We start from the raw sequence: 135609 nt of genomic DNA on the forward strand, positions 1-135609 counted from the left end.
GTTTGAGAAACCATATTTTAGATGTTCTATATGTATGGATGTAGAAACTATTGAAATGTGTGGTGCTTTAAAGGTAATCTTTGATTTTTTTTTCTGAAAGGCTCATTATTGTCCAAATTGGAAAAAATTTAAGCCTGACTTTATAAAGAAAAGGTATAAAAAAGGTTCTGTACTTGCTTTGGTGCTGGCATCTAACTTTGGTTAGTTTTTGTGTGCAGTTGAAACTTCACACACTAACTTGAGAGCATAAAAGGGAGGTCACTGTCCAAGGCCCATAACTCTTACATGATTTTGACAGAATTTTGGCCCTTTTTGAACTTTCTATATTATCCAGGCTCGTTTTATATCAAGCACTGAGAATAGTTGAGCACGCTGTCATACTCAAAGCTCTTGTTGTGATTGAAAGCTGTTACTTACTCGTAACATACATACTGGTAATAAGCATCTTACAAGTTTTAAATCTCTCATTAAAACATTATGAAAATCATGTTTGCCTTTTTTTTCAGAAGAAAAATTATATTCATTTCTTAGCCTGTGGGAAAATGATCTGTTTTTTTTCTAGATTACACACATGTGTTGTGTTGTGTTGTAAAAAAATATTGAACAATTTTTGTGTCACAACCATTAAATGTATTGTATTTGACCTATTAAGTAAATAACTAAATAACTAAAACTCAAACTTGTTTTTTCTTAACAAATAAATTAAATAGGTCAATTAACCTTTCTAAAAGATGGCAAACAATGAGATATCACACAATATTTTATTGAATAATATGACAAATTATTCATGTCTCAGGTTTATATTGCAATACAAGGAATATTATTGACCACTTCATTATTTTTGGTAAACAAATCATTACATGTACCTTATGAAAATTTACTTACAGAATGTGGTTGGTATAGGGGCTGGTATTGTAGACGGTATGGGGCTCGGACATAATACCAAGGCAGCAGTGATACGACTTGGTCTCATGGAAATGGTCAAATTCGGAGAAATGTTTATAAAAGGTACACTAAAAACTAATATTTTTTAAAAAGTTAAGATGGATGAAATTTAACAAAAAGTAGCTGAACTTTTCAAACAAATGTAGGGCTATCCTTCTCACCCCAGCAGCATTTGCATTGACCTTTCGGTAAGTTTGAGGTTTTGCATGCAAATTCTTTTGTCATTAAAATCTGAAGATATTTCTTTGACAATTCTCATGTCTTGCAAATCATTTACATAACTCTAGCTTGGAAATTTTACCTCTTTAATAACTTAGACAAAATTGTTTGTTATGCCCCCACAATGTGGGAGCATATAGCGTTGCACTTGTCCGTCCGTCCGTCAATCCGTCAGTCAGTCAGTCCGTCCGTCCGTACGTCCCAAAATCTTGTGAACGCAACTCCTCTTAAACCGGATGGCAGATTTTGCTTAAACTTACAGGGATGAACAACCTTAATGTGTAGATGGTAGTAAAGGAAGGAATTTTCGCTGCGACCAAATTTAACAGAATTATGGCCCTTTGTTGATTTTTTCACTAGATACTATGTAGAAATTTTGTGAACGCAACTCCTCTTAAACCGGTTGGCAGATTTTGCTTAAACTTACAGGGATGAACAACCTTAATGTGTAGATGGTAGTAAAAGAAGGAATTTTTGCTGCGACCAAATTTAACAGAATTATGGCCCTTTGTTGATTTTTTCACAATATACTATGTAGAAATTTTGTGAACGCAACTCCTCTTAAACCGGATGGCAGATTTTGCTTAAACTTACAGGGATGAACAACCTTAAGTTGTAGATGGTAGTAAAGGAAGGAATTTTTGCTGTGACCAAATTTAACAGAATTATGGCCCTTTATTGATTTTTTCATTATATACTATGTAGAAATTTTGTGAATGCAACTCTTCTTAAACCGGATGGCAGATTTTGCTTAAACTTATAGGGATGAACAACCTTTATGTGTAGATGGCAGTAAAGGAAGGAATTTTTGCTGCAACCAAATTTAACAGAATTATGGCCCTTTGTTGATTTTTTCATTATATACTTTGTAGAAATTTTGTGAACGTAACTCCTCTTAAACCAGATGGCAGATTTTGCTTAAACTTCCAGGGATGAACAACCTTAATGTGTAGATGTTAGTAAAGGAAAGAATTTTTGCTGCGACCAAATTTAACAGAATTATGGCCCTTTGTTGATTTTTTGTCCAAAAAATATTTGACCTAGAGTCATAAGATTGACAGAACAGTGGCGTGTGGGGGCATCCGTGTCCTATGGACACATTTCTAGTTTCTTATGTTTTGCATACAGACTCATACTAGTATCTTATTAGTAGTTGAAAATTCACATTTGTCTTTAAGATAATGATGATACCTCTTTATGAACTTAAAGGAACACCACTGAGGTCCAAAATCATAGAAACATAAAATTTTAATTTCGTACATATATCAGCTGGGGCACTTAAAAGAAATTATTTGAAATATACTTAGAAATGTCTTGAAAAGCGGTATTTGTATCCTTCTTAGCCTGATTTGAGTGAATAAACAGTTTGAAATTTTGCACACAAGTTATTGGTATAGACCTACATCAAATGAAACATTAATCTCGAAAAAATTATTTCTAGGCCTGCCATGTCAAAAATCCTCAGTGGAGTCCCTTTAAAAAAATTCTGGTTTAGCTTTTTGGTTTAAGTTTGGTGTACATGTAGTTCTGGTTATACTATGAAGCAGTGAGAATAAGTCACGGGTGTTGTTTGGCAGACAGCTCTTGTTTATCATACCTTACCTACATTACAGGTAGTCAGGAAGTAACATTTTTTGAGAGTTGTGGAGTTGCAGATCTGGTCGCCACTTGTCATGGTGGACGAAACCGAATGTTGGGTGAACTTGTTATCAAATCTGACAAGGTATAAATTTCTCTTGATGTTGTTATTTGAAAAATAATATATAATTGCATGACTTGTGTATTCTACCTTTTGTATGTGGTATGACAATTATGAACTGTTTGGTATTTTGGAAATAATTAGATGTTCAACATTTAGTAGTATTTTTCATTACAATAAACAAATTAACTTATGGTTTTGAGCAAAAGAAGATTTGGTTTTTGACCAATGTCCATATTGAAACAGAAGTTGGAATATTACATTTTACTTTATTAGCAAAACACTACCTTACATGTATTTGTTTTAAGAAAAAAAGTGATATCTTAATAGGGACTTTCCATATATTGCATGCAATTGGAAATGCCAAGTGTTATGCTCTTGTATATTTGCTTGGTGCATGAAGCCTGAAATTTGTTCAACATCTATGTTTGTGTTGATAAATTTACTTTTTCAAAAAAAAGAAAAAAAAAAGAAGAAATATTTCAGTATTTATACAATTTATAACTCCAGTTTTTGTACTCCAATAAAATATTTGGTGAAGCATATAACCGTTGGTTTGTGTCCCGTCACATTTTCATTTATTGACTGACGTCATAGATATTTATTTGTTTGAACCTTTTATAAACATCTACCTTAGATTGGGATTAAGGATAATTAGGTTAAAGTCAAAGTCACTGTGGTTAAAAATAGATTTTCATGCTTTTCTTTTATTATAGTAAAGGTACCGTTTTAGTTTTGTTAAAGCAACGTCAGTGAGCAGTCCCAAGTGCTCATTGCTCCCAAGGGATCTCTTCTTTCCCAAAATTTTTACCGACATTCTTGTTTTTACATGAAATTTTAATGTTTGATATATTTTAGTTTATTTTCATATTCTAATTTTTTTAAAGGACCGGCCGAATTGGGTAAACCTCTGGTATTTCACTACTCATGTTTTGATTTTGAAGTTTGATTAATATTCACCTGGTTGATTAAAGAGAGTGACCATTTTAATATCTTAAAAACATTTTAATCGAGAAATTTTCACTCAGGTTAGCTGGAAGAATTATTTATGTAATCCCACTTTTTCATAGTAAGTATAATTTTGATGATGATGGCTAATTTATTGGAATCAACATTCCTTTCCCTTATCAAATTGTTTTTAGTTCAACAAATTGTATATAATCATATCATTTAATATGATATTCTTAATACTGAGAAATTGACATGTGAAATGGTTACTCTCTTTGGTGTTTGAAATTTAATCTTTCAAAAACTTACACCCACCATCTATTCTAGAAAATAGAAAAAAGGAAGTTACCTTTTATCCCAAAGACTTAGTAGTATGGTATGATAGTGAGTCTTTAAACCATGAAGGTTGCAATATCTTAGACAATTTTCTCATCTGTGAAATTATTTTAACTATTTCCTGCTAAATTGTTAATGTCCTTTTCCTTGTGTTAAATTTTGACTTGGTATAATGCTGAGATTAGAGATTTCAGTATCTAAATGCAAATGTTAACTTTTGATGTGCTGGAAATGAAAGCAATAAGCCTTTGTCTCCAGTATAGAGCTAAGCCAATTAAATTTGACTTTTTCTATTTTAAACAAACTTTTTAATGCCTTCTGTTTAAAGTGAATAGAAAGTACAGAAATTTTCAAGTTATATTGTTATTTTTTTCATTGGTGGTTCGACCAAGATGCTTGGTTAGTACTGGTGCACAGAATCTTTCTCCACTATAGCTGAATATTAGATTGTAACAGTGATAGTTTAACTTAAAACCTAACTCCACCCAAAAGTTTATTACTTCCCTTCTCTCAGTAGACTCTCATTTCAGTCAGTATTGGGTTTGATGGTGTTTAAATGACATAAATTCTTAAATAGCACATTGTGAAAACTAAAAAACTACATTTCAAAAAGATTTTAGATTCATATACTGCAAAATCATTATTATATGTGGTGCACTTAATGAAATAAACTAGAATTCATTCCTTAATGAAAAAAACTAGAGTTGATTCCTTAATGAAATAAACTAGAATTCATTCGTTAATGAAATAAACTAGAATTCATTCCTTAATGAAATAAATTAGAATTCATTCCTTAATGAAATAAACTAGAATTCATTCCTTAATGAAATAAACTAGAATTCATTCCTTAATGAAATAAAATAGAATTCTTTAATTATAAAAGATAGATACAATGTAGATGCATATTCAATAACAGACTAAAACATTCATTTACATTCTTCTGTTGAATATCTTTAAATTGATAAAACTGATCAAATATATCCTTTTGCATTTACAATAACAAGTTTCCTTGTAGACAAAAAGTGCTATTCATAATTATATATTGAAAACATTTTTTCTCCGTATATGATTTTCTATATAATTGATAAATTAAGCCTTTCACAATCTATATGATCTGACGATAATGAAGGCAATGAAAAGGTTTTGTATAATTTTTAGCACTACACAATTTTATATTCCAAATGGTCCTATGTGGCATTCATTTGATATTTGATAGGTTTGTTTTAACAAGCTTTTAAAATTGAGTTACCATAATTATGTAGAACTATGTGCCTTGATTCAGTTAAAAAGGCAATTTTTGTACATTTAACATTAATAATATATTTCATTGTTTTGTTTGTTCACTGTAAAACATTATTTCAGATTTATTTTAGAATATTATTTCAGATTCAGTTTCAAACATTATTTCAGGTTCAAGTAAAAAAAAACAACAACATTTTATAGGTTAAATTTATTCCAGGTTTAGGTTTATAATGTTGTTTCAGGTTTTTTTTTTTGTACACTATCGGCCATATTAATCACAATGCAATTGTTAAAATGGCCAAATTGGCTCGATATTATGCAGATTTGCTAAATAAAAACAGAAACTGAACTGATTTAACATGATATCAGAATTGCATTAGAATAATCACCTTGTGTTCTATATAAAGCATTAGGTGTATGGATCTGTAAGTCTGTTTCAAGTAAAGAAAGAAGTATTTTTTTCCATGACAGTTTTACTGAAGACAGTATATCTGATGTTACTCATGCCTTTGGATAATGATTCAGGTGATTGACATGTGTAGATATTGAATGCAGAAAATTAGGTTCTGAATCCAGTACCATTATATATACTGCCAGCACGTAAATAGTGATACCTTGGGACATAACCCAATCAAATGTTTGTTTTGTTAGTTTTGACTGGTTGTATGGCGCACCAACACAATTTAAGTCATATGGTGCCTAAACAGGAAAAGATGATTTTTGCTAACCTTGTGTGTAACAAACTTAAAGCAACACAATGGGTCAAAATTATCCTACCTGCTGGAGTAGACTTCAGTAATTTGAACCTATTTTTGCCTCTTACATTTAAGCAGGGATAAATGGTGGCTGCAATTCTGATACCTCTACCCGTAAAGGCACGCTATCAGCCACAATGGAGATGTGATAATAAAAGTTTTGTTTTCTGTTTACAGACTATTAAAGATTTAGAGAAAGAAATACTGAGAGGACAGAGTTTCCAAGGACCTTTGGTGGCTCAAGAGATTCACGAAGTTCTTAAAGAAAGGGGTATAGTCGATGAGTAAGTTATTGCCCTATATGATTTGACTTATGTAACTACAAATAAGTATTTAGATATGTAAAGCCAACAAAACTTCTCTTGACAGAAGATTTGAAGATATTGGAGATGGCAAAAAAGATAACTGAAACTTGTGCTCTGCAGACCAGCTGCCGATGACCTGACGAAAGCCGAGGGTAGTGGCCGTACAAAGAAGGTAGAGACAATGAGGAAGGGTGTGTGAGGCTTTCTCCTGCTTTTCATATTACCTCTAGCTACAGGATAATACTCAGTGGAAATTGCATCCACCTGTTTAAAGAGTTAATTTTGAAGTGGTGATAATTTATCTCCATGCAATTTCCAGGGAGTATTAGCCAAAGTTATGAATTTTGAGCCAAAAGTAGGTCACTGCATGGCGGTCAATGAGGTTACCCAAGACAATATGAAAAGGAGGTAGCCCTGAAAAGTACTGTTATGCTGCAAATGGCCTGCCTTTCAATCCAACACTGTGCTAGGGCGCCACACACTCTAGCGTCTTCCCTACCTACTTTATAGGGCCACTCTCTGCAGCTGAAGTCAGGACATTGGCAGCAGAATACTGATGAATTACATTGAAGGTTTCAAGCTACACATATTTAGATGAGGGTACAAATTCTCAAACATTCCATGTACATAGAGTATAGAAAATGTATAAGTAATCAAAGTCTTTGATAGGCTTTGCATGACATTGGCAGCGGAATACTAATGAATTACATTAAAGGTTTCAAGCTTCACATAGCCAGATGAGGGTACAAATTCTCAAACATTCTATGTACATAGGGTATAGGAAATGTATAAACAATCCAACTCTTTGATAGGCTTTGCATGTTTGATACCAACTCAAATATGATAGAATTTACCATTTTATTGTGTTTATATACATTCTATTTCCATGAACATACATTTTGATTGAAGTATGAAACTAGGGACATGCTGCTTCAAGAAGAATCAGATGCCTTGCTGCCTTGGTATTTTTCATTGAATAATTTTACCATTTGTGTATCTATTTTTTGTTTTTCATTATTTAATGCCATCTAAAATTTCTATCTACAGGATTTAATAATTTCCTATTTATGAATCTACACTTTCATTTCGAAGGTATAGAACCTGTCAATGGGGTTTCAATAAGTGTACCATTTTGTAAATTTATACTTTCAGTTTCCCATTGTTTAATGCCATCTACAGAATCTGTCAACGTGAAATTCCTCCGAGTGATTTTATAGATTGTCTTCGATCACATCCGGAACACATGGACTGAACAGAACAGAATAGAACATAACAGAATGGTACATTAAAGAGATTAGTGACATTGAAGCAAAGACTAATTAGAAACCCATCAAGCTTTTAGGAACATCCAGTGTTATACATACATTCACTCACAAATTGCATGAGCTTGAAAAGTAATATTCAAGGAGACCAAACATGGCTTAAATTCCAATTAAAATTAAAGCTGTGGATCAATATAATGCTTTGAATAGTTGAGATATTTTTTGTTTTGCTTTGTTTGAAAAAGATAATTGGATTGACTTAGTCAACATTTAAATATAGTTAAATATTTCATTTCTATCACAAAGATGTTTCTGTTTTTCAAAGTTTGCAATAAGTAGCATTGCATTGAGAAGACAATTAATACAACAGAAATATTCATATAATTTATAATATATCACAGGAACTTGATGTTTAATCTATAAATCACAAGATACGCATTTATAAGAAAATAAAGCCCTTATCTCTATTAATTTATAGAGCTATATTTTGTCATAAATGTAAAATTTGTGATTTACTGTTTAAATATCACATTTCCATGCATTTATCTAGAAAAATGTGAATTAAACTACTGTAGTTGTTCATCATTTTCAGAAAATTTGCAAGAAAGGACATCTTTGTTTCAACTTTCTAGTGTAATTTTTTAGTCCAGATTCAGATTAATGGAAACTATATTGATGTATACAGTTTGCGATAAGATACGTTCTTATCTGTTGTAAATATATATTTTATAATTAAAATAGGAATAGTATGTTTTAAGAAGATGTTTTTATATTTATCTATTTTATATTCTATATGTTGTAGCATAAACTTGTGTGTTTCCCTTTTATCTGGACATCTATTTATATGCATAAGTTAATAGGAAAGCATGTACTAGTATGTGTCAAAACAAAATACAAAAGAACAAAATCTGTAAATGAATCAATTTAACAGTAACATTATGAAATAGTGTCTAGATTTGGAGCCGACAAGTGGTTTTATTTTGTTAATGTGGCTATGCATAATAGCTTGATTTGTTTGAACGCAGTGCTGGGATAGTCATTAGTGGTGTTTTGTTTTTGTTTCTCAACCACTTTTGCACTATCCAAACACAATGTCAGGTCCCTATGGCCCATCTTTGGTAACGCAGGCATGGTCTAAAATTTGCACTTCATTCATGATGAATGTAACTTGTGTTCCAATGATGCTATGTGCTTATATGATTATTGTGATGTTTTCTTTTAAATCATTTGTTCATTTCTTGCATAGAATATTTTTTCATGCTATTTTGTTGATACATGTACTGTTTTATTTTTGAAATAACATTTTTAATAAAACTCGGAAATTATGCTTGGTACAAATTCCCACTGTATTATTTGTGGTTAAGCATTTTTGTGCAATTTTTAGCTTATATCAACATGTTTGTTACGGAAGTATTTTATTTATTTACAAATGTTGAACTCTCTTTGAAGATATCTTGCTGGTCACGACTAGAATTCTTATTTGTGCCTTGGTGTGATGTAGTCAATTTCATGATTCTTAATTTTGTGTGGTTTTCTGTACAGAGGCAAAATTTCATCCTATGCTTCAGTCAGATTTGGCAATACATGGGTCTATTGCAACAAATGTATCATATCTGTTATAAAGCACAGTTGATCATACCAGGTTTCAATTTAACTATGCCCTCTATGGCCAAGTGGTTTATGTCAGTGACTTTAAATCAAATGCCCCTAACCTCTGTGGGTTCAAATTCAGCCAAAATATTTTTAATTGCATAATTGCAGAAACTGCTTAGCTAGCTATCATTAGATCAGTAATGCTACTGCTATATGACATTTACAGGGAAAATAAAAGTAGCTGGCTATCTGATCATCATTTTAACTTATAAGCTTCTTTTTTTCCCCATTACTTCACTTTTCAGATATTTGTGTTATGCCACAACACATTTTGAAGTGTTCTATTTACAACCTTAACTGTAGACTGGGCAAAGTATTTCTATCGTGTGACTTCTCGTTAGTTATGGATTTAAAAGGCTGCTATACACCCTTTTTTGTTGATGTTTTAGGTTCATCGGTTTCATTATTATGGAAAATTGTTTGTTGGTGCATTTACTTTTTATTTAATTCATTTTTATTTTTTTTCATATATTTGTATCTACCCATTTATATCAGAATAAAATAGGTATAACTCTTTAATTTACTATATTTGTTGTAATTGCTCGTCCAGCATAGGTGTTACATTGTATTATACAATTATTGATTAAAGGAGCCATTGAATATGTGATATTCATCGGTTAACGTCATCGCCTCGGGCAATATGACATTTAGGAACATTGATTTTGAGATACATTGAGTAGATGAATTTTTCCTCACCTGTAGACTAGCTGGAGATTTTCAAGATTATTAATTAGCCACAATGAGAAGAAAGTTATATCAATCCTAATCCAGCTTGAACTATAATTGGTTAACCCCTGCCACCAGTGAAGCCAGCCTGCACTTTCGTGCAGTTTGACCAGGCTGACAAAGTTAAAATTTTTGTTGAAAAAAATTTCTCCAAAAATGGAAGCTTGACAAGTCCATATGAAAGAAATTTGGCAGTGTATCACAAGTAATAAGTTGTGTCGCTTGCTGTTCTTGTACAAATATAAAACTACCAATAAATCCGACATTGTTCATGTATTTATTCAACCTTAACTATGGTTTATTAAAAAGAAACAACAGGATAGATTTCATCAATTTACTATAACATGTCAAAATTATCACATGTTAATAAAGAATCATGATACACGTAACAAGGCACGGGTTTTATCCCTGCTTAAATAATGAAATGTTTAAAACATGTCTCAACACATGCAATGCGTATTTACAGAAAAATTAAATGGAATAAAATACATAAAAACCAAGAAAGTTAAACCTCCCTATGGCAGTATAGCCATCATAATATTATTCAAAGAATAAATAAATCTAGTGGTCACTTCATTACAATAAATTATGACAAAGTAACCTTAAGTATTACATAAAATAAGCATAAAATTTATGGACAATGTCATTATTACTGGCTCACTCTGAAGCCATGTTCTGTCCATATTCAGTAAATAAGTTATGAATTTATAAATTACTATCAAACAAGTTAACACAAAATTGTTTGTCAGTGAATCAAAATACACATATCTGATTTAATTCTGAATATGACACCCTATTCATAATTATTTTCTGAATATAACTTGTCTTAAAAAAATATCAAAATAATCATGTTGATTCAAACAGTTACGGTGATAATACATGTGTAAAAAAAAATCTTAGCCTTACCAATGATTATTTAAAAACTAAGACAAAATTAATTCATGGTATCTATAAACGAAATACAGTCAATATAAACGAAATACGGTCAAACTGAAAGTAACCCAGTTTATTTTGTATAATGAATAATAAAAGAAAATGGTGACCCAGAATCAGAACGGTTCTATATATGAATAAAAAATTAAACAGGAACATAGTACATGTATGTATATATAAATTAAGTATATGTTTTTACATGTCAACTTGGTCAATGAAGATGAAACATTGTGATATGACATTAACAGATTCTTGTGACAACTGATATTAACAATGGTACTTATTTACAATGATATAATGTTGACAAAACTGCAAGCGTAATCTACGGGTGTGTTGGAAATGAACAACTATGAGCAAATCAGGCGAGTAACAACGACAACATTAACAACAACTGATCACAAAAGGGAACCAGAATCTACTGCATCTGCTATCATTCAACAAGAACACAGCTACCCTCTAAAATATTTCATAAATTATCATAACCAGACTATTTTGAGATAATATTCACATGAATATTATCTTTACTTAACACTCTAGCATTTTTAATACATGTTTACTGTAGAAAATTAAAATAATGTTATAAAGTAATATAAATCATGACTGAATGACCAGGTATTGGACTAATATATCTATGCATTTTATCAGCAATATAGCATTTCTTTTGTCTTCTCAGTGCTTCTCCTATTACAATAGTCTAACCAATTATAATCATAGTCTAAAATTATATGGTGATAATACATGGGTATTCATGAAAAAAAAAAATAAATACACATGTTTCTCAGTATTAAGTAACATTTTTTTTCAACAAAGTTTTCTCTTAGGGGACTTTAACAATACACCATAGATTTTCCTACATACCCAAGAAAAAACGTAAAAGATGGTAAGGACATAAAAAAATAAATTAAATTAAACTCGTATTTTACTGTTTATATTATTATTTGTAACATTAACATTTAAAACACATGTAAGACAATTTTGCAGTAAATTTTATATGTATTATATATAATATCTAAGTTAATTTAAAATGTGCCTTCACAAAGAGCAATATATTCACGGAATTTTAACATTGTATATCTTAGAAATATTATAAGAAAAGACTTCCAGTAAAAGTGTATATCCTAGAAGGAAGGTAAAATCCAGTAATTGAGCTACCAACAGTATATAGCCCGGTCAGACTTTACGGCACTTCATGCTGTCCTGCTTTAACACTGGTGGTATGAGTAACTTATCATAACTTCAATGATTCAATGACTCAACTGCAGACTGTTTAATGAATGTTAACTAATTATTCAATTGAAAATTTCAATTTTCTTACTAAAAAAATATTCAATTGAAAATTTTAATTTTCATACTAAAATAAGGACTAATAATCATACATAATATTAGGCATATTGTTCATCAAAATAAAGAGACTAGTAACTTAGCACATACAACTTATTAACTAAAGACATATTTAACATCAGTGAAAGAAGTCTGAAAAATTACATGAGCATCTTATAACATGTACATAGTTTACTTGAATCAGAATAACATGATAAAATATTACACAATAAAATATCAAACAATTGTTTCAGATTAACATTTAATTAGTATAAAATTAAATTATTCCTCAAAAGAAATGATTCCATTATTTAATTAATTATTGAGCCTTTAATTAGTAGTAATTAAACAAATAAATTGTTCCTCCCTAGTTTCTCACTCACACACATAAAATTCTAATAGTTGAACTTTTTAAGCTCTTTTCATTTATACAATAAAGCTCTATAAATAATCTAAAAGCACATTTTCTTACTTTTTACATAATTTGCTCCTATTTACATAATTTTTTTAATATAAGCACACACAACTCTGCCATATTAAAACATAGTCTATATCATTAAATGCCTGGTCGAACTCCCAGTGTGGGTACAAGTATACGGTTACCAACGACGATAGGTCCCTGTTTACCACTGCTCTATGCCCGATTGTGCGCTTTTTAGCCCCGGGGTTTTCTGTATTTGTTTTATTGCTGTTTTGATGTAAATGTTTTAACTGCTCTTTGTTTTAAAATTTTTATACTAGCAGCAGAGCCCTATGTCAGGTAACCCCGCAACTCAGACCCCCCTCAGCTGATGGGTGTGCCCATACTGAGCCTACAGAACTTTTCCCGAACTAATGGGGGAGGAGTGCTCCATTGTCCGCCGCTTAGCCATGATAGCACCCTGAGACACCATCACTGGCTGGCCAGCTTGTATAGGCATACCAGCCTGTACTATATGAGGTTTCTGTACAATATACTGTTGACCACCACTCACGATAATGTATGCTCCAGAGGGGCTACCCGCAGGCTGAGGTTGAAGTATCACCTGTTGAGGGACAGCTACCAGCTGAGCTTGAGTGTCATCTACAACAGCTTCTTCAACTACCTCTTCAGGCTGCTCTTCAGGTTCTGACTCCGAGGAAGTGGAGTCTTCATCTGGTTCTCCTAACTCTTTTTTAGCTTGTCTTCTTAACTGCCTGCGAGCATGCTTAGCAGCTTGTTTCTGTAGATGCTTGTATTGCTCTGCTTGCTCCGGGGGTATCACAATGTCTGGATTCTGCTCAGGTTCAGTTTGATCTTTACCTTTCTTTTTTGGCAAAGGGGGTTTAGGTGAAGATTCTTTAGGGGGATCTTTCGGCAATGGTGGTGGAGAGCTACTTTTAGAGGCATCATCTTCAGCATAATCATACTCGCCATATTCATAACCATATTCAGGGTGAGGGCCAGGTGGGCCTGGATATCTTGGACCCATGTAAGGATGTGGTCCCCTTGGTCGGTTCATGTAATGTGATGGTGGACCTCTCCGTCTAGGATCATAAGGACCATACATTCTAGGATCATAAGGTGGTCTCATTCCTCTAAATGGTGGCCTAGGTCCATCCCAATGTCCAGGGCCATCCCATGGACCAGGAGCATCCCAATGATCCCATTGTCCATGCATATAACCAGGTCTTGGGGGTCCAGGTGGACCATGATTAGGTGGGAATCCTCTACCCATGTGAGGAGGAGGTGGAGGAGGGCCTGGCATCTTTGGTCCAATAAATCCACTATCTGTCTCTTTAGGAGCTTCAGTTGGTGGACCTGATGGCAGAGAATCTGAGGACACAGTTCTACTGGCACCTTCACTGAATGGAAGAGGTATATCTGCAGGTAAAGACTCAACAAGTTTAGCAACAGTTTCTCCTACATCAGTTCTGCGTTTCTTTTCTTTCAACTTCTGAAGTTTCTCCTCAGTTCTTTCATCATCTTTCTTTCCAGATAAGTCAGGTAAAGGTATCTCAGATGGGTCAACCTTTTCTTTTACTTCTTTTACTTTTTCATCCTTATCTGATTTCTTTTTAGTTGTAATTTCTTTCTCAACTGGAGGAGCTGATAATGACCTGTCTTTTGAGAAAATCTTTTTTCTTCTATTTTTCCTCCTGGATTTTCTGTATGACCTTGTTCTACTTCTTGACCTACTGCTGTAAGAACTGCTACTGTAAGATCTTGATCTACTTCTTGTGTAAGATCGTTTTCGCCTTCTATGAGATCTACTTCTGGACCGACTTGAAGAATATGAACGAGATCGACTGTAGTCTGAATAGCTTGATGACCTGCCTCTTCGTCTGTGGTAAGATCGCGAACGAGATCGACTGCTAGATCTTGAGTAGGATCTAGAACTTGAGCGTCTTCTTCGATGTCGTGAATGTCTAGAGTCGTCACTGTAATAAGATGACGAGCTATATGACCTACTTCTTGAGCGAGACGAACTTCCTGAATGGGAGTATGACCTATGACTTCGAGATCTTGATCTACTGTGACTAGATGCAGGACTTCTTGATACTTTCCTTGATTTTCTTACAGGTTTATCATTTATATTATTCAATAACTTAGCACTGCCAGCAGATATATTAGACTTATTTGACCTCTGAGATGAGTTCTGATTCACAATTTTCTTGTGTTCATTATCAGTTTTTGCACCATTCTTAACAGAAGGACTTTTCAAATCCTTCAGTATATTAGTCTTTTTAACTCCACCCCTTGCAGATGCACGTTTTCTTAACACCTTTTCTTTTTTCAGAGTTTCATCTAGTGCATTGTCCATATCACTATCACTAGTATCCCATTTAGATTTCACATTATCAGTTGTCTGAGTTTCTATTTTACTCCATGATTCTTCCTTTTCAACTTTGACATTAGCAATCTGAGCAATTGCTGCTATATGAACATTATCTTTAATACCAGAAGCCTTTGGCGTCACCCTAGCCTTTTTTACAGGTGTAGTTGATTCATTCACACTTGATTCACTATTCATTCTTTTCCTATCTGAGGGTGTTTTCTTTTCAGTACTATCAACAGGCTCTTTCTTTATCTTTTTTGGCAATACCTGATTGTTAACTACAGGTGGTTTTTGTCCAACTTTTGTTCGACTCAAAGCCTGCAATTTTGCAACAATTTTATCACTTTCACCATCAGAGTCCCCTTCTGGAAATTTTCGTTTGACAGGTGCAGTAACATCTGACACTTCAGAAACTTCAGTCTTTCCTGCCTCCACTTTTTCCACTTCACTATCACTGCTTTCATCTTTACCACTTTCTTTTCTCTTATGTTTCTTCCTTTTCTTCTTCTTTTTCTTACTTTCTTTGTCTTTCTTTTCATTTTCAGATTCTTTCCCAGAAACACCTGATTCGCCTTTTTCCTTTTCTTTGCTTTCCTTTTCAGCATCAGATTTATCATTTTCACTCTCTCCTTGATGCTTAGACTTCTTCCTTTTCTTAGACTTTTTCTTCTTTTTCTTTTTACTATGTTTTCTTTCATCCTCCCCTAACTTTTCTCCTTCTTCTTCTGATTGTTTACTCTTTTTCTTACTTTTCTTATGCCTTTTCTTTTCTTTATCATCTGCTAATTCAGTATTTTCAATGTTTTCTTTACTAGTGTCATTCTCTTTATCTTCATGTTTTCTTTTGTGTTTCTTTTTCTTCTTTTTACTACTTGTACTTGTTTCTTCACCAACTTTCTTACTTTCATCATCATCAGCAGCAGCATCTTTTACTTCATTTTTATCCTTGTGTTTTTTATGCTTATGCTTCTTTTTCTTCTTTTTATGAGACTTTTTCTTTTCACTATCTGCCTTAAGGGCATCTTCGGTTTTCTGTTCAATTTCTTCACTTCCTTTCTGTTCTGAATCATTGTCCAGTGTCACACTACTTGTACCCTGACCAGCATGACCAGGAGATTTCTTTTTAGTAGAAAACAACTGAGAAAAATCAAAAGACAAAGGATTACAACTGTACATAAGTCTAGGCTCTGTCTTTGAATACTGAATCATTTCTTTTGGCCAATCAAGCACTCTCCCTGAATCATCTTTACTTTGAACCTTAACAAAATCTTCCATTAATATTTTATTTTCTGGCCCTTTCTCTTCCTCTCTCTCACTTTTACACTCATCTCTCTCACTACCCTCCAAACTTCCGGTTGTACTGCCATTCTCTATCTTCTCTATTCCACCATCTACTGCATCGTTCACGTCTGTTTCTGGTTTGAGTAGCTTGATCTCCACTGGTGAGGCTCTCTTCTCCTCTCGACGGACTGGTATAAACGGCTGTGTATTGACAATCCGAGAACCATAATTCTTTTTAAAGCTGAATGATACATGGCCTGACTTGTTATCATGACTTAAATAAAAAGCAAGAAAGAAAGTTAATAAAAATCTGTTTCCCATAATACACCTACAATATAAAACCTGCCAATTATATATGGTCAATTGTTTTGACTAGTAAGGTTGTGAAAACTGCATCAGAGGATAAGTAGATTGTAATCAGTGTTTGAAGATATTTTTTTGGTCCTAACAAGCTTAAGGATTATAATCTAAATGATCTTTTACTTAGCTAAACATATGAGTAACAATTTAACTTAATCATCATTAAAACACACCAATGAAATCATTTTACAAATAACAGTTTATATATAAATAACTAAAAAGTTACAGCAGAAAAGTACACTAGTAGTTAATTCTCCCTTTCATTGACTTTCGTCAAAGCTTTTTAGATTTGCTTTATAGTTCTGTATTAGTGAATATCAAGTTTTGAAACAATAATAACAATGAACAATTAGATTATAAAGCTTACCTTGGAGACTTGTCAAGTCTTTTTGTAAGTAGACTGGCACCGTGACTCTGAATGTCTGACTGTTTTATCGCCTGAAATAAAGAAAAATATGATGTACCAGTCTGTCTCCATTTTATCATAAGAACAATGATAAATCTGCTAAAGGACCTTCCTTGCCACAAACATAAACAAGAAGAAAGCAAGTTCTTTCCAGTAGCATGCATTAGTACAAAAAATATCTGTAGTCAGGATTTTCTTCTACTCTGATCATGTGAATTTTACACTGATTATGTGTGACTATTTATAGAACAGCATCTGTAAGGGAATTGTGGGTCTGTTTAAAACTAGGTCAAGGTCAAGGGAGTACAAGGTCACTGAGTGCATAAAAGGTAAAAAAAATCAAGATGAAATGTGTGATGAGAAGACGAAAACACGCCATATTTTTTTTTTTATCTGCCAGCTAGATACAGAGTATATACAGTTTAATGTTCTGTTATTACATGGCTATCAAATTTAGGTTACAACAAACCATCACCAAAGATGTACAAAAACGTCTAAAACTGACAGGGGCAATCCAAAGTGTTTCTTAGCCTTTGGTCAAATCTGCTATAGAAGTCATCATTTGTTTTTTAGGCAGCCATAGTGTCTTATGCTACACTACTTTATGGCTATGCGCTTCATCAAAAGAGCCCTCTAGGCTAAAAAAGCCAAATAATTAGAGGCTTCCCTTTTTTCTAGCCTTATAGCCCTGAATCATAATAACTCCTATAACATCACATGACTGGTCTTCATTTACTTTGTTTAATAAAATAAAATATTTCATTTTGTTTTGATTTTTGTTGTTTTTAATTAAAATATAAATTCAAAACTAAAGAAAGTTTTTATCAGATTTCGATACTCGAGGTGGAATGTACAAATGGTATCATTTTAAAAATTACAACTTTTTGCCATTACAATGAAATCTAGAAAGTATGTAACAATCATACTTATATTTTAGCATATATAACAATAAATAATAATAATAAAACTTTAAAGACATAAGAATAGCCAAATAATATATCAAGTCTTCGAAAATTATTTATCCATATAAAATGTTAAAACTTTACATCTAAAAATCAGCTTGACATGTTTTTTATAGACACATACAAAATTCTGACATAATGTGCTTTATATGGGGGATTCATTATTCACAAATGTTAAAAAGCAGTTAAGTGGATCACCTAATGTTGAAAATAATACACACAAACTGACTTCTTAATAATATATGAATTCTTATCTTAACAACAAAACAATGCTTTATCAAAGAAAATAAATATGGAATCCGTCTTTGAACAAAATCAATGATTAAATACTATAACTATCTTGATTGCAGAGAAAAAGTTGTTTTTATGGTTTATATATGCATTCAAAAAGCTGCTATCCCTAAAATTAAAATTGGATATAATCAAAGTAAAAAAATTCATGCTTTACAGCTAAAGCCTTAACTGCTTTTTTTCACAGAAATGATTAACTTTTATTTTTGGTTATAAATTAAAGACAGCACACAAGGTTTCTATCATGACAAAAACATAAATTTGCCCACCAATTTATGAGACTCTTTCCTATATTCTTAACAATGTGTGAACTGTTTATTAAATCTAGCTCTAATTGTGCAAATGTTTTGTCAGAACTTTGAAGTGTGCTGTTTTTCTTACACAATGATATCATATAGTACAGACTCCACCTGTCAATCATTACACATTTGGACCGCCCCTTTCTATAAATAAACCAATGAATATGCAAACAGTGATAATAAACAGATAGCAACACACACAGCAAATAAGCAGGACCATTTACACTTGTTACGCTTTTAAACAGGCAATAATAGCAGAAGATAGAAAAATATCGAGAACTGCATTCCGTACTAACAAATGCACGCCGTGCAATACACGAGCGTACATCTTGGTTAGAAATATAACCAGTGATTACTATATATAGTTACGCAGCTTTTTAGACAGCTCCCATTTTTATAGGGCATTCCTGAAACACAATTGAACGGCAGTTTTACAACAGCTGTGAATAATGATTGGTTGAAAAAATATGATCATATGATGCATTTAACAGTATTATCCTGAACATCTACACCAATATCTCTCTAAAAATGTGCAAGTACGTTCTCTCAACCAAAAATACTTGTATTGTTAATATCAAATTTTAAAGAAGTCGAAAGTTCAATACAACTGGAGTTAATCATGACAAAAAATATATAAATCATGTTGGAATAAAGCTATTGATGTAATAATTACATTTAAAGTAATTACATAATTTTCATATTTTTGTATTATTATTTGAATTGGAATATGGAACAATATATTTTTTCCTTTACAGACTCAACAGTTTAAAATAAGAACAAATTTATATGCAACAAAAATAAAACTGCACTCCAATAAAGTCATAATTAGAAACAGCATTTTTTTCTTCATTACAACGTCTATAAAATGACTTTTATACTTTTGCTATTTAGATCTATTTTTATCTAAAATTACTGTTTTTTTTTTACTGTTTTAAAAGATCTGAGGTCAAATAATTATGTGAAAAGATACAGTTTCAGTAGCTAAAAGTCTTGTGCACTTAAAAAGCAAGAATGAACATTAAGTTATCAAGCCTTTCAGTTTTTACGACCCTTTCTTCCATTCTAATTTCAGAAATTGAAAAAAAAAATCATAAGGAAACTGTGTACTTCCACATATGTATATATATGTATACTAGTAATTAATTAAAGATCACTTTAACAAAAAGAAGGGTTTGTTAATTGCTCTAATATGGAAGTGTATTTAGCTGTGGTGTTCAAGCGATCTAGATCTAGAACACTATAAGTAAATCCCCTTTCACTCTGATTATTTGCATGCAAAAATAACCCTACCTTACTGTCAGTGTATTAGAATTTTACACAAAAGGTAAAAAATAAACTGCACATTGTTTAAGGTGCAATGAAATAAAATGTGTACAAAATCAATTTGGAAGATTATAATCTTCTTAGACTCAGATGAGCAAACTAAAATGCTGGAATAGTAAAAACAAGGTCTATCTACATACACTGATAATACTTTGCTGAAATGTCATTGCTATAATGTTAAAATTTTCATATAAGTCCAAGATGGTTGACGGTTATCAAATCAAGTCCAAAATAAAAGTTACCATTTAACTCAACATAGCCCCAAATTTCACAACCACAAACTTATGTTTATCCCATACTTTTTCAACTCAATTAAACCCCAAATTTCATTATCATATTTTTGTTTTATTTATTTTAACTATAGTAATGCTGACCATCAAGTATACAATAAAAATATCTTTTAATACATTCTTTGGAAGGAAGTGTATCAGTGTATGCAAGAAGAGAATCCTGTATTCCTTACTGAATAAAGAATTACCTTGGAGACAAAACCTTGAATAAAGCTTAATACAAGAAGCTGTTACTGTTAATATTTTCCAACATTTTTGGCAATTTAACCACACATAGAAGTTCAGTGTTCTTACTCTAATAATAATCAATTAAAATAAAAGACAAAATAAAATGGAAACCAACTTGAAAATATATAAAGTTTTAAGCTGAAAAATAAGTTGAACTTTCTTAATTTACAATGTGGTATGAAGTGGTTAAGTTGCCAAATGTAAAGCTAGGCTTTGATAATAACAGTGCATTTCTTATCAAATCAAACATTTGACTAATCGTTGATTCAAAATTGCGTAATATGGGCTTAATCTTTTAGTATGGGCTTAGCATGCCTATGTAGACAAAGACAACTTCATTTTTGCCAAAGAAAAGACAAGAGCACCTGATCAATGCTTTGATTTTATGCAAATTCAGAAAAAAATGCAAAGCAGTCTAATTTTCTATACTTTCATAAAATGAAACATAACTTGATGATAAGTAGATAATAGACTAAATAAAAGATTTAATTATCAAAGCCTTTCTGTGCAGTTGGTGTAAATAAAAAAGGATAAACATTGTTTTTCTTGTGACTAACACATCCCTTCAACATAACACAAACCAATACAAAGAATTGCTAATAAGACATACATCATTATGTACTATAACACCTGGCAAAGATAAAATTTGACAGATATGAGGTAAATAGAAATAATCACTAAAATCCTCATGATTTTTTTTTTTTTTTGGTCAATTATCAATTATCAGATAAAAACTTAACTAAACTTTAGTCTTTGAACTGGCTTAAAACAAGGAGATCTTAAGACTTAACTCTTATCCCAAATGTATACATAAGGTACCAATGTCATTAATTACATTAACCCTTCGTCTGCCACCTTGGTAAGGCATATCAATGCCATCTGATCATGGTCTGCACTGTTCACTATTCAGTCAGTACAATTTTCTAAAATTTCCCTAAAATGATTAATGGTTTTGCCCAGACTGAAAGATGGAACAAGTACATTTAGCAGGGCAAGGGTTAAGGTAATTACTACAGACATTGTATTTAAGTTTTTTTAATTCTATTTTTTTCGTTATAAACATTTTGCAGCATAAAAATGTTTATTTCTATTGGTAAAAGTAGACCAAAATTTCTTGGAAACAAATTCAGGTGCGGAAACAAAATGATGTATGTTTAAAACAAAATAATAGAGGAGGAAAAGGTTATGCATGGAACTGCTAAATCTCAACATTAATAATATACCACTGTTTTGTATTACCTAGGCTACCCTGGCAAGAAACTGTGTTACAATTTATACATGAAAACAAATGGCTCGTCTTACATAACAATATTCTCACAAAAATCTGACTTTAAAAAGAGTATAAACAGAACAAATAAGAGATTTTTTTTTTAAAATGATCAACATTCAATATCATTTATTTTAGATGTTTCAAGAGGTTAGTGAAAAGATTAATATTTTTAGCACTTTGTGTCCTATATCACAAAAAAAGATAATTTTATAAAAATAGCTTGTTTTTAAAACAACAACAACAAGAGCTAGATAAGTTGATATATTTGGACATTTAATGGAAATGTCAACACATAACAAGGCGTTACACACTAGCAATAATATAAACCATGCATAATAGATAATATAATATTAGGAGGCCTGTGTAAACCAATGAATGACTTGTTTTTAATTGAAACAACAATCACAATTCTTCTATTCCAAAACTCACGGCTTGATTACGATAAGATTTTCTTTTATTCTTCTTCAAAGATGCCCGACACAAAATTAGTTTTAGCTTAAATAACTTCTCTAATTATATCAATGCAAATCAAGTTATAACAAAGGTGGTGTGGTCTTAATTACAATTCTGCGTACAATTTTTACAAACAGTACAGAAAGATCCCTGCATCCCATTCACAGTAAGTAATACTAATAAAGCAAACTGTAGCCATTAAGCGAAATTTATAGTATCAGCCAGTATAACCATACTCAGATTTTATGTTTTAGGAGCTCAAAGGCAAGCGATATCATTTCAACAAGACAAAGACACCCAACAAGCCACCCCTAGAACAACCAAGGTCAATTTTAGTACCATCACAATTCAATATAGTCCATTAGATATACCAACTCGTCTGAGAGAGATAACATTAAATCAATTCCCATTCTCTGTTTATATCATGTTATATTTTGAGTTTATTTGACGTATTTAATAAGCTAAACATGCAGCCTAGTTTTGTCTTTCTCCATTAATTTTTAATAATAGAATCCACCATTCAAAACAACCAGAATTATGCCCGGCAAAGGCAGTGGAGTATTTTAAACTAAGCCATGAAATCATTTTCCTTTGTGGAAATAGAAAACATTTATTTAAATTTATTTTCAACAATTTTATTTGTTCAATGAAAAGAGCATTCATTACATTTATATAAATCAATGGTTTATTTTAGTATGACACTTTCAAAAGACATGCTTTAGAAAAGTTTATCTCCACAAAAAATAAATGATTTCACGAAAGGTCATCGAAAATTTCAATGAAATGTCTCGTTTGCTTTGCTAACAAATGCAGAATTTTGACTACTTTCTAACAGCATTGTATTTATAATTCTTCTACAAAATCTTAAAGGAGAGCTAATGCCAAATTTGGTGCTGACCTAACTGTCATAGTTGTTAACAGCGAAGATGTGACAAGAATTAATCATTCACTGACCAAATTTTTAAACAAGCAGCATATCCATCAGCCATGTTCTTTGACATATTATAAAAAAATGTTCAGAAATTCTCCTTAAAAACTTGCAAACGAGATCCAATCATAATTTCTCTGACCTTTCATTAAACTTGTTAGTGCACCTGGGAGAAAGTCTGATGCATGAAAAATGAATACTGCATTTAGAATATATTACAGCAATCCATGACAATTAACATCCTGATCATGATAATGATGTATCAATCACCACTTAAATGTACAAGAACAGTTTTATTTCTTTTTCATCCAGCAATTCATCTAGTGTTAAAGAGGAAATTCTTGAATGTATTTGGCAGACTTAATACTTTATACTTAGTCCATGTTTTTCATCCAGAGTAGTTGTTAACCCTTTACCACATATATACGCGAAACAACGCACTTTCGACCCCCCCCCCCTTTTTTAGGCCTCAAATAGTGAAAAAATGTCCTAATTGGGCCCCAAACATAAGTTTTCGTTTGAGAAATGTTGCTTAAAAAATTGAGCACTTTTTCGGCGCCGCCCCCAATCCAAAAGATACATCAGGGGGTTGCCAGAAGGGGGATGTGCCCCCTTCTGTTAGGGGGGTTTGAAGGGGGGCGGAGTCCCCCTCATCGCCAAGAAAATTTTGGACTTGTGAGAGGCTAAAAATGACCCCAGGTCGATCATAATGTAACGTTTAACCAACGCTGAAAAGCCTTTGACTTTATCTCAATCCCTTGAGTAGTTGCTGCACTTTGAAATAAATTTTGATGGAAAAAATCGAGGCAAAATAGTGATTTTTGGCAATTTTGAGATGTCCCCTCGTTGCCATGGTAACAGGAAATTTAAGACGGAGCATGTCGTTACAAAGGCAATGGTCCAGTCAACATTTGTGCCAAGTTTGATTAGTATTGGAGCATTTTTCATAGTTTCATAGCAGTTTGAACTTGTAACAGGAGGCTTTTCAGTGAAAACGGCCATTTTTCACAATATGCTCATGGGGGAAAGGGTTAACTAAAAAAATTTTAAATGTTACAAAACAACAATTTTTCACCAAAATTAGGTGAAATACGACCTGTTAACATGGAAAAACTAGTTTTTAGGTGATTCCAAAGTTTTTCATCATTTTTTGTTAACCCTTTACCACATATATACGCGAAACAACGCACTTTCGACCCCCCCCCCCTTTTTTAGGCCTCAAATAGTGAAAAAATGTCCTAATTGGGCCCCAAACATAAGTTTTCGTTTGAGAAATGTTGCTTAAAAAATTGAGCACTTTTTCGGCGCCGCCCCCAATCCAAAAGATACATCAGGGGGTTGCCAGAAGGGGGATGTGCCCCCTTCTGTTAGGGGGGTTTGAAGGGGGGCGGAGTCCCCCTCATCGCCAAGAAAATTTTGGACTTGTGAGAGGCTAAAAATGACCCCAGGTCGATCATAATGTAACGTTTAACCAACGCTGAAAAGCCTTTGACTCTATCTCAATCCCTTGAGTAGTTGCTGCACTTTGAAATAAATTTTGATGGAAAAAATCGAGGCAAAATAGTGATTTTTGGCAATTTTGAGATGTCCCCTCGTTGCCATGGTAACAGGAAATTTAAGACAGAGCATGTCGTTACAAAGGCAATGGTCCAGTCAACATTTGTGCCAAGTTTGATTAGTATTGGAGCATTTTTCATAGTTTCATAGCAGTTTGAACTTGTAACAGGAGGCTTTTCAGTGAAAACGGCCATTTTTCACAATATGCTCATGGGGGAAAGGGTTAATGAGCTAACTAAATCAGAGTATTAAAACAATGATGGTTCAGAGCATAACCTGATCAAAGTATAAAATTAATGATGATTGAAACACCATTGTTGATCAAAGTATAAAAGCAATGGTGCTTCAAACACTACTGTTAAAGCATATTTTGATCAAAGTTAAGGCAATGATGACGATTCAAATACAGTACTGTTGTTGGAAAATAATGATTCAAAAACAGAACTTGATCAAAGTATAAAAGCAAAGATGCTGATGATTCAAACACAGTCTTAGAGGAGCATAATTTAACAAAGTGTAACAGAAATGACAATGATTCAAACACAGTTGTTGGGAGCATTATAACTTGATCCAAGTATAAAAGCAATGATGATGATTCAAACACAGTCTTTGAGGAGCATAATTTAACAAAGTGTAATGATTCAAACATAGATGTTGGAGCATAACTTGATCAAAGTATAAAAGCAAAGACGTTCAGTTGCTGTCTTTGGAGCATTAAATCTGATAAAGCACATTAAAGCAATGAACTTGAGTAAAGTATAAATGCAATGATCTTACAATTTGAAATAACCACAATGTAATCAAACATTTTTAACTGCAAATTTCTATTACTTTCCAAGAAAGATTTTGGAGCACAGCTTTCTTAGACAAAAATTGAGACACATTACTTTACAAGATCCCAAAATGACAATTGTTTTTTCCAAACTCTTTTTTTAGAGTCAGATACTCTACATTCAAGTGGTGATTGATTGATTACAATTATAAGATGGGTTTTAAAATGGAACAACAATCATTGTGGCAACCAATTTCACAAAACTTTTTTTTTCTAAGGCATACAGATGTTTCTAAAATTCAAAATGTATATGGAATCCAAATTGAATTATTCAACATAATACACTAAATGAACTCAAATAAAATTATAAGTTAACTGAGTACTTGAAATTGTACTTTACCTAAACCTCACGAGAATTTTCTCAGAAGTTTGGAAATGAATATTGACAATTGACATGATAGGAAGCCGGGATCCAGACATTACATGATTAGTAATTCCCACAGGCAGTCAATCAAACTTAAAGCTGTATAAAAAGAATGTGAAACTGGGTACCAGTCATTTGAAAACAATGAAACTGATGGAGGATTTCTTAGGCAGGGAAACATTTTAGTGTGTATATAAATAAATGCAAAACTTAAAATAGGTGTGCAACAATAGAATTACCATTACTCCATCTGCATTTAAAAATGAAATATAATCAAAAATAAAATGGTGGATTTAACAAGATTCAAGCAGTGATATTAATCTGTAGTAATTATGATATATATATATTATTTTAGTGTAACCAATTCCACCCATAATTATCAATCAATTATTTCATTATTTCCAGTCTCAGATTAAAATTTTTAAAAAATCACATCGGAATTTTTAAATTTACTATATTTTCTTAAGGAATTTAACATATAAATAAGAAGTTACAGTTTACAAGAAGCATGTATATATTACAAATATTGAATGTTCTACTCTAAAAAGATACCTTGTTCTAAACTGTTTGGTCCGATTTATACATACACGAAGAGACCAAAGGTAAGACAAAAATTAGTTTAAAGAGTAGTGCAAAGATATACAGAGATGAATAAAAAAACACATTTGTTATTATTCTCCTATAGTAAATTCTATCACCTTTATATGTTAACACTGCCTGGAAAAAGAGTAAATTTCTTTGTGAGCACATTTCCATAGAAAATACATTCCAATCCAATGGCATAACAAAATGAAAAACAGTACAAAAACTAATAGGCATTGCACGAGTGCATGCATCCATTATTTATCAAGTCATAATTATAAAGCTATTACATCATTTTAAATTTAAATGCCTACAACTTTACATAACTTATAATAGCTTTTCAATGCTTTTTTTGTTTATATTTTTTTTTACTTAACAAGATGTTTATGAATACCGTTTATAAAGTTTCTACCAAAATTAATTTGGATAATAACTGTGTTAGGCCACTGACTAAATACAAAATATGAATTACAAAAAATTTGCATGCACATACAACAACAATCTAGTAACATCTGCGAATATATCTATAAGTCACTGATATACCTAAATGCATTCATTTTCTGAAAGGTTGTCGTCATTCTATGCATCTACAAGGTTATGTTTTATATAAGGTACAAATATCTGCTCTTACTTACAAGTGCATTTACTTCATCTATTGTACTTTGTTAATCCATGTGGTAAGGCAATAAAAAATGTTTTACGATGGCCGTTTGAAAACTAGTCTTATTCTTATTTTACCACATAAAGCTAATTCGAATTATAAATACTTTATATTTGTTATTTGATCAGTACGACAGTCTCCCAAAACCATGTTTATACTTACGGAAAAAGTTTATGCCTTAACCATTCTACCTAGCTGACGGGAAATGACCTTACCACATTGAATCACAAAATTGGTGGGGTATACAAGTTTTTTGTTAAATTTGTCAAAGTCTGGTGTGTTAGGATAAGAAAAGAAGATGAAATTATATGAATGCAGTTGGTAGATGGATCACACTTAGCTATTACTTCTGAAATATGAAAGCACAGCCTATACCACAAAAAGGCAGTGTGTATGAGGGGGGTTCGGAAATATAAAGAAAAGGTAGAAGATTAATCAGAGCTCAAACGTAAGTATATCTTATCATCTAAATCTACAACAATAGCACACATCTTTCATGCAATGTTTGTATAATACACAAATATAAACACAGGACACTCGTACTCTATAATTCTAATAGCTCGTACAAAAACCGATGTCTCAGAATCATTTAAATACATTAACGAGACACATGGAAGATTTACGTAGCTGGGATTTGACACAATAACTTCCTACTGTGATCGTAATGTCAATTACTACTGGCAAGAGGTGATTAAAAGTTACATTTGTTTATGTGATATAGCTTGCTCCCGTCATTGACAGCTCACCTGAAGACTTCGTACGGAACCAAATGTATCTTTAAATTACCGTCTCAGCCAAATGGCGTTACTTAAGTTGCAATATCGCAAGTCTACAAATTTTGTCTGCCCCCAATATCTAATGATAGTAATCTCATTTTTCATATATTTGAGAATTTATCAAGCCTTTATAATGATAAAAAGATAATTATACAAGTACTTCCAAAAGCAACTTTATATTACATGGTTTAATATGTTGTTTTATTTCAGTATGCTATTAAAAATTCCCTAAACCATTAAAACCGTCACCAATTTAGCCCAGTCACTTTACAAGTTACAATTTTTTGTTTGTTTTCTTTTCATATTTTTTGGTAACTTTCATATAATGCAATAAAAAAAAGAAAGGGTAAAGTGTTATGTGTAACTTGCACGTATCCACCAAGGTTTAGTATTGAAAAATCATGCTACAGGTGCACTATGGGGCAAGATTAACACTTCCTGTTGCTGCATACGCACAAGTGATAATCGCAAATACACGTGTTATGAGGATATAAAATATAAGCAAAATACAATGTGAGAATAACCCACAACAAAAACAGTTTTCTAAAACATTGAACTTGAGAACATAAACATTATATCGTCTAAGTACGTTACAAACTGCAGTGTCTGCTAAAAGCAATGTTTTACTTAAAAAGCTATATGAAAATTGTCATCTTATCAATAATTTTGATATTATCATAATAAATATTAAAAGCCTAACAATTTTAATATATATATAAAATATATAAATATATATAAATAACTACAATGTAGCTCTGCTCTGAGGTTTAAACTCTAGAATATAAATAATGGCAGAGATTAATGCAGCAGGATTTAACTAGTTAAGGATTCAATGCAACTCTATCTTTCATCTTTTAACATTAAATAACAAATTACCGCCCAATTCGCAACAATTACTTCAAATGGGTTTTGTACTTTTCAAAAAAAAAATAAAAAAATTAAAAATCACAATACATTTTTGCCAAACACAAGTTAGAAAAGTTCAATAAAGAAAGAGGTTAAAGTGAATATCAAAGTGTAAAATACTATCAGGAGGGTTGCAATAAAGAAGTATAGTAAGGTTTCGTAAGGTAAATATATATAATACATTGCTGCTTTTGTTGCCTACATCTATGCCAGTAATACCAAATAACAGAAAAGACACATATCAATTCAGCATGACAAAAACACACAAATAAACACATAAAAAACATGTCTTTTAACTTCACAAAAAATATGTAATACTTGCAGGAGTTTCAATACATATTTGCAATGATGTATCAGCCTAAAAAACTTCACTAAATTGAAGAAGCTCGCAACAAAACTACACTTGAAAGAGTAACTGATTAAAACCAACAACGGCCTAAATTTCATGAAGTTATAAATTTGAGAGAAAGAGGAAAAAAAAAATGTCAAATTTGTTACGGACATTCAATTTACAGAGACATGTACACTGAAAAATGTTATATGGATATTCCAATGGACATGTCACCCATACAGATGACAATAAAGATGATGATGATGATGATGACTGTAAAGTCCTGATTGATGATAATGATGATGTAATATGAACATAATGAAATTCAGAACTAATTTAATATGAATATATCAGTAATAAAATACAGTGCTAGATTTATCAATGCATGTATACAAACCTGGTCTTTTTGGGGTTTTTACCTGCTTTTATACACTATTTGCTTAACAGAGCTTCATCCATTTTTCTTTTTTCCATTTCATAATCAACTAAATGCCTTACAGTAATGATAAATCTATATTCTTTAAACGCCCCCGTGTTTTCAAAAACCCATTAACTTATTAAAACCATCTAAAATATTCTCCAAACAATGGCTGAAGTCTGCTAGCAGATAGGGAATTTCTTTCCTTTATATGGGTGTTATTTCAACTTGTATCATAACTGTTTTTTTGTTTTTTTACGTTATTACTTTATTTTCAGTTTTAATCGTCAGTTTAACCAAGAAAAAAAAAAAACTTTGTGAAGAGTGAATGGTATATACCCACTAGAGAATCTATTTATATTACAAAACATAATGATAAATGATGACATGACATTGATGATAAATGTATCAAGATATGTTTTATAATAAAAGATTTCCTCCGCTGATTCTGCAGGGTTTTAACAATGTTCAAGCAGTCTTACCTTCGATATATCCATCAAAAAACCTGATAAAGATTAAGCATTTTGTATGGTTCAATGTATTCCAATATATAATCTGTATTACCAAATATACTGTACAGTACAGTGTACATGACTTTATAACAATACTGGATTTTTTTCTCTTTTTTTTTCTTTTTTGTTCGCTAAACTTTCATTTCTCTTGTAAAAAAAAAAAAAACCCTTTAAAATCCCACCATATTCAATGGAAAGAAAAAATAATCAACAAATCGAAGCAATTGGCACTAATACAATATCATTTTTCATCTAAGTTTTAGAGTTTTATCTTGTTCTATGCAAATTTTCAATGTTTCAACAAGGCGAAAAGCAAAATAATGACATTCTAGTAAAGTCAACATAATAAACATTTTCCTTCCAAAAGAATTACGATGACATGAACAGATGACGCTCCAAACAAATAAAAACGTCAAGAATACATCCCTCTCAATTTTATAAATTAATCCCCTATCCTAATCTTGTTTTTGATTTTTTTCAAATTTCTTATTTTTATACAATATTTCAAAAGCTAAATAATGTAATCTCCATTTTTTTAGAATTTGCGAGAGTCAAAGCTCTGATGTTCAAAATACAAAGTGTAAACGTTTGATCAAAAGTTATACTTATTATTTAATGTTTTTGAAGATGACTAGATAAATTTGAAGTTATATATAAATAAAAACGACTATATTCTATCAGCCAATGTGTTTGGAGCAACGACTATGAGGCAATGATCTTATATGAAATATATAACTTGTAAAGGAAGTGAAAACATTTGGACTTCAAAAGTATACAGCCTAATTCTTTTACATGTTTAATTATCAATGACAAAAAAGAAAACAAAAAATGTTTTGAGGATGCAGAAAATAACTTCTAAAAGTTCTCTGAAGCCAAAACAGGTAATCTTGTTTTTTCTTAATTTCTCTTTTTATCTTAATAATTCAATTGCAATCAAACTTTTCATAATAAAAAATAATTTTACAGCAAAGATGCAAACAATATTTTCTAGCCTGTTAAATACAAATCTTTTACAAAGAGTCAACAACTTAAGTCAAAAATTTGGTCAAAGTCTTCTGAATTTGATACTTTTAGCGGGATAAAAAAAAACAAACTCAAATTTCAATCATAATCTCAAATCAAATTATTCTATTTGATTAAAAAATACATATCTGCGATTAAAAAAATATTTATAAAAACTCATTTGAAGAAAAGTAAGTAATATCCTGAATAAGTGAACAACAGATCTTGGGGCATATACCATACCTGTTGGTGAGCGTCGGATTGTAGGTGCGTGTCGTAATCTATCTGCTTCGCAAACCTCATCACACATGACCGACACAACAATTCATCGCCCTTCGGCTCCAAATGAGATAACGACACCTTAATACGCTTTCTCTCCGTCTGCTGCACAGCTTGCTAAAAAAATAAAAACAAGTTCTAATCAGAATGTACTGGTCGCTAAAAAACAACACATATATATGGTCCTGTAACAAACTTTAAATCACAAGGAAATACGGAGAGAAAAAAAATATATATGACATTGATGTTATCTGAAGACCCATTCAGATTTCAATTTCCTGACAAAACATTGCCTGTCATTTTATGAATAGTCTCATCAATTTATTTGAAGCACTTCAGCAAATTTCATTTTCCTGCAATGCATTCCATATTTATATCTGATCATATAAATGAGAAAAGATGAGCAAAAATAGAACCTCAATCATACAATATCTGGCCTCACAATAACATTAATATAACAGATAGAAAACAGATTCGTTTTGACAAGTTTTCAAAAATATCAAATTACAGAATCACTGAAACACTGTTCATACTTATTATTTTTTGAAAAAGATCTTAATAAACAATGATTTAGGTACCATTGCAAAAATTGTACCTAATTCACGTAGCTTACAATTTTTTAAATAAACTTTTGAACATTACAATGCCAAGACATATGCAATCTTCCTGAATATTGCATGACCAACTAATATGTCAAGCAAATTTTTAGCTGATCTGAAATTATTTTAGTGAATGGCTGGCAAGGTGTGATTCAAAACAAAAATAATTTATTAGGTTGGAGAACAAATACAGGTTTTCTGTATGTCAGTTATGTTCTCCAGTAATGTTACCAAGTCTGCATAATTTAATGTGATACTTATTTAACAATGATGGTCTATAAAAAAAATTCTCAGTTCTCTATTTAGTATATTTTATGATGTGTCATTACATAAATGTATACATCTTGCATGAGGTGTCTTTACATTCTAGCATCTTGCATGAGGTGTCATTACATACAGACTTGCATTAAATGAGTCTATGACTGTGTTAGACAAAAAGTCAGCTGAGAACTTTATAACACTTCTGAGACTATCTTTATAAAAGTCTTTATTACAAAATGTAAATGACAACGCATGTAAGATTCCTGGTTATCATATGATATCATAATGCCCATAATGCCAGAAAACACTGAATAAATGCAAATCCTCATTGATAAATCAATTTTATACTATTAATAATATCAAGATACATATAATGCTTATATTACATTGAAAACACGCCACATCGTGTAAAAAAAATTCTCTCTCTTCCTTTAAGATGCAGTATTTTAATCTGTAACAGTATGTCAGACATGAGAAAATTCAACAACAGTTCATTTAAGTATATTCTCAAAATTTATAAGGTTATTGGATTTGTTTCTATTCTTCTATTCTTGTTATTGTAAAAAATAGATTATCTTCAAAAATGAGTTCACTGTGAGGCAAATATTCCTAAATTTTAAATAAACCTACAATAGATTATTCCAATATTTTACAGACAGGTGCCCCCTTTATGACATAATGCATATATATCAATGTAAAGAGGGCAATCACATACAATTTTTTTAACCAAAATATTAGATTACAGAGCAATATCTCACTAGTTTGTGACATGAATGACTTCATATATAACCAGAAAAGAATGCCGGTCTCATATCTATAAATAAATCAAAACATATATAGTCTAAGAACCAAGATCATTACAGCTACACACTCACTTTTGGCTGCTGGAAATAAATCTGCCAATTTTCCTTTCTTGCCAATTTCTCAAAAAAGAAAATTCTGTTAACTGAGAAGAATTAATTCTTAATTGTGCCGAGTCTTTAAGACAAGCTGTTGGCAAAAATTGGTCTGTGAATGAATCAAGATAGTGAGCTGTGGGAATAAGGTGTCAGCCAGCCTATTTATACAGGGGCAAAATATCTCCCTACAATATACTCTGACAAAAAATAACTCTCTCCAGAGTTTGTGATGTTTAAACTCATTTCTCTTCTTAATTAAAACTGAACAACGGATAAAATTTACTCCTAAATACATAATTTAAACCATAAATACAGACTTTCTATAACAGGACATTTCAGTAATTTGTTTACTTTGTGCCATATCTTTTAACACATGTACATGGATTATTGTAGATAAAAATTACTTCCAATATTTCATATTAAAGAGTTTTCTTTATTTTTTACCCCCCGAAGGAAAATTAATCTTTTTATATACTTCCATTTCTTTTAAAAAATAATATTTTCAATAACCAATTTTGCATTCGGGTGAAAAATAAATTTACTGCATGTTATGTAAAGCAAAAATATTATTAAATGACCTTTAGAGCGGCAAAAAACAGTGACAAGGCTAGTCTGAAATTCTGTGATATCTGAACATACTTTACTTTCAGAAATTCAATTTCAATTTTTTTGATATCTAAATACTTATTAAACCACCAATGGAATCTTCCAAGGTTGTAAACTGTTAAACAGGCCAAATCCACACTAACATAGCATGGTCAAGTGTTAAGGAAGAGGCGATTCTTAACTAAATATACCAAAGTGATAAATATTGACCCAATGGTCATATTAGAACGATAGCCTTGGAAGACAATCATTAATCATATATACAATCCTATTGTTACAGCTTGATAATTCAATTCTTACTGAATCATTTGTACTCAACTGTGGCATATTCAATAAGAGTAGACAGGGAAGAATATTCATGGAAAATCACCACAGTGATATGGACTGAATGTCCAGCCAGAGAAATTACTGTAATCAAGAGAAATCTGGATATAGAATTTTAGTATACTTATATGCCAAGGGTATATAATTTTTTCTAAATGTAAAAAATAATCAATCAAATATACACACAATTTATAGCATTAATTTTGTAATCCAATATATATCATGACAAAATGTAATAACACAAGGTAATTTAATGTAAAGAAAAACATGCATATTTTGCAATACAGAATATTATTTAGTCAAATAGTGTTGTTTTATCGATGTTTTTTGTTGTTCTTTGTGTTTTTTAGTGTTGTTTTATAAATTTCTGTTGTTTTTGTTGTGTTTTTTGCCTTTGATGTTTTTTCTCACTTTTAAGGATCAGAATTATTCAGCTTACAAAAAAATACAATAATCTGCTCAGTGTAAAATAGATTGAACAATGTAAATGTATGAGGTGTATGTACCTCCTGACACATACAGATGTTACCAGATAGCAGCGTGGATAATATTAACATGGGTATTATTAACATGGATAAATGTAAGGAGATAACCTGGCTGCGGTTTACCATTATAACTTGTACATTACCTCTAGATCTATACAAGATTTCATCATCTAGACATAAGGAGTGAGATACAATCAAAGATTTTTTTAGCAGTATCTCAACATGCCTGTATGTTTAATATCATTTTAAAGAGACAAAGATTGTTCTATATCTAAAGTTGCCTTACCCTTGTGTCTCAATATATATCAATGACTTGAATTTTCATTATTATCAAGCACATTAACAATATTTATGTATAAGCTATACATGACAAAAACACAATTTTGTTGGGAAAAAAACAAAAACTTTTCTTCAGGAGATCAAATGGAATTCACTTCTCCCATACTGTTACTGCACTTCTGAAATACTGTTACAATCAAAATAACTGCATTTTCTCTTGTTTCAAAAGACAAAATTCATTGGACCCAAAGGACATCATATGGAACCAAAGCAAGTACAAACACAAGCACATACCCTTTCAGCAGGCAATGGAATGCTATCATTCGATGGCAAAGGTATATCTTCATGTTTACTTGATGGCAGAATACCACTGGGCAGGGGTATATTTACCATATCAGCTGATGGGAGGGGTATATCCCCAGCCTCTGGCAAGGGAATATCAGAGTGAGATGGCAGTGGTATCTCGGCAGTGGACAGAGTCATTTTGTTATTGCCACCTTTAATTGGAATGATGATCGGTGTACGTGATGTCGTCAGACCAGCTTGTTCTGAAATTGAAAATAACAAATATTATTATATGATCTAAATATATCTGCAATCTCATTGGTCCAAACAGTAGTCAACAGAACTTTTTATAAAATCATATTTACTGGGTGTAATATCATATTCACTGGCTGAATTGGATTTTCCCAGTCTATAAATAGATTGAGACTCATATTCAATGATCATTCACCATCGACTGTTAAATACGTGTGTTACTTAAAAAATAAGTGTTGCTTTTTGTTCTTTATGGCATATTTCACGATTAAAATATCAATACATTACCATTTTACTTAAAGGCTACATCGCAATGTTGAGTATAAACTTGAATTACTTTTGTATGCGCAGCGTTCGCGAAATCGTTGCACGCCTAACACGTGCGTCTTTTTTCCCGCGCTTCAACGAGGCAAAATTTGTACATGTATATAAGGTTGTACTTTTTGTGATTTTTTTTTTATTTCTTAGCCTATTCATATAATAAAACAATTATTGACTAGTGAGCCATTGAATATGATGTGATATCACCGGCAGAAAGTCATATTGACCTCGGCTATCGCCTCGGTCAATATGTCATCTGCCGGTGAATATCACATCATATTCAATGGCTCACTAGTCAATAATTGTATAATAATGAATAACCCGCATATAAAAACCATAATCTATCACATTTTACATGCATTTAAAAAATATATTGCTGAACTGTACAAGTGAATTGAAAATACTTTGAAAAATGTAGCAGTGAAATTTTCAAATTATAATTTCACCATAAGGCCAACATTTTTTTATAAAATGTTTTACGGGACCGCCGACCGTATTTTTAGAGAAAATCAAATAAAAATAAAAGTTAATTTAAGAACTTTTATTTTCATTTTGCCCGCCGACCTCTCTGACCCACTGCTGTCAAAATTAAAAGTTACTTGGTATGGAACACATTTTTCACTTTAGTTGTTAACGATACTTAACAGTAGAACCTCGGAACTTGCTTAAAATAACTGACAAAAGTTAGGCCCTTTGATGTTTACAAGAATGTTACAAAAGGCGTAACAAAAGGGAAGGGCAATAACTTTACAAGCTTGTAATAAATTTACACGTGTGAATATCACGCAACACCGGGTCACGGAAGTTCGCTTTTTCGAAACTTGTTTACAATACAACTATGGCTATTTGAGTAATAAATATTAGAGCATTTAATCAAACATGATAGCCTGTAAAGCTGTTAGAAAGCACGACTGGTAATTAACATCCATTGCATAAGTTGATTTGAATTACCTTCATTGTCAGAACAGTTGTAAAAAATTAAATGGGCACGGGATCAAAGCCGTTGATCGACTTTGGTGTCAAAATGAAATATAACTCGATTTACCACTGACCATGAGAATACTTCCATACATTAAAATTAAGAGTCATGTATAGGTTTTATAAAGAAATATAAGTTAAATTTACTTAGACAGATTGAGAAAAACGAGTAACAAATGAGTTCTACTTACATTGTAGATTTATTGTAAGCAAATTGATAGTGAAAACTTTTTATTATGAATCTTTGAAAACAAGTCATTAATTTATTATACGAAAATAAATTCCTGAAAGTTGTTTGGTGGACAGATTTTTGTTGTTGTCTTGTTGAAATAAAAGGCTTTTTTTATAATTGAACACAGTCATCTATAACATTTATTAAGTTAATATTATATCATGACAGGTAGTAATTATGTGTATTTTTAGAAGTTTTTTTACTAGATCAATATTGAGAAAATTGGTCTTTTTTCAATGTAAGATTATGAGCATAAGTCCTCTTTGACATTTCTGTAAAAACTGCCTAGGTATAATAAATTCTCAGCAGAAAACTCTGATTTTGTAACAATGTATGCCATTTGATTTTCTATTTACTGTCAATTGCTCTCATTTTACTAATCATTTGAAATACGAATAATTTTCAGAAATTGCAAATTTTTTTGCACTTACAGAACTTACTCTCTTAAAGATAATTTGAAGTTGTTGATTCAATTTACTTTGTGAAACTGACATTGTACATTATTATGTTTGTACCTCTGTGAATGGATCACTCTCCCTGTGTGGTGTTGTCGATAAGAATCCTGTCAGGAAGTTAATTTGGATTCCCATGAGGAAACTATCAGTAAGCTTATAATAGGTTGGTGGTTCTACCTGGTTGCAAGCTTGTGTCAGTAAAGCTTGAGAGTGGCAATACGACCTTGTTTGGATACTCTTTAAATGAAGGGACTAAACAATGAATTTGGAGTTGTGTTGCATGTTTGCCCTAAATGTGAAAAGACAAAACTAATAGAAACTAGATCAGCATTAAATAGCTACTAAAAACAAAAGCAAAAGTGACTTAAAGCATTTTTTTCAATTATTTTGTTTAAAATTATGTCAAAAATACTTCAAAACTATAAAATCATTGATTTTATGAACAAAAAATCTGTTTTTGGAATCTTAAAAATATGTTTGAAAATAAAAAATTTTAACCTTTTTTTTTTCATTTTATTTTTATTTTGTGGTCGACTGATAAAAAAAATGAATTTTATTTTTATTTTTATTTATCCCCCCGACCCAATGTTTTAAAAAAATGTCCCGTAAAACATTTAATAAAAAAATGTTGGCCTAATGTTACGTTATAACAGATTTCATGGAAAACTGTGATCAACATTAACTTCTTACAAATATGTATATCAAAATATTCACATCATCCAGATTTTAAACACTCCCAAAAATGACAAAACATTGACAGTTAAGAAATGTAAAATTTGTTCTAACATCCAAATCTAAAAATAATGAAGTGAATTCACCCCAAAAACAAGGATATAAAATTTTCCTTGTATTGTTTAAACAGATTTTCAACATATATTACTACGCTGTCTGTATCTATGTTATATCTTTATACTCACACAAAACTTCCTTGTTATCGGGCTAGTACATTATAAATTATGATATCATTAAAATACACTGTTTTACACATTTGTAAGTCTTACTTATAATATATAAAAAATATGAAAATTCCTTCAATAACAATATATTTCAATTTTAATCCAAAATTTATACTGCTGAGCCTGTACTAAACTTGACCTCCTGTTAAATGTTTTGTTTTTTTCTATATATATAAAGTGAATATATCCCCATCAAGCTATCAATTTTGATCAGTTTGCGAGGAGGAAATCCACTATTTACATAGGAAACCAGAAGAAAATATCAAATATGATGAAATATTGAACAGATAAATCACAGATAACATAGATATTTTTGACAGATGAAAAATGAAAAAGTCTGTACTGCTTTTTCTTCTTTAATCACCAAAACAACAACAACAACATATGGAGATACCTTCTCTAGCTGCTGGTCGTGGACGTGGTCCACCCTCTAAACATCCACCTCCCCCGCCAATCGGCTTATCAGCAGTCAACACAATATTGTTACTCTGAAAATAAACAACGTCACCGTTTTATACAATGATAAATCCACTGTGCATGTCAAACGCTAACAGACAGCAAATTTCAAACAAATCCTGTATAAGTTTGTATCATTTATGTTTATTCACACATTAAGACATAGCGGGTTTTATTATGAAATGTTTCTCATTAAATCCTGTAGTTTTATTAAGTGTTTCTTCCTGGTTCTACAGCAGCTAAGATTGTCAGTAGATTTAATTCAATCTATAAACCAACTCATCCATGTTCATGTTTTTAATTTCCTTAAATTGATTTTCACTCGGTCCGTCCCGAGTGGATTTCCTTTTATATCAATTGATGAAAACCTTTACATCACTTTCATAATACAATACAATGACAAAAAGATACAAAATGACTGGTTTTATTTGTTAAGAACGTTAACCTTTTCTTTTCACGTTCAAACTTAAAAACTTTCAATTTGTATGTGACGCAATATTGCTCATAAAAAAGGTAATTTATAATAAATTTTGATGAGTTATATAACTTCTTACTATACAATTATAAATCAAATATGTTCACTTCAAATACAATAGTTCTCAACAAAGTAAACAGATGAAAGCTGTATTATATTTTTTACAACAGAAATAAAGCCACCTTATAAATAAAAAAAAAAAAAAAAAAATTAAAAAAAAAATCTAAAGAAAGAAAATTGCTCAATCAATTTCCATTTCAGAAAAATCCATATTCCTAACAGTCTAAACAGTTCAAAACTTCACTTTCTCACCCAAGAGAGAATTCATCTCAAAACTGAAATAATCCAACAAAGAAATCCCTAAGGCATGGAAACATCTAACACTCAAAAATATCTATGTTCAAATAAAAAAATTTTCCTGAATGCACAGGGGAAAAAATAAATATTTAAACAGACAGACATAGAGCAGTGAAGATTAAAACTCTGTCATATCCCGAAAAACCCAATACTTCTCATTATGTACACTTTCATTGATTGGTTAGAGCTATTACAATTAAAGCAATGTTGCAATGCAAATTGAATTGCCACATGTTACTGCTACAATTACTAGTAATCCAGTTTGCTACAATACATAGAAGTGAATGCCAAGTTATACCTTTGTTTACCTAAAAAAAATTAAGGTAATAATTAGATCCTACTTAAAATCAAAAGATAATTACTCTGTACCACCCTTAAGTGGACTTGTCCATCTTTCAATCCGGGCATAAACCAATCTTCATTTTAAGGGAAAATTTCAAAATATATACTGAAAAGCAAACTGTGCAGACTATGATCAGCTGGCACAGATGTGCCGGATATCTGCCAGATGAACTTGGTCTACATTGGTTGCATTGGAAGATTCTGTAGCCGTCAGCAGGCTTTTGGTTCAACAGATTTCAAAAAATATAATTTAGTATATACGAAAATACAGTTTGTACTTGAAATAATATCATAGTCTATCATATTTGGTACCAAACAGAATCAGTCTATCATATTTGGTAACAAACAGAATCTTTTTGTTAATTTTACTGAGCTAAAATTGCAAGATTGCCCTGGATATTGTTCAAGAGATAGAAAAGTTTGTATCTTTTATCAAAACCATATTAAAATTTAATTTTTTTTGCTACAGAAATTCTTAGATCTTGAAAGAGCATAATTTGAATGATTGGATTTAGCTCAATAAAAACAGAGAATAACAACCCTGTTAGAGCTAGCCGACACTGCAATCAAAAAGACAATTCAGAAAAATATATTCAAAATATATATTATATACATTTACAAGTTACAGACTTCTTGTAACCTTTTTACACTGCAGAATAATTATATCTAATAAGTAATTTAAAAGGTCACAGCGATTGGGCTAAATGGTAATGAAATAAAAGATCATGAATTCCATTTTATGATGGGGACAATATCAAATTTCCAACTTAAATTTAACTTCCTAACCTTTCAATCTTAAGACTAAAATTAATGAACTTTTAATAAAGATTAAATACTTTAGAGGTGCTATTGTTGTCCTTAACTTTATCATTTTCACATTTTGTAATTGATATATGTTTGAACTATACCGTAAATCCTCATGAAACAATGTCCCATGTTGTGTAGAAGGTTTAAAATAAGACAATCCATTAATAAACTTCCCTGAAAACATAAAGCTGTCTTGGTCGAAGAAATGAAAATGTTTTACGCCTATATGAACTTTGAACACGGGCTATAAAATACAATAATGGCAGTATTTAAACATATATATCTTAGATTTCAGATATAGCTACAATTAAACTATGTAAACACAGTCTGTTCTATAATACCCTGTAGATTTTATATATACATTTTGTCTACTCTTATCTTAATATTGTAAAGATTAAATCCATTCTATGGATAAAATTTTGAAAATACCTTTACATTTTCCGATCAATATGTAAACAGTTACATGTATTAGGTCAGACTTTACCAGCTGGTATTCGGCTTGTTAAACTTGATTAATTATTCATACTATTTGCAATCTCTTTTATGTTTCTCAAACAATGTCAAACAAAGAGAAATAGAAAGCCATTTAGTCTACAAAGATCACTGTATAATTTGTTCAGTCATTATTTACAATGTATATGTTGTCTTAGTTCAATATAGAATAAATAGTGTAATGTCAATACAGTTAAATAGACTAAAAGTTTCCATATTACACTGTGATACTTTGTATATACTGGCTCAGTTTAACTTATTTGTATAAAAAAATTATTACTGAAACACAATAAAGATCTGACAGGGTTTATACAGAATTTATTTTACTTTGAATGTGTATGAAGCTATAAGCTTAAACACACACTTTCGAATCAGTTCCTGGAACCAACCAGTACTGAATAATAAGTGTAAAGTTTCTTGCTCAAGTAAACAACAGCTTCAGACTTCCCGAAAGTTGAAAAAAACTGTCAGACATTCGGTCTGACAAACCATGAAAATCTGTCGGACCGAAACAAAATCTGTCGGACCAAATAAAATTGATCAAAATCAAAGAAAAACTTGTGTTTATATTTCTAAGACACTTTTTGTTTTTTATTTTTTCGCCGTAAAAATCGGCACAATCCGTACAGCGCATTTTCATCTCCTCCCTGTCATACACCAATGATTCATGGCTCTGCTTTCATTTTTCATTAAATTTTGTCTCAGGTCTAATATTTTCATCATTTTATTGCTTTTCTGTGCACTCTTCTGACGTAGATTTTCGGTTTTTCCAAGGTTTGGCACCTTTAGCGACGCCATTTTGTATACATGCGGCTTGGATAAAAGCCGGACAGTCGGACCGATCCGGAATAAAAAATTGTCGGACCTGATCAAATTTTATCGGACATGTCCGTCGGACCGACGTATTTCGGGAAGTCTGCAGCTTGGTAATGGGGTTTTGAACCCGCACAGCTTGTGATCCATAGATTACTAGTCTGAAGCATTAACCACTCGGCCATTTTTGACTTGATTGCTGAAATGGCTACTCAAACCGTTTTCCTGCTGAAAGTGAAAGTGACAAGCCTTTGGCACCAGTAGAGCCAGGCCAGCCAACACTGGAAATGCAAACTAACTTAAATACTACACCAGAAATACAAACTAACTTCAATACAGTTTTTTTTTGTCCTGTTGTTTTTTTCCCTTCCTTTTTCATCTTTCCTCACTCTCAAAAAAATGACAGCATGTCTCTGTTAAGACATCTAATATTAAAACCAAGATGACATGTTTTTATAAAGATATCCTGCTCAAATGTGGCAACATTTGTGCCAACGTCAGTAACATTACTATCCTGGGACACTTGAGCAATGCAGATAAATCAATACCCTTTTTCTCTCACTATTTAACATGTTCAGTAACTGAATTTACCTCTAAACTTTTTTCTCTAATGTAAAACCATAACTTTCTCCAGTTGAAAATAAGATGTTCGAATTTTTTTATCACAATTTTTTTGCACAGTAATTTTGTAGTTGTTTATTCAACCCACCCACACTAAGTTCAACAATACAACATAGCAAAAAGTGTAGACTAAGTCAAGACTGTATCAATGTGCAGGAAAACCTGACTCTTAATAAGTCACTAATGCCAGGCAGTATTACAATATAGTTTGTTTATTATCTAGGACTGCTCTTAGAGACTTAAATCTAAGTTGAGACAGTGCTGAAATATTTCTAATCTCTAATTTAAATTTTCACAACATTTACCATAAAGAACTTGTTTGCACTACAGTGTCAATCTAACAAATATAAAGCAATAATGTAAATATTAAAAAAAAAAAGTTCAAAAAAGAAACTATCTCTCCTGCAAATTATTGTCAAACACTAGAGCTAAGAAACCTTACAACAATGTCTCACCAAATCAAGAAAGCAGACAAAATGTCTACAAATATTTTCCTTCTTGCTTTCCAAGAGCTCAGCCGAAAAAAATGAAAAGAAATCCCATGTTTGTAGGAACAAGTGTGACTTTCCATGGCTTTTTTTCCTACGTCTTTTTTTTCTATGTTGTTAATAAAGCCAAAAGGCAATCTGTATCCCATATAAGTCTGTTGTTATAATTCTTATTGTTATTTTACCTACATGCATGTCTGTGTACATAAAGAAATGAGGAAAAAAGGTACTAACCTTATTAGAAATATAATTTTTCCCCGTCATAGATCATCAATACACATTATACAGATTCAATTATTGAAGAATATCTATACTTTAATCCAAAATGCACTTATCACAGAATCATTCAATTCTTCTACCAAAACTATTGATACAAGTTATGCATGTTGGATATGATACAATAAATGACCATGTGGTATATCCAAAATAGAGCACCCACATCATGTGGTATAAATTATCATCCTATCCACAACTACAAGACTCCATGATGTAACTCTTGGCATCATCAAACAAATGCTTTTTTTCCTGTCTCAAGAGCTAATATCAAACATTTTAGCTAGATATAAACACTTCAATACATACTAATGAATCTCTCTCTTTCTCAGTCCAACTTTTAAGGTTTCTTGTTAATTTTATATTTGTCATTTATTTATTTGGGTTTTAAGTCTCATTTAAAACACTGTAATGTTCATTGGCTGAAAGGTGCCCCCTCAGTGAATTATTTCAGACATCAGCTGGCAATGACATAGCTTTAACTGGATAATTCCTAACCAGAATGGGTCCCCTAACATGCGAGAGGGGGGATTCAAACCGACAATAGTGAGGGGCAAGTGCTTTAAAGTCAGGGGCCTCTAACCACTGAGGCCCCCTTAAGCCCTCATCATTTTGTGAGTGCTGATTTTTTTTTTTATAATTCTAAGTAAATCACTAAGTACCAATCATAAGAGATTTCCACATAAATCAGTAAACAGTACTTCTTTACAATTTTTTAGTAGGCTAGCACTTGCCCAAAAAAGTAATTTCATTATCATCTTACTATTTACTTTATTCACGTTGTATGAACTGTATATTTAGCCATCTACAAACATACAAAATCACATTTTCTAATTTCCCCTAGATTAATCAGTTTTCAACGTTACAATAGAAGCATGGAACCTTTACATTGATAATAACAATGGTCGGTATAAATACACTGAAATCATAAAAAGAAATATGAAAACATCACATGTGGGGACTGAATGTCTAATACATTATACTGTAACACCAATTTACATGTAATCATCTCACTGCTAAGAAACTAATACAGTTTTTTATTCTACATTAAAACTGACATTCAATACAACAAGAAAACAACATGCAATAATCATTGATATAGCTTCGAGGAATATAACAAGAGAAATTTCATTTGTCATGCCACGTTTTTTGCTGCCTCCGTTATCTAATCTATCAATATTCCATTCTAATGATGCCTCTCCAATAATTTAAGATATTTCAAGTTATGACTAAACAAATTTCATTCTTCATTGAAGGCACCAATACCACTCCCGACAATAAAGGCTATTGACATCTGAAGATGAATCTTGTTTTTTGTTTGTTATTTTGTTGACTTATATCATATACTATCAGTTTCAAGCTATACTGCTATAAAGGAATTGTTCAAATCCTTGCAAGGGCTGTAGAGAAGCATATAATCTGGCTTGCTTGCTATGGATTGGTTGTTTAGGTTTTATTTAGGGGCCACTCCCAACATTATCTTCAGCACAAAAATTAATGGACACCTGAAAAAAACCTGCACAGACAATCTGTTCAGCAAGCTGGTAAGCAAACCAGGTTGTTAGATTCTCAATGGCCTTTGCAAGGATTTAAACAGGCACGGGTTACAGGTTCATGATCAAAGTTAGCATTGAATCTCACCACCTGACCAAAATGCCCTTTCATCTTACTGTATGAGGCAAAGATGGATTATAAAGAAACTTATAGTAAAAGAATTAAAACACTGTACTTATAATTCAAATTAAATTGTACACTTGCCTGACTATTGTATTTTCTACTTTATACATTATGAGTTTACAACAACCTTGCTTGCACTCAGAAAAACAAAATTATTCAGCAGTTATGTACAAAATCAATCCCACAACTCACATGACAATATCTGTCAATATATCAATATTAATTACCAATATATTGATTTTATATATGCATATATATATTTGATATTTATCAGACATCCCTAATTAGTTATTGGTCTGATTAAACAGGATATATCAATAAACAATTTCATCGGCCAAGAACAATGAAAAACTTGGATACTAAAGTATTTCCAAGAAAAGTTTCCTCCACTCTGTCTCCTGGCAGGTTGGGAAGTAAACTAGACTGTGAAATAATAGTCTAGTACAGATATAACTTATAAATATACCTGCTCCTGTCCGATGTTTCTAATTATGTGAGAATTGGAATTCAGCACAAGAACAACTGGCAGCTGACCAACTATAATAATGTAGAACATGTTAGTGAGAGAAACTAATATACTAGTGTATCAACCAACCTTGGAACAAATCTATTTCAATTTCAGCACTTTGTACCAGAAAATTCAGTCAGTCATAATGAATTGCTTATGCCAACAGTATGGAGCAAGGCAAGTTCTTGCACAGTCAACATTGCTTCATTTTACCATTAAACTAACATTTAAAAGTCTGGATTCAGTTTTTTGAATTCAGCCCATATTATCTATTTGAGGATAATAAGTTAAAAATTTAAACAGTCAACTGAATTTAGAGCCTTGCCAAAATGCAGACATGCCGACTGGCCTGACTCCTTACTAGTGACTGACCTGGCTCCCTACTGGTGGCAAAGGCTAATTACTTCTGGTCAAAGCAGGGTAACTTGGGTTAAGGTAAAAAGTCCCTTTAAAATAACAATGAACAGTTCTAAATTGAAAGCAATACAAGTCTATTGCCCTACCTTAAATTAGCAATGGAGAAATGGGAAGGATATATCACTATAATAACTATTGACCAACTCTGAAGTTCACCTTAAATTGCCTCATAAAAGAAGTACAGCTCAAACTATCACAATATAACTTCTACCCCCATAAAACTTCTTACTTTCATCATCAACTGATGATAATACATACAAAAATTTCATGTAAATTTGAGGACTGGTGTGCCAAAAAGCATTATACCTAATAATAAGTACTTCAAAGCTCAAAATGATCATGTAATATGCTTTCTATAAATATACTTGATATAAATAATATTCTTACCATAGTATCATAAATAGGAGACACTCCGTCCATAATTGTATGTATTTATACCAATCCTTATTCTAATTGTCTGTAACTTTAGAAGCGAAACCAAAAATGCTTGAAATTTACATTATACATGTTTCACATGAACACGTAAAATTCTTTCTAACAGCTCAGCATGAAAAAAACATTCCTGAAACCTCTAAACATAAAAGGGCGCAACGTCCTTTTTTTAAAGACATGACAGCACAGTCCCTCATGAAGTTTTAATGAAGTAACTGACAACTTGAAATACATTATTTTCAACAGCCATCGATCAATGATAATTAAAACTGGAGAAAAAACAAAACGACAGTAACCAATTGCGGCCTACTCTCCTCGTTTCATCGCAGCTTTTTTTCCTCCCTCCTTTTTGTTTTAAATTGGACGACGACATTGATTGCTTCAAAAATTAAGGACATGACATGGCACTTTCTTAGGACTGAAGTATTTTCGACATGCAATGCAGGGGTTGTAAAACTGCTTGGAAAAAATCTATGTTAAGACCTCTTCCAGTAGTAGTTTTGTCTGATACAATTATCAGTTATCAAATAACCATTGTACTAGAATTAAATTACCACAATTGCTGAATAAATCATGGATGTACTCTTTCAAGATAGCAAATTAAATAGCAACAAAAAAGCAAGGTTTTTACATCAGCCATTCACTGCATTATTTCTGTATGGATTTTACATCAAAGGGTGTTCCATAGGTTAATGTAGTAACATATTTATATATACAAAATGTACTGAAATAACGTCTGTGCAAGGTTTCAGTTTAGTTTTTTCCCCCAATTATTTGCAGAAAACAGATAAAACTCAAGTCGTATTAAACCAGGTTTTCTTTGCTTCACTGACACTGGCTTTTCACAGGCAGTTTTCTTATCGAACAACCTCTCTGATAATCATGCAATTTTCGCAAAACAATTTTACATTAGGTTTTTTTTCATACTCCTTCCCAGAAGTATCCATTAACCATTTGTTTCAATTTAAGCCCTTACGTCTCTTTCCCTCAATTGAAATATCTTTACAATGCTAAATTTCAATTTAATGGATTCGTTCTGCACTGACATTATAACAGTAACAGCAAATCATTATTGTTTATGTTACTAAAAAGGATTTTGGTAATCTAAACATTGGAATTAAACAACAATTAGCGAGCTTGACTCAATGTCAGTCATAATTCATAGCTATGTAATGAAAGTGATTAATCATAACTGTGTAGTCTTATTATACATGTTAAGGGCATATATCTGGTAATTATATGTCCATCATGCATATTCTGCTGTTGTTGTTGTTCTCCTACTCCTGAAGGCCACATTGGAAATAAAGATATTATTATTATTATTTTAACCGCCATTTAATATAAGCTGAATGCAACTGGTGAAACTAATAATGGACTATGTTAAAGTCTATCACATAAGTTTAGAAAGGAAAAGGAAAATAATACTCTTAAAACATCAGATAACTGAAGGAAATTAAGACTTTTTCTTCTAGAAAAATACCAATCTTTTAACGATACATTATAAATTACATCATATTCATAATCAAATACATTAAGTACTGAAACGATTCCAGAATTTGGACTGATAACGTCCGACATCACTTTTATCGGATCCTATAAAGGCACTCTCAACACTGCCTTATCTATACAATATCCATTATTGTGCATCTCATTATAACACTAAACCTTTTTAGATGAGGAGTATTTTACTTAACAACTAGCATAAAAATCTATCAGACTGTATGAGGCAAAAATGTAAGTAAAAGGTCTCTATCAGACTGTACAAGGCAAAAATGTAAGTAAAAATTCCATCTCTCTAGACATCATCAGCATTTTGTCAACCTTGAAATAGGATTGATTCAATGGAACATATTACTATCTTGGTATATTATTATACAAGTATTTTGTCAATATTTCCTTCAACAATCTTCCACCCTATTGTTGTAACAGGTTAACTCCTATAAAATTAGATGAAGAGTTACCCTGTTACTGCAATAAGGGGACAAATTATGAGAATTCAAAAGCATTCAATGCTGCAAGTCTCTTTGTTATATACAACTTCTTTTGGTCTTTGAACTCTTTTAAGTGAAGAATATATCAATAATCACAAAAAGGTCAGTGATTGCCCTTCTCAAATGCCCACATATGCCTGCAATAATTAGCAAAGAGAAGCACCTGAGGTCTTCCTCAATTAACCAGTAAAGCTCAAAAGGTGCTATATTTATGACTTTTTAACAGCAAAAGGGTGACTAAAACCTCTCCAATACATAAAAATATAGATATATAAATAATATTCTATCCATTTGATTTGTTTCCAGAAATGCTAAAGTAACCTCTTGAAAATTTATCAGCTTTTACAGCCTATAACATCATCTACGTTATAATGAATACATTATACATGTATATATATGTGTATTAGTCTATCTAGTTAGACATATTAAAATCATTCTAATCTTTACCATATAAATACAATAATAAATCAAGTAACAAACAAACTTACTTTCATGCAAATTACCGAAGATTAAACCTATTTACATAAAAGGCCAAGGAGACTTTCTTTATAAACAGAGAAAAGAAGCCCTGAGGAAGACAGTCTATATACAATGATGAATGTATGACTATTTCTGGTGGTGATGGATTCACTTGTCTCCGTTGACGAGTAAATCCTGATATTATCTTTCATCTTGAACAATTCAATTCCATTGACGTCTTTAACAGTATCAAAATAAGACATTCATCAATGACAAGCATTATCCAAACATAGTCTGCTCTCCACTCAACTCTCTCTCAAGTCTCCTGTTCTACTCGATATTTAGAATCTATGCATTTAATTGACATAAAGTTTCGTAATTGACACAAAGTTTCGTAATTGACACAAAGTTTCGTAATTCAACAAGACATTTGCAAAAAAAGTCAGCACAAAATCATCAGTAAATTGGCTATTAAAATGTACATTTATTTCAGGTAATTTTCAAGGGTGCATTATAAATCTTGTGAAATTATGAACAAACATGGGATTTCTCAGTCTGGTAAAATGCATAAAACATGAAATAAAGTGCGGTAGATGATTATCAAGGGTATGAAGGGATATCAAAAGAAAGAAATCATGTGTTTGTTTGTACCAGCGATTTAGCACGAGTGCAAAGTTTCAGTAGTTTTAATAAATTTCTCTATGTAAAATATAAACTAAACAATTCTAAAATTCTGAAGTTTATATAAATTTATTAAAAATTGTGTTGGAAGCTATAAACACTCTAAAACACTTTTGAATCTGTTCCTAGAACCAACCAGTACTAAGCAATGAGTGAAAAATTTCTTGCTCATAAAAAACACTTGTCTCTGATAGGGTTTAAACTCCTTTAACCTCCTTACAGTCTTAAGCTTATATTTTCTTGAGAAAAATCCAATTCTATATAGTTTTAAATAAGTATATGTATGTATTTCAGTGATACAAAGCACAGGTGATCAGGCATTGTATTAAGTATAACAGCAAATTATCATGATAATTTATTCAAACCTTGGGTATAAGGATACACTGTACCACACTTGAGTGCACTGAATTGTTCTTTTTTGCAAGCTAGCTCATGTTATAAGCATAATTAATATAAGTCTGGGGTAACAATGCTCGAAAGAAGGAATATTAAACTACATTATATTATACATAAATCATCCTTTGGAACATTTTAAGATCTTCATTGTATGCATTAATGATCACAACGGATGCTCTTTAAAGTCTTTTTACAGAATATAAACGACCAGATGCTTCCAATGTTCCCTCATTACTTGTTTTTCATTAACAATAAATGAGTTCCAAGTTTTAAAAGGGTTTACATACATTGTTTTGTACATACATGGATACCAAATTCCAAATATAGAAATATAATTAACTTCTTTATAAGGTCAAAGACTTTAAATCAATACCTATTTTCTTCACCGTTCTTTCTGTTGAAAAATATCTGCATTTATATAATCAAATTTTCACGATTCAAGAGTTATTAACTTAATTACATGTGCATAAACAAATTAAACATACAATAAGTCCATTGTTCACACAGAAAACATATCAAAACACTTTCATTCCTAATCTTGAAGAAAAAAAACAACAACAAAATATGTCATATATAACATGGATGTTGTTGGCCAAATAAACAAGTTTATCGACCATCTATGTCTTTAATAAATCATCCCCGATTGAGCCGATTCATTCAATGGTGTGAACAACAATCATTTATCTAACTACATGTAAACAGTAAATAAACATGCAGACAGCCACTGTTATATCTACTGTAAGACTTTTCTTTTAATTGCCATAAGCTTAAATCAGTTTCTTTAGGGCAGGAAATTTGATGATTGAAATTTCTTAAAAACACAAAAAAGCATTGCAGGTATACATGTATATTATACATGTACGCCAGTAAATGCAAGATCGAAGAATTACCTTGAGAACAGATTCCGGTAATTTGAGTTGACCACTCTGTATCTTCCTTAAACGATCACCTTTAGGATCCATTGTTTATTTCCAGCTTTATTAACACTGAAAAAGAAATAATATTTAAAATTAACAAAATCTCGTGCAGTTATAAAATCTGTATCCAGTATATGAAACAAACATCAAAAGTGGTAGAGATAAGAAAACAAAGTTAAATAGTATGTAGCAAAATAAATTCTACAATTATGTGTAAGAAGTTTTTCAATTGCATCTATATCTGTGACAGTATCATCTTTGAGTAATATATTTTTAAATATAATGATTCATCATGTGTATATGTAAGTATATCCATGCACAAGTATAAATAATTTACTGACAGTCGATAACCATGTATGTATGCATGAAAATTTCTATTACTAAAAATTGCAATATGTATCATAACCATAAATCCATCACGATTTTACACAAGCAACAATAAACAAGATCTTAATGGCATTGCCACTGTCTTTTGTCTAACTACCCATCTTTTAATTACACATTTCTGCTGAAAAATAGCCAAGAATTTAAAGCTTATCTTCCTTTGAACTAGAGATAAGATTCATAGATCCCTTCAATTTGAACAAATACTGATAACACGATTCCTGAACAATATTCAACTTGCTAACAGTCAAACAGTCATATTCCAATAAATGACCATTTCTCCATGTCGGAAATCCTCCGCAACCAATTTGAATCATTGATAAATTTCTATGTAATCATCATAATGTCCAGATTATATTTCAATTGATTTCTGTACAGATTTGGTATATAGATATAAATATAGGTATATATCTCTGCTCAGTTCCTAATCAAATTAAAGCACAAAAGTTTCGACTTACAGTTACCCTACTATATGCAAGTTATATGTATCTCAATCAGACATTGCGAGTCCCAACAGACATACGTCTAAATATAGCCTATCATACTATCATCACCCTTTCTAACACCTACTTGCACAATGAATGAAATTATCCTAAGAATTACTAAAACGAAGGGAAAAAAAAGAATACCGACAATTTTCTGAATTGAGCAAAATTAGAAATTTAGTCTCAAGATACAAAACTTCTGCTGGTTGGAATAAAATTGATCACAATAAGATACTTAGAAATATTGCTAGAAATATTGCTAACTACACTGTAGAAAATAGATATTAGAATGTTCATAGCCGACAATATTTTTCTTCTAGGTGTGTCCCTAATTAAAGATGTTTCCAGGAGTAGTGCAATTTTTTACAAAGTCTTTTTTACAAAGTCAAAGAACGAAAATTTCAACTAACACAGCGAACCTTTTTACACTTTGCATGACTAAATAGAATAATACTTAAAACAAATTGATGATAAAGTATTGGACGTTTTCATCCTAGTTTTTTTTTTAATTATCAGCCCCTGAAAGTGAGCTTACACTCATTAAAATATAGAAATATAATTAACTTTTTCCTAAGGTCAAAGACTTAAAATCAATACTAGGTTAGGATGGAACTTACTATTGGCCACTCAAACATACAGGTATCCAGTTCAACTGTAAATGGTGCCAGGAAACGCCACAGTAAAATTTTCAGACTTGTTTCAGATCAATAAATACCAGAACTCAAGCAAAACAAAGTACCCTTCCTACTTTAATTATAATGGCATGACAAGAGACTGTTACAAATGACCAATACTTTCAGTTTCTGACATGATAGGTAAAATTACTATTTAATGATATTTTTTTTCACAACCCACAGACAAGCAGCAAATTATTTAAGTCTAAGATTGCTTAATGATGCCAGTAATAACAGGTGCTTGCCCAGTTTTTGCCTGACAATACATCATTATACTATTTGGAGTATTCGCCAATGCAAAATATTTCACACAATCTTGTCTGTGGGGAATAAACAACATGTACTAAATGTCTGTATTTTACAATTTACGACCAAAACGCATGCTAGCAGCTTACACCTAGTGCATGCTTATCCATTAAATGAGAAATTATACAATACTCAACCCTAATTGCTATAGGTTCAAGTCCTGTAAAAGGGCTTCAGATTTTTTTTATATAAAGAGGAAACAACCCATCTTCCTTACATGTAAATGTCAACAGTTGATCTTATTAGGTGCCAGAAATAATACACTTTAGGTGCACTCAGCCTGTCGCCTTAGTATTATATAATATATAAGCTTTACCTGATCAAAGGAAGGATACATCACCAAATCAGAAAGAACATTGTGTTGATTTCAGGACATTTTAAAAATATGCTCACTAAACATACATGAGCCAATTTTTACTTTTTCCTGACAAAGTAAAAATGGTATGGCACAGCCACATTTGATATATGCAAATGAGCCTAATTTAGCACATGTGAGACAATTTTATAAAGTTTGTAAAGTCAGTTACTCCAGGATACAATACATGTACATGTATGTTTTGTTATCTCCAAATTTTTGGGGTATGTGTTAATAGATACTAAATTTGTGAAAATTTGATTAAAATTTTTTTTTTAACATGTTGAATAAAACTACCGGTATGAAACTTGCAAGAGGCTAGCTTGCAACTTGCTCAAAAACTTCAATATGGAATCCATACCCATGGCAATTCCATTTATTTATGCAATTTCAATCAATGACAATAGAAACAAGAACTTTAACTTTAAAGTACTTGAAAGTGTATTCTACAAATCAAGTAAAACATCTAAACAAAATCTGAATGATTTTCTAACATGGTTTACAAATTATATAAATGCTTGCCATATTCCAAGCTAAAGCTAGCTGTTTATTTAGAAAGAAAATATTTCTTTTAGATAGTAGGAACATTTTTCTACACATATAATTTCACCCAAATATGCCTTCTGTCCATACATCTCACTTTACTTAAATTTATCAAATTTAAAACCATGTTTCTGTAAGTTATTTAAAACTTAAAGTGTTTAACTTGTGCTGGCAGTACTCTGCAATGCATGTCTTAAAAAAAAGCCAGGCTTTTCCCCAGTTTCAATCAATTATCTAGCACAATCATGAGACTATAGTATATAGTGTTAAACTAATAAAATATGCAAGAGCAGTGGAAGTGTTGAGGGCAAAATAAAATCTTTCTTCTGTTCTCTCTACTTATGTCTGTTTCAATAAAACATCTGGTCATGCACTGTAAACTTGTTATTAATCTTAAAATATACCCCCAAACACTTCAGCTGAATAATCAAAAATTCTGTTTTCTCAATAAAGGAATATATTTAAGCCAGTCCCACATGTCACAATTAAGATAATGAATGTGCATACTGCATGTGCATAATGCATAGATCTGTTGGATCAAAAGCACAAATACCTGGCATCAATCTTGGGTTAAAATCAGTATTATACTGAAATGATTATTTTAATAGTCCTGGTCAAATTTAGAATTTTCCAAAACTTGCTTTTTCCTCACTAAAAGTTCTCAAGTGATGAACTAAAACCCAGTGCTGTCCGACAGTGAATATAGCATTCAGGCTAACCTAACATGGTGCTGCATATGGATCGTTTTTTTCTCTCTCACCAAATATTTTGCTTATAAATTTACGAAAAAAAGATGTCTATAAAATTTCAAACTTTCAAATATTGCTAAAGTATACAATTACATGTATATAATGAAAAACTTTTCATAAAATATGCGCTAAAAGAATTGTGTAAATGGCCTTACACATATAAATTCATTTATATTTATTAATTGGCTATCATTATTGGTCAAAATTTACAAAATGTTGTGTGACATTATAAATTTGCATGATTCATGCAATATTTGACAGCATTTATTTTTCTAAATTATTAATTTATTCACCTTATGTCTACGGGAGAAAAACTTATTTATATATGCATATTTTGACAAGTTACATGTAACTTCTGTTGATAGCAAGTGCTTTGGGCTAAGTAAAATGACAAATCACTTAGCTTGTAGACTTGACCATATTGGTAACAAATGGTAATAATTAAAAGTATTTTTAAATTTTCTGAAACACTAATTTAGAAGGTGAACCACTTTAAAAGAGGAAAAGTATTGATAAGTACAATTCACTATAATATCAGTCTACAACAATCAACACATACGATTTATCACACAGAAAGGAAAGAGGCCAAAATAACAAAACTTTTCCAAACATGACAAATTTGTTGAAAAAGTCTTGAGCATACATTTAAATATGGCTTCTAATGAAAAACAACATTTAAATTTATTTATTATGATCTGGAAAAAAAATGTTGATAATACATACAACAATGTATGTAAAATTCCATATTTTCCTAGGTCATCAAATTAATATAACCACTGTTAATGAAAATGATTTATGTAACACATAAAAATTAAATTACCTGAGACATGTTAATCCAGCATTTCTAAAGTGTTAAGCAATAAGATCTGTAATGCTCGAGTTGTAAAGGTCATCTAGAATACCTGAAAAAATGAAATACACAAATATTTATCAATGAAATTATATATTATGTCTCTTTGGACACGCTGTGAATGATTCACTATTGCACCTTTTTTTTACTAATTTCTTCTCCATTTTCCTACCTTTAACACAGTTGCAAACTTCTTTACTGTACCTATCATTTCTAAATGGACAAAGGTCTTCAATTCTATAAGCAGGGCTCTCGACTGACACGGGTATCCGGGTTTTGACTTGTGAAAATTAGGAAATGCACACAATTGACTCATGACAAAATCTGCACAAGAGTCAATTTGCCATATGCCTTATGGGAATTTTTAGCTATGCATCAATCATTACTTTCAATCAACCAAATCCTACATATGTATATAATGTTATAGAAGGAATATAGCTAGGCATTTTTTTTCCGTGTTTTCAATGAAAAATGACTTCCCTGGCATACATTATACAATAATCTTTTTAAACATAAAAATAATTCATGTAGTCAAATGACACAAGAAAAAACTGATTTGACTTGTGAAAACTTTGGTCAAAGAGTCTTAAAGTCTTTGACTCGTGAAATTCTGACCCTACCGAGAGCCCTGCTGCAAGTAAATGCACTTTGATGATAAAATTTGATCATCAAATGGATCCTACATTTTCAATTAAAAATTTACAACTGGATGTGTCAGCCTCAAAAATCTGTTCCTTTCCACATTTTCTTTTAATTTGATGAACATGGTATATTCATAGTTACTTTCTATTGGTAAGTTTGTGACTCTGTAAGTTCCTTTGTGGAATTTTCTACCAAAAATGTGAATATTTACTGTACTGGTCGAAGACCATCAGTCGGAGTTACCGGAAACTTTTTAGAACTTTTTAGGTTTCACAATTTTAAAGCTAGGTACCTGAAAATTTTACACAGTACAACAAGGTTCTTATCCAAACAGAAGAGCTAGTTTGTTTATTTCCTATCAGTGTTTTTTTCTGTATATAACTACTACTCTAAAAGGGTACTGTTCCCGATAGAAAATAGACATTAAAATTCCCAATCTCTAATGTTTTAATTCCCAAAATGGCTGTTCAAAGTTCCCACAAGGCCAAGTCATTTCTCTGAAATCATTTAAATTCAACATATTCACATATCACCACACAATAGTTCTACCTGGACAATGGAAGCTGTTAGTTATCTTTATTCATGATTACTAATCTTATTTGTAGCTGAAAAATGCATAAATTTTTTTCCCAATTTAAGTCAAAGTAAAGCATTTTTCCCCCAATCAGTCTGGTACTGGCACCATTCCCAAAGTAGAGAAAAAAAAACACTTCCTATTATGTTGACACTTGCATTTGAGACCAGTTCAGCGGGATATCAAAATTGCACAAACTGTCCTCTCTACAGTATTACCATATATCCAGACAGATATGTATGACTTTTATTTAATCCAGATAATGGCTTGGTGTTTTAATTTTATATATTTAACATAACACATAAACATTTTGAGTATTCTATTGGTTCCTTTGCAAGAGTATAGCTGATTATTGCACTCTTTGATGTCAGAATTTTCAATGTCAATGTTCTTGTAATGGAGTAAGACCTATACTGTTTCTGTTTATTAAAGAAAGTTAATGTCAATTAAAGTACTTAAAAGTACTAAAGAAACATGCGCTTATTGCTGATAAAAAAGCTAAGTACTGATTGATCTGCAACCACTAAAGAAAATAAACAAGTTATACTAAACAAAGAAAAAAACAAATAAAACTTGAGGGTTTTTTTTTCAATGCCATCCATGCACTCATGTTTAATGGTCCCCAACCATTAGAGAATATAGGGAATTTCAGAGACAGATTCACCAGTTATTACCAATACGTTATGTGGCTGATTTATTTATAAGATCTTTGATCATAGACAAAAAGTTTAATTAAAGGTTTAATAAAATCCACTTGTTAAACTTACACTTACAGAAGTGAGAAAACTATATTGTAAATTAAAAAACTACATTTAATCTAAAGTTAAGTATTGCAAAGTTATCACAACTTTTTTAAGAACATCATTAAAATGCCTTACATTTCAGGTGCTGCCATTAATGAGGTTTATAATGGACATTGTTATTTAAATCAGGTCTAGGATTTTATATTTATATGTAAAATGGTCTGACTTGTGGCAAAATTTAAATACATTTAGAATCTAACAAGTTTTGAAATATATAGTACTGACTAACTGAGACGAAGCTAAGATCACAAGCTTTTCATTCATGTAATAAATTTTAAAATCGGACATTAAATCATTTCAAAACGGCTAAATTTGCATTGTTTTAGCATCAGATATTGATTCTACTCAAAGATTATATTCCAATTTTTTTATGGGGAAAAGCAGCAATTTATTTTTTTCACAAATAAAGACATACCTTTATAAAGTTTATACCTAGAAGAAACTGTCAGTTATGCGGTTGTATGATTAGCGGGTTTCTCAAGTTTATATTGAATGTTCGATAAAACTAATATGATCCTTTGTTAATGTTTGCGATTATATTATAAGAACGTTGAAAATTGTGTTCAATCTCTTTTTGCGACCTTTGGCTGGGACATCATGGAGGTCAAGTTCACGAGTTAAAATGTCCAAAAAAAAAACCCAACAAAATAGCCTTGGACTTTTTAATATTTCAAGTTAAGTTCAAGACGGTGCAATCTTTAATTAACATAAAAGAATGAAAGAGTAAAGTACAGTGTTTTGTCCTTATATTCACCGTCACTCGGGCCGAGGGTGTTGAGCTGAGGGATCCACACACAAAACATGGTGCATAGACTAGTCTAAACTTGCAAATTCTAAATAAATGTAAGAAAAATATAGAATGCTACATGTTCTTGGGGATTATGAAGTTATCAATAAGCTTCATACCTGTCTTAATTTACAGATATCGGCTCATATGGAAAATATGTTAGACTTTTCTTCATGAGGAAACCAATGCACTCTTGACTCTCAAGATGGCGATGTGTTTATGCTTCATTTTGATTGGTTACTTGCATTCGGTTCCGCATTAATAGCGAAACGAAACGGAAAATTCGAGGCAGGTCTCATCAAGTGCGAAAAGATGTTTTAATATTTAACATTGAACTCCTGGCTTCAATGATGAGATGTATTAGCTAGTTAAGACAAGTATCATCTTCTATGTATATAAGGTGTGCTTATGTTTTTTTTTCATTATACAACTGATTAGCTGATAAGTTAATACCATAATTAGTGAAAATATTTATTAATTGGACTACTCTTTAGAAATTATAAGTGCATTCAATTTATACACATTCACTGCATTTATTTTTTCTATTCTGACAAGACAACAACAAGTAAAATGGTTTCCTGCGGGGAACATTTTTAATGATAAAAAGATATTTCATTTAACTATTTTCAACATTGTTTGGGGGGGGGGGATAAATAAACGTTTGTATCAGGAATATTAAGAGGATATTTTTTCGTTTGAGTGAAATATGGAATATATTTTCACGAAACATAATAAAATGCCACATATTTTCACGAGCCGGGACGGCGAGTGAAAATATGAGACATTTTATCATGTTGAGTGAAAATATATACCATATTTCACGAAAAACGAAAAAATAACCTTTTTATTTAATTTCATTATCAAAGAAAAATGGTTAGGAACCCCCTTGCCTGCTACGCAACTGCAATTATACAGCGCGCAGTAATTTAAGTATCGTCTTGTTTTACACGCGATATTTAGCGCTAGATTGTGACGTCACGTAAACAATTTTTAAAACGTCTACACAGCGTTAATGACTGAATTAAAGATATTGGTGTTCGGATTTATTTTCTTAGTTAGACCATTTTCTATCTTTCTAGATAGTTTTCAAAACAAAATTCAACAAAAACGTTATTTATATTTATCAGATTTTTCAAACAAAATGGCGAAAGAAGTCCCTTAAAATAAATATGAGTTTTGACTCCGCCCACTTTCATATTTATATTTCATATTTATTTTTAAAAAAATATGAAATATATTTGACTGATATAGCACCATATATTTCATAGGTAAAATTAAATAAAGTTGACAATAATCGATCAATATAGAAGAAGGCCTTTGGAAACTGGTGACCGTTGATGACCGCAGAACGTCGAACATAAAACAATTATTTCTTTTTAAGAAAATGATTAAATAGGCCTTACTATTTAATGAATAATTCCGAGCAAAAAAAAAATAATAAAAAAATAAAAAATAAAGTAAACACACAAGTTTTCGCAGAAAATATCTCTATCTATTATGGCAGATGCCACTACGAATATTTTAATTTTGTAGATTTTCAGTATAAACAATATATTGTTTGTAACATTTTGAGATACATATTAAATAAACATTGATAATTTTCAAACACATCATTCAAGTTTTTCCACCTTAAACGGTAACATAATTATAGAAAATTAAAAATATCACGTAATAGTTTTTTTGTTCTAGAGGATTATCCGTAACGTACCGGCAAACGGTATTTAGCCAGGTTTTCGAAAAGATCAATTAACCAATCATGTACGGTTTACAGATCACATGCTCCTCCATGTACCGAAAACAGGTCACGTGCTCCTCCATGCCTCTAAAGTTAAACGCGTACCAATACCCTGCGGTCTCCAGACCGCAGGGAATTACCCATCACATGACTTGTTTTCCACGCAATGTACTGTAAGCTCTACGACAATATTAGGCACATGTTATTGGCCAAAGAAGCAAGGTTATCTGATCACTGCATAAGCCGTAGATATTTCCTCCCTATGTATAGTTGACCTATTTTGTTTAAGAAATCCACCATCTTTCGGATCCCGCCGTTTACTTATCAGTGGTCCAGTTCCGTTGGAATGACTTATCGGAGACTTTGGAAAACACTTTCACGGTAATTTAAGGCTATTAATTAATGCTACCAATTTCTTTCTATATGTTAACTCCTACCAGTTATTTCGTATGGTTGTTTTACTTTATTTAATCAATTAATGATCTTCATAGTTTTAGATGTCATTTTATGTTTCTGTTTTCTATTTTTTGTCTTATAGTGAAGTTTTATCTTTTACATCGTACATTTTCTCCAGACGCGCCTTTCGGTTTAATATTCATATTTCATAAGTTTGCACGATCCTCTTCAGCCCATACAAATTGATTTCTTATTTTAAAATTAAATTAGATTTTTGTTTTACGTCAGATTCCCGTTTTTTATGTGATTAACCTGGTTCACTTCTCAAGCTGCTTTAGATTCCGTCAGCGCCAAATAATTAAGTCATTTCTCTAAAATTTCATCTTAATTAGTCAAATTAAGGACTAAACTAGACTGTGGAGAATAGCCTAAGGTAAATATACTGTAATAGTGCACGGACGGTTAAAATTTAACAAGCATTTTATATCGAATTTTCGGGAAAAGATCATGGTCAACTTTTCTAAGTTATACATGTAGATGCACATCACTAAAGAGGTCATGTACACGTTCACTTTCGGCACAGATTAGCCAACGCATTGTTCCTGTGAAGTCAAGCAGTTTACCAGTATAAACCAGTTGCTTTCACTTTCGCAAAGATCTGATAACTTCTTTACATGCCAAAGCAGAGGTGAAGTGAGAATAACCTTAGAAGGATTTCATGATCAATTACATTGAAAGTACGATATGATGTCAGGAAAATTACTTCTATTTATCAATTCTCTTTTTACCAGTATGTTGGGGTGGAAAAATATACTAAATTTTCTTGCATGATACGTGCTTATCGTTTGATTGCTTTGTAATCACTCACGTAGGATTGCGCATTTGACAATATTGCACTCAGAAATTGATATCTTTCATCTAAATGAAATATTATCAAACTTAATTAAACTTGAAGGAGCTTAATTGAGGTTGAAAAAACTTGTAATATCAAGGTTAGCCAAACACATAGTTTCATTTTTCATGTCTACAAAATGTATTAGAATGCACAAAACTTGATGAAAATGTACAATAATTTGTATAAGACGTTGTTGAGAATTTTTATATTAGAAGAAATCTGTCGGTCTATTTACCACAAGACACCTGAAGATACCCCAAGACACCCCAAGACATCGTCGGATACCTATGATTGATAAACATGTCACATAACATGCAGATGAATGTTGATGGTTCGGCCGTGGGTATCCGACGATGACCCCAAGACTACCATAGACTATCCCAAGACTACCCTAAGATACCCCAAGACAGGAGATTTACATTCTATCTATAACTGAAAAATATAAACAAATATTTGAAAAATAACGGCAAATATACCCCTCTATACTATAAATAAACAGTATAGCTAGAGGGTATATTTGCCGTTATTTTTTAATTATTTGCATATAGAATGTCAATTCCTGTGCTTTTACTGACATGTATTTTTTTATACGGTCTTAATTTTACTTTGTTTACGGGAGGTAACTATGCGATTTCACATGTACACATTGAATTATCTCCCTGCATTTATTGCCCTGTTTTTTAATGTAAGATTATGAATATAAAAATAGTTTACAACGGGGTTTTGGTGTAGTGCAAGTTTAAGTCTGCGACAATGTCATTTTATGAGTGACACATTTTTGATGTTTCAGTAAAATTTATTTAAATCAAATTATTTTTTTTTCTATTCTGGTCGGAGAGATAACTCCGACGCATAGATAACCCCGACACTTGATAAATATAATTGTTATAACTTTGTTTTACAACAAACAAGGACATGGTCACCTAAAAGTATAGGAGCAGGACAGAATGTGATGATTTGTTATAATTTGGTAAACTTTTTAATGTTTTTATAAATAACCTAAACTTTTCATAGGCAGAACTGCTTCAAAACATTCTTTTTACTATATTACAATAAGGTAATTAGTTTAAACATATTTTATTCATCAATTTTTACAAGCATGTAACATTTTTACATCACAATATATATGGATTGGAAAACAAGCATAACACTTATATTGATTCCTTTCCATGATAAGGTAGTTAGAATTGTATTGACCACAGGCCACTGGTTTGGGAAATATTTTTGAAAAATTGTTTAAATATTCACAAAAAACTAGATAAAACATATAAAATGTAAAAATAAATTATTGATGCAGATTTTCCAGTCATTTTTTATTAAAAAAATAAGTGATGACTTTATCTACTGTTATGGGGTAAAAAGACCATGTCTTGTATACCTCTTTCAGGACCCCAAAGAAGTACCAGATTCAATTTTCATACATAATTTTTGAAGTATAATGTAAAGTCTTTGAACTGAACTTTGTTTAGGTGGTTCAATATTTAAAATATACAGGAAGATAATTAAGATATTGCAAAAAATATGTGATTTAGTGTCGGAGTTATCTCTCCAACCAGTAAAGAGCATATATTTTAAATATTTTATTGATGAAAAAAGCCCATACATAATTGACAATATTTGATGTAGCAGGAAGAAATTGAACGACTTTTAGAGCAACTAATGCACCTTTCCCCGTTCAATAATATCTAAGCGCATTAAATAAATACTTTGGAATCACTCCTTTGAAAATAATTAACCGCCTAGAGTTTTTTGTTTTCTTTTTCGCTAAAAGTATTTTTCTCGCACTTTTAAAAGACGAGGTATTCCGAATGACCAAAATGGCCGCGGCCATGCAAGGTGTGAGAAATTTGACATTTTGTCGGCTAAAAGTCTTACGACCAATGTTCTTTCATTCAACGACGAAGTCATATAGAAAAAGAACTGCAAAAGGGAAAAATAAGGGTAATTTAATCTAATAATGTATATCTCTTGGCTTAGACCTCGGTGCAAGTCTTCTTTAACCCGGCCTCTAGTCAATCCGCCCCAAATTATCCTGTCAATTCGGCCCCAAGCCAATCTGAATCAGGTCTCGTCAACCCGGCCCGATTTTTGTTACTTTCCATTTATCACTTTTTTTTTCTTCTGTTGATTTTTTTATTCAAGAATAAATGGAGCACTTTTAAAATCCTTCGGCAAAATCCATATTCTAAAATCCTAATTGGCTAATATGAAATTAGGTGCTACCTATGGCGGTGCTGGAACATACGATACGGGGACGGGAAACACAGAGATTATCGCTCCTTATGTTTTCGTCCAATCAGGAATCAGCGCCGCCATTTTACAATTTTAGTTGAAAGCGGAGGAAATGTTCGGTCAGAAAATCGATCGGTATGTTTACTTAATGGGGTTGAAGTCCTCAGAAAGTAACTGAAATAATTCTGTAAGTATCATGACATTGATCAGATGTATTTTTAACATGGTGTTTAAAGTTTCTAATGTAAAAACTGTGCTGTAGAAAGAACAAAAAAATCTCGGTCGAACCGATGTTGTTGTGTTGATCGCCGTGAAAGGGTAATTTTTGTCTGCCAAAATTCGTTTAGATAAGTAAAATACAAGAAAACTGGCGGAATATTTTGAAAGACCCTTTAAATGTCTTTGGTTTAACATATAGATTATGGAACTTTAGTGAGTTTAAATGAGATTTTACGGGTTCCATTTTTAATGAACTAAGACTAAAAATGCGAAAAATAAAATGGCGGAATGCTAAGGTGATGTGCATTTTTGTCCTAAAAAATGAACGTTATATGTCGATTAAATTTGTCTCATAATAGTATTTTTTATTAAAACATAGACATATTTATAGCAAGAGAGTAAAATATGATCATTTATTGTGCATGATTTTTCATTGTGCAGTGTCAAATTTAAACACTTTTTTTGTGAAATCTGGGGCCAAAACCATGAATTGATGAATTTGCAGTTACATTGTTAGGTATCTAAAAAGTAGAAAAAAACATGTTTTTGAAGTTGGTAGGTTTTTTTAAATCCATAATTTATTATCTGAATGTAAAAAAAACAACATCTTTATGAAAAATTGTAGATTCCTTAGCTGTGTTGTTGGACTGTATCGAAGGATATCCTGCCTTCCTTAATTATTGTATAATAATATTTCAATCTCAATTCATTATATAGTGTTTTTCGCCTACTTTGGGAAGGGTGCCGGTATCGAACAGATCGGGAAAAAATCCCATCAATTTGACTCAAATTGGGAATTTTACATAAGATCTGATGCAAAATATTCTTTGGGAATTTCTTTTATCAGTACTGGTTGGGGACCACCAAAACCGGACAACCACCAAACCCGGACGGCCCCGAAAATGCTTAATTTAGTATTTTCTTTGTTCAGTGGTTGTCAGTCACTTTTTTATCAACAATAAGTGCATATTTATTTTAAAATTAAGTAAATAAATTTATTTCAACCTCCGTAAATGGTGATATTTTAATGTCTATTTCAAGAATGTTGATGTTGAAATCTGGGGGTCAAGAAGGCAATGCCTGGCCTCATATATCAGCTGTATTCATTTGCAGAGTGAATAATAGAATATCCAAAACTTCACCAATTGTTGCTGACATATTGTATATCATGTTAAAAATCAAAAATCAAAACACCCAGGCTTTTATCTGAATTAAATCACGTCATGTACGTATCTGTCCGGACACATGGTACTGTAGTGTAGACAATTTAGGTAATTTTGATACCCTCCTTGTCGAGCCTCAGATATAAGTGTCAATAAAATCAGAAATAAACAAACTAGTTTGTTAGTTAGGAGAAGAACCTAGCTGAACTGTGTCAATTTTTTTGGTCTCTAGGTTAGAAATTATGAAATCTGTACAGAAAAATGTTCCAAAAGTGTCCGGTTGATGGTCTCCAACCAGTAGAGAAAAGTCATTTTACAGCAAAAGGTTACAACAGATTGAAATAGCAACTTTTTTTAACTGCTTGACTATTTGCTGAAGTGTTCTTCATCCATTGTAAATGAATTGACCTTTGTCTTCCTGTTTTCTGCATCAAGGCGATAAGCTGAAGCTGCAATACATAGAGAGCTTTATAAGAAATTAAGATCATTTAACACAGTTTAGTTCCATGATTAAAGCTGCATATCTGCCAAAATATTTCAAATAAATTAAACTTGAGAAAAGAATATTTGAATGGAAAAGAAAAGTTGTTTTTTTTTCATTTTGTGCAAACATTGTACATGTATATAGTCATTTTGTCTCGGTTCAAAAACTTGTGCATTTTTTTTTAAATGGAAAAACTTGTATATATTGTTAGTTTTTATGAAAACTTAAAGGGACTCCACTGAGGTTTTTTGACATGATGAGACTGGAAACATTTTTTTCCAGATAAATGGACCATTTGAAGTAAGTTTAGACCACTAATCTTTGTGCAAAATTTCAGAACGTTAGCACACTTAGTTCTTCAGGAAGAATTATTCAAACTGTAAAGAAATGACCCAAAATGAAAGACATTTAAACGCTTTTCACACAAAACGGGCTAAGAAAGCATAAAATATGATTAATTTATTTCGAAGTATATTTCAATTCAAATGTTATGTTTTTAGGCTTTTAAACCTCAGTGGAGTCCCTTTAAGGTAGTTTTCATGCTTTTTATTTCGATAAATAAAATACACAGTAACCATTATTTAAGATGTAAATAAATCATGTATATTGCTCATGTTAATACTGGAATGTGTGCAGTAAAAACCTTGATTATCATCATATTGTTGAAATGTGAAAAATTTCAATTTTTTTTGTATGAATTGTATGAATTTAAGGAATCTGAAACTCCTTAATGTCTAAATTATCCTTGAAGTTCTATCATATGAATGATTGAAAAATTTACAAAATTATATATCATAATCTATAATTAACTGCATTTTTAATGATCAATGCAATCACCAGTCAATATTATTTGTTTGCTACCTTTTTCATGTGGTTAAAATTTACTTCAAATATTTCATAATTACTGATAAAGTAAAAAACATTTCCAACAATTTAATTGCACTTTTTTATGTTTAAGGGTATAAAACTATATTTTTAACATTTTTTTTAAGCTGTATATCTCCAGATGACCCAAAATATTTCAAGGAATTAAAATTGGAAAAACCATATTCAGGCAAAATAATGACAAAATATTAAAGTGATCCAACAGAAAACAAAACCAGCTATATGACATTTCTTAAAGTTCCAGCTTAAATTTCTAAATTCTATATATTTTGGCTTTTTTTTTCATTTCACAATATTTTCAAAATTTTCATAAAAATTAGGATGAATCTGGAGGCATAATGTTTTGAGTAAAAGTACAATGTTCTCATAGTGTTATGATATTTCATTGAAAAGCGATAACATGAATTTCTCCATTATTTAACACACATGAATTTGTATGGAAATTCACATTAATTCTGCGCCAAAATATACCCTTCTATTACTATTTAATTAAGTGTTGTTTTTTTTGTCGCATGTTATCTCATTGTGAAAAAAATGGATAATGTTACTATTTAATCATGATATTTTTTTTGCAATTCAAGACATCAACTATATATATATAGCTTTATACTTTTTTGTATTCCAATTATGTTTATATTTGTACAATTAACATTCATGAGACGAATATTCATTACATGAAATAAATATTTAAATGAATCGTTTGTTAGGTGTAATATTTTGATTGGGTGTTTTTTGTTTTATTTTTCTCAACTAGGTAGTCCTTCATGCTACCTAGCTCTTTAATAAAAGAGTCAAAGAAATTTAATGCGTCACTGGTTCATTATAAAAATCAAGAGTATTGCCTACAGGTCCGATGCATGTATATACATACAGAAATGTCACATGACAAATGGGTCGAAGCTGGAACTCTAACAATGGGTATGCAGGTTGATGACCAGTATGACGTGGCCATTGCAAATATGAATCTTAGTTGTTATACTATTTACAATTGAAAAAGACCACAGTAAGAAACATTGCATAAAAAAAGTTTTTCTAACCTTTAACATTCTTAACTCCATGTTTATTCCTTAAATGTCCTCTAATACCCGATACAGAATTATATGACTTATCACACTGATCACATACATAAGTTTTTCTTTTATCCTCTTTAGATTTTACACTTATCTTATCCTCATCCTCAGAATTTTCATATTCACTAGCTGTAAATTCACCAAGAAAAAAATCTAAATCAATATCCTCAAAGAGAACAAAATCCGATTTTCCATATGCCATATTGCAGTGTATCAGTATGTATAAATTTCATATATGAACATTGCATCTTAAATGTTATCTTTTTATGAAAAATTTGAGTTATAATTTATAATTAAAACTGTCATTCAATAGCATATTTTAAAAGGGCATTATTGTGTGAAGTTAGAAAACAATCTATTCAAAAATGAAGATTAAAGCTAAATAAGAACATAATTACAAATATATGTGAAAAATATGTTTAAACATCAAAGATTATCAAAGGTCATGTTGAAAACAAACATGAATAAAACAAAGGTCAGACATTTTATTAAACCAAAAATTATTACATGTTATAAACATGTTTATAGCAGCTGTACACTTTAATTACATAAATAATAAGTCCCAATACAAAATAATTTCTATGTTTATTGACACATTTGACATAATTATATTCTATAATTAATATAAACCATGTAATTAAAGCTATAATTGAAATTTAATGATTAAGTTATTTCTGAACGTATTTTAATTACAAAACGTAAATTTTCTATCATAATTAAATATGGTAAATTACTTTTCTGTATCTGTTTCATATTTATTAATATTAATATTTTTAAAATTGATCCAATGAAAAAAGTATTTAAGAAACCAACAACCTTTTTTTCCTACTATTTTGATTGCCCACCTCCCAAAATCACCGGAAAATTTATGCACAGAATATATCCGATCAACCCGGCATGTACCGTGATTACGGCGTTTAAACACGGCGCTTATCGATCGATCGATTCCAATTGGACACCAACATTGGCACTGATAAGAAAGCGCGAGTAACATATCCCGTTATAGTACATCCCAGGGCGGTGAAAGCTCTTATGAATTCTGATTTTAGCATAACATGTTTAGTGTACATGTAAACCGGATCTTTCTTGCACTTCATTAGTAAATGCAGGTATTTTGTACCGAAAACTAAACAAATAAATTGGTGGTGTTCAACCGATCATCGGAGTGATCAGGATATTCCGAAAATCTCTGAACGTAAAGGGGGGACACTGCGCATGGGTTGGCATTTGGAAAATCTCGTCCGCCATGTTTGTTAATCTCGTATCCACATGTTGTTTTAACATTATTTTTTAATGTGCTAATTTATCAAAAAAGGATATGTTAAAGTTACTTTTAATATCTATAATCGTTACTATAATTCTTATCAATGAAATGCATGTTTATTTTCTGATTTTGTACATAATTCTTTCACCTGAAGTGTTATTAGAAAGCGTCTGCTAGCAAAAGTCTGAATTATTATAGATGCTCATTAAAAGCGCTCTGATATCTATATTTAGCTCAAAAGGATTTCAAAAAGGCGGCGCCCAATAAACTAAGGATTTTTTCAAGGCTCATTAGGTATAGGATATATATTTTTTTTTGAAATTTTCATTTACTTTTAATTTGATTTCATTTGAATTGATACGCGTATAAACCACGACCCTGTTAATCTGATTTTGTATTGATAGAGAAACATAAATGTTGAAGAAATAATATTGGATAAAATCATGATGTTAAAAATAACTGTCCAGCAAAACATGAAAGGGAATGATTTGCTAGAAAAAACAGAAAAAGATTAGTGATATCAAGCAATGGGATGCAGGGATTTACCGGACGTAAGATCCTGCATCAAATACGCTGAAAAATTAAATGCCATCTTTTTCGCACAAAAAATAAATTCTGCAAACACATGGACACAGAAAAATTGCCTAATGTAAATGTCATTTTCATATTTTAAAATAAATTCTTAGTACCTTGGGCACAACAAAATTGTTTAGAAATACTCTTGTTTCTGTATTTTTGGATTTTTAAAAAAATCTTGTCTGGGAAATAACTCTAAAACTACTAGAGATATGAACATGAAACTTTGTAGGTAGATGGATCTCAATAGGTAGATGTGCAGTGCACAAGAACTTGAACTCTGCCTTGCCAAATTTTGTAGTTATTGTCCTTTGTTCATTTTTACATTTTGAACTTTGTCCGGGTCATAATTCGGAAACCATAAGAGGTATCAACAAGAAACTTTGTAGGTTGACAGATCTCATTGATAAGAAGTGCAATGCAAAGAACAGTCACTCTGCCTTGCCTTATCTTGGAATTATAGCACTACAAACTTTTTCCAGGGACATAACTCTGACACTACAAGAGGTGTACTTTCCTGTGTCCAAAACCTATTTGGGGAGCATCAGCCGGTTCAAACTGGGCTCTTGTTTAACTCTTTGAGGACAATATCTTGTGTTTTTTATCTTGATTATTCAACTTTATTTATTGGCAAAAGTTAATGAAGAAAAAATGTAGCACTAAATAAATGATAACATAACATGATTTTTTGAATTCAGATAAAAAAGAAAAAAGTTTATGCATATTACCATAACTTATAAAGTTTAACAATGTGCCAAGTTTGTTCTGAGACCACGATCACTTATTCTGTCTTGACGGTAAGTAAGTGGTAAGTGGTATTTAGGGATTTGCAACATTGAATTTTCTAAGTAAGTATATAATTTCTTTAGATAAAAATAAGAGTATTCAACTTCAAAATAAAAAAAAATCATTTTACCTGTATAAATATATGACATGCTTTCATTGTGAGACCCATTTAAGGCTGTGAAAAACATCCTAACTAGATTTAATCTTTGTGATAATTATTTATCAGTTTAACTTTATAGGGTTCTAAAACATATTCATTTCTTAAGGAAATGTGTTGCATTGTTGCATAAAAATCTGAAGCTAATCAAAAAAATTAATTACTAATTGATTGATCAAAATTCACACAAAAATATAAGTTTGAATGCTATAGGGGTTTATCTGTAAATTGTCTTTACTTCACCCAGCGTTGTCATTAAGTGGTGGCATAAGGTCAAAAAGACTGTCTCAAATGCATTTTGTGCTGCCTTGAAATTAAGACAGCGCTCTTTGTTATATGTGATGAAAACAAAGATGACCACCTCAACTTCTAAACAATCCTTTTTAGAAAAATCTTAATGACAACCTTTCTGTACCTTTGTTTCACCATAAGATATGTTAAAATCAGCATAAAACTAGACAAATCTACAAACAAAAGCTTGTGATAACATATATTTTGAACAATGGTTACAGATGAAGCAAACATAGCAGAAAGGAATGACTTGTATCGAGACATGATAACCGAACGTCTTCAAGAAGCAGACAGAAGTCTTCTGTTACAGTTGAAAAGCAAAGACCGGTTAGCTAGTGTCCTGGCGCATGTAGAAACAAAGATCGGGCAAATTAATAAAGGATTTTATTTCAAGAACTACAGTTCTAAAAGCAAAGATTTGGTAAGTTTAGCAATAAGATAGTGTCCTTGCGCATGTAGAAAGAAAAATCGGGCAAATTTAAAAAGGATTTTATTTCAAGAACTACAGGTCTCAAAGCAAAGATTTGGTAAGTTTATCTAGTAGCTAGGGTCCTTGTGCATGTAGAAAAAATGTTAGTTTGTTATGTCATAAACAGCTATAAGATTAATTGTATGGAAACAAAAAAATGAACTACTTCTGTTCCTTCTTTTTAGTGTTATATATTGTGTTGGCATAGCATAATGCCCTTTTTTCAGAAATGGGATCTTGTTGTATTCTGAATCTCATTTATGTCATGACATGATAGGAAGGCCTTTTCTTTTTAATTCGGCAGGTATTGATAGAGTTTTCAAGTGATAAAATGTTACAGTCAAATGCTGAAACTCGTGTACGAGGTACAAAACAGTTGAAGAACATGGCGATACCACAGGAGGATAGTTTGATGGAAAAAATAACGACTTATGAGCATAAACCATTTTGTTGTACAGCACTTAATGATTGTGTAGATGTAAGTAAATGGTTTGTTAGTAAGTACACGTTGTCACCATAGTTGCCACACATTATCAATGGCACTTACAAACCACGTCAATTACCAAAAAGTGGTCAAAATATGCATAAATAGCCTTTACTACGTTTATAGGAGTCGTCCTGAGGTAGGTTTGTCGGTGGGTTCTGCGGTCCATTGCATTTTACTTGTCCGGGGCATAACTTGAAGACTAATGGTTGGAATTTAATACAACTTCATACAATGATCAAGCACAATTGCACAAGAACTATATCTCCATTTTGACTAATTTCAGAGTTATTGCCCTTTGATACTTTCCTTGTGAGGAGCATAACTTGAAAACTACTGGTTGGAATTCAAAACATCTTCATACAATAGTCAAGCACAGTAATAGGAAGTGCAGTTCATAAGAACAATAACTCCATTACAGAGTTGTTGCCCTTTGATATTTCTCCTTGTCAGGAGCATAACATGAAATGTACTAGTTGGAGTTCAATACAAGTTTGTACAATGGTCAAGTATATTGAAAGGAAGCGCAGTGCACAGGAACCATAACTTTTTCTTGACTCATTTTAGAGTTATTGCCCTTTGTTACTTTTTATTGTCCAGTGCATAATTTTGAAAATTAATGATTGGAATTCAATGCAACTTCACACAATGGTTAATTGCAATGAGAAGAGTGCAATGCTCAAGAGCTGTAACTTTATACTTATTACAGAGTATTACAATAAAAATACAATAAAATTTCATAATTGGTCAACCACAGTGATCGGAAATGCAACATATAAAAACCACAACTATCTCTAATTGCCCACAACCATAACTCTATTACAATTCTTTTACAAGGTATTCTGTTACTAGTATCTTCCTCATTTCCGAAGCAGTCTTGCGGGGGTATTAATATCATTTAGTGATAGCTCTAGTTAATGATGCTGTGCAAGCGTCATTTGCTCAAAGTGACATATGCCAACACTTTTCTTACACCGAGCATTTTGGACTTATTTCTTATAAACGTTTAAAAAGGAAATTTTTTTAAACTACAGACAACAGAGGTATAGCTTTTTGCACTTTAAGGAATAATTAGACAGGGTCGGGTGTTTGGTTGATATGACATCACACTATTCAATGAAGCCGTCTGTCTGATTAGCTCAATATTTAATGATTTCTTCAGATGTTATTAACATTATGGAGAAAGAATGGGCTACTGCAAATGATGAATTGTTAGAAACTTTTATTTATATTTATAACTTTGATTATTTCAGGTGTCGGATCAGATAAGATATTTATACAAAACAAGGACAATGTCCGAGGCTGTAATTAGATTGCAATTCTTCATTTGCATGCTAATTGAAAAAAGTTTAGAAGCAGTAAGTATAACACACCAGTTGGTTGCGTCTTAAATGACCTTGACTTTTAAGGTTTAAAATTCCAAATTCAGGCAATTTCACATTAGCTTTTACTTTACGTAGTCTTCTTATTTACTTTTACAAACTTATCTTGTTCAGTTTAATCCTGAACCTAGTGGTGGCTAATGAATTTACCCATGTGACCAGTGCAGACTAAGATCGGCGTCTATGCTTGGTCTGCATTGTGGCTTTTTTATAAAGGACATTTTATTGTTCACCTTAGCACAAAGTGCTCAAGCTGAGCTATTGTGATACCCCTGTGTCCTTCTAAACCCGTCCAGCAATAGTGATGAAACTATACAAGAATTTTTCTTGGATATTCTCCTTCAAAAATTGCTCATTTGTTTCTGGTCTGCTGAACAAGATGGCCACCATTGCTAAATATAGAAAAAAGCCTTTAATTAATATCTGGTAGATGCTGATGAAACTAGACAGAAATCATCAATAGTTGTTCATGTTTACCATATGCTCAAGTGAGCGATAAAGGGTTGTCACGGCCCTCTTGTTTAAAATTTACCCCAAAAGTGATAAATGGTCTCGTACAGATTCAAAGATATTTTGCTAGGTGAGTGAGAAGTTAATTAAACATTGTACATAATTCGAACCAATCTGCCAAAAACATACATGTAAATAGAATCTATAGCTTGATAAAAAAAAAACTATAACAAGAGGTCATGTTTCATAACAAGGGCAGAAGACACATGTTTCTAGGACTGACTTTTTAAGTTGTTGTGATTTAAAGCCCAACTGTCTGAAGAATAGAGAGAGCTGTTGTACACACATGGCGTCAGCTTTGCACTTTATTAAAGTTTTTATGCTCCCCGAAAAATTTCAGGGAGCATAAAGTCAGCGCCTTGGACGTCTGTCCGTCTGTCCGAGCAAACATTTTGGGTTTAGAGGCTATATAACAGTAAAGAGAACAAAAGGGAACAATAGGTTCATTCCGTGATCAAAGGTTTTATGGGCTAGTAGCCCTTAAGAAAACAAAGAAAATAACAAAGAAAATAGCCCCTAAACCCAAAATGTTGGAACGTCCGTCTGTCCATCTGTCCGGCAAACATTTTGGGTTTAGGGGCTATGTAACAGTAAAGAGAACAAAAGAGAACAATAGGTTCTTTCCGTGATCAAAGGGTTTAATGGCTAGTAGCCATTAAGAAAACAAAGAAAATAACAAAGAAAATAGCTCCTAATCCCAAAATGTTGGAATGTCTGTCTGTCCGTCCGTTGTCTTGTCCGGAGCATAACTTGAAAACCCTTGGAGATAATTTGTTTAAACTTCATACAGTGGTAGAGGGCATTGAGGGGGAGTGCAGTGTCAAAGAACCATAACTCTATTTTGCCCGGTTTTTGAATTCTCTCCCCTTACAGAAAAATCTTGTCCGAGACATAACTCTAAAAGTATAAGAGATATCAACATGAAACTTTGTAGGTGAATAGATCTCAATGGGTAGATGTGCAGTGCAAAAGAACAATAACTTTTTTTGTCCTAATTTTGGAGTTATTGCCCTTTGTTAACTTTAACACTTTGAACTTTGCCCGGAACATAACTCTAAAACTATAATAGATATCAAGATGAAACATTGTAGATAGATAGATCTCATTGAGTAGAAGTGCAGTGCAAAGAACAGTAACTCTGTCTTGCCTAATTTTGGAATTATTGCACTTTAAACTTTGAACTTTTTTTTAACCATAACTCTGTTAAGCCTCATTTTTTTAATTATCTCCCCTTTTAGAAAAATCTTGTCCAGGACATGGCTGTAAAACTATGAGAGATATCAACATGAAACTTTGTTGGTAGATATATCTCAATGGGTAGATGTTCAGTGCACAAAAATCATAACTCTGCCTTGCCTCATTCTGGAGTTATTGCCCTTTGTTTATTTTTACTTTTTGAAGTTGTCCGGGACATAACTCGGAAACCATAAGAGATATCAACAAGAAACTTTGAAAAGGTTGATAGATCACATTGATTACAAGTGCAGTGCAAAGAACAGTAACTCTGCCTTGCCTAATTTTGGAATTATTGCACTTTAAACTTTGAACTTTTTCCAGGGACATAACTCTGAAACTACAAGAGGTGTACTTTCCTGTGTCCAAAACCTATTCGGGGAGCATATTACTCTCAAGCACTGAGAATAGTCGAGCAAACTGTTTCACTGACAGCTCTTGTTGTATGAATTCTCGTTCTGAATAATGTTTCAAGTTCTTATTTCAGGAAATAGATGGGTTAAAAGTTCTTCCATTTGGCTCATGGTCATGTGGATTTGCACTAGACGGCACTTCTGACGTTGATGTTTCCATTGTTCACAACCATGTAAGATTAAAAACATTCCCAATAACCTGCACAACCATGTGTAGTAAAAAATGTTCACAATAAAACATGCACAACCATGTAAGATAATAAACATTCACAATAACCTGTACAACCATGTGTAGTAAAAAATGTTCACAATAAAACATGCACAACCATGTAAGATAATAAACATTCACAAAAACATGCACAACCATGTGTAGTAAAAAATTTTCACAATCATATGTACCATGTAGGGTAATGGATGTTCACAATAACATGCACTACCATGTAGGGTAATGAACGTTCACAATAACATGCACAACCATGTAAGATAATGAACATTCACAATAAAACATGCACAACCATGTGTAGTAAAAAATGTTCACAATAACATGCACTACCATGTAAGGTAATGAATGTTCACAATAACATGCACTACCATGTAAGGTAATGAATGTTCACAATAACATGCACTACCATGTAAGGTAATGAATGTTCACAATAACATGCACTACCATGTAAGGTAATAAACGTTCACAATTACATGTTTTACCATGTAAGATGATCAACATTCCCAATAAAGTTCACAACCATGTAGATTATAAAAGTTTTTGATAACATGCACACGCATGTGAGCCAATGACTGTTCACAATAACTTGCACAACAATGTAATAAACCGTTCCTAATAATGTTACGTTCATAGATCAACTGGTGCTATGTAAGCTTATTGAAAAACTTATAATCTGTTCCTAGAACCAACCAGTACTAAGCATTGAGTGTAAAGTTTCTTGCTCACGGAATCAACGTCTTGCCCCTGACGGGGTTTGAACCCACACAGCAAGCAATCCTAAGATTACTAATGCAAACCTTTTGGGTGCATGGTTTCCGAAACCATATCAGTTTACCAGGTCATGTGTTTTTCACCTGTGAATTTTTCAAATTGTGACTTATTATGTGTTTTGCAAGGGCATCCTTGACCAACCACTAGTCCCTGACTCCAGTGGGTTCAAATCTCAGCAGGGACTTTTTGTTCTTTCATGTTAGGAAACTAACAAGAAGCTTACGGAAATAATATACGGTAACAGAGAGGCATGTTAGTTCTTCCATCATTAAAGCTGGAAATTTGCCATATGACCTGTACATGTGTTGATGTGACGTTAAACCCAAGAAAAAGAAAATGTGTTTTTTAATACATGCATCTCTTTTTTTCTTGCAGGGTAAAGGAATATTGGGGCATGTGTCACATCTTTTTGACAAAAGTTCATTATTTGATAAAATAGCTTTTATTAGTAGGGCTCGAGTGCCAATAGTTAAATTGATTCAAACCCAGACAGGAGTGTCATGTGATATTTGCTCTAATGGGCTGTAAGTTGAAATATTTGAGCCGCGTCTCGACAAAACCAACATAGTATGATTGCGACCAGCATGGATCCAGACCAGCCTGCGCATCCGCCCAGTCTGATTAGGATCCATGCTGTTCGCTTACCAACCCTATTATAAGTAGAGAAAACTGATAGGGAACAGCATGGATCCTGATCAGACTGCGCAGGCTGGTCTGGATCCCAGCTGGTCGCAAACGCATTACGTTGGTTTTGTTGTGACGCGGCTCATTTCATGTTTTTGTAAAATATTTGCTCTTTAGTTTTATTTACCATCTTGAAAGTTAGGATTATGATAATTCTTGTAATGCTATGCACATGTATACGAGGATCTTGAAGCAGATGCAAGTTAAGCAACACTTTAACAACAGCATTAAGTATGTAAACTTGCAGATAAATGCATTTTAGGGCGCTAGGCCATTGACCAATCGCCTCTCACCATTGAATGTTTGACCTACCCAGAGTCTATATGTGAGAAAGCTATCCAGCTAGCTTACTGAGCGGTGGTTCTACTCGGGGGTGCCCGTTTGTGCCTTGTTTTTCGCATAACAAAGTTAGACTTTTTATGCTCCCCGAAAAATTTCGGGGGAGCATATAGTCGGCGCCTTGTCCGTCTGTACACCCGTCCGTCTGTCTGTCCGTCCGTTGTCTTGTCCGGAGCATAACTTGAAAACCCTTGGAGATAATTTGTTGAAACATCATACAGTGGTAGAGGGCATTGAGGGGGAGTGCAGTGTCTATAAGAGATATTAACATGAAACTTTGTAGGTGAATAGATCTCAATGTGTAGATGTGCAGTGCATAAGAACAATTACTCTTTTTGTCCTAATTTTGGAGTTATTGCCCTTTGTTAATTTTAACACTTTGAACTTTTCCGGAATATAACTCTAAAACTATAAGAGATATCAAGATGAAACATTGTATGTAGGTAGATCTCATTGAGTAGAGGTGTAGTGCAAAAGAACCATAACTCTGTTAAGCCTCATTTTTGAATTATCTCTCCTTTTAGAAAAATCTTGTCCAGGACAAAGCTGTAAAAGTATAAGAGATATCAACATGAAACTTTTTAAGTAGATATATCTCAATGGGTAGATGTGCAGTGCACAAGAATCATAACTCTGCCTTGCCTAATTCTGGAGTTATTGCCCTTTGTTTATTTTTACTTTTTGAAGTTGTCCGGAACATAACTCGGAAATCATGAGAGATATCATCAAGAAACTTTGTAGGTTGATTGATCACATTGATTAGAAGTGCAGTGCAAAGAACAGTAACTCTGCCTTGCCAAATTTTGGAATTATTGCTCTTTGAACTTTTTCCAGGGACATAACTCTGAAACTACAAGAGGTGTACTTTCCTGTGTCCTAAACCTATTCGGGGAGCATCACCCGGCTCAAACCGAGCTCTTGTTTCTTTCTTATATGATGATGTACTAAATAATTATTATTAATTACTAGGCACTAATCGTTGTGGTTTTTGTGTCGCCTTGAAAAAGGCGACATATAGGGGTTACTTTTGTCAGCCGTGTCAGCGTCAAAGGCGGCGTCCCCTTAAGCTTGTCTGGAGCATAAGTCAGTCATTATAAGTCGGACTGACTTCAAACTTGGTATGCATGCTTCTTATAATGACCCGAAGTGCAGTGCACAAGAAACGTTACTCTGCACTTTTTAATTTTTGAGTTATTGCCCTTTGTTAATTTTCATATTTTATTTTTGTCATGGCCATTTCTCCTAAAGTATTAAGCTATGGTCTTTAAACTTCATAGGATGATAGATTTCTTTAAGAAAAAGTGCAATGTACAAGAATCGGTACTCTGTACTTCTTATTTTTTAGTTATTACCCTTTATTAATTTTCATATTTTATTTTTGTCAAGGCTATTTCTCATAAATTATAATAGCTATGGACCATGTGGACTTGAAACTTCATAGGATGATAGATCTTATTGATAAGAAGTGCAGTGCACAGAAACTGCTGCTCTGCATTTCTTATTTTTTGAGTTATTGCCCTTTGTTAATTTTCATATTAAATTTTTTGTCCTGGCCATTTCTCTTAAATTGCACCGCCACTGTGGTCGAGGGGTCAGAGTCGATGACTTCTAATCCAGTTACCCCTCTGGCGTGGGTTGGATCCCCGGGAGATGCTTTGGTAGTTTAGCGCGGAGGAATGTAGTCTAGTACTGGTGTAACTCTCCAGGAACTATGGTTAGGAAACTACCCGCCTATATGACTGAAATACTGTTGGGAATAGGTGTAAAATGAAAAAACAAACAAACAATCTCCTAAACTATATTGTTCACAAGGCAACACATCAGACTCACAGAGTTCTAGTTAAGTATAGGTCAATCCACAAATTAAAGATGTAATAAAATTTTATTTCATAAAATATTTATATGTTAAAAACCCACAAAAATGACATTTTGACAATACCAAATTTCATGCCCAAAATAATTAAGTGAATTCACAATATTTTATTTAAATAACAGGTATAATAGAAATGATTCTGTTTCAGGGCTGGATTATACACGGCAGAGATTTTATATCTACTAAATATGTATGCAGATGTGTTCTGTCCACTTACCCTGGCAGTAAAGGTGATTGCGAAACAGCACAGTTTGTCAGAATCGGGCATGAGTTCAAAATATTCGAGCTTTATGCTCACAATGATGGTTTTGTCATACTTGCAACAAGAGGGCATCTTACCAGCACTGAAAAATCTCAACATGGGTTAGATAACTATAGATATTTTTTCTCATTTTCAGAATTATTTTTTTCAAAAATATTTTCAAATTTGGATGGTTACAGGGTGTAATGTCCATTTAACCTTTTACCCCATGAGCATATTGTGAAAAATGGCAGTTCTTATTGAAAAGCCTCCTGTTACAAGTTCCAACTGCTATAAAACTATGAAAAATGCTTCAATACTTTTTTTGAACCATATCCACTGTAACAGCATGCTTAAATTTCCTGTTACCATGGCAGGGGACGTCTCATAATTGCAAAAAATCACTATTTTGCATTGTTTTTTTTTTCCATCAAAACTGATTTCAAAGTGCTGCAACTTCTCAATGCAAGGAGATAGTGTAAAAGGCTTTTCAACATTGGTTACGCATCACCTTAAGATCGACCTGAGGCCATTTTTAGCCTGTCACATGTCCAAAATTTTCTTGGCAATGAGGGGGACTACCGCACCCCTTCAAACCCCCCAAACAGGATCATTTTGATGGGGGGCCGCACCGAAAAAAGTAGTCACTTTTTTTAACAACATTTCTCAAATAAAAAACAGTGTTGGGGGGCCTAAATAGGGCATTTTTTCACTGTTTGAGGTCTCAAAAGGGGGGGGGGGGGCGACAAAAAGCCGTCAACATGTCTATATATGAGGGAAAAGGTTAATAATGGGTGATGTTCCAAGTGCCAACATGTATGTTTCTTTCTCCACTTTAAAATTAGTGCTACTTTTTTCAGGTAACAAGCATCTAAATGTTATTACACTCATTTTTGCCCTTTCTTAGGAAGTTAAAATTTATTTGTTACTTATGCATAATATGCCTTTGAAGTTCTTTACAAATAAAGCTAAATTAGTTTTTTTTTATGTAGCAAGATGGTGGCCATAGCTATAAATAGAAATTAGCTTTTAACAACATGTCATAGTAACCGCCAGGTCGATTTTTACGCCCCCACAAAGTGGGGAACATATAACGTTGCACTTGTCCGTCCGGACGTACATCTGTCCGTACGTATGTCCCAAAATCTTGTGAACGCAACTCCTCTTGAACTGGATGGCAGATTTTGCTTAAACTTCAAGGGATGAATAACCTTAATGTGTAGATGGTAGTAAAGAAGGAATTTTTGCTGCGACCAAATTTAACAGAATTATGACCCTTTGTTGATTTTTTCACTATACATGTATACTATGTAGAAATTTTGTGAGCGCAACTCCTCTTAAACCGGATGGCAGATTTTGCTTAAACTTCCAGGGATGAACAACCTTAATGTGTAGATGGTAGAGGTGTAACAATACGACAAAAACCATATATAGAGGATATTGAATGAGTGTAGTTTAATACTAAATTTATTAAACGAGTTGAATAAAATCATATTATGCGAGCCTCTGGCGAGCATAATATTGTTTTATTCAACTCGTTTAATAAATTTAGTATTGAATCTACATGAATATAATATTCTATTTATCACATATATAAAATAAGAACAGTAAACTGTTAAAATGAGTATTTTTTCATTGACGCGCTTATAGTGTAACGCTAACATTAGCGCGCTTTAACGCTATGTATATACATAGCGCAAATGACGTCACGTCAAAGTGTTATTACAATAGTGTAATATCGTTTTTATTAAATGGCTTTATTACACTCCTGCGCCGCGTATTATGTGATAATGCAATATATTGCCATTTTGCCGAAGCATATTGCAATATATTGCAATACGTATTGTTGTGTATATGTTTTGATGTAAAGATGGAGTAACATTATATATTATTATTATATGTATATATTCTTAGTAGAAACTTAATAAATATGTAAGGAATAAATAGAAAGTAAAGTGTCACACAATTTGATAAACAAAACTAGTCACATCTTATGTTGGTGCTAATAAAATTCGCTAATTAAAGGTTTTATGCGAAATTTGTACGAAATTTGAAGGCAATTAATTGAAAATTATGATTTTTATAAAGTACTGGTTTTCCAAAAATCGTACCGCGGTACGAAATTTATTTTTTCATATTCCAATATATCAGTATACCGGTAAACCGTTTCACCCTTAGTAGATGGTAGAAAGGAAGGAATTTTTGCTGCGACCAAATTTAACAGAATTATGGCCCTTTGTTGATTTTTTCACTATATACCATATAGAAATTTTGTGAACGCAACTCCTCTTAAACCGGATGGCAGATTTTGCTTTAACTTCAAGGGATGAACAACCAAAATGTGTACATGGAAGTAAAGGAAGGAATTTTTGCTGCGACCAAATTTAACAGAATTATGGCCCTTCGTTGATTTTTTCACTATATACCATATAGAAATTTTTTGGACGCAACTAGTCTTAAACCCGATGGCAGATTTTAATAAAAAGTTCCACATAAAAATCTTACATACAGATATGCATGCTCTTGTTTACGAGCACATCTGCACAGTGGGGGCATCCGTGTCCTTTGGACACAGTTCTGGTTAATTATAGTTTGAAAAGAAGAAATGTTTCTCTGGGTATCATCAAAGTAATGTCTTATCCATTTATATTTATATACATTTTCATATAATAATTTTACATATTCTTTTTTTTTTTCAGAAAGGCATAGTCGATCATCTGATTCGTTAAAAAAATGGAAGGAGACTAAGTTTAGGACACCAAAACGTAGATTGACTAATATTTGCCCTGAAAAAGATTTGGGTAAGTATATCTACAGCTTTTAATTGTTAAAGTTTTTGCAAAGAGAAGAAACTTATATCAAGTGTTAGAATGAAAATATTAGATTTATGGACTTTCAATACACGTGACAACTTAAATTGGCCAAAATAGGATTTCCAACTGGATAATCTGGAATTTTTTATTTGGTACCTGAAGGCATGTTTTACATTTTATATACAGGGGCTGTATTTGACTTTTTATCATGACACTGAAAGACAAACATCTAAATTTCAATCACTAATATTGGATTTTGTGTCAGGGACAAAATATCGGAATTTTTTAATCATGCCCAGATATCACATGCATGGATTTGGGAATTATAAGTTCAAAATGAACGTTGGACTTGCCCCATGTTGATTTGTTCATGACTTGTGATATGAGCCGCGTCATGACAAAACCAACATAGTGGGTTTGCGACCAGCATGGATCCAGACCAGCATCCGCGCAGTCTGATCAGGATCCATGCTGTTCGCTCACAAACCCTATTACAAGTAGAGAAACTGATAGTGATCAGTTGATCTCAGACATTGAGTGTCTCTAACTGGTTATTCAGAAATTGTCTGGGAATATCAGTTTGTAACTTCCATGAATTGGTGATTACTGGTTAGTTATCCAGAAAAGCCTGTTCACTGGACCAATTGCTGAGAGATGACTACAGATGTGTTAAAATTTGTGTGAAAACCAGATAAACTAACACTACTATTTATCCTCTACAAATGTTTAAAATACTTTATCAGAGGAGAAGTTGTCAGTTTCTATAATGCTGATGTTGTATTTTCTGTGAATTATTTACACAGTTTGCCATTATTTTAAGAACAAAGTGCTCAGAGGTCAACGTTTTACCAAACTTCATCGGAATGATACTCTGGTGGCCCTCTGCAAAAATCATATTTCTAAGTTTAGTCTGATGCATAATAAGGTCACTTGGATACACCAAGCAAATGATATACATGTATTTAAAAATCATATCTCAAGAACTTCATTGCCTAATCGTTAAATACTAGTATATTGGATGATATATCACCTTTGTGGGCCTCTACAAAGATTATATGAAACATACAACTATGTTCAAAGTTGGTTCTACCCTGAGGTGTCACTTTGATCACATAGATAAATAAGGAGCAAAATAAAACTTAAAATTATTTAAGAACAAAATATCAAGGAAAAGAATTTCTAAGGTGGTTTATTCAGTTATGTGAATCTACACATTTATAAGAGCTCCATATTTTGACAGAAGCATTTCTTCTTAAATTTCTACAATAGTTTAATGAATCATGTCATTGGTTCCTAAAATTGTCATGCACTCTGTTAACAAAGACAAATGCAGGGAAACACATTCAAATTTTCTTTGTGAAAGCTAAGATATTTGGTGTGTTACTCTACAAAAGTCATATGGATGCACTTGGGATCAAAACTGGTGACATGTGTAGAAAATCTATTGGAAGATATTAATATAATTTTGTCAAACCCAAAGACTTAGAGCTTGAATATTTTGCATGTAGCAATTAGTAGAATGTCTCTTCAAAAATTATCTGAACAACTTCATTGGTCCAAAGAAGTCCAATCTTTTCGATTTCTATTGTTACGAGTAACAGAAACTAAAAGTTTTCAGCTTCTTTTTTTTTGAAATTTGGACGCTTCTTTATTTCTGACCAAAGCCTTAATAAAGACCGTGTTGACACTGCGGTTTACTCTGGACCACTTGTTCACTCCTGCATGTGAAATCAAAATTTGACTGTGAATGCGACACACTTACCTACTTTTTTAGAACTCTGAATTCTTGTTTATGTTGTTGACATACAATGAGTGTGTTAAGTTAGCGGCGCAGAAATATTGGCGAATTTCGTGAATTGATGAAAACCGCCAATATTTCCACTGGCTTACACATCAACTAACCAGTCATTAAATTCTACCTTTGCATGATCCGCTAATATTTCCTCACACAAAATGTCTGGAATTTTAAATTTGCTAACTTTCCGACACGCAGAAATAACCACTTATTTAGTAGATATAGCTGCGATGCTATGAATTCTGTCGTGTTATTTTGAATGATAGTTTTTTACATTATTCTATAAATAGTTTTTTACCATTTCAGGAGAATTACTAGTGGGATTTTTTCAGTATTACAGGACATTTCCATTTAAACATCTTATTATGGACCCGTACTTTGGCAAAGTTGTTGAAAGTGCTCATTCTGACCATGTTTGTATAATCAACCCGTTTGAATCAGACCATAATATATGTAGAAATGTAAGTTATACAGAAGTAAACAGATTTAAGGATGCGTGCTCCAAATTTAGCGAGGATCTTGTGGCGAATGCACGGAAAACGAGTGATGGAACATGTTGGGGATTGGCTTCCATTTTGCAGGAGAAAAAGTTTCAATTGAAGGAAAAAGCGAAATTAAGGACAAACATAGATATGTTTTACAATTTTGACTACGATTCTATTGATGATGTTTACGTGAGTATGGACGGGGAAAATGACTCTGTATTTTTTGATGGAAAAGCTGTAAATGGAGAAAATTTAGGACCTAATGATGTCAAACAAAAACAAGTTAATGATAGTGTAGATCAGGATTTATTTAATAATGATCCGTTTTTTTCTAGAAGCAGAAGAGGGAATAAAAATAAGAAAAAAAGATATTTAAATAAACAAGATACTGGTGTAAAAAACTCATGAAACAAGCAACAAAAACAAGCAGCAAACTGAAAATAAAATTAATATGACAAATGAAAACGAGAAGAAGTTTTTCGCCTGGTTGGTGGTAAGGGGCTTCTGCTACCCTAGTGACATCTAGTGTCTTTAAAGTATCTCCTTGGGTACCTACAAAGCTTTAATGCTATCATGTTATTAAAGTGTGCAACTAATTTCTTTCTTGCCACAGACTAAAACAGATAAATGTATGAATGAATAAAGAACCTAAAACGTGGAAAGTATTTTTGTAAATATACTTTTAAAAGTTATTTATTTGATTTTGAGTTGAAGCTTATGATGTATATGATAGTTGGTGTGGCAGCTATAAAAATTTTGTCCTGTACTTAACTAAGTGATGTTATATTTTTTCTGGTCCTTCAGCACATGTGTTAAGATTAAATGCAGTTTAAGCCAGTGCTAGCGTGCTAAAGGGATGTTGCACTTTTCTACTATCCCTCATGAACAGAATCATTGTGCTACCACCATAAAATAGATGGGGATGAGCATATATTATTTATACGTATATTACCAGGCCCTGTATGTGTGGTTCATAATTTCTGCATGCATGGTAGAATTCCAAAGGTACGTCACGTTCAAAACAAAGACCCAAATGTCAAGGGGTCAAGGCCACAGGAAGGATTAAACCAATCTCCAAATATCTGTAATCTATATCATCATCTTGCCTCCCTCATTCCCTTCCCACTTGAGTCTTTTCACATTGGTTCATTTAGGGCCATGTCTTGATTTGTACTCGATTATTCAAAGAATAGTAAGGCTAGCCTACTCACCTGGGCGTTGGCGTTAGCGCCGGAGTTATCATTCTGAAGTAGACATGGAACAGAAGTTACTCGATTGCAATTTGTAATTAAGAGTTAATATTGTACACATAGAAAGACAAATCTGTAATTCACATAAGCTTTAGAGTTCTCGAAATTATTATAAACTTGAGACAATTTTCTCAGCAGACGACCAATAAATGTCTGCTGACCGACAACAGATAACCCGGTTTGCTTTATGTACCAAATATGGCTGTAGTAACCTCCCCTGATATTCCGGTGTCTTAGAATTAAGCTTACATGTCAGACAACTGTAGATTAATAGATTTTACAAAATATAACCAACACAAGTATTTAAAACTGTCTTTATCTGTAGTATTTTGCTAATCACAATTTCGGGCACGTTCCTTCTTGCGGATGCATTTCAAAAGTCTACAGTATTACAGCTCAAACAAAATCAAAGAATGTCAAAGACTGCAACATTATTACAGCATTTATATGATCTTCATCAATGCATGAAGATTATTACTCATTGTTACCCTATACATGAGTGTGATCCACCACGAAGCTAAATATATATTGTATGTATATCTGTGGATCCATGTTTGGCGGCAAACCTGTGTAAAAGCTCCACCTTAGACATTACGACCCACGCCATATCTACCGCATTCTGTCCACTTTTTGTCCAGCATTTCACCCCCGTGTACGTGACCAGTGAGAATGTAAATACGGTTCACCCCGTCTACAATTTATTCACGGAGTGTGGCCTGTGTCTGCAAGTAGATCTGGACGCTTCCATTTCACAAAAGATTACTAGAAGGTGCACTTTTTTAATTGCATTGTATAGTAAAAACGAATGTTTTTTTTTCATTCAACCCTTACACCCAATGAAAAATTGTTTTTGTCCTGCATAAATACCCACTTAAATAGATATATTGTGATTTCTTTATGTTTAACACATTATCAGTTCAAAAGTCGTGATATATGGTGAACAGAACTTTTTATCTATGTTAATTTAGTATCGTCTGATTGTGATACATGTTTGTATATCAAGATATTCTATTTTTCATACGATCCATAAATATTCGAATATTATTTTGTAAATATATACTTGACTGACGATATAAACGTCATTATAAAACGAATTATTTTGTGACGTTTGTGGATTCATCTGTCAAAATAACGCTTACATTAAATGTATTTGTTGTAAATACATGTACATATATATTTTAATTGAATTACTTTTTGCAAAAACAATTTTATGGTCTGCCACACAAATGTCATTCATAATCAAGAAATATATTGAGGTAGGCAATGTAAATTTTTCACAGCTGCTTTATTGTCGGCTGTTCAGAGCTGGAGCGCTGAAGCCACAAATCAACAGGTCAAGTTTGTTACCAATGTGCCTAGACTGTGTGCGCATATGCTGATTTTGACCATCTTTTTGACTCTGGGTTTGAATCCCGATACATACTTCATACTATTTATCTTTTTGTAAAAAGCAAATCTGTTAGACGGTCTTTTTGTATATCCAGGCTCTTTCAAATAGAATGGTCTGGAAACGCGCTATCTAAACCCGTCTCGCTACAATTAAACATGGCTCGCAGAACTCGGTATAGGTTGCAATACTCAAATTAGGTAAGTGTTCAAGAAAAGTGCGAAAATTGAAAACAATAGCAAAAATGTAATTTCTAAGGACATTATGTTCTTTAAAAATCTTGAAACTTGTGAAAAAAAGGATTAATATTTCTGCTCTTCATAATTGTAGGAAATAAAAGAATTCTATCTACCTACCATTTGTCTATTTGAAAGACCCTGGCATATCTGGGTACCGCTTTGCTTAAAATACAGCAATTGAAACAGTGCATACCTATTTATTATTAGCATGGAATGTCTAAATTCCAACCAAAATGAGGTAGTCACACCAAACCACTCTTAAAAACTGGTGTTTACTTTTGTTCTTAATCAACTCTTAGTTTTTCTTAAATTCATTTATTTTATGCATGATTGTATGAACCGGAATTTCATTCAAACTGTCTCAAAGGTAAGCGCATATTTTCGACTGGTCAGACGTATTATTTATATTCACTGACCATAGAGACAACTTTATCGAAGTGCGTTTGTCTCTAAGAATACAAGTAAATATTTCCTTTATTAACAAAGACGGACAGGTTCTTTGCTTTTGTAGGATTGGGACTTAATGTCACAAAAATGTAGATTATGGAACGCATTTAACACGTTTTGTATTAAAAGTTTGTCATAAAATTGTTTGCATTTGGGTACAATTACATGTAAACGGAGTGATTATTTGACAATTACAAGTTTTTTTTTAAGTTATGAAACATTTTGGAACTTGTCAATGAATAGTTATTGATAGAAATGATAGAGTATATTGGCCCTCGAAGGTCGTATTACCCCGTATTTTAATGAACTTTAATTACTGAGTTAAAGATTAGGAGTGAATGAAAATAGATGTAAACAGCGATAATATTTCAAAGTTGAAGGGACAAAAAGAACGTGTGTTACTTTTAAGCTAAAGGGAAAGGAATAAAATAGGAAATTATGGGAGCTTGGAATGCCAAATACAAAAAGGGTAAGTACTGCGTGTCTGTTATGTTAGTTTTCGAAGAATAAAAAGTCCTAGTCTAAATTTAGTTCTAAATTTATGGTTATTTGCCATAGTACATATGTACAGTTTTTCATAGATTTTCACATCTGATATCACTGGCGCTGTGTTGTTTTAGTTCTTTTGACCACTAGTTTTGATGCTGTCCTCTTCATTCAGCCAATAATTCAGATAATCCAGCATGATGCACGTCCATGCGGTCTGTTCGGAAATCCTACCTTTTACAACTTGATTTTAATATTTTAAATGTAAAATAATTTTTTAAATATAAAATGCAAGATTTCGTAACTTTGAATTTAAAGGATTTGTCTCATTTTGGCGGGAAAACCAGTAAATTAACCACGTGGTTGACATTAAATATTCATATGACCCTTGCAGTTGCGGTGTTAATGTGTTAAATACTCGAGCGTACTGTTACAATGGTATGTACTGTTACAATGGTATGACCCAATGTTGACATTGTTCTAATGGAATCAATAAGTATAATGTTGACAAATGGCCACAGAACACCCGGTAGCGTTTCCACAGAAAACAAACATAAAACAGCTTAAAGATAGCGTAATAACATAGATTGGAACGGTAAATGCACCATTACATTTATTAAAATGTACACTTTGCTTATGAATAGCACTCTACTGATAGAGATAGGTTCGGAGCGCTTCTAATGTAATTATTTTCTGCCGCCAATAATTAGAACTTTTACACGTGATTGAGTCAATAGCTGATTGTGATCTTTATAGAAGTTTTTAATTTAATGGACATATACAGGCAATTTTAACATGCACGAGTTAATGACAATGGACGTCAAAGTTTGTACGCTTCGAGCTTTATATAGAACGTTTCATTGATGATGGAGAGAAAATTTTCAGAGAATATCCGATATAATTTTATCCGCTATGGAATTTATGACAGATACACGATAATGCGACCTTCCGAATACGCCTATTTGTAAAGAATATCCCAGACTTGAAGCAGGCAATTTCTTGGCTAGTTATTATTACTACGAAAATTTTAAGTCGATTTGAATTTTCCGTGATCGGGGCGTGAAGTAACGTTCTTTGCGCTTTCTTTTCCCGATCGGTGCCAACTCTTTTTTCAAGTGGATTTTACAGGCAATAAACCAGGATTGATTTTCTATTTCTATTTTGTATCAAATGAAGTGAAACAATTGAATAATTAAATTGACATGTCTTCCAATTTAAGATCGTTCAGCACGAAAGATTCACTTGAATTGAAATGGAATTTTAACGGTGCTACGATTTTTTTATTGTACAATAACGATTCTCTCTAACTGTGGTGTTTTTTTTTTTATTTCTAAAGTTTTGTTCTAGTATCACTGAAGAATTTTGTTTTTAATCTTAACAGTTTGCAATGGGATTATCTTACGTAATAATGTGAAAACATTGACAAAGAAAGTTAGGATAAGGCGCAGCGTCTTTAAACATGGCTTCAAGCGATTTTATATCTCGTCGTTTTTGAAGGGATCATTGGACACATTTCTTAGTTTTATTTTAGAACGTTGCTGCCGTGTTGTTATAGTGAAATTTAATTTTTACATTATTTTATTTTCACGTTTCATTTATCTGAATTGAATAGATTGATAAATAAGAAATAAGTGTGTCACTTGGAAACATATTTTTTTCTGGATATATCTTGTATGAATCTTTTGATGTGACTAAAGCCGGGTATAGCACGACATGTTTTGATATTTGCGTTGTGGAGAAATAAAATGTTATAATAATTTGTTATAAGTTATGGAATTTTATGGACAAAATGATTACATAGAAGACGGTAAGTAGTAACTTTTAGTATTCATTTTATTCTTTTTTTAATACAAAAATTGTCACTTCTTAATTAAAATGTTACTAGTTTTTCATGAGTCTATTTTTATATCCACTAGAAATGCTGAATAGTGAGGCACCAAATACTGTTTGCGTATATTGAATCATACTGTATTTTAACACATTCTTTCTTTCTTTCTTTCTTTTTTCTTTCTTTCTTTTTTCTTTCTTTCTTTCTTTCTTTCTTTCTTTCTTTCTTAGTATTATAATTAACGGCACCCTAAAACGCATTAATAATAAATCGCGCGTTCATTTATAAAAACAAATATGATTATTGTTTTTTCCCTACATTGTGCAGATAATCATTAGGGTATTGTCCACTACTTTATTACTATTTTACATATTTGTTTTTTCAGTGCCGATACCTATCGACCAAACAGCGGACTATTCCGTATTTGATATTAAAGAATTTGAGAGCAGCTTCTACAAATGTAGGGTGAAGAAAATAGTTACTTTTCAAGGTATGTGTTTAAAAAATATCTCCCGACTAATAAGTTTAATATAAAGACGTATTTTATATTACTGTACTTACTAGTATTTGTTTTGTGCATATTTGCACATGGTAAAAGTGCACTTCTCTCCTGTGAAAATAAAATGAATTAAAGAGGAAAAAAAGGAATACAAATTGTGTTAAAGTAGGCAAATGATAATTTCGATTCAATTTTTTTTAATGAAACCGGACAAAACTGTAAAGTTGCAACCTCTTTTATAAACGTTTTCATTAAAATTTTATGTTAAATGTTCAGCACAACTTTCTTCTGTATGGTCAACTTATACAATATGTAACTCGTAAATGCACTTTAAAGAAAAGTTGCATGCAATCCTTAAATGGGAGTCATTTTAGAATTATAAGGACTATATTGTGTGTTTAAACCATGCTATTTGTGGTTGACAGTTCGATATCCTACCTAGACACACCTAAGATATTTAAATTTGTAACCCGGCGCTCCTTTGTTTAGAAAACAACGAATACTCTATTCTGTGTCTGAAAGTATGCATGGGCCTTTGATAAACACAAGTTTCGAACGTTCTTTGGATAATATATACATTCTCTGCAAGTGCTCCTCTAAGTCAATAAAAGAGTGTCATAATGCTTTTGTGCGACACCAGATCTGTTGCTTTTGTTCAGTAACTCCCCAAAGAAACCAGTAGTCTATCTTTCCTGTTGCAGTAACTTTTACAATAGACTGTAAAGCTGGTAAAATTGCCACTCTCCACCCATGTAGAAATGCAAGGGTGATCAAATAGGCTTTACGCGTGTCAATATTCGATAGATCAAAGGGCTAATATAAATATTTAATAGGAATAAATCGTCAACGACATGTGATTATTAACTGAATTGGTCAATAAGAATGATCGGCATGTCGATTTCAATGACCACAAAGAAGTTACCACGTTTAAATTAATAAATTATTAATGCTGAATTGTCCAATTTGTTATATATTTAATAAGAACAGAACAGTACATTTATTGAAATAGAATTTCTGAATATTCACACGGTCCGGTCCGAACAATAGTTGATTAATTTTATGTCCTGATAGTTTTATAGTTTAAAGTGAATGTTAAACAAAGATTAAAATAAGTACATTTTATTCATACATAATTAAAATTCTTCTCCGTTTAAGCACTACAGTTGATAATTAGTTTTTCAATGACTTTAAAATATAATGATAATCATCTACGCATGAGAATAAATTTGTATGAGAACTACGAGTACATGTATTATTTTGACAATACTTTTGAATAAACAGTTTCGCATTTTACCCATAACTACGGTGTTCCGTTTGGACACGTTTGGACAATCGTGACATTTTATTTATTCTGTACCCGCGATGCACGATGGTACGATGGTGAAAACGCGATGGCACGATGGTACGATGGTGAAAACACGATGGTACGATGGTGAAATCACGATGGTACGATGGTGAAATCGCGATGGCGCGATAGTACGATGGTGAAAACGCGATGTCACATCGCGTTTTCACCATCGTACCATCGTGATTTCACCATCGTACCATCGTGTTTTCACCATCGCACCATCGCGCTATCGTGTTTTCACCATCGTGCCATCGCGCTTTCACCATCGTGCCATCGCGATTTCTGTATTCTGTACCCGCGATGCACGATGGTACGATGGTGAAAACGCGATGGTACGATGGTGAAATCACGATGGTACGATGATGAAATCGCGATGGTACGATGGTGAAAGTGCGATGGTACGATGGTGAAAACGCGATGGCACGATGGTGAAAACACGATGGCGCGATGGTGCGATGGTACGATGGTGAAAACGCGATGGTACGATGGTGAAATCACGATGGTACGATGGTGAAAACGCGATGTAACATCGCGTTTTCACCATCGTACTATCGCGCCATCGCGATTTCACCATCGTACCATCGTGATTTCACCATCGTACCATCGTGTTTTCACCATCGTACCATCGTGCCATCGCGTTTTCACCATCGTACCATCGTGCATCGCGGGTACAGAATAAATAAAATGTCACGATTGTCCAAACGTGTCCAAACGGAACACCGTACATAACCAACTTGAACCGAAAGTTATAAAAATCAAGAAAGGAGATATTCGATCTGAAACAATGAACAAACAACACAATTACTCAGTATATGGTCATTGCAGACTCGGTTTGATTGAGTACGTTCATTGAAGAGATAATGTAAGGAGTACAACATCTCTCACGCCCTTTGTCACCAGTATAGAGCCAGACGTGTGTGTTCATCAGGGCAGTCTGACCAGGCTCTACATATACTGCTGGTAGCTTACTTTTCATAGTTTGTCAATGACCTACCTTAAAATTTAAGTGCACAAAAAACAAAGCAAAACAAACCATTACACAAATTCCGCAGGTCTATGGTTAAAATTAGATACAAGTACATGGCTTCTGTAATTAATCAAAGCTGTGTAGCGTTTTTATCATTCTGTACGAAGATTAGTAAAGTACATGCAAAAATAATTGAAATATTTGCTCGAATATTTATGACATAATTATGTTCATGTTTACATTGATATGATTGAATTGTTTATATAGATTAAGGCGGTATTGGTTGAAGTCAAGCGTTCACTGAACATGACTTTACAAAATTATAGAAGTCCTTCGACTTTTCGTGATATTTCTAAATATTTGCTTCAAATAAAGTATTCGTTTTTACTAATTAAACACTCTATAAAATCGTTTTGTATAATTCGGATCATATACCATACTTCACAGTATTAACAGGTGTCGGTTCGTGTGTCAGCCTATACAATCAAACTATCAGGCAAAAGTCAAACCCACCCCTCAAAAAGCCACCCGTATCAGTTACTGAGGGTCATAAAAACCGCTGAAGTATGCACCAGCGATTTGTTCAACTTTTGTTTTTTACACCAAATTTTTAGTTCCAATCGAATTAGCATACACAAAACAAACAGTCATTGGATTTCTTACTTTCAAACTGAACATAGGTTAAAAGCATAATCATTTATGTTTAGCAGTGAAGTTTAAACAAACTTGATTAAACGCTAAAATGAAACGGACATTGCAAAACTTTGTGAAGTAGCATTTTAATGGAAGGACCACTCGATAGAAAGATGGATTATGCTAATAATGTTTGGTATGTACGAATAATAATGTATTTCAGAGTAGATATTTGTTTAAACACTTGTTTTCTGCTAATCTTTTCATAACACAAAACATTAATTGCTATTTCAGAGACTTAGCGATGTTCTGACTTGTTTAGTTTTTCTTCCAATTAAAATGAAGTTTCTATTTATAGATACAAATAAGAGATGAAATATTGTGAGCATTTTATGATATAGATAATAATCTATTCAGTATTTCCCAGTGTAATAGAAAGAGTTACTTACAAGTTGCTGAAATGCATTATTTTAAATTATTCAAAAGAAAAATTGTATTGATTTGTGAAATTTTGGTATATTTCTTTTTATATTATTATTTTACGTTTGTTGTGAAGGTTTCATCATGGTCTTGATCAGCAATTATCATATGTCTTGTTCACCTTTCGTTTCATATATTGCACTTTGTCCCAGATACGATTTTTTTTTCTTTTTCTTAAATAATGATTTAAAAACATGTTAGATGCTTATCACCTGAAAGAAGGAGCACCGAAAATTAAATTATTGTTATAAAAGTAGCAAAATGTAAACAAATTAAAGTAGTATTTTCACTTCCATACAAAATACTTAATCACTACAAGTGTGCTCATTGCCAAAAAGCAACAGAAGCAAAAGATGGTTCAGGTAATTTCTGAGGCATAATGGGCCTTTAATTAATTATATATTTGAGATTGATATATCAATATTGGGTAAATGAGACAAAAAATCAAAGTGCATTTTAGTTCCTATTGACGACGTTATTCCAAATATATGTTGCGGCGATAGTGTTCTTCAACTATTCTCGTATTCATTTGGGAGTCATGCCTTGTCAAAATAACTAAATTATTTAGGTTAAGCTTCACTTTTACTTATTTTCCTTTACTTGATGTGATATCTTTTAAAAGGCTCGAGGACTAACTAATTTTTCATAGACGAATTACGTATATGTACATGTAGATGTATTTGTCAGAAAATATAACTCAATAGTAATTAAAGAAGGGAAAAGAAAGTTCAATGAAATATATCACGCATAGCGAAATTCAATGAAACTTCTGCTGAAGATGTCGCAGTGTGATCTACATGTATTTACATCTGTTAATTAGAGAAGTTGATATATTTCGGTTAGTCCTTTTGATATAATGCCAATTCAATAATTGCCAAAATAGGATATATTTGAGTACTGGTACACTAAATATAGAATATACAAAATATAAACTGCCTACCATTTCTGTTTTCCTTTAAAATTAATGGTTTTGAAGCATTTTGCTTATGTTTTTTTTCTATAGAATTCTTATACCCAGAATAACTCGTTTATTACTTTTCCTGCAATATGGGCATAAAATACGGGCAACCATAAAACATTCAAAAGTCAATTGGCAAGCTTTTAGGTGTGCTTGTGAAAAGATATGAAATAAGGTGAAAGTACAAGTAGGGTTATTTATGTTATTTATGTGTACAGTGAATGTTGAAGTAAACACTACTACCGATTAACCGATAAGTCCGGTGCTTGGTCTTTAATACTCAAAACGAGGCTATAACTTAAGTGTCGTCTGATGAGGAAACTTTAATATGTTTTATGGGTTTTTATTTGAATGAGTTTTACAGAGTAAATAACAAGGTCGTTAATGCCATGATTACAGGTCACCGACAAAAGTACTACTACTGAAGTCTTTTTTCAAATATATATATCACTTATAAATAGTCATTTTAATAATCTTTATTACAAAAAATTGTAGTGTTCTTTACCAATAGTACATTCCGAGATATACACTGTATACATAACCCCATATACTAGTAACATAAATTATTATGTATATTGATATAGAAAAAAATCTGATATCACTTTGTAATATGACGTCGCTGTACATGTAATGTGACGTTTCAGCTAATTGATGGTAATCATTGGTCAATAATTGTTAATAAGCGTTTGTACATTGGCTACTAATTAGACAGAAGTCAATGTCAATGTGCTGATTTTGAAAAAAAAGTAAATCTAGAAATAATCATAATGTAATTATAAAATCTAGTCATGTTTGCTGTAGGCATTTTGATATATGATAATGTAGTTAATGTGCTTTTGCTGGTGTAGTTGTGTTCCTATCATTGGTAACTCCATATAAGCAGCAGCAGCAGCAGCACCAGCACCATCACCACCACCAACAACAACACCAACACTAACAACAACACAGCAGCAGCAGCAACAACAACAACAACATCATCATCGCCATCATCAGCAACAACAACAACAACAACATAGCAGCAGCAGCAGCAGCAGCAACAACAACAACAACAACAACAATAATAAAAGCAACAACAACATCATCATCACTATCATCACTATAATCATCAACAACAACAACAATAATAATAATAACAACAACAACACAACAACATCAGCAACAACAACATCGATAGTGTAATGATGCTGAAAATGTTAAAATATTTCATGAACGCATTAATGGGGATTATCTTAATAATTATTTATGATAATTTGATAAATAATGAAACCGACTTATACAAAGAGCAGAACAGAACAGAACAGAACAGACCTGTGCATTTACAATAAGAAAATGAACTTACGTTCCTATTCTATACAATCATGTTATACTAATGATAATTTGATATAAATTGTATGATATGTATGATAACATGATAACAATACCACTGAATGATAATTTTTATATCAATGAAAGTAAATCACTGAAATATAATTGTAAGAAGAATTTTAAAAAAATCCATTAAAGACAGTGTGAGACTTCTTTGACAATAGATATATCCAACGTTCGTTAGTTTTCACCTTCATTTTGGCCATAAATGGCTGTATATTTTTTCGTCTTATTTGGGATATTCTGATAATCTTTGTATACACATGTTTACGTCTAAATCATAAAGGAGAATCCGATCGTTAAAACTATGTAATATTCCCGTTAGTGCATACGGTACTCTTTTTGGGCGAAACATTAAACATTTAACAAAACTCTTTTCATCCGATCTTAAGCTATTAAGTTTAAGGTATTTTAATACACATCTTTTATTTCTTTTGATGCTTTTTTATCCGTCACAGTTTCTTTCACTGCATCAATAAAATCATATCGGTTTTCCTAACCACGTGACAGTATAAGCCATAATACGCAAGCATGCACGCAGTTTCATGTATTACCGTTTTATTATTGACAGTAGAGCACCGGGAATGACAGGTGTGCATTTAATTTACGGATGTATTTACATGTCCTATGTTTCAAGTTGAACGCTTTCGATTTAATCGTTTAATAAAGATACTGGATTTTGAGTCAGTTCGGTATTATTGTGTAACATGTAGATTTTTGTCAGTGTCAATTGTTCAACGTATATTACTTATAAGGGAACTAATCAATTTAAAGTGAGTGTCGTGATTAAGAGATTCGAGACAGTCTTTCTTGGAGTTTATCAAATCAAAAGTGTGCGGAAGATAATTATAAAATTGTGTTAGAGATGTCGTCTGCGTTTTAATAAGTAACCGGTGTCTGTGTTAATTAAATGTTATGAATATTTTATGTAGTTTTAGAGAAAGAGCGGAAACCCCAACTGTTTTGTTATTTTTGTTATCTAAGTTGAGAGAAGATTCATTATGGGTCTAATCTAAGTCTTATCTTGATAAATTGGCATGTTTTAATCGACTGTATTAAACACAAGTCCTTAAAATCGATACAGAAAGAAATAACAATATTCAGTGATAAGCCGGGAATACGAGAAAAGGCAAATACACACCTTTGTGTAAATAATTCAAAAAACGAATCTATAGAACACTTCATAGTTTAATGACAGGAACCTAATGACGTGAATAAAGATAGTATGAGATCATTTATGTATTGTTATGATACAATCAACTGATAACTGTGTGAATAGTTTACTAAAAGTTTAATCTGACCAGTACTAAACTTTGACTGGTTTAAAGTCGATATTATGGTTTATTAAAACATGAAAAAGTTTCGTTTTTAATTCGGAAATTAAGACTGGGTCTAGCTGACTCATTGTTGGTTGGTTTGAGTAGATTATTTTACTTAGATTGTTAAACATACATTAACGTTACGAACAAGCTCGTATGGAGTCATGATGATGCTTTGGTTGAATTTAAAGAGAGCGACATGCAAATTCCGACCAATTCCATAAGAAAAACGTCATGGAAAATAATATCTATCAGAATGGGCGTTCCATTGAGTATGAGACAGCACCGGTTTTACATTCATCATCATGTTTCTGTACGAACCACAAACAAGGAGACTTTGACGTCAAAGCCTCCATAAATCACGTGGATACCACCAATGGGTTTACCAGGGGTAGAAGTAGTTCAAGGTCGGACAAAACTCCTCCACATACAGATATATTCGCGGAAATAAACAATGTGAGTGCGTTTGTGCCGGGTCCAGGTGGGAGCCTGGGGACGGATATGTCCGTGTTCAATCCCCGGGTGCACACACGAGAGTCTTCCAGAGAAAAGCAGCACACAGACTGGAATGGTGTGATGCAAGATTTGTTCTATAACCTCGATAATGTAGATTTAGGTAGGTTATTACAATCCATTCAAATGTACGTAACAAAGTCATGTATTATGACACCAGGTGTTCAGGACCCAATAGCTTTATCCCCGTTTACCCTATTTACGCTCTGGTGTCAGAATAGCACGCGATCTCTAAGCAATGATATAAAGTATATTTATGACATCGCCCGTCTGGAAAGGTACACCATTTAGGAGATTGTGATATTTTAGTTTCACCACATGTATTTTTACACTCGGTTAAACATTTCATATCTGTTCTTATACAGATACATGTATTACTTAAGTTACAAACACGAAGACTACATGTTAGGCACGGTGTAAGGTGTAGATTTGCATTGTCAAAGTCTTGTTTGTTGACCTTTGACATGTTCCCAAAAGACAGCATTTGGTATCATATATTCAACATCTTAATGCGGTATTATCATTATCCCGTTTCTTGAAGTTCTGTTTTCTCCCACTTTAAGTGCGGATCTAACTTCGATTCATTACAGACTATCTATTGAAAATGTCATTAACCATCGATTTATCTTTTCACATTCCATGTAATTCGAGTGGTATTGCAATAGGTTACAATTTCCAAGCATATATAGAATGCTTCTAGGAGCTTAATTGTTCCTGCAATTGATCGGATCGATTTGAATCATTTTTGTTTCCTTGAATTTTATGGAATAAAAGAATGACCCTATGACGTTGTCTACTTGTTCGTTTTGTAAAGCTCCAACTGCCAATACTTTGTAGAATATTGTCTGGTAGGTTTGATTGGCAAAATGGATTTTTTTCTATTCTTTGTACGAGCATTGGTTAACTCATATTGGTCTATTTATTGCTTTCTTACTTTGATTATTTGATTACTGTTACATTTCTATCAGGAAGTTTTCTTAAAAGTGTTCAATTTATGCAGTCAGAAACAATATCTATGTTTCCTTTTCTAAAAGCAACGAAGACGTTGGGACTTTTCGTATTTTACTATATTGATTCATTCTTCAGGTTATTTATTGTGTGTTTGTAAAACTAAAAGTGTAATACCTAAAATAACTCAATATCGAATCCGGCTGACTGTCCGAATCTCTTTTACCTTAAAAAAAAGTAATAAATTTCAGATTTTTGACATATTCATTTAATTTTTCTTTAAAAAATTTACCGAACCTTGCATGTTAACTTGAAATTTGGTTGCGCTCTGAGAGTGTCGAAATCCAAACGGATATACTGGTCAGCAGCTAAAACCAACGCCCTCTCATAAAATAATGGGCCCTTTCTTGACCTGGCTGAAATTGAGAAGGAATACAAACCGCAAATTGTCCTGTATGTTTACCATGGTTGTCACGAAACCCGCTGGTTTAATTACTAATAGATTAGTACACTGTAATTGAGTACACATGTATCATCATAAATGTCAGCAAACATTCAATAGGACATAATAATTCATGTTATAAAACCTCCTTTTTTGGTCTTTTCTTCACCATTTCCGGCCTATTGTAAACCATCTGTTTACCTTACAAGAACGATTGAAATATTTTGAAAATATTACACAGAAAATCAAAGGTTTTTTTCTATCCAAGATATTTAAGTTGATAAGTCATCAAGATGGAGACTTTTTTTTGGTTAAATGTTTTATGGGGGTAAATTTAGTTTCACTGCATTTCATCTTTACTAGATAGTGATATTTATGGCTTTAGTCGGCGTTTTATTGACAATTTTCAGTATTAAGTATAATTTATACGTCATTTACCGGAGTTATTATAGTTTAAAGGTGCGAATATTACAACTAGTGGATACACATATTTAAACTTGTCTGGTTCATTTGATGACGTAACAATATTTGTCTTTATAATTTGAGCTTAAGTAGCGGTATCTAGCTATATCTGGAGTCACTTTTGCCAAAGTCACAGTCAATTCTGAGTCATAGGATAATAAAAAATGTTATTTTTTTAAGTAAAAATATTTAACGATCTGCCAAAGTTCAGCTACTGTTAGATCGTTTTCGTCTAGGGATGCTCGGAAGGGAATTTCTTAAAGTAATTGCCATACATCAAATACTTTTGAACAATTACTTTCTGCAAACAGTACATGTGTACATACACCTGATTTGCTTGAGTGATTGTATAATTGGCTATATGTTGATTGTTTATATTAATGTTTATATTAACTGTTCTTCGATATATAAATGTATCTGTTATTCAACGAAGGAAATAGATAAATAAGCCTACATAACTTGAAATCACTTTACATTGATATTAATAGAATATTTTCTTTATATACTGAAAAAATAGGGGAAAAGTAAACAGAAGAATAGTGTGACTAGGTACATCCAGATGAACATCATTTTTCTTTTCATTTCAATGACTGTTTATTTATATTTCTTATTTTTAAAAAGGACATATGACCATGACATAGATGTATTTCTTAAAATTTAATCTTGTTTTCTGAGATTTTCTGCACATGATACATGGAAGTCCTTTACAAGAGAAGATTAAAATTCTATTCGCCTTGTCTAAAGTCACGTCCAAACCGTACCAAGCAAGATTCTTTTCTACCACAAGTTCAATAACAAACAACAAACTTGATGGAATATCTCACGGATGAAAACAATATTTCTACCGTGACATCAAGTCGCCAAGTACATTTGATGTTTCTTTTTGTTAAACTCGTATTCAACCCGCATAATTGACATATAATGGTGATCGTAATTAAGTTTTCCACTTCAACGTGACGATTAAATTACACTATTTATATGAGATTGCGAAGTTTCCTCTTACTTTGAATAAAATATTTAAATGTAGAATATAGAAAAATTGCTAAAAAAACGACACGAATGCAATAACAGATTATATTAAAGTATTACAGAAGTTATACAATTTATTAAGAAAAGACTGTAAATTCAAAATTGAAAACAAAATGGCCGCTTGCAAAGGAGCTGTAATTAGAATTTACAAACATTTGGTACAATTAATAATTTAATGACATTAACATTGCCACTATGATATGACTGCCACTGTGATATCATTCACTGCCACTGTGATTTCATTCAATGCCACTCTGATATCATTCACTGCCACAATGATATAATTCACTGCCACTGTAATATCACATTGATTGGATCAAAGAATACGTCATTATAGCGCGGTAATGGCAAAGGGGCCCACTGTGGCATGCGCTAAAAGCTAAACTACACTAATATTTCACACTATTTTCAGAGAAAACGAAGATGTTATTTACATATAAAACATATTAACATATAAACCATATAATGAAGGAGAAGAAAGCGTTATCTGAAATGAAACACACCTCATATATAAGTATATTTATATCATTCATGAATTCAAGGATTTATTTTAAAGGCATAACTCTTTAACAGCATGCACAATATCAAACAATCAAAATGCCAATACACAATGATGCAAATATTGACATGTTGGATTGTACGAAACAAAAAAGAGTACTTAATCAATACTGAATTAATTTGAAACTTTCAATTGCTAAATAAGTAAGCAGTATTCACCGCAAATCACAAAACACGCCAACATTCACCACACAGGAAATAGCAAGTACCTTATCCTAAAAATATCTTTAATATTCCCTGAACAATTTATGTTGCACGAGAAAACCATTCATGTTATAAATCATGCATGTATTTTACGTGTATCAGAACATTGACTGTATATAGATCATATCTCATCACTTTGATCAACGAACCATTCACCATTGTTATAAACGCCTCTCTTAATTGAATATATGCGACTATTTACATATTCTCTTTTTGATAGGAGAGTTATCTTTAAAAAATCAGTTTCAGTCGCTGGTTAATGCGGTAACTTCATTGTAGAATAACTTTTTCGTATATGCTTTGTTTTGTTCACGATTACTTTTAAATAAGCGGCTACTTGAATATGACATTCTTTTATATTATACCATTCACTTACGCTTATTGTTTTGCGTGTCATGAAAGCTGTAACACTAAGTTCTCTAAAAAGGACCGAAAAGTATTATCTGATATATAAATAATCATATTTAGAATCATGTAATTGTATGTGATTATACATTGTTGCTTATTTCATTAAATAAAATAGAAGCTTTTAGCAATTCGTTGAACTTTTGCATTAAACCAAACGAGTTTTTGCATCAAATCAAACGAGTTAAGTAAGTCACGCGAGCCTCTGACTGCCTATTCATCCGATTCCGTACTGTTTCCCATTTTTTCCAATGCCTTTGAAAATGCCGTTCATCGCCGTTGAAATCAATTTGTGATATTATGAATGAGTTAGTAATTCTTCAGTTTGACAGACATTGTCAAAAGCGGTGCTATGACAAGATTTGTCCAGTCGTTTTTGTTCATATGAGTATCGAAAGCTTTAGAATTTTCACAGCTGGCGACCCTTGTCTTTATCTGTTTATACTAGAGGACTAGTTACACAGGATTTCCTCACGATATTCACAGGGATAAAAGTAGTCAATAAAAAGTTTTGATGGACAGAGTTTATACAAATGTTATCATTGCCAGATATCAATGCTGTTTGACAGGGGGCTGTAGAATTACAGGGTTGTCCGGTACAGAATGTCGGAGACTCTCTGAATGGTTTAATCTCCCTTCACTTGTTGGAACTTCACTCATAGCCCTATCATTGTGTTTGTATATTGTTTTTATCGCATTATTACTTAATTCCATAGTGTACTTAAGTGTCTATCATTACTTTTATGGAAATAAGTTTTGAATGTCTACTTTAGATAAGATGTAATTTTGGAATGTTTGCTTTTATAGTCAAATACTGACTGGCGTAAGTACGGAACTTCTTAATTAAGGTAACTTATTAAATAAGCGTCGATGTACATGTATTATCATTACATCAATTAGACTAGTTTGATTGTCATTGACCGGAAGTACAACCAGCGTTTCCATTTTAACAAACCGGAAGAAGACATTTGCAAAAAATGTAGTGTTTTTGTTTCAAGTGCGTTTCTGGTTTATTACTTTGTTACACTTTACAAATACTTGCAAGTTCATTTTCCGCTTTATGTGCTTCATATTACATAAATACTTGCAGTTAATGTTAAAATCAATGAGGGAAAAAAGGACTTTATTTGCACGAGGCATATCAATCGTTGTAATTGATGAACGTTCAGGGAAAACATAGTGTGTTAAAGTTCAGACATTGCAATGATGACAGTTATACTCAGTTATTTCGCTTATTTATTTAAATGGTCGGAGAATGTTTTTATTTGTCAGGACCAAGCTTGTCGTTGTATAGAATAAAAACCTGCCCTCTACCGTACAAATAACCCACTGTTTTATTGTTATTGATTCAAATTGAAGCGTATTAAAGCAATTTGTTTTCCCTTTGAGGCGTTTTGTCCTATGTATTACAGAGAAGCTGGTTGGGTGCACATTCATTCACTTTCCTTTAATTTAATTGTTTTCTTAACAGGCTTGAAAAACCCCTATCGGTTCATATGGAAAGAAAAGCGTCGCATTTTTATACGTTTACTTTTTTTCTTCTCTGTTTTCTTTCTTAATCAACATTTAGCATAGGCATACATGGGAAAAATTTAGTGTGGAAGCTTTTATCATTTTATGTTGATAAGATGTGACTGTATTTACACTGGATTAATTTACAGTTGAAATATGGACTCTTATCTTGGTATGTGTGAGTATTTTTTTATGAATAAAGTGCACTTATTTCTGCCGGCTGATAACATATTTAAGGTATTAATCAGTTTTAAGTTTTCAAATTTTTAAAATAAATTGTGACCAGGGAGGGATTTTTGACGGCGGTGTTGTAGGAGGCGATATTATGGAATGTCGGTTTTAGATTTTCTGTGAAATACTGTACTAGAAAGTCGTTTTAATTAACTAACTGTTCAATGATCATATTTATATGTTTTGATTTCGCATTTAATTCTAATATAATATATTGAATAGACAGGTGAAAGGTGAAGTTTTCATAAGCTGTATTTTGTTGATAATGTACATATGAGCCGCGTCACGACAAAACCAACGTAATGCGTTTGCGACCAGCATGGATCCAGACCAGCCTGCGCATCCGCGCAGTCTGATCAGGATCCATGCTGTTCGCTATCAGTTTCTCTACTTGTAATAGGGTTTGTAAGCGAACAGCATGGATCCTGATCAGACTGCGCGGATGCGCAGGCTGGTCTGGATTCATGCTGGTCGTAAACGCATTATGTTGGTTTTGTCGTGACGCGGCTCATATGTGAGTAATAGCCGAGGTCAACATCAAACTCTTGTAATATAAATGACAAACGAGAACAAACATATCTCTAAATGCCCCCGCATCGATAGATAAATTTAACCAGGTGCATATTGTTTTGAAACATCCATCGTTTGTCCGTCCGTCCGTCCGGGCGTTCGTTCGTCTGTCTGTCTGTCTGTCCTCTCTACGGACATTATAACATATTTAATTTAACATTCAAATACTCAGAAACAATAAATTATATATACATGTACTAGTATATGGTCCAATGATTCATTTTGAAGAATGTATTACATATATATACCTTCAAATGACCTTAAACTTCAAGTTTTCAAAAAAAAAAAAAAAAAAAAAAAAAAAAAAAAAAAAAAAAAACTTATGTTTTATCACATTTGAGACGGGAACAAATTTGTATTTCATCCCTTATCCCGCTATCCGGAGAACCTCGTCTATTATTCACGGTCCTTATCCGAAGTTTGACGGAAAGGGCCGAGAAGATTCGATTGTTTCCCTGATTGAACCAAAAGTGATCTGTATATAGCCAGGCCAGTCTACACGTCTGTGCAGTCTGACCAGGCTCCATACTGTTGGCTGACCAACTTCACCTTTTTATCTTGATTACCTCAAAATTGGTAATAAAAGTTCTAAAAAATGGAATCTGGACAATCCATTTAAGAAATACAGCAGGCAATGGTTAAGAACACATCTTGTTCTTTTTTTCTGAAAATTGTATCTGCTTTACTCTTTCGCTCTTACTCTTACGTGTTTGTTATATATTAAACTACTTGTATTTTTATTTCAATCCAACGAAGTAAAAAGTAAACACTAAAAAACCTGTACAGGTATCGGTTAAAATGCTTTTAAGTACGTTCTTTATTACACAAACGTCCGTAGTATTCATCATGTAAAAAAAAAGAAAATTAATTTTTCAACAGCGTAATTACGTGAATCATGATACGAAAATGCTTTGCCTATAAAACTGCATGCCTTTAATGCAACGAAAGAAAATGTACGAACGCAAACACATAATATATAGAGGCAGGTATAATGTTTACGGTAAATTACATTCGTAATAAAACATACAGTTTGATATATGTCCATTGACATCCGCCATTATGTATGTAATTATTTCAAATGTGTAAAAATGACAAAATGTGACAGGAACCTTTTGAAGTGTCAAATGATTTCTATATTGGATTTTTACCAGATATTTAAGCGTAATTTCTCCTGTTTGGCTTTTATAATTTGGACAGATAAAAAGTAATTATGATTGAAATCTATATTTATACATAATACATTGTACTTTTATTAGAGACACACAGTTGAATGCATTTTCAGCGAGAATAGATAAGTTACAAAAGATAAAACTGTCTCGTTTTTACAGAAAAATTCCCTTTCTTTTCCAGTATTCAAGCTCATATTTTAACATGTCTATTTATGCATTGTGGCAAAAAAATCATTAAAAAGGTGAAATTATTTCTGTATTAATCTTTTTCAAAGCAATTCCATAAATAATTCTGCATTTTCTCACACAAAGGACGCACCTGCAAGCACGTGCAAAATCGACATTCTTGTCAAATAAAAGAATGAAGAACAAAAAAAAGAACAAAAAATGACCTGGCGAATTTTTGCCATTCCATGTCAAATCTCCAATCTTTGTATTAGTAAGCCACCAATAATTTTGTAAGTCAAATATTTCGATAAACAACACATTTTAAAAAAAAAATATGTGTAGATATATCTGATCATAACACTTAATTTATTAGTAGTCTTTTACATTTCTATCTTAGACTTGCTATGTACATTGTATATATATCATATGTATATATATTTTATGTCTCGGTGAACAGTATTAAATTGTATACTGATGGCACATGAGACAGATAAATATATTCTATACATTGTTTTATGTTATACAAAGGCTTAGTGTATATATAATTACATATATAGTAGTTTGGTTATATATTAATGGCGCACGGTGTTCGGTTTTCACATCTTCAAGTTATTAATGGTAAGTGTTTTAGACACTTTCGGTGAGAAACGGGAGTATCCCCAAATTTTTGTTTGTGTCTATTTCAGCTATTTCCGTGCTGTTAATCAGGAAGTGTTTATGAAATAATCCATTAATTTGTTTAACTTTGTAAACTTTATCCTACTTGTAACATTTGTGACTATGTGACATACCTTTTAGGAGTAGATATTTAAGTTAACAGTTGGTATGTTACTATCTTTAAAATGTACATTCCTTTGCAATTCCACTTACATCACATAAATTCCTTAAAATAAGATATTTTGCATTTTGACTACATCTCATATAAACATTAAAATAAGACTTTGTAAGTCCACTTAAATCACATATTAACCTTAAGATACTAGTTGATTCTTTGCGTCAGATTATTTTCATTTTCACTTACATTACCTCATCTTACGTTAGACAAACACTGATATGTTACAAAGGAATTGCATGCTGTGCTAAAAGAAATGGTCCCATATATTAGGCACCAGTGAGTAAATGTTTATGAGGTTTTTGCTTTTCTCTATTTTATCGTCACATTAGCGGTGTTTGTGTCTTGTGTATGTCGTAAAATATCGCCCCGCACGGTCAATCAGAGATGTTATATTTCGAATCCATGAAATCTTGCAGCACGACATTGTTGTGTTTATTGTATTTCTACATTTGGAACCAATGGTATTTTTACATTTGGAACCAATGGTATTTCTTCATTTGGAACCAATGGTATTTTTACATTTGGAACCAATAGTATTTCTTCATTTGGAACCAATAGTATTTCTTCATTTGGAACCAATGGTATTTCTTCATTTGGAACCAATGGTATTTCTTCATTTGGAACCAATGGTATTTCTTCATTTGGAACCAATGGTATTTCTTCATTTGGAACCAATGGTATTTCTACATTTGGAACCCAATGATATTTCTACATTTGGAACCAATGGTATTTCTACATATGGAACCAATGGAACCAATTAATTCTTCATTTGGAACCAATGGTAATTTCTTCATTTGGAACCAATGGTATTTCTACATTTGGAACCAATGGTATTTCTTCATTTGGAACCAATGGTATTTCTTCATTTGGAACCAATGGTATTTCTTCATTTGGAACCAATGGTATTTCTACATTTGGAACCAATGGTATTTCTTCATTTGGAACCAATGGTATTTCTACATTTGGAACCAATGGTATTTCTTCATTTGGAACCAATGGTATTTCTACATATGGAACCAATGGTATTTCTTCATTTGGAACCAATGGTATTTCTACATATGGAACCAATGGTATTTCTACATTTGGAACCAATAGTATTTCTAAATTTGGAACCAATGGTATTTCTTCATTTGGAACCAATGGTATTTCTTCATTTGGAACCAATGGTATTTCTACATTTGGAACCAATGGTATTTCTACATTTGAATGGTTCCAGTACTCCTACTTGAATGAAATGTCTTTAAAGTGTCATATTCAACGTCGTATGTACGTATGTACGTCGTCGTACATATCATCGGAAATTTCTTTATTCAAAATTTTACCTTTCATGTTTAAATGTTGAATTTTGCTTAAGCCGGTTTTAGGGTGTGTGGAAACTAACTTGTATTTATCAGTTCCATCCATGAACAGGCTCAATCAAACCGAGCCAGCAGCATTTTCAATTTTGCCGTTTTGGGCGGTCTTTAGGATTCCTTTTTTTCTGGTTTTAAACAAAGTAAACTCTTCGTTATTTTAAAAACAGGGCTAAATTTTTTTAAAAAATTTTTAAAGTGGGTAAAAAAAACTGTCGAAGTAGGCGATAGCAGCTTTGGGTTTATTACGAAATTTGTCGTTTTTTACCCTTTTAAAATTTTTTTTGTCACTAGAACAGATAAAAAAAGTAATGAAAATTTTCTTAACTGAAAAAACCCACAATAAAATTAAATTTTTAGTGTTTTTGAATAAGTAGATAATTTTTCATTGTGCTTACGTGCTTTATATAGAGGTCAAGGACATTCTTTAAACTTTACTTAAAATGTGTCATATAGAAATAATTTGGCAGATTTCTACCCTGTAACTTCACGGCTCCAATTCTGTGTGAAAGTTATTAAAAGCCAGAGGATATTTACTTACGTTTCAAATGAAATTTTTACTTTTTATTGATATCTAAAGATTAATTTCGCTCTAACGGATTTGGGGTTTATATTTTCAACAATGTATTTCGGATAAATAAATTTTTGGTAAAAATGATTTTTTACTTTAAAAGCAGAAACTAAAATTTTACTTTAACTATATGACCCGGTCACGAAAAAACCCAACAAATGGGTTTGAAAGGGGTTTAGATACCGCATGTCTGAAAATATATCACAGTTTAATGGAAGTATTAAATTCTTCCCCGTGGCATGTTTGTGTAACTATAATGCTTTATGAACATGGCAATCAAAATCGCCTTATATTTATTTAGAAAATGATAATAAGCATATAATAATGGGTAGTATTATACAAACGATTTAAGTTTTTGTCCGGATTAATCTATCCGAGATGTTATACGGTTGTTGTACTTATTTTTAAATTGTAAGGATAAAAAAATCTATCAATAGCAGTTTTTTTAATATTTCAGAAGCATGATTCGATAGTCACTAATTTTTAAAAGGAAATTTAGTAAAAACCCTTTTTTTCCCTAAAAATAATGAACGAACTGGTTTATGTTGTAAGAAAAAAAGAAGATGAATACCATTTTTATTGTTGCAAATATTTAGAATTTAAGAAAATAAAATAAAGGGCATTACTTTAAACGCTTATAAATTTATCAAAGAAAAATTCCCAATAAAAAGGCTCATCCAAAATCTCTTTTAATTTAAAAAAGTTGTTCCAAGTAGAAAGAAACTCAATCTTTTTCTATCTATCTAGCGGCTCTGGTAATATTTCCAAACAACCATTTAAAAAGGGTATATAACCCCCAAAACTTTAAAACTATAAACATCACGGCTTTGTCAATTTAGGGCTAATTTAATTTTTCCTTAAATTAAAGTACGTTCTGTATTTTTAAATTTTATATTAAGTTTGTTAAAATGTTATATACCTTTTTAAACATCATTTGCAGAAATTCGGGTTATATATACAAACACCATATAGGGCCATATAACCTGTCAAAAAATCTTTATAACCAATAATATAAGTGTCGACCAAGAACTTATGTGACTATTTTAACACAGTTTTTCCCCCCCCTTTTTCTATTCAAATACTGTTATTGGGGCAAAGCTTTGACCCACTGTTTTTTGGGAATCGAGAGGCCTAAAAAGTTTTGATTATATCCCAACACACAGTAAATTTTTGATATAACTTCAGTTGTTTTTTCAACTGAAAAAAAACCCTTTTTGTGAGCTTTATCGGGGAAAATTTAATTAATGTCCCCAATTATATAAATTTTCTTTAAAAATTAAAATAGAATGCCTTTTACCAATTTATTTTACTTTATCATTTACAAATAGTTTACTGTTTTTAAATAAAAAAAAACCCAAAATATGAAAACGTTTTTATCATTTAAAAACAATATTTATTTTTCGGGCTTTTTCTAATATTTTCAGGCAGTATTTAATAAATCCAAATAAGGCCAGGCCATATAGATTGAATAAGAAATATTTGGATATCCCTATGTAACTGTCGGAGAAAAAAAACGTTTACGCATGTTTAATCTTCACCTTAAACAGAGAAAACTACCTGTGGTCTAAGTCAGATAGATCGCTCGTACCAGTTGGATGTGAGATTTATCAACTCGCTTCGCTCGTTGATAAATCTCACATCCAACTGGTACTCATGATCTATCCTATACTTAAACAGAGAAAACTACCTGTGGTCTAAGTCAGATAAATCGCTCGTACCAGTTGGATGTGAGATTTATCAACTCGCTTCGCTCGTTGATAAATCTCACATCCAACTGGTACTCATGATCTATCCTATACGTAGCATATGCTCACATCTGTTCATTTTTATGGTGATAATTGTTTTGCCTGTTTTTACTGTTGATTAGTAACGATCCGCTAATCAGGCCATTTCGTATATTACCTATCATTAAACGAAAACAAATGTATTGTATTTTATTGATAACCAATTCTGGAATTCTCTCAAAATGTTATCTGTTATTTCTTGTTTTTTTATCTGAGCATAACTTTTGATTGAAACAAATATGTGAATCGAGTGGATTACGTCTTTGCCAGAGCGTGTCTTGAAATTGTTTTCACACCATTATTATAAATTTTTAATTTACTTATCTAACTTTTCCTTTCGTGACATTATAGTAACTGCCAACATTAGGATTAACCTCGGGTTAATGGTAAATCAAACTCGTATAATCAGCTTAAGCTAACAATTACTAGTTTCAACCCGTTGTTTTTTCAATGTAACAACAAAAACCAGAACAGCCTACGCTGTTACGCTGTCTCCTTGCTTAAGGGCTAGCGACCGGACATCTTACATGAACAATATTTTCACTCATTGATTTACGGGCTTTATCTCAATAATGAATAGATATAAATTCATGATTTCGCGGAGTTTTTATTTAATATAGTACTTTATCATCAAATGTCCAACAGCGGAATGATTTGTTTGACATTATAACATCAAGTTGATGGCGTATAATTGAAAAGTGTTTCTATTTGTTTGTATTCGGTGTTATAAACTAAAAAGTGACGTGAAAAGAAAAATCATTACATGTGTATTAAATACGAAGGAATTTATCGATATATATTCATGTGTATCATAAACAGAAAAAAAGAAGTACCGTGAAATATGGATATTAAATTATTTATGGTGAAAGCACAGTAAGTTATAGTAATGAACTAAAAAGTGGTTTTCTTTAGTTATTTTTTTGTAACAGCTGATGTTCATGTACAGAAAAAAATACATCTTTGTAAACAATATAAAAATTGTCTAGTCACCATAACTATTTTATGAATCGAGCAACCCACGAACAAATTTATTATTTCATGCTTCTTTTTGTTTCTTTTGTTTCTTTTATTTTATTTTATTCTAACTGATTTTAAAACAGTATCTTTAAGTGTTTCAGTTAAATTGTATGTGTTTATTATCATTTTTGTTTTAAATAGGAACAAAACATTCGTTGTGTTTTGTCCGTGTTAATTCTTATATACAACAGGTGAAACGCGCGTTTTCTACTCTCACTTTTTATATTACATTGTATTTAAAACCCATTTGAAATAAATCAGATATTCATATTAGAAAAAAAGGAGAAACTACACTTAAATTAGTTTACATTGTGACGCTGTTTTGTCCCCTTAAACTCAATTCAAAAGAAATCTTGCAAATACATCTGTCAATTTATGTTCTGTGTGATATACCCACGGAAATGAAAAGCAATTTAGCACGGTATTCATTTATTAACTATATAGTAATGAAATACAAGGTAGCTCAATTCCCACGACGTTTAACATTAATTTATAGATATTTGATAAATAAATGAGCCGCGTCACGACAAAACCAACATAATGGGTTTGCGACCAGCATGGATCCAGACCAGCCTGCGCATCCGCGCAGTCTGATCAGGATCCATGCTGTTCGCTTACAGACCCTATAACAAGTAGAGAAACTGATAGCGAACAGCATCCTGATCAGACTGCGCGGATTTTGCGCAGGCTGGTCTGGATCTATGCTGGTCGCAAACCCATTATGTTGGTTTTGTCATGACACGGCTCATATTTTGATAAATAAATGACCGTATAACGTTCACAATACACACATGTAGATATGTATCTTTTTCTATACTTTTACCACAAAACATTTAATGACTATTTCAATTATTTTTGATGTTATATTTATTATCTTCACGGATCTAATTCAGTTTTATTAATGGTATGTAATTAGATCTACATGTATTGTTGGATGATATATTAACTCGTGAGCTAGTAAAACCTCAGATTAATTTCTTAAATTTCCCCTTTTCTATAACTTGTATCAAAATATTACTGAAATAAAATAAATAAAATAAAAACACCTTTAAAAATGTATGCGATATTTACAAAATACGGAGTATATAAGACATTTTTACATGTATATTCATTGTTAAGTAAAGATAAGTTAATTAGACTTTAAGATAATTTAATCATTGACTCAAGGCTTTATAGGACCAAGGGTCTGAGAATTTTGAATGAAATAACGTCAAACGCGGGTCGACTCTAAAATCTTATCACCGGATTCGTGTGTAACATTTATACGGATTACGCTAGCAAGTGGGCTCGGATTAAAATTGAATTGTAACTTTATTGACGCAGATTTTGGTCCAAATATTTGTGGATAACTTAAGGTTTAAATCAATTACTTATCAAATGAAAACATTCTCAAATGTGATAAGACCACTGTGCAGTTAATGTTTGGTTGAATCTTTATCAGTAACTAGTTTGCCGGTGTCCTACCTAGAGTTGCAAGCGCCCCGCAGAGTTGCTGACACGGGGCTCAAACGATCTCTTTATCTATGCCAACACGGGGGCCACTTCAATTTAAATAATAAGACAATGTTTTGAGATTTTGATGATTATGATGATGGGTGCATTCCTAATATGGTGTAGATTTTTTTATTTGACAAAAGCTTTTGTCTGATTTGTTTTAAAATTAACAGCTGAACTACAACCGAGTTTCGCACCAATAAAAAAAAACCCAACACATTTTTCATCTTCAGGGCAAAGTGAAGTTATTTGAGGAATTTCATGCAGATTATGCATAAGACAATTATTTAAGAAAGGTGTATCACTTTTGCATTGTGGTAGATATCTATCAGTTGTAACAAAGCAGATTGTATATGCACGAGGGGCGTGGCTCATTTGACATAGAAAGATATATATCAAATTGGCTGTTTTCACAAGGCTATTTGCATGTATGTAAAACGATCTTTTGAAACAATGTATTTTACAATTACGCACTTAACTACTTTTACTTTTAAGTTGTTAAATAAATTTTCTGATGCTTTTTTCGTGTTTCCTAATGAAAGTCCCAAGATTTAAAAAGATTAAGCTCTTCCATTCTTTGGGAACACTTATGCCATGTGTAAATTTTGCTCGAATATATATTTTAGTTGCGTTAAATTTCACGCTGGTCAAATTTGCTCTGTAAATGGCATGTGATAAGTATTCTAATGATTGTTATCTTATCGTATATTTTTTATATTTTTATTTCAGTTAAATAAAAGGACATAATTCGTCCATAAATTATTTGATTATTTCCCCCCAATGGACACATACAGGTTAAATACACGCGTAAGTGGCTAACATGACACCGGAAGATAAAATTAGATAATTGTGCACGACTGCACTTTCTAGATTCTATCTGTCATTTTGAAAAATAACCGCAGGTCGAAATTATTACGTCATCCGAAAAGTCTTTATCAGTGAATGCTTGTGTTCGTTTCGCATAATTAACCCTTTCTGTCCACCTACACAACAATGAAATATATGAGCCGCGTCACGACAAAACCAACATAATGCGTTTGCGACCAGCATGGATCCAGACCAGCCTGCGCATCCGCGCAGTCTGATCAGGATCAATGCTGTTCCCTTACAAACTCTATTACAAGAAGAGAAACTGATAGCGAACAGCATGGATCCTGATCAGACTGCACGGATGCGCAGGCTGGTCTGGATCCATGCTGGTCGCAAACCGCATTATGTTGGTTTTGTCGTGACGCGGCTCATATGTTCTAACACAGCCTTATATACCATGATGATATTAAGTCAAATATTTCAATGAACTACATGTATATCCAGAAAATCTTCAATGAAAATGATTTTTTTAAATTTAACTCAGAGTTATAAATGCGCATTTATACTTCTTGTAAAATCAGATTGTGTTTCTGTGTATATTTTTTTTTAAAGTCTACATTCTTTGAATCTATCAAATATCTTTTAATTAAAGCAGCATGCCTCCAGATTCATGCTAATTTTCATGACAACTTTGTTAAGGTAATTAAAAGTATAATATTGTGAAGTGTATACAGAAAGTAATTTACACATTGCAGATAAGACTTACAATCCACGTAAATTACCAAAACAGAGGTCAAAACATGAAAAAATAGCCCTTAGTGCGTTAGTCATGCATTAGAAATATGGTAATAAAGACTGCAAAATAAGTCATTAATTGCATATAACATATACAATTTTACTTGAATCTTTTTACTTTTCTTAAAATCTTAGTACATTTTCCTGAAATTTGATTTTCTTGTAATATTTTGACTCGTCTTGAGGCATGCAGCTTTAAGAGATATTATATGCCTTCATGGTGCTTTAAATGGTATTTTGCCATAATAAATGTTATTAATTGACAGTTATATATATACTGAGCATGGCAATAAATTATTTGATATAGAGCCCATAACTCATACTTGAAATCGGAGTACATTTAACTGATATTATCATTTAACTGCTTTTTTAAAATTCAAAACATGACGTACGCGGCATACTAATATTTGCAGACGACAATTTATATAAAAGTTTTCCCGCGTAAACTGGGTTAACCGATCCTATTTTGACATGAGTCCATATCCCTAGGATCAATGACATTTGTTGATTTTTCTTCCAGATATGAAATGATTTTACTATCGTTTTGTGTGGCACAAACATAACATGTCGAGTTCGTATGTAAAAATCATCGTTTACTTTCAAATGATATAGTAGTATTTCAATGAAACCTTCGTCCGGGCTATTGAATAACATCATAATAAATACAATATAGGATTAATTTCTATTTTACAGCACATTGAATATTTAAAACTGATTTTAAAATGTCATCAAGTCTAAGTAATCGATAATAATGTGAAAACATGTGTGAGATAGAATACGAGACACTGGTTGACTCGTTTAAACTTTTAATTTTACGGAGAACATTTTTTTTTGTAAAAGCGACGTTACGATTTTGAATTTTGGAAACTAATTTTTTGATAAAAGGTTTTGGTATTTTCTTTATACTGGATATTGCTTTAAGACCCCCCATAAAAAATGAAAAAAGAAAGAAAGAAAGAAAAAAAATGAGTGTATTCACTTTTAATGTGACAAAAAATATTTTTTACTGATGATAATTAACTTTTTAATCACTGAACGAAAACAAATGCATTCCGAATATTGTTATTTGACCAAATTTAGTACAATAGCATACTAGTAATTGCCCGAAAAAACAATACTAGTATGCAACAAATTCACTGGAAAGTAAACGATAAAAAATAAAATATGAACTCGACAGCATGACCTATATTGCATTGAACATCCATTCCTAGTACATCGTCATGTTCAAAGTGAATTGTTCTTATACACTATAATTGAGAAGCGTATATATACGTCATAGAATAAGGACAAAGTTTTAAGTATCAAATAATATTTAAACACGACAAAAATGCATTCTTCAGCACACTGTATTAAAAGCAAATAGATATCAAGTGAACGCAGTTAGTGCACATGGAATATCATAATGAAAAGAATTTCTTTTTTGTGAATGAATTGCAAAAAACTATAATACAAAAGCAAACGAAATTTTAAGAAGAAAAAACCTGGTCTTATATAGGAAATGCTCTAAAAAATTAACTTTCCGTGTAATATAACTTTTGTTTGCGCTCATAAAGTGATCGCATGCCGGGTTTTGTCGGCGGCAGACCTAATAATGGGCCTCAAATAGCAACTCGTTTAATGTCAATATTAAACAAAATGTCATAACTAAAAAATAACTGTTTTCATTTTTATAAAATATAAAACTGCTTTTGTGTGACGATATTCTATACCATGTAATATCTGAATAGAATTGAGTCTCTATTTACATTTTAAGTGTCGTATTTCTTTAATTTACATTGTGGCGTATTCTAGAAGCAAACCCAAAATCGAAATAAACACTGCAGAAAATAAAGATTTTGTAAAAGCGCCTGTCCCCGGGGAGTCCGTAGTTTTCAAATTTAGCGCTACTTTTAACAAAGTAGATTAATAAACAGTGTAAATTTATCCACTTTATTTTCTTCTAAAATCGAAACTTGATACAGTATTTGTACATAATTTAAGAAACCTTACATGTTAATTTAATATTTTCGTCTCCTTTCAGTCAACATTGATAATAAATTAAATGCTTGTTGAGTATAGACAGCAAGATTCGTTTTATTTACTTCAGATTTTGCTGTTAAAAGTACAAAATACATCAGTCCATACTTTCTTCAAGTGATACTTAAAGAATTGTGGTTAAGCGGGCTTTAGGGGCTTAAATTTCAGACTAGATTATTTTTGTACCCTCTTAGATTTCATAAGAAATGTACAAGTGGTATTTAAGTCTAAATGGAATCCGTCTTAGATGTTATTTAACTGTTTAAAATCCTATCCTGGTCGCATCAGAGATTCGTCGCCAGATTTTAGCGCTTCTGTAAAGAATGATGGTACCCGGATTACTTACAAGTCAGTTATCCGTTGATCCCCTACAACACCGCCTTGCCTCGTTTTGATTTTTATCACAATTAGCGGTATCGATTTCTGCTTTAATAAGATATTCGGGTTTGTCTGTCTGAAACAAAAAGAGAAGAAGATACAAAAATTGATACAAAAAAAAAACATCCAAGTCATTCAATGGGTGAAACCAATCCCTCGGATAGGTCAAAGTTTATCGTACTTGTAATGGACTTGTCCTCGTCAGGAAAACTAAATCAAAACAGAAAGTTATGCAAAAGATAATTAAGAAATTTGAAAAGAAATAAATTAAAAATCGTATGTTTGTGCTAGTCTTAGCCCGATTTGAGTGAAAACCGTTGTAACGCTTTTCAATTTTAGGTCATTTTTCACAATAAAAAAAATATACTGTAAAAACGAAGCGAGCGAATGATCCGAGATTTTGCACACAAGTTATTAGTATAAAATTAGTTCATCAAATAGAATATTAATCTCGAAAAATCATTTCCAGTCCCTTCGTGTCATAAAACCTCCCTTTAAAATTACGTTTGAGTACTTTTTTCGTCTATTTTCTATAATATTTACAAATAATATTACAAAAATGCAATCATGTATAATCATGATTTACAACTTTATATAGCTTAAACAAATTACATTTTAAGTGATTTAGATAATTTTTACATCACCATGGCATTCGGTAAATTAATTTTTGAAAATGTTTTCTTTACACACGAACTCGTTTATTTAAACTACAGTTGTTAATCGAAGAAAAAAAATGAACCACAAAGCGTATAAAATGAGCAAGAATTGATTTATACTTTTACGGAGAGCATCGTCTGTTAAATTTGGCGTGGATATCTTAATTGAATATCATGATTTTTGATTAATGTCCTTTATTCAAAGGTTATGACTAAACCTTGAACAAATATTTTGTTTTTCGCTTTCATCATCTTTATTTATTTTGTATTATTCTCATATATACAATCCTCAAATACCGAGCGCGTTTTTTTATTCAATGTCCGTGAATACAAAAATAAGGGGCGCACCAAATTTGTCTTTCTTCTTTTGAAGTTTTCATTGTCCCAACGTTTTTATTTTTCAATTGGCTAGTGAAATAGTAATCCCCGTGTCAACTTAGTGATATTGACTTTTAAAAGTAAGTTATTTACTTCTGTTTGGCGGTTTAATATAGTAACTTCTATATTTGAAGAGTCATTTATAGAAACATTATGTAGTTATTTTGATAAGTGTGGTCGGAGAAAATTGGGGCCATTACATTCTTTATAAAGTGACTGAGTCAACCCGATGGTATTTATGGTGAAATCTTTCAGAAAGAAAAACAGTTTTTGATGTGATTTTATTCTAGCAAGTTTAAACATTTGTTTTAGAAATAGAGAGTTCGTGTTGATTATATTAGTTTTGGAATATCATTTAATTGGAAAATGCGATACAGAAACCCGTGTAAGTTGTGATTTTATGGATATGTTTTTTTCTCTCTAAGATAGCAAATGTCGTCAAAAGATTATCCTGTCTTATATATTATAAATCTAGTTTGATTTTTGATCAAATGATTATTAATAATATTTTATAATTCAACATAATTATACTTTCCTTGTTGTTAATAGTTAGATATAATGGAAATGTTTCTATGTACACAGTATCTTTTTTGCCGTTAAATACTTCATTATTTTATCTCAAATCAATTAGATAAAATAACTTTACTTTAATTTAAATCATTTAGTTATTATCTCAATTCAGTAAGGTAACGCGTGGCATCCGTGGCCGAGTGGTTAAGGTCGTTGACTTCAAACCACTTGCCCCTCACCGCTGTGGGTTCGAATCCCGACAGGGACTTTGGATTCTTTCATGTGAGGAAAGCTAGCTAACGGAACGTCGTTGGACGCAGGTGCCCCTTCGTGCCTGAAATAATGCACGGAAGGGCACCTGAGGTCTTCCTCCGCCAGTAAAGCTGGAACGTCGCGATATGACCTATACTGTGTCGATGTGACGTAAAACCCAAAAACAACAAACAAACAGTGAGGTTAAACAACTATATCTCAATTCAGTGAGGTAAAACAACTTCATTTCAAATCAGTTAAACAAAACAACTGTGAGATAAAACAACTTAAACAACTAAATATAAAAAAATAAACAAAAACAATGAAAAGCTTTTTTTTGTCTTCGTCAGAAATATAGCGGAAAATCTCCTAGAACAAAATAGAAAAGAAATTTTACTAAAGACTTGTACATACGAAAATTCAACCTATACATTAAAAAGAGAGAAAGCAAACGAACTCCAATTACCCAACATAAAAATTGTTTTCTATGAAGATAAAGTAAAAGTAATGTAACGGAAAACTTACAAACTATCATTATTATTGTATATTATTAGGTGTGACATAAATATTACCTTGTGACTTAATATACATAATCTAAAATAAAAATATTTCATAAGATCTATAAATACGTTCTTGTTTGATGTCATCTTATGAAATAATTGCTGTTTTATTTATGAAATCTTATGAAACTATGCGTTTATGTTTTGAATATGACATTTATCTTTTATTATAATAACGTTAAAATTTTGAACAAGGGACGGTCAAAAAGTTCTGAAAAGCGGTTTTTATAATTTTATTCTAAAATATTGTTTCTCGGCATTTTATTTTACTATGTTTATACTTTAATTTAATGATAAATTTTGGATACAGTTCATATAATACAATATGATGATATATTATATATAAATATATTTTTTTGCTTACATGTAAGCTAATGTTTTTTTATGCCAAATAAAGATAATGTTATGCTATATATCAGTTATAAAGAAATGCTATATAAATAGACACTATATTGTAACATTTAAAGAAAAGCTTTATTTTTTAAAGCATTTGTAAGCTAATGTGATGTTATTCATTTAAAAATGTCTATTGATATTCAAAACATAAAATGTCAGACATTTTTTACTTGTCCTGGAGTTTTATAATTCTCTAGACACCATCGTAAATTCTGAATTGACATAAGAATTTAAAAGATTTAGTCAGGTCTGACAATCTTTATCTTCAAATATGCTGTCACAATTTGCATACAAAAAAGGGGAAGTTATAATAGATTACCAGGGGTCAAAGGTGAGCAGACTTGTAAACAACTTGTAATGAAATTTGATGTTTGTAATCAGGTTTATTGAAGTAAAGAAATAAAGAATATCTACAAATGCAGTTGTTCTGAAGACGGTGTAATGTGTCCATGTGCATAAAATTTGCATAAAGTGCAGTGAATGACTAAGTGTAATTTAAAATAGATTACCTATGTTTTACAAGGGAACAAATGAGTTATTATATTGTCTCCATTTAGAAGATTGAAGAGTTTTCGTTCAGTTTTTTGGTAGGTTTCAAAGCGTTTCCTATTTCCAGACTGTTAATATTGTCACTGAACGAATTTATTATCAAATATAATGAGCACTTAAAACACTTTGTAATTTCTTATTATAGATTTCTTATCAAACTTGTAATGAACAAGAAAATAAAAATGTCCAAGATACTATATTAAGTAAGACGTTAGAAAATAAAGTACAAGTACGAGTACATGTGCAGAATATACCATATAAAATGACCTTAACCTTTGTGTTACGATATTTTTCGTTTGAGTTTTTTTTTTCTTAAAAACTTTTGTCCTATTCAGTTCTCACAGTTTGCAGACGACATGAAATGTATACGGCAATTATATTGAAAGCATGATGGGTGCACTGAAAACTATATTTGTTTTGCTATGAATGTTTCTATCAAGTTATACAACATTTACAATTATTTGCAATATCATATCTCTGAATTTATCATACCAATTTTGAACCCACCTATCAAATGTATCTAAAAGGGATAATTATAAATTTCAGACCAATGTTTATCGCATTCAAGTTTATTATTAATATATGGCTTCATTGAAATTGAAGTATTATTGGTACGGTTTCTCATCTTTTCAAACTTAATAGGCGAATCGGAAAACTAAATGTTTACTGAATGTTAAATATTTGGTTACATTTCGTCAAAGCACAATACTGTATTTGACTTTTCGCTTTATTTAAACATGAATTTCTGAAAGATCTACACAATTTTAAACACATCTTCTCAAACACACTTCTCAAATTTATGATTTCTGTTTACAGATCCGGTTGTTACGCTGGAAAACACCCATGATTCCTCTTCCGGTATCGCATCTGACGTCACAAGTTCACACAATCAATCAGCGAAGATGTCTACTTTCAAGGGAGACAATTCTTCACTATCATCAGCAGATCATCGGCTTTCAGACTCATCGTTTGACCGTCAGTTTTCAGATTCATCAGTGTCTGTTGATAGACCGTATGTGAAGAAAAGACAGGGCGATGGAAAGTTTCCCTGGGCCTATACGCATGGAGCAAAAGTTGCTCAGCAAAATAGGTCAAATCTCGAGCGTTCTTACTTGTCGTCTGATTCTAGTGTACATTCGGATTATCGAACTCCTGTTATACACAATAGTGCACCGCCATCGTATGAGTATCACATACAAATGAAACAGATGAGAAATCAGGGCTTTAATAAACTCGACTTACAAGATACCGATAAGTTAATGCTCACTGCCGGAAAGGGGAAATCGAAAGTTCGACCTTCACCCTTTGACCTGATGACAGATGACGTCATCGTGAAAATATTTTCAAACTTGCCAACGGACCAATTATGTCGGTGTTCATGCGTCTGTAACAGATGGTACAGATTGGCATGGGATCCGCTCTTATGGAAGAAAATTGTAATAAATAATGAAAATGTTCATATAGATAGGGCATTGAAATATTTGACTAAACGACTAAGTTATAACACGCCAACTGTATGTGTGATAGTTGAGAAAATAAACTTGAACGGTTGTGAGAGATTAACAGACAAAGGCCTGCATGCCATTGCCAAAACTTGTCCTGAACTGAGACATCTGGAAATCCAGGGGTGCAGTAATGTCACAAATACTGCCCTGTTTGAAGTGGTCTCTTATTGTGTTAATTTGGAATACCTTGATACAACAGGTTAAGTCTTTTTTTTAAATCTCAATTCGGAATTTTCCATACAGTTTCAATAGTAACAGTTTCAAAAGCTTTAAATAAGGAAAGGGACGCAATTTGAATATGAATCGTTTTAAGTTTTACACTCAATATTCTCGATCACATGTACAAGTATAGGCTAATTTAATTATTTAAAACGTTTTTAACAGTAGTGATAATGAAAGTGGTCGTGTTCAGTTTAAAGTGAATTGGTCTGTAGTGCAATAAATGATTATGTTGATATTATTTATAGACATAACAACAAACCACGAAATAATTACGATGTATATATGGATTTTGTTGGCAAGTGTGAGATACATGATCCAATATTTCGTATATTTACATCACTGTTTATAAAATGTTCTAAAACAAAATATTATTATTTATCATATAAACGTTCATACTTGTACTTTATCACTTAGAACTTTATCAACATGTGTTTTTTGCCAATTAATAATTTATAAGAATATCTAAAGGATATATTTCTATTCTTTAATGGATTTTTGAAATACTTACGGAAAATGTGTCAATTGTAGACCAATCCACTTTAACGATATAAAGATATGTTTTACGACATACGGAGGCTTGCTTTCATTGTAATATAATAATTATGTATATCTATATGCCTGTTTAATAATTATTAAAAAATGCCCGTCACATGTTGGGTGTTTTTGTGAATAATAATATTATTATCACGTGATACAGATTTACATCATCAAAAAAATCTTGCATCTGTAATTTCTTATAAACTGATAGTACGCTCCCCCGAAAAAAAGATGTTCACGTTCAATTTATTTGTGTAACTCTTTCTTTAAGTCAATTTAAAAACACAACGCATAATGATGACACATTAAGTCATATGAGTACATAGTGTCACTTAAAATGCATATTTTACTTGAAAGTGAAACGCATAAATGATACAAAAAATGAGAATAATGATACTGGTTAGGAGCTCGGATGAAATTATACGTGCAGAATTGTAGCGATCATGTTCGTGCAGGTGTCCGAGATACCATATAATTATAATGTATAAAAATATAACGCCACTTTCAGATACATTCTAAAGGTATCAATGTACACAGAGACTGTAAATATTTATTCAAAATATGACATTGTAGATGTTTATATCGTATGTTTTTATGTTTAATATGTTAGCAGGCGGTATCGTATGATCTCATTTAGAGAAAATTAATTCCAACTCATTACCTATGTAAAATCTCAATTACCGCTATGAGCAGTCGGCGACATCTTTGAACCCACGGTAACAAACGAATTTGTAACTACGTGAAAGTAGTGCCGGGATATGTAATACAAGATATGTTATATTACATTACATTCTAGGCTGAATATCAATTGATCACCCTGACTTCGTTAATAATTTTAATCCTACCTTTCCTTAAAAAAGGGAAAATTTTAAATAAATTTGGGTTTTTGTTTTAAAAAAATAATATTTTTTGTTATCTTTTAAAAGGGGTCCCAGGTGACCTGATCAAAACTTACAGTTGGCCCAAAGGGAACCGCCCCCAATTCCCTCAATCACCCCGGGACTTGGGCTGACAATTTCACACACTTTATGACCCCGGTCTTGCTTCCAAGAAACCCGTTTTCTTTCTCAGCTGCTTAAACCCTTTTTTTACGCCGTTGTGTTCAAAACGGAGACCAAGAGTTTCAAGCCGTTTGCAATAAAAATTTCAACCTTCAAATAATTTTTTGATTGCAAAAAAATTTTTAAAACTATGGGCCAGTTTAAAACTCAAGCTTTTAAAGAGAATTTTTGAATCTTAGTGTTGCTAAATGTGACAAGGTTTCGGATGTGGCAATAATTCAGATAGCAAGAGGATGTAAGAAATTGCGGTATCTGAACGTACGTGGTTGTGAAGCCGTTTCAGACGATTCACTGGATACAATAGCAAGAAACTTAACTAGATTAAAATCTTTAGATATAGGTAAATGTGATATTACAGACGAAGGTTTAGTGGCCCTTGCTTACTGTAACCAACTTAGAAAGCTTAGTGTGAAGTCATGTGACGCTGTGACGGACCTAGGTATTATAACGATAGCTCAGCATTGTCACAGACTTCAACAACTGAACATACAAGATTGTCATGTAAGCCTAGATGCTTATCGGACGGTGAAGAAACACTGTAAAACGGTTCATAAAGATAAAATACATAAAAAACACACAAAAAAAAAATACCTAGAGATTTTGTTGATAAAATAAGAAAATAATATCCCATATAAATAAAAAAACACAATATAACAAAAGTGTGCTTACTAGGAAAATGTCTTTCCTTTAATTGTGGCGATGTTAAATCTTTGTCCAGACTGCCGAACATTGTAGTAAGGGTATAATAAATGTAACAAGGGAAAAGTTTCCATTTGTACTTACGGGTGCTTATTTCGTTTCAAGCTTTTTTTCATTACCATTTTCAAAACAATTTCTGGCGGTCGATTTTTTTTATAAAAGCATTATTGCCTACATGTTACGTATTAAAGTGTTTAAAGCTATATAGCTGATAAAATATTTTATAAAATTTCAGAAATAATAAAATAATGTTATTTTCACTACATTATGGCCGACTCTTCAATGATTTGTAACAAAGAATATTTACTTAATTTATGAAACATAAATATTGTACGTAAATAGAATAAAATAGAATAAATTGTTCCGGAACAAAATTTAACAGGTTTAACGACGATTTCCTTCAAGCATGCACCACTCACTTTCAATAAAATATACTGAAAATTTCTTTCATTCTAGGTATTCTGATTTTAATCATGATATAAACAATAATAGTTCAATCTACAGACAACAAATATATAGCTTTATACACTTTAAAGAAATGCCCATAGTAAGTAAATAGTTGTTTTATTGATAGTATTTCTTTTTTATACACTTAAATCTAAACACAAATTCAGTTACTAGATGACCAATTTGATAGTTTTCAGCAAATATAGATTTTGATATTGTACCTTTTTGGATATTTTTAATCTGAGGGTAAAGCATCAAAGATTAAACAATTATTATAAGCACCTGGCTTAAAAAATCTGTTATTTTCCTAAAAAAGGGAAGAATTTGTGTCTTTTTGTGATCATAATTATTACTATTATCATATAATTTGGTGAATAGAAATTCACTTTTGCCGACATTTATCTCTGTAAGGCACTCGCTCACACTTTTAAATCTGTTTCGTTTATTTTTGGCATTGTAATGTACCAAATGATGATACAAACAAACTTACATGACCTTTTATAGATCATCTCGATTTAATTTAGATAAATTATCATTTATTTTCAATAAATACATTTATTGATGCTATACATTTGTATTAAAGATTAGTGGCGTAAGCCTACAGTCGGCAAAAGCCAAATATATAGGAATGTTGTGCTGCAGACGTCATAAACGTGTTAAAACAGAGCAATATATGTTATTAAAAAATCTAAGAGCGAGTGCCTTAAGAAGTAACAAAACAGATAATCATCATCTAAAATACCTGATGCTGAATCTCAAATAGATGTTGAATGTATAGAAGGGGAGGAGCCATTGCAATAATGTTAGCAGCGCCACCTATCGTGTTACAGTATTATATTGCTGACTCATTGGGTCAGATGTTACAGAGTGCTTTTTATATTGTTTGTTATCATTCCACGTGATCTATACTGTTTTGATAATATATATGCATATGTTTTATATATAAGAAAACATGGATTCGTGAAATCCGTTGAAAAATAAATACAAAAACTCATTACTTATTTTATCATTTTATTCGTCATTTCAATATCATTTTAACGGGATTTCCTACTGGCCAAGAACCAATTCTGGATGTTTCCTTTCCTTTTCTATTAATAATAAGGCTCAGGCCGGGTTTTTGAACAAAAGGTCAGGAGAGTCACCATATGTGATACATTTGGAGTAGTTCCATTCTGAGAAGAGAGGAGTACAAACTAAGTAACATACAACATATGATAGACTATTCGACGACTTCACATTTCCTCATATCCATGTTAACTATAATACACAGTAATGTAAACAAGTATTTCACACGGTTCATTTTTGCTGTGTCTTTCAAAAGCCAAGATGGTTGCTAGAATAACATTTATACATAGTAGTTGCTACTGATGCGAGATACTCACCTAAGTAAATAACTGGTATGGTTTTCATCACATAAAGGAACAGCTTCTAAAACTCTCAAACATTATTTTGAAATTGAGAAAGATTTGTGCTATCTGTGGACACGGGTGCAATGTTCGAACACGTTTCTAAGAAAATCATAAAGTGCAACTAGGCAAAAGTCGTCACTTATGACGAGACAAAGACCCGACACGCTTTGAGCTCTAGAAACGGATTCAGAACAAAATATGGGCAACTGGCAAAAAACCATGCATTGCAATGCGGACCATATGTGTCAAGAAGATGATGTGTGTCATATTTTTCACAACTCACTGAGTTGTATTCATAAAGGCGAATCAGTAAAATACTAAGTTTGATGCAGTGGCTGAACTGTGCTCAGGTAAATTAAATGTGGCTAACTGTCGTGATACGGAGTGAAAACTACCAACACCACCCTCCTTAATTTAACAAACTAAGTTCTGAAGTCTCGCAAGACATATTGAGACCCGCAACAAGATTGACCTAACGTTAAAGAACATGATTAAGCTTGATTAATCTATTTTTATTAACATTAGAAAAAGACGAGAAAACAACTTCTTAATGTTATATACACTCTAAGTTAAAGGGAGGCAATCCAGTTTGCAAATTATCACTTCATATACAAGAGTTGTATAAACTACAAGCAGACATACACAAAATATGTGTACAAAGATTGGGCTATAATGAACTGAAACGATAATATCAACAACACACAGTTGTAAAAACAATAGATATACACATGCTTATAGAATGGTTGAACAATTTGTAGTTAAAATTGTGATTTCAATAATTTGAAGTTATTCAACACTTCAAAATATGAAATAAATAACATACGCAAGATTAACAAAATAATGAATAGTTATACAACATAATAGTTCTATTATAAAGAATGGAAAATAATTTAAAATAAATAGATAAATAAAAAGAAAATAATTTTATTCATCAGCCTTATACTGATCGTCTTGTTAACATGTAACACAAACATAATATATCAGTTTTTTAAAAAGTTTGTCGCCTTAATGACTTTTTAAAAATTGAAATCCTTTTAGGTGGAGAGAGAGAGAGTTCGTGGAATGTCAGGTTATGTATTTATTGAAAAACTGGATATCTCGAAATATCAGTTTTCCAATTTTATTTCATGAAATACTTACCTGACATTACATTTAGGATTAATATAATTAATATAATTACAAAGCATTTTCTGAATTACAGGTGGGGCGTGATTCATGTTGAGTTGCATCAATAACATCTTATATATAAAAATAGAATTAATACAATTTTAAGATATGATAATACAATTTTAAGAAATACTTACTTCTCAAACATCCAAACTTTGAACAGTTCATAAAGTACATTATACATTTGAGGGACCCAACTTTCTGGAAGAATAACATTCTCCTTTGAGGGACCCAGCCTTTTGGAAGAATGATATTCTCCTCTGAGTGACCCAACTTTCTGGAAGAATAACATTCTCCTTTGAGGGACCCAACTTTCTGGAAGAATAACATTCTCCTTTGAGGGACCCAACTTTCTGGAAGAATGACATTCTCCTTTGAGGGACCCAACCTTCTGGAAAATGACATTCTCCTTTGAGGGACCCAACTTTCTGGAAGAATAACATTCTCATTTGAGTGACCCAACTTTCTGGAAGAATAACATTCTCCTTTGAGGGACACAACTTTCTGGAAGAATGACATTCTCCTTTGAGTGACCCAACTTTCTGGAAAATGACATTCTCCTTTGAGGGACCCAACTTTCTGGAAGAATAACATTCTCCTTTGAAGGACCCAACCTTCTGGAAAAATGACATTCTCCTTTGAGTGACCCAACTTTCTGGAAGAATAACATTCTCCTTTGAGTGACCCAACTTTCTTGAAGAATAACATTCTCCTTTGAGGGACACAACTTTCTGGAAGAATAACATTCTCCTTTGAGTGACCCAACTTTCTGGAAGAATGACATTCTCCTTTGAGGGACCCAACTTTCTGGAAGAATAACATTCTCCTTTGAGGGACCCAACTTTCTGGTAGAATAACATTCTCCTTTGAGAGACCCATCTTTCTGGAAGAATAACATTCTCCTTTGAGGGACCCAACTTTCTGGAAGAATGACATTCTCCTTTGAGGGACCCAACTTTCTCGAAGAATAACATTCTCCTTTGAGGGACCCAACTTTCTGGAAGAATAACATTCTCCTTTGAGGGACCCAACTTTCTGAAAGAATGACATTCTCCTTAGAGGGACCCAACTTTCTGGAAGAATAACATTCTCCTTTGAGGGACCAAACTTTCTGAAAGAATGACCGTCTCCTTTGAGGGACCAAACTTTCTGGAAGAATGACCTTCTCCTTTGAGGGACCAAATTTTTTGGAAGAATAACCTTCTCCATTGAGGAACAAAACTTTCTGAAAGAATGACATTCTCCTTTGAGGGACCAAGCTTTCTGGAAGGATGACCTTCTCCTTTGAGGGACCAAGCTTTCTGGAAGAATGGCCTTCTCCTTTGAGGGACCAAACTTTCTGGAAGAATAACATTCTCCTTTGAGGGACTCAACTTTCTGGAAGAATGACAGTCTCCTTTCAGGGACCAAACGTTCTGGAAGATGACCTTCAATTGTATTAACATTTGTATCAATGTTCAAATATGCCCGATTAATTATGGTCAAATCCACGAAGAAAATGTCGGATACGAAACTGGTTGGTGTGGCTTCTTAGAAGATAAAAAAAACTGATTAATTAACTGCCCAGCCGTATTCCTAAACCTTTCTGCTCTTTTTAAATAATAAGCTAAACATCTTTTGGGATCAAACTTTTTTTGTCAGGAAAACTTGGTATCAATATTAAAGTAGGCTTGTGATTTTGATGACCCTGTATTGACAAACCTGGTGTGATAAAAGTTACATCTTTCCCTGCACTATAACAAGACATTCACGCAATATAAGAGCATGCAGATCACTTCAACGTCAGAATGATGTAACAACTATCTGGAAACACGTTTTCCATATGTCAAAAACTTCAAAGACGCTTTGCTTTGCGGAGGAGTTCATATGATACTTTCCCTAGCGAACTGAAATAAAAAAGATCTATTCAGGTGCAAGTTTTTTAACTGCTGATCTTTCATTAAATACACTTCCATGTAAAGGATAACATAAGTATATCGTCCAATTATCTATACACTGAAATTGTTTTATATGCAGTACCTTGATGCCACATGTATAAAAGAAAATTTACATAGTCTTTCCTGCCTATGGTTTAATTAGGTTGCTCGCAGCACCAATTACAGGGCAATTTGAATTAGGACATATAATTGTATTTTTTATATAGGTTTTTCTGAAAATCCCTTTGTTTCGAAGCATCGCATATGAGCCATGCAGTCAGATTGAGAGTTCAAAGGTCTGAATGAAATATCCTGCACTTTGCATAAGAAACTAAATCTAACTGCTCATGGCAGACGAAGAAGGCATGTTATTAGAAACTGTTAAAGTACCGGAACCAATATTTTTTGGTGCTATTGGGAAATGAGTTGTAAGTGGCCTGAACACTACGTAAAATCTGAATTTGAGGGAACGCATAGTCAAGTATGTTCTGTCATGCACTTGACAGGGTATCAGTGGCAAAAGATTAAAGGTGAGAAATCCATCAGCAAATCAGTTGTGTTTTCCTGGTTTCGTATGTTGCTTGCAAATCTATCAGGGGATTACCCAAAGATTGGATATTGATGTCAAAACTGTTTTGCTCAGAGACAATTCAGTATTTCTCACTGATGCCCTGCTAAAAAGATCTGAGTAAGTGTTTGCTTTACCTGAAATATTGAATGCCCTCAAAGATAGTTTTTACTCAAGGCAAACATCCATGAATTCATAGTCATGTGACAAAGTGTCAATGACTTTGTACCCCTATGGCGATAAATATATCATACATACGTGCTCGAGTCTGTTTCAATCAAACCTGACTTGTTCTTTATGTGAGACAGTGAGCGCCTGACTGAATAAGATATTGCCTCCATCTCCAGAAACTTGATATGATTGCGACATTCCGTCTGTGACCAACAGCCTTTCACTGTAAGGTTGTTTACATGACACCCTGCCCCATGCTTTGCTTGCATCTATGGTCAGTACGACTCAGTAGAATATTTGAATCACTGTATTGGAAATAACAACTCTTCAAAATGTCTTCCTCCTGTAGCCATCAGTGCATATAACAAATTAAAGAAGGTATACACGGGTTATGTGCAGAAGAGAATTATTCTGGCGTCACGTTTTGCAAAAAAAAAAAAAAGAAGCTGAATAGGCCTCATAAATCAGAATCAGATCTTTATATGAAGCGCGCTATCATTCCCTACAGAACAAGAAAATGTCCAAACGTCCATGTAAGTTCCAAGACGAATAGTTTGTTTGCGCAGATGAGAATCCCTTACAACAATTGCTTTGCAAAAACCTTTAGGTGCCACAGTCGTTCAAAGTACAGTGCTCTAAACTGATACACAACTGATTGGAAACAGCAACGAAGAAAATGACGATGGTCTGTGTGAAATCTAATATAAACTAGGTATACATCATCAAATTTTCAAGTTGGTATGCTCTCTTTGGTAAGCTCTCTTAAGTAATTTAAATTTTTGTCTTAATCCAAAAAAGTCTGAACATGCATATCCCTGTTACTATCCGAATCTGAGTCGGCACCAATATAACTGTACTTATATTAAGATAAATGGTTCTCTTGTAACCTCAAGAAAGTTGCTTAATGTGAAATGATGTGTCACAATAGTGGCAACAATGTAAGCAAAGAAGTATTTTTACTTCCTTGATTGATTGATTGATTGATTTTCTTTAGACTGGGCGGTCAAGGATAACCTACGAAAGTGCAAGCACTTATTTCCAGTAGGGTCCTTACCTCACCAGACTCTAGAGACAGCTTTGAGATACAAGGGAGTTCGGAAAGCAGTCCCTATCTCTTACTGAAAAGACCCCTTGGTTCTTTTACATGCCCAGTGTATAGTACTGATACATGCAAGGATTACCTGGGTTTCTTACCAGTAAACCTCTAGGTAGGTTGGAAACACTGAAAATGTCTCTGAAAAATCCCAAGGTAGTTACCCAGGATCGAACCCCGAACCCCAGTGAGTGACGGTCAGTGGTCTAACCAACTGAGCTATCGCGCCACCCCTTACAAAATCCTTACAAAATACACATCACTGTACCAATTGCCAAAAAGCAACAGATAAAAAGATGGTTCAGGTAATTGATTAATGAGTACATGTAACTGTTTGAAAACTATAAAAGTGCATCAAAAATAAAACTGCTTTTGAGAAATAAAAGTAAAATAATTTGTGATCCATAATGGGCCTTTAGTTTCCCACGTGTTTCAATGTCATTAATGGTTTAATGTCTAGGAAAAGACTTACCCTGTATTTTTGATTTTGTTCTCATCCCCAACCCCACCTCCCAATTTTTCTCTCTCCTTTATAAAAAAGAACCTAATGCTTCAAAATAAATAACACCATTTGAAGTTACATTGTATCTGACCCTAATTAACGACAAAAATAGCATTTAAATCTACCAGGAGTCCGCTACAATGGCGGTTACGGATTTTAAATCACTTAAAATACATTGTTTATAGTCAATAATATGTACATTTTATAAGGCCATATCGACAGTTTGTTTACACCTAGTTTATTCACCTTTAAACTTTAATTGTTTGAAAATTTGAAGAAAAGACATTGCAGCACTCAGCAGTACTTCATCATTACAATTTTAACAATTATTTAATTAGGTAATACTTTCCAAATTTAAGCAGAATTAAAAAAAAAATAATATCTAGATGCGTCTCTTACGAACGTCCTGGTCAGTGATGTATAAAAATCAATGTCAGAGGTATCCAAGCGTAGATCAAATATTGATTGCCTTTATTGTTAATACCTTTGAAGCACACCCATGAATGTGCGCCGAGGTTAAGCAAATGTTTTATACATTAAATCAATACAGATTTCCACCACAACTTGTTATAATGATGCGATGTGGTAGATAGATATTAAGTTTGTCTTTATTTGGATACATGCATATTTTAAAATAAGGGCTTAAATATAGGTGGCTATCAACTTTGTTAGTTTTACAATGGTGCCCGTTTGTGCTTAAAATAATGTACAGAGGGGCACCCGAGGTCTTCCTCTACCAATCAAGCTAGAGTCGCCGTATGACAGATGATGTGTTTGTTTTACGTACCCACCCTGTCCTAAAAAGTGATAAAAAAACCAACAAAAAAAACCATAAAAAATAAATAAAAAACATAAAATTAAAATTCAAAAAATAAATATTTTCCGACCATAATCTCTTCATCTTGTCACAGATTAACAGGAGTGAGAAAACGGACTTGGTAACAGGAAGCTAAACATGTAAACATACTAGTGTTTTTAAACAAAAAGCAATATTTTGAAATTTATTATCAGACATGGATACAAGTTCACAACAATCTGCTTCATCGTGTGATAATAGTACGTCAAACAAGGAAAAATCTTCCGACATTAAAACAACCAATGATAAATCAAATGTCGATTTTAGTGAACGAACTGGGGAGGAAGACTTCACTCTGATTGTCGAAGGCGAGAAGCTGTTCGTGTCTAAGGCTGTTTTGGCACTTGCCTCTCCTGTGTTTGATCGGATGTTTCAGTCAGACTTTAGAGAAAAAGATCAATCAGAGTTGACTCTTCCAGGAAAAAATGTTTCAGAGGTGCAAGAATTTCTTAGGTTTATCTATCCAGGTGTAAGCGAATGTATATCTGATGAGAACGTGTACAAATTGTTACCTCTGGCCGAAGAATATCAGGTGACTTCTCTGAAAGCCAAATGCGAGAGATTCCTTATAAGTAGACTTAACAAAGAACTTCCAGCAGACGACACGAAGATGATGTTGCAGACAGCTGCGATTTATAATATGGAAGATTTAATCAATAAGTTTTGTGAGGAGTTGCCAGAACAGTCTGCAAGGGATGTTATTTCGGAAGAAATTCCCCTACCTACGATGGCCATTATTAATATTCTTGGTAAAGTAATGGGACGTCTAGAACGTATAAGAGAGAAGAACACGTGGCTTGAAGGAATATACAAATATACTACATCTGGACATTCTCGTGAAGTGCAGCAAATCATCGAGCGAAATTTAAGGGTATATAAGGATTGGAAATGTCAATCATTATATTTACGATTGAACTGTGACGATTTAATGAAGGAACATGTGCCACAGACAAAACAGTTCAAGTTTTTAGACATTAACGCAAATTTAACGATGTCCCTCTATAAAAGAGGAGACGGGTACTACGGGGATGATCAATCTATAATTATTGATATCTTGTTCGACGAAGACACAATAAAGCAGTCAAAAGTAAAATTACACGGGCGATTTGTTATTAGAAATATGATTGATGCAGTTAATACCTATAAATCTACATTTCAGATGGAATTTCAACCATCTATATTAAAACAATCAGCCGAGATGAAAAATAGCCATGTTGTCTTTGATGTTAGAGCTGGATATTTGTACTATGGTGTTACGGATGCAGAAGTCCACCTATTAGCTAAGAGAGAGGAGGTGAAGCAGACGATATCTTCTAACTAAAATGAGCATTGGTCATCAATTGTCATTTGGCGTACTTAAAAATATAATTCATGTATACATTTTGACAAAACAACACTTAAGATGTTAATTGAGGACAATTAAGCGACAATAAATACTATTGTAATAAGACGTTTACAAATTATCGAACATTTTCCTAAAACATTTCATAAACATTTTTCCTAAACTCTTCATGATTCATTTTATGTGTAATGCTCTGGGGAGCCAGATGATTTATACCATACAATGACCGACCAAGGGTTGTCAACTTGGTTCAAAACTTCATAAACGTCTATTTCTCCATTTCACTAATATTCCTCATAGCAAGGATTAGAATAAAAGATATTCTTATATTGTTAAAACCATGTAATTGAAGGTCAATACTACTTTTGTTTTATTTCTAATTTTGATATTTTCCGTTATGAAAATTATTTCAATTTGACTAAAATGTAGCTTTATTGTAGAATTAGTTGTTCTTTTCTATCCTACTAACTTTCTTCATACTGACTTTGTTGTATTAGTAAATGCAATATATAAACTATAATACAAAAATATGTGTTAATATGTATTTATTGTTTTATATTGTTTCATTGTGTCAAATTGCTTTGCAATGCTGTTTCCAATCGCCAGACTCATTTACGCCACGCGACCGTTAAATTATCCACAATCATATTTAAACCACTTGTTTTTATCTCCCTTCCAAGACGAAGAGTTTTAGATTTGGCATTATTCTTCCGACTGTCCGTCCGTCTGACTCGAAATTTGTCCGTCAACAGATTGAATGAAGTATAAAACCGCAACTGTTTTAGTTTGGAACCCAAATTTTCATATGTGCAAAAGATTGAGTTATTACCCTTTGCAAATTTTCATATTTGTATTGGGCATAATTAAATATATAGCATGTATTTACTTTATATTTTAAAGATTGATATATCATAAAGTGCAGTCTATTACATGTAGAACCATTTTCCTCTTCTGCATAAGTTTAGAGCTATTTCTTTCTTTTATTTTGTTTCATACTTATTTTAGTCATGAGTATAACTCATTAAATACTGGAGATGTCAATTTGAAACTTCACAGCTGTGTTTAATTTCATTATTTTGTTCCACAGTAAAGGTTCACAGTCCTGATAAGGTTTGTCAAAGAGATAACTAGCAACTTCGTCACATTCCTCGTCGTCGTTTTTAGATTTGCAGAATTTCAATTACGACGTTTCGAAGTTTGAATGTGCTGCGAAACGTAATGGGAATACATCAATACATTCATCCAACTTTTCGTGCGTAGCCTTGCGTTGTTCATCTGTGAGGAAAGGTTAACGTTTCTATTGAGGGTCTAATAAGGATGCTAACATAGGTCATGATTTGGCAGTCTCTATTGATTCATGATGATGACGTGTATTGATTTCAAAGCGAAAAACACTTTTAACTGTTACAATTACACTTTGATTAGCACTTGTTTTCAAACGTCCATTCAGTAAACCGAACACAACTGGATATATCTTAGAACAAGAGACGTGTAATTCTGTAGACTAATCCTTGAGAACTACACACGATCCACTAGGCAAATCCTACTCGTTGTTATCAAAATTGAGTCTTGGGACGACGTTACATGGGTGTCCAATATGACGTCATTAATTGAGAGAAATTGTCTGCATTAAAGCTCTAACACTAAATATATTCAGTTTCAATTGGTGCTGACATCAGATATCAACTTGTGTTGCGGTATTCAGTATTTCCTTACGTCGTTTTTCAAGTTCTGCCGTATGGGTGGTGGAATGTTTGAAATGTCAAACAAATTTTCGAGTCTTAGCAACCATTTTTGATAAACTCTGTTGTTCTAGATCAGGTTAAGTACACAGCTGAAGGGTGTGCAAAAACATCCCAAGTCACTCCATGGACACTTGCATTCTGCACAATTGATATAAGCTGCGTTATCATGGAATCAGCACTCAACCTTCCCCTTCCAAATCATACTCAGAAACACTCTCAGACAGCCTTTCTGCGATTTGTTTGTGTGTGATTTTCGGGCATGTCACGCGTCAAGAGAACTCTACTTCTTAAATTTCAGTCATTGTCAATATGGTGTCCTTTCACAGTAATATAACACTGTGCTATTACTAATCCAGCTATCTGTTGTTAAGGAGACAAGTAGCAGATGAAAACAAAACACATGTAAATAAGTCCCTCTCAGAAACGTGAATGTGAAACTATTACAAGCGAACTACTATAGTAGTTAGGTACATTTATAAGTATAGATTTATGGTTGTATGGCTGTCTTACAGGATTCTGCTAGAGAAAATTTGGGTCAGCACCTGCCTCGACAATAATATCGGACCAGACATGTGTATTTACATAGTTTTTAT

The 135609-nt window shown here is 32.2% G+C and overlaps 5 protein-coding genes across 13 annotated transcripts in view; 4 read left to right on the top strand and 1 right to left on the bottom strand.

Annotated features, from left to right (window-relative positions):
• Positions 1-8580, top strand: part of LOC132736310 (glycerol-3-phosphate dehydrogenase [NAD(+)], cytoplasmic-like) — an 11649-nt gene extending 3069 nt beyond the window's left edge. The window contains exons 4-9 of one of the 2 annotated variants that reach the window (XM_060723414.1): positions 1-73; positions 888-1008; positions 2778-2887; positions 3751-3765; positions 6322-6428; positions 7602-8580. The exon at positions 1-73 is cut by the window's left edge and continues 40 nt beyond it. In XM_060723414.1, coding sequence (XP_060579397.1) covers positions 1-73; positions 888-1008; positions 2778-2887; positions 3751-3765; positions 6322-6428; positions 7602-7701 — 526 coding nt within the window. In that variant the 3' untranslated portion in view covers positions 7702-8580. The remainder of the gene's footprint in view (positions 74-887; positions 1009-2777; positions 2888-3750; positions 3766-6321; positions 6429-7601) is intronic. The other variant, XM_060723415.1, reaches the window with a different exon arrangement.
• A 4575-nt stretch (positions 8581-13155) lies between these two features.
• Positions 13156-58382, bottom strand: LOC132736308 (serine/arginine repetitive matrix protein 1-like). Its single transcript, XM_060723411.1, has 8 exons — positions 58258-58382; positions 55303-55384; positions 50960-51055; positions 38779-38872; positions 35200-35453; positions 31417-31569; positions 17150-17220; positions 13156-16696 (listed from the first exon to the last, which is right to left on the bottom strand). Exons 3-8 carry the CDS (start codon positions 51029-51031, stop codon positions 13156-13158), a joined length of 4185 nt encoding a protein of 1394 aa, XP_060579394.1. The 5' UTR covers positions 51032-51055; positions 55303-55384; positions 58258-58382.
• Positions 58383-62963: 4581 nt separating this feature from the next.
• LOC132736311 (poly(A) RNA polymerase, mitochondrial-like) lies at positions 62964-84668 on the top strand. Of its 2 annotated transcripts, XM_060723416.1 has the most exons (9): positions 62964-63105; positions 70513-70712; positions 71065-71238; positions 72498-72602; positions 74857-74955; positions 76152-76300; positions 78821-79035; positions 81613-81714; positions 83828-84668. In XM_060723416.1, exons 1-9 carry the CDS (start codon positions 62973-62975, stop codon positions 84412-84414), a joined length of 1764 nt encoding a protein of 587 aa, XP_060579399.1. In that variant the 5' UTR covers positions 62964-62972; the 3' UTR covers positions 84415-84668. The 2 variants fall into 2 exon arrangements, with proteins under 2 accessions (XP_060579399.1, XP_060579400.1); XM_060723417.1 differs by lacking the exons at positions 62964-63105; positions 70513-70712 and adding an exon at positions 70738-70818.
• Positions 84669-87647: 2979 nt separating this feature from the next.
• Positions 87648-121519, top strand: LOC132736312 (uncharacterized). 7 transcript variants are annotated; one of them, XM_060723421.1, is made up of 3 exons: positions 87648-87798; positions 90029-90133; positions 120593-121519. In XM_060723421.1, exons 1-3 carry the CDS (start codon positions 87768-87770, stop codon positions 121483-121485), a joined length of 1029 nt encoding a protein of 342 aa, XP_060579404.1. In that variant the 5' UTR covers positions 87648-87767; the 3' UTR covers positions 121486-121519. The 7 variants fall into 7 exon arrangements, with proteins under 7 accessions (XP_060579404.1, XP_060579403.1, XP_060579406.1 ...); XM_060723420.1 differs by lacking the exon at positions 87648-87798 and adding an exon at positions 89468-89622; XM_060723423.1 differs by lacking the exons at positions 87648-87798; positions 90029-90133 and adding an exon at positions 93146-93286 and having other exon boundaries at positions 120593-121518.
• Positions 121520-132010: 10491 nt separating this feature from the next.
• On the top strand, positions 132011-133790 carry LOC132736307 (BTB and MATH domain-containing protein 45-like). The gene has a single exon (XM_060723410.1). The coding sequence runs from the start codon at positions 132087-132089 to the stop codon at positions 133248-133250; it is 1164 nt and encodes a 387-aa protein (XP_060579393.1). The 5' UTR covers positions 132011-132086; the 3' UTR covers positions 133251-133790.
• The last annotated feature ends 1819 nt before the right edge of the window (positions 133791-135609 follow it).

Source organism: Ruditapes philippinarum, unplaced genomic scaffold (genome assembly GCF_026571515.1).
Source record: "Ruditapes philippinarum isolate M1 unplaced genomic scaffold, ASM2657151v2 ctg1026_1_1_1_1, whole genome shotgun sequence".
In the NCBI taxonomy this organism is placed as follows: domain Eukaryota; kingdom Metazoa; phylum Mollusca; class Bivalvia; order Venerida; family Veneridae; genus Ruditapes; species Ruditapes philippinarum.

What these genes read in the sequence shown, in the direction of transcription:
- LOC132736307 (XM_060723410.1), top strand. Translation starts at nt 132,087, where the DNA reads ATGGATACAAGTTCACAACAATCTGCTTCATCGTGTGATAATAGTACG.
- LOC132736312 (XM_060723418.1), top strand. Translation starts at nt 97,447, where the DNA reads ATGGAAAATAATATCTATCAGAATGGGCGTTCCATTGAGTATGAGACA. An exon ending in CCTCGATAATGTAGATTTAG is followed by an intron (nt 97,829 to 120,592) that starts GTAGGTTATTAC and finishes TTCTGTTTACAG; the next exon opens with ATCCGGTTGTTACGCTGGAA.
- LOC132736311 (XM_060723416.1), top strand. Translation starts at nt 62,973, where the DNA reads ATGACCAAAATGGCCGCGGCCATGCAAGGTGTGAGAAATTTGACATTT. An exon ending in ACTGAAAAATCTCAACATGG is followed by an intron (nt 79,036 to 81,612) that starts GTTAGATAACTA and finishes TTTTTTTTTCAG; the next exon opens with AAAGGCATAGTCGATCATCT. An exon ending in TTGCCCTGAAAAAGATTTGG is followed by an intron (nt 81,715 to 83,827) that starts GTAAGTATATCT and finishes TTACCATTTCAG; the next exon opens with GAGAATTACTAGTGGGATTT.
- LOC132736308 (XM_060723411.1), bottom strand. Translation starts at nt 51,031, where the DNA reads ATGGATCCTAAAGGTGATCGTTTAAGGAAGATACAGAGTGGTCAACTC. An exon ending in TACCGGAATCTGTTCTCAAG is followed by an intron (nt 38,873 to 50,959) that starts GTAATTCTTCGA and finishes GTTTATTTTCAG; the next exon opens with AGTAACAATATTGTGTTGAC. An exon ending in TTCCATTGCCTGCTGAAAGG is followed by an intron (nt 31,570 to 35,199) that starts GTATGTGCTTGT and finishes TTATTTTTTTAG; the next exon opens with CAAGCTGTGCAGCAGACGGA.